A 118147-nucleotide genomic window follows, 5' to 3' on the forward strand; every position below is an offset into this window, starting at 1 on the left:
GCAAAATAAACAAACACATGCATCCAAACAATCTAATGACTCATAGAACCACAAAGGAGATAAATGGCCAAAGGAGATAGGACAATAGCCTGAACTGCTCCCTGCGGTGTGTATTCATGCAAAGTGCACTGAATTTTTTAAATAAATGAGACAAAATGAGAGACAGAGGCAGGGCAGCTGGTAATGATGGAAACGTGGTGATCTAAAGTTTTACTGTCAGCAGTGCTCAGACAGCTATTGAATAAGTGATCGTATTTATTGCATGCTTAGTATGATCAACTATACTTTTTGCATGTAAAAGAAAACATAATGCTATGTAAAGATTATAATGCGTCTTCATTTGCAAAAGTGGATGACTGGTTCAGAGAAAAATCATAGGTAAGCTTGATCTGCATTGTACTCCACATATGAGATCCATCGTTTTCAGCTGTAAAAACAGATGTGCAGTTGGGCTGATATTTCAGTGACTTCACATATTGAAGAAATTTCCCCACCATCCCCTTCCTTGGGCAGTGCTGCACCACTTCCACGTCTGACCACTTGCAGTTGCACATTTATAAAGTATGAAGCTCACTCTATAGTATGTCAGAAAAAGGCCCCTTCCGCTTGACTTTCATTTGGGGGAAGAGTAAACGGTCACATGGAGCCAAATCTGGCCTGCAGGGTAGGTGGTTAAAAATTCTGCTTTTTAATGAACTGTGACACATCGTGGCCATGGTGAGATCACAAATCTGCACACGCAACTGCACATTTTCAGAAAGAAAATAAAGACACTGCACTTTAAGAAATGCAGCAGTGTGCCAGTTTTAAAAATCTGACCAAGTCTGATAACTTAGGCATATGACTTGCCACTGGTTCAAAATGTATATCTTTTAATAAGATAGTGGTGATGAAGGTGGTGGGCAAATTTAATTTTGGTATTTTTTTTATGGTTTTTATAATCACAGTCATTTTACTTCCTTTGGAAATCTTACATATCCGTAAACACTTCTACTGAACAGCTATTTCATCTAAATTATGTGACTTTATTTTATCACATAATTGTGCCACAGGTAACACTTCAAGCCTGTGCTTCTGTGGTTTCTCTGGATGTCAGTAACATTAAATATATGATGTTGTGTATGAAAAATAAAGGTAAAACATTGCGATTAAAGGAAATTTGAGTTGGCACATTGATCCTGTCACGGTCCTGGGTCAGTGACCCAGTGTTTTGGATTTTGTATTGTTATTTTTTATTAGTCTTTGGTTTCATCTTGGTTCATGTATATTAAGGTTTGATTTCTGCTTTGTATTTCTAGCTTTTAGGTTTTGGTTCCTGTGCTCAGTGCTCCCTCTGTTTAGTGTCTGGTGGGTGTCTCTGTACCTGCCCTGGTCCTGCCTTTCCTGTCTAGTCATCCCTAGCCTTATGTTTTTGATGTACCATATCACTATCGTGTGTCTTAGTCTGTCTGTAAGTTCTGTCTGTGTGTTTCCTGTTTTACTTTGAAGGTCCGTGTCTCAGGTTAGTGTGAGGCACACTAACAAACCGCCCCTCTGGTCACAAGAAATAATTGGCAGCACAGGAAATCAAACTTGAGATTTATGTTTCATTTTCAGTCAAGGTTTGCAAATTTCATGCACGCAGTGGTTGTTCTGGGAAAATGCCAGCTTTATCAGAAGCATTATCAGAAATCAAGAATTTGTCTCAGGAGCCTCATAATCTGTTTATCAAAGAAAGAAAAACGCTTGAAAATGGTCACCATCAGGTTTGTGATCAGGTCATAGCAAGACAACAACATAATAGGCAGATATGATATGATTTGATATACAGAACATGCACAGATCCTCAGTTACTGATTTTCTTGTAAGGTGTCTTGCATAAGTTAGTCACTCTTTGTGGACTCTGTGATGCAGAGTATTGAGTCATCTAGCCGCAAAGTATCAATAACCCATGCTTTGGAGCTGGCAATATTTTCAAGTTCGGTGCCATTTGATTTCCCTATTTGCATAAAATTTGATTTAGATTTAATTCATAACAGTTTAGCTCAATGCTTAAAGGCAGAAAAACGAGAAATGAAAAACATTAATGGAGCAGCTTAACACACTACTATGAAGTGCCTTCTACAACAGGAAGCTCTTAGTAATGGAGGTCAAATGAAATTGGGATGTCAAGCAGAGTTGGAATTACATTGTGTGGGGTGATTCATGCTCTATCTTTCAGTGGGATTTGCAAAAGGGAATGGAGCTCAATCCTAATAGGAAATATTATGATGTGCAATACAAATTTACATCCAAGTCCCTCTAGAAATTTTTTCTTTTCTGTACAGTGCCGGCACATTAAATTATGGCACGACTTACTGAAAAGCCTGGTTGTGAGAATGTATGAAGCAAAGAAACCCTGGGCTAGGTTCAGTGTATATTCATATACATAATTAGTTTTTTATGCTGCAAACGCTGCCAAGGATTTATGATATATCTGAAAGATTTTATTTTAGGAATAGTATGCAGAGGGCAGAAGAAGCATACTCAGTAAACCGTATGAGAGAGACGATGACAGTGTAGAAAATTATGTAAAATGCTCTAAATTTACCATTGTAATAAAACATCTTCACCAATTGTAGCACTAAATCATGTTATCTGAAGCTTTACCGCTTTGAGAGTGATTGCTCACACTGATAGTTGGGCTGGTACTGAGCATAAAACAGCTCTGTTTCAGTTTTAAGTTCATTTTCAACAGTTGATTTAATCTTGCAAATATTACAGTAATGTGGTATTAAGTTGGAGATAGAAATACGGAACTATTCTTCAGTTCAGTTCAGTTTCTTATGTCTATAATGCACACAAACACACATGCCTGTTGTTTACATAAACGTGGATGCACACAAAAATACATGAGATCTCTGAGATCTCGATGCAGATGAAATAAAAAAACCCCGTCAAATTTCTATTTCTGAAGCTTCACAACACATGTTTTAAAATTGGCACTGACGTGTGTGTGGAAATCTTTCAACTTTTTTTCAGCTGCACTTATGAGGGCGTTGCTGACATTCCCTCTTTGAGAAATGAGTTTGCTTGTGGGATACTGGAGGAGGAAAAGGGAAAAAAAGACAGAGATGTTGTCCATGGTAGCAGAGAGGTGTTCCTTTGATGGCTAGCGGAGGCAGGAAATCACAAGATTTAGCGTTCGATGTTAAACTGCATAACTCTCACAGGCACACTTCAGACAGAGCAGTGGGAGGGAGATGTACAAAAACACTGTTTATTGGCGTTAGCAAAATTATATCATAGTGCCGTTTTGTAATGGACAATTGCAAACCAATGAAACAGTTGTAGAGATTAAAAACTGCTTCTTCCAAATCAAGTAACTAGATAAAGTGCTTGTCTTTGTTATTGTGTGATATGAAACTAAAATTCATTAGATTTCCTGAAACATGAGTTCAAATGAAGGATTGTGTTGCTCTGAAATTGCTAGTTATAACTCTATATCATGGTGGAGGAACAGTAACGTAACAGCACTAAAAGATGTAAAAGAAACAGTAATGTAAAAGCACTAAAAGATAAAGAAATGGTACTCCAGCACTTAGAAATCACAGAAAGAAGACATGTATTTAATGGTATTCACTGTGGTTAATTATCAGGGGTTGGGGGTCATTATATTCACCTACAAAACACCAGTGCACCAATGACATGATGGGTTTGAAGGATAAACAATGTGCACTTTATTTTTTTCCTTGTTGAGAAGTGACTCATTTGATTAACTGACTAACTTGTTAAGATCTATTTTGTACATTAATGCATGTTTTAAAGATGACTTTATGTGTTTTATTATTTGGCTTTCTGTCAGCACCTGGTTACATCTGTTCTCATGGTTTTAGTATGTTTGCTAGAGTCGTCAGATATTCCCAACTCCTGATTTGAAACTTTCTGTATTGCTGGATTCCTCATGCAGATCAACACCTCTGAGCACCTGTTTCTTTGTTTTTCTCAGTCTTGTTAAGAACATGGAGAGGGTAGTTGATTATATCAGTTGGATTATGGGAGATGTTATTTTACGTTTACAAATATACTCTTTCAGTAATTGTAAAATATTTTGAGTAACTGATGGCAAAACAAGATGCTCATGTTACTGACTTGTAAAACATTTGCACTGTTTACATGTTTGTTTCTTTTCAGGCACGTCTGTTAAGTCCCATGTTGGCTATATTAGGTGTTTTAGACCAACTACTTTTTTGGTTACTGCTTGGACACAATATTCAAGTCTTAAATAAGTTTCTCATGTGACATGAAAGAAATCTAACTCAAGCCTCTTAATTACTACACAGTAAATACTCTCTGATGTTTCCCACTGACAAACCTATTGAAATGGCTTTACTAGAGATGTACTTTATACTTTTAGCAAAACAACCAACAAGGCTGAAATGTTAATTGGTTTGATTTATATTTTTATTTTGCAATAATACTCATAAATGCTGTGAGTCTATGCAGAATAAACTGTCCTGGGTAACAGTAAGTCCCAGAAAACTGCAGAAGAGCAAAGGGACTACAAAAATCTCAACAATATGTCAGTCAAGCTGATTGGCTGACTGGTCTTAGATAGAGGTGGGTGCAGTGGTATATGCATGGATATATACAGTGTATACAGTGAAGGCTAATGTATACTTACCTAAAAAGTCACTGATACAGTAGGCTATGTATCACTGGACATCTTGCAGTGTGAGACAGCAGACAATCTTCCTCTTAGGCAACATAAGTGCAGGATGAAATTTGTCAACAAGAAAAAAAAAACATCTGCCAGTACTTATACAGATGATTGCCACAAACAGATGGGAGCTGAAGCTCTAGAAGGAGATAATGCAACTGATTTAATGTTAGGAACATTACACCAGCAGGTGAGTGGGAGGTGAGAAATGGTAGAGGAAATCTTTAGATTTTGTAAGTTGCATTACTGTATAAAAGTAAAGTCAAACATAGGTATTCCTGCACATAAATAACAGTACACACCCTCGAAAAGCAATATATTTATTTACTTCAATTCACTACAATTAGCTGTCAGGGTTTGGGTATACCACCTACCAAAACACCAATAATGAGTTTAAATACGTAGAGCAGAAAAGTAAGATATGAAGATTACAAAAGATTAAAATATGCACATATTAGAAGATCTGAGTAGCCCTAACTGTGGTTGATGCGTGTGTAAATATACTCTTTATTGCCAGAAGTATTTTCTCATTTGTTCAGCTGCACATGAACTCGACTATGTATATAGTAGGCTAAAGTGACATTTTGATTGTCAAACATTTTTGTCTAACTAAAGTACCTCTTAAGAAAATGTAAAAGCAACACAAGAAGACCTGCAAAAACAGCCAAGTACACACAAACCCACACACACACACAAAGACAGTCATGCACACGACTAACAGGACAGGAGCTTGCAATAAGTAAAACCAAGACTGTCATTTCATCTCTAGCTCGCTGTCTCTTTTCTACAGAAGCTGTCACAAAAATATTCTAATAGAGAGACAGAGATCTGACTCAGTGCGACTCACTGTCTGCCTTCGTGGATGGTGAGTACCTTGATATGTGTACGCATTTACACACACACATATGAACACAAACATACACACTCCTTCTGCTCTCCTACCACTGAAGTTGTCACAAAAATGTTCTGGATGGAGAGTTTAAGGTATGACTCAGTCAGGCTCCTTCACTCTTCCTTATTTTTCTCTCTCTGCTCACTGCATTACACACATGTATAACAAAGTGTCTATATACATATATATACATATACATATATGAGTGTGTGTGTGTGTTCTCCTCCACAAACACCCCCCCAGACACTCATGCAAATAATGTTAAAGTTACATTGTAACAAATACCTTTACATCCGACTCACCTAGACTGTAGCCCTGTCACCATGTGACCTCTTTTGAAATTAACCTCTCTCTTTCTCTCTCTCTCTGTCACACAGACACACAAATCCACAAATCCACACACAAACCCCCGTAATACCACCCTGAATGCTCCAGTATCTGAAACTTCTGAAGCCCTCTGGGTGGATAACTGTGGCAGCTATCAAAGAATAATGATTCACCAAGGCTCCCTTAATATATTTTTTTCCATATACTTTCCCACACACACTGTAGTACCGTATGTATGCTGAAAATAGAAAGTAGCACTTGATTTGTAGAGATTCAGACTAAGGAGTTTTGTATGATTAGTTTATCGACAGTATCGCATGTTGGGAATTCCACTTTAATATCTTGCATTAGAAGTTTTTGTTCCAATAAGTAAACAGAGAATTTATAGTTAACACTTTGGGAAATAAACCTTGTTCGCTGTAAATCTATCTGGTGAGTCTTAGCAGATGTCACGATTGAAGCAATAAAATACATATCAAAGAGTGTAGTGAACATCGCTTTTCATTTCAGCTTAAATAGCAGAGGCAGTGTAACACTTATTCTGAAATATAAAAAGAGGAAGAGAAGACACTCAGAGATGATCAGTGTTATTATAAAAACGTTTCTCTTGCCTGCTTCTGTTCTCTGAAGAGCACTTTAATGAGATTGCTAATGAGTGGGTCATTAAAGAAACATTATGATGTCACAGCGCTCTCAGAGCACCATTTGCCACCATGCTGAGTCATTACTGACGACAAAAGATACAATTCTAAAATCTTTGCTCCAGAGCATACTGCAGATCACATGAATTCATCCCCCTCATATCACCAAAATATATTTATCCTTTCAAAACAAAGAGTGCACAAGTTAGTTGCAAGGTGAGGCTGTGAATTAGACGTAGTTTTCCATAAATTCCCACAAATCCTCAATCAGTGTGACATGTGAAATGCGGGAAATGTATAATATGTATTATATTATGTTATATAAATAAAAATGAAATGAACTGAATAGAATAGAATAGAATAGAATAGAATAGAGTAGAATAGGGTGATACAGCAGTGACAACGAACCATTTGAGCAGATGTTGTCCCAAGCATCACACTTCCTATATATACACACATAGTGAATCCTGCTGCCTTTTTTCCCCTTTTGTGATTACGTTCAGACCACCTTCTTTCACTTTTCCATGCTCCATGTTTGAAGCTTCTTTAGCTGCACATTTCCAAGCTGCTTTGCAACCCGTCGTGCTTTCCACATATGCATGTGGAGTGATGAGAGTTCCTGGAACAGATCAGAAAATAACTATGTTCTATGACAATAGTGGTCCGGACAGAACTGCTGTTTTGGTGATGCTCTGACGCAGTCATGTGGCCACCACAGTTTAACATCACTCTCATCTTTTCTTTAGATTCATCTCTTTTGAGAACTCATTGTCACTTGTCAGATAACATATCCTGAGAGGTGCTACTGTCAAGAAGCAGGCCACTGTCAAACAACGCTACTGTATTTGTTTCACCTGTTGGTGATTTTAATGCATGATTGGTGTGTGGTTAATGTTAGTGTAAGTCTCCAGTGAATGAATGCTACATAATGTCATTACTTCCTGAGGGAGAAAAGCAAGTGTGAGAGTGCATCTGTGTATTTATGATTGTTTTTTCTTCCCTTTCTAATCTGTCCATGATTTTAACATCAGCTATAGGCCAACCAGACAACCTGTTTTATTCTCTCGCTTTCTGTGTATGCCTCTTCTCCCTCCTGTGGCCCCAGCTTGTGTCAGGCAGTGGGCCCAGCAGGATTTTCCTTGCATTTCCATATCATTGATAATTGACTGGCTCAGGGAATGAAGGAGTGGAATGGCAGAGCAAATGCTTTCCTGCTTCTGCAGCTGCTCCTGGCTGCCACGGCAACTGGGGCAGAAAATCGGAGTTATCGCTTTGTCATAATCAACATTCTGGTTTCCGATCTACCCAAACCTTTGTGTCTTCCATCCTTTCTGTTTTTCCTTGTCAAATAGACTTTTCCAGTGAACAGCCTGTTCCTTTTAAGCACCTGAGCCATGCCGTGCCAACATACTAAGTCCACCATCCCTTGCAGAAACCCTGAGTCTTTAGCACTAAAGAACTTTGTAAGTGGTTTTAGTGTTTGGGTGTTTAAAAACAGTGTCCTTTTTTCCATCTAAGATCTATTCTGTAAACTCAGTCTGGCAAGACCTTTTGCATGAGAAACAAATAGACGATTGCTGGGTGAATATAGACCTCATGTTCAGTTTTCAAAGATGAAACCCTATAAGTGATCTCAAGACAGAAACAAAGCTATATGTGCATGAATTGCTAGTGATGTAGTGCAATACAAGTAGAAAAGAAAAAGAAAATAAGAAATGTCCATAATATTTACTGTTTTGTGAAAAAAAAATGAAAAGGTGGGGCAGTCCTAGGTATTACCTCATGCAGGATGAAGTCACCATCAGGTCAGATTTTTCTACACTAGTACTACTATGAGTCAGAGGCATGTTGGCATCAACAAAGGAGATGTCACAGTCTTTGGAAGCCTATTTGCAAACCATTTTATTTGTCACACTCTTCAGTGACTTCATTATGTGATCTCTGTGTTTTAAGTACATGAAACATTGAATGAAACATTAATTACCATAAAACAAAAAAAAGATAAATAAATACAGAAAAATACATATAAAAAGGATACATACAGAGATTTCTAGTTTTATTGATCCAGTTTGCTTAGGTGAAATGTATCTGGTTATAACCAGTTTGGTGAGATATTAGGCTAAATAATGATGTAGAATAACTCTAAAAAGAATAGCTTATAGATAAAACATAGTCTAAGGTAATTTAATTCTTTGGCAAATCCAATATTTGCCCCAAAAACTCTAGAAGGATCTTTTTTTTTTTTTTTGTCAATGTAAAGATAAAGAAAGAAACTCGTGGGTACACAGCCAGGGGCAAATGTTCTTATTTTAATTCTCTTGCTGTTTGGAGTGAAAAGGTCACTGAACACATACCAAAGCAAAGCTGCCTAAATGGAAGTGAAAATGACTGCAGTTTGATAAAGAGGATTGATATTTGTTAGCGCATTTGTCTGTTAGTGTGTGAGTAGTCAGGTATACGTGCCTTGCATTAAGTTTTGGTCTATTACCTCTGGCTTAAAGGGCAGCAGTGATTCCACAGTGACTGAGTAGTCAAGCAACATAAAGTGATATACTCATTCATGAGAAAAAAAAACATTTACTTAATGCGTTGCAGTCAGGGATGAATACCAACGTGATAGATTTTCTGCTACAGTCAACCATTCATTTACTCATCAAAAGTGGGGAAAATACAAGTAATAGATATAAAGCTGATATTAAGTGACAGAGAAAAAAAATAGAGACAAAAACTCTGGACTCATCTGTGTATTCCAGATCCTCAAGAATTTTGATAATTTCTTGTATAATTAAGGCACAAACTGCTCTACCGACCTTCCCTCAGCACTCATGACCTTAATGTGAACTCATTTTCTTAATTAACTTGGATTGGGAGTGAATGAGACTAATTACTGAAGTAGTCTGCAATTTTAAGTCCATCCAGAATCTACATTTACTACCATTGTTGGATAACAAGACTCTAAAAGCATCCACTTCAGTTTGTTTACATCGACACAGAAGACGCATAGGTTGTTTGTGTGTTAGATAAACATGAAGGTTTTTCTTATTTGACAGGAATGTGTTTGTCTATGTGTGTTTGAGACAGATAGGCTGGGCTGTCCCCCTGGGCAAATCTTGGCAATACCAGAGCAGCGATCAGGTGCTGGCATAAGATGGCATTTAATGAGACACACAAAGCCAACAAAAGCAGCCGAGTGGCAGATTTTCAAGCATGTGACCTGAATGTGTGTTTGTGTGTAGGTGCAGGATGATTCACCTTACAGTTCTTCTTCCAGCTGCTGTTAGCTCAAACTTAATTAGCAGAGAGAGTGGGATTCCATCTTCTTCACTAAATCGCCATGAGTTGTTTACGAGTCAACCAACTGCTTATTTGATTGCCTGAATAAATGACACAAAGCAAATGAATCCGAACTGTCTGCTCTGTGTCAGATGGGCTGGCTGCTGGCCTGTTGTGCCTCAATAAATCAACCCCATTCTTCACACTCTATTTGTTCTCTACTGGTTGTCTTTTAAACAGTGACACAATGCATTTTATATTACATATGAGGAGTGTAAAATTGCTTGACCTATTGGGAAGCCTGGTCATTGTCAATTGGTCAGATTCTCTGTCTGTTACACTGCTGACAACTGGTAGTGACGTGATTATAACTAAAGGCGATAGATATTTCTCAGTATCCAAATAGTGTATGGAAAATTTTCAAAATCGATAGTTAGATCATCTCATCTGCTCAGCTTGTACTGCAAGTAATTAGATAGATTGTGCTGCAGTAAGTGCTCTTCTCCTCACTTTACCTTTTATAAGTGAAAGGTGATAGCTTTGGAATAAGAAAATACTTAAAAATAATTGCACGAGTATCTCCAGCCTTGTGGATTCAGGCTCTAATCAAGGTCTACGATGCCCACATACATTATAACCTCTAATCAGATTTAGTTTCAGGAAGTGATGTGCCAGAGTCTACAGCATAGTTCCAGTCACTGGATGCTTTTATCATCCCCTGCTCGTTGTATTTATATTATTATGATTGATTCAGTTTCTTTGTGTTATACAACCACACCCAGCCAAAAAGATCGGAGCACAGCATGCATATGTATATGGACATAACATGGCTTGCATAGCGTAAGTGTCTTTTTCTGTCTAGTCGAATGAATGAAGCATCAGTTCCGCTCTCTGATGAGTAATGATAATGCACTACCTATAAAACTGTGTAATGCGCTTCTTGGAAACTTACAGGTCACTGCTTCCTGAAAGATTATCTTAAGCCATTAATCATAAACCAAAGTGCTTCACCACATCAGCACTATTGCAAGTAAAGCAATAAGTGCTGCAGTCCATCACAATTATTTGCTCCTTGTGTGAACATGTAACTTCAGGAGGGTTGAGGAAAGGGAAAAAAGTGTGTCGCTTCAGCAGCTGGTGTGTATCTTAGCGTGTATCTTTTAAAGTTAGTCTTCTCATTATTAAATTCCTTCTTTGTTGTACTATTCCTGTCATGGCTTAGCAAGCAAACACTGTCTGTTAAAACTCAAACAGGATTTTCTGTACTAGAAATTCAGCTCTGGAACAACCTACTTGGTATTTATTTCAAGTTTTGTCATTTATATAACGTTTTTAGAGTTGCCTCACTTGTTGAATATGCAAACCACAGCTCTTTCTTACACTTGCAATATTCGTGTAAGTGACAATGAAGAGCAGTCATTGCAGCATGCCATCCCTTTGTGGTGGGGTAACAGATTCAAGCGAGCATCTTAGCACCACACACATCACTGAATAAAAAATGTAACAACCTGTAACTCTGAACTAGAGACAATACAGTCAAGTTTAATCTTCTTTTCTATTATGCATTTTTTGGGGGGATCATTCGTATTTGACGAGTGTCGACTGAGCTGCACTACTCTGGAATATTTAACATTAATAATAAGACCATGCATGTAATTTCCCAATCATAGATGCTAGTATTTGCTCACGCACAAATGTATTTTATTTTTTATTTCTTTATTTGTTTCTCTGATTGGGGACCAGATCTGTCCTCCCTCCTACATCCCACAGTATGACAAGCCAGCCCTCTTCTGTCCCGCCCTCAGCCCAGCTCGGCACGGGCAGGATCCATCTCTGCTGCGGGACACGCACCAAAAGAAGGTGCAGAGAAACCCAACAGGCGACAGAACCAAGACAAGGAAAAAACAAAACAAAAACACACACACACACACACACACACACACACACACACACACACACACATATTCGACACAAGGTGGTGTTTCGCAGCGTGAAGGCGGTGCGTGTTGTACAAAGCCACCAACAACCGACCGTCCTTCATTATTTAAACTGCACATCACGGCGGTGACACTCCGGAGGTCCCACTTGGCTGCCGAGATGCATGCAGGGATGAACAGTCAGATAATTTGATCTTCGCTGTGGAAATATCCACTCGGTTTCGTTGATGACAGGAGGAAAGATGAAGTTTGCGGTTGCGGTGTTGTGGTTCTGCGTGGCTCTTGGGAAAGCTACGATGCAAGGTAAGAATCTGGAAACACTCGCCTTTAAACTGCTGAAGCTGCGTAACTGTCAGGACAGAAAATCTAATTTGTACTAAACAAAAGCTCAAACTGACAGAAGATTGAGCAGGAGAATTGTGTCTAATTAAACACGTTATATTCTCAATATTCACACTAATTGGCTAACCACGGCTCTGCCCAGTGATAAAGGTGTTCTAAAAAGAGGCAATCATGCTGTGTAGTTTAAATATGATTATAGTTTGTAATCAGGGCGCAGGACAAAGCGATGGGGTTAGGTGAAAGAGCATGTTTATGATTTATTAAAGAGTGAGTTCACAGCGCCCCCCCTTGGGATGTGTGACTAAGAATGGGCTTTATAACACTACAGTAGAACAATAAGGGACGGTATAAATACAATACATATTCACAGCAATGGGAGAGAAGAATTCCCTTACATAATAAAGCCATGAGCGGCTATGCCTTGTAGAATTTGATATGAAATATATTGAGCAAAATACTGTGGCACAGAGATGGCAGAAAAGAAGTCCACAATCAAACTGCTGTCTCTTATTCCTACTGTCATGTGTGTGTGTGTGTGAGCGTGGGCAGATATTACTTTAACACACAGACACAGATTAACAATCTAAAGTTGTTTATCTGTTTGTGTGTTTATGCACATGCCTCACTAAATCCACTTCATCTCAGTGGCCTTGGCCTTTTGCCTTAATACTTCATGGTTTAGATGAACAACGTGCTGGAAGCATTCTTCAGAGATTTTGGTTCATACTGACATTATAGCATCTATTACATGCTGCAGAAATGTCAGTTGCGCATCAAGAATGTGAATCTCCCATTCCATTATATAACAAAGGTGCTCAGTTGGAATAAGATCCGATGTATGAACTTTGTGACGTGGCACATTATCCTGCTGGAAGAAGCCATCAGAAAATGGGTACACTGTGGCGATAAAGGTATGAACACAGTCAGCAACAATGCTAGGAAGGACATGGTGTTTAAATTATGCTCAAAGTGTGCCAAGAAAATATCCCATGCGAGGCAGGATGGATCCATGCTTTCATGCCGTTTTCACCAAATTCTCACCCTAACATCTAAATGTTGCAGTGGCTGTGCAAGTTGTAACATTTGCATGCGTATGTAAAGGTGCTCTTCTGCATACCTTGCTTGTAATGAATGGTTAATTGAGTTACTGTTACTTTTCTGTCAGCTTGGCAGCTTTACTCAGAGAACTGCTGGTCAAGGGATTTTATCTTTTTCGTACCATCCTCTGTAAACCTTCCCAGTAGAAATCCCAGTAGATCAGCAGTTTCTGAAATACTCAGACCTGCCTGTCTGGCACCAACAGCCATGCCACATTCAGAGTCACTTAAATCACTTTTCATGGCCGAGGGGTAATATTTAAATTTCCCCTCAGCATTCAAAGCTCACTTCCTACTCTACCCTTATTATAACAATGAAAAGATAATCCTTTATTAGTCCCGTAGTGGTAAAATGACACAACTTGTAGTTTCTATAAATATGCTTCTTTAGTATGTGAAAAAAAAAAAAACCCTAGTGATTACCATATATGTCATGAGTGACCTGGTGAATGTCAAGAGGTTCAGCTTGGCCTTTTTTGCATAATTCTGTTGACACACAGACAAACCAATAAAGATTTAAACCTCTGTCAACTTGCCTAGACTGAAACAGTGACAGTGGAGTTAGAATATAAAGTTAAACTGCTGTTCATATGCACTGGTGTGTGACCAAAAAGATGTGTTCCCCTCCGGTTTCCTTCTCTCACATTACCCCTCGCAGTGGTGCATCCTGCTGTGGCTCTATGTGAACAGATGGTAGTCACGTCAAGGTGATCATACCAGTTGTCACCCATGAGGTGCTTCAAATTGAGGAGGAGGCAGGGTGCATGTTTGCATGCTGGGTCACTCCTTTGTCTCTATCAATCATCAGCAAACCTCTCTTACTGTCTCAGACACACACACACACACACACACACACACACACACACACACACACACACACACACACACACACACACACACACACTCAACCTAATGCATTATAATTTCCCCACAGAGAAACAACCGCATCCTTCCAACCATCACAGTGTGTGTGTGTTCTGATCAATACTTTCCTCTTTACCTTTGCTCAGTCAAATATGCACACACTCACATAGTGCAGGGTCAGTAAGCATCTCTCTGAGGGAGGGAGTTGGCCCTTGTAGAGGAATCCATCCCTGTGGTGTTTGACTACAGGGGCTCCTGGGTTTTTGTTGATGAGAATCTCGAGATGGGCTGCTTCCTGTTGAGATGGGAGATAGATGGATTCAGCTGAGTGTGTTGTTGCCCCATTTCAAGTCTTTACAAACTGAGTGGGGATCTGATGCAATAGTAGGTAATCTGTCTGCGTCTGAACACAGCATGTGCTTTAACTTATGGCAGCACACCCAACAGAGAACAAGAGGAATCAAAAAATGAAAAAAATACAGGGTATATTTGTGTCCATGCACACACACACACGCACACACACATGCTTCACATCTTACCCACACTGTATGTTTTTGTTTTTTCCATGTTTTTTCCTTACTTAATGACCAATAACTATCAAATGTTTGCATATTTTAAAAAAAGCAAATTTATATCTGTTATATGCACAAACATTCAGAATGTTCATTCACATGATTATAGATTCAATGACAGCTTTGAGTCTGTACAGGTAAGTCTCTACAGGACGTGTCTGAACTGGGGCAGTTTATTGAAATACTTCCGAGGTGTTCTTCTCAGGCACCATCAGATTAAATGGGAAGCATCTTTCTACAAATATTGTATAGGGTTAGGTTTAGACTCTTGGTAGGGTTAATGATGAGAAACCTGTCCTGAAGCCATGCAAGTGTTGACCTAGCTGGATGCTTCACTTCACTGTCATGCTTTAAGTTTCAGCATCACCACTTCATGAGGTATATCCATTTCAGAACTTCTTCAAGGACCTCTCTGCATTTGGCTGCAATCATTATTATTCTTTCACCCGTTTCTCTGTCCATGACAAAGAGACACATTCCTACAGTACAGTTCATTGCATGGATTGTACCCACCAGATAATGAGTAGGGATGGGAGTAGAAAACCATTTCCAGATTTTCTAATTAATCTGAATGATATGCCTCCAAGCTTTTATTATTTTTACCAGTGCCAGCATGCTTTTCCACCATAGCAGTGGAGCCTTTGCACATATGCAAGCATATGCATAGTCATATGCAAGCCTTTTATTTTCCTCTTTTTCTTTATTGTGTTCTGGCTCAGAGATGATTGATAAGGAATCAATAAGTCAATAAAGTGTCAAACCTCTAAGCAAAGAGCAAAAAATGAAATCTTACTAATATTCGACCAGTGCCTGAGCATGGAGTGAGCTTGGAGCTTGGAGTTCTGCTGAAATAGTTCCGTTTGTCTTTCAGACCCACTCGGTCTGTTTCTTTTATAGATATTGCACAAATGCAAGAAAGCAGTCCTACATATTTGTTTAATATGCATGTTGAAGGACATATCCTGGTCAAAATGGACTCCAAGATTCTGCAGAGAATTACTAGAGGCCAATGTAATGCAATCTAGAGTAAGTATCTGGTTAGAAACCAAGTTTGTAAGATTTTTAGGACCAAATAAAATAAACTAAGTTGACAGTCTCACAAGTCTCTTTTACTCAAGTGGCTTCTGTCTAGGCATTCTACCATAAAAGCTTGAGCTGTTGAAAGCGTTCTCATTCTGGCATGTTTTCTCTTCACTTTAGAGGACTTCTGAACTTTTGTTACTGCAAAAGTTCAGAAGTCCTCTAAAGTGTCATCCTGCATTACAAGGCTGTTCTTGCTTGCTAAGTCATTTTGGCTCGAATTATTGTGGCCACTAGATCATTACTTACCATGGCCCTCCCAAAAAGCCTTAGAAAAAAGCAACATGCAGTGTTGCATCATGATATCAAGATATTTTGTAGACAAATGTCTTCACTATGCCATTATATATTACCGTATTGAGATTTTTTATTGCTGTATTTCAAACATAATCAAAAACAGAATAAATTATTGCAGATTACATTTTAAATGCAATCTAAAATAAAGCCAGTTTCCTATATTATTTATTAATAATTATATAAATAGGGATGCCCTTCTTATCTCCCTCTCCAGCTAAAATATTATATCACGACTGTAAACCAAAATGTAGGACGAAAAGGAGATTGCGTTGCTTAGCAGAGAGCAATGTCGCTGCATTAAGATGCAAGTGGAAGTGGGAGTTTGTTTTCTCACTTCTATCTTTTTTTCTGTCTGTTCTCATTCCCCTTGCCCCAGTTAGTGTACCCTTCTGTAGCAACCTCTCCCCTTCCCCCTTATTCAGTCTCTCTTATATTCTAGAGGGAATAGCTTTGGGTCACTCTGTCTCACTCTTTCTCTTATCAGCACTCTCCACTCCTCTGCAGCATTCCTCTCATTTTAGAGGCTGTTGATTCAAACTTTTCTTTTCTGTCTATCAGCTTCTGTTGTGACACTACCATAGGCTGTGCCAAATATCGGGCTCTTATGCGGACAATTGCTCCAAGCTTTGAGCTGATAAAGCCACAGAGTTACTGTGGGAGGCTCTTGTGTGACTCTCAAGTACAAATACCACATAATGCTCTGAGCGTCCAGCGAATGCTGCTGTCATTTGCATCTTAGTTACACACAAAGAGTAGTTTTTTTCTATTCAGTCTAGGTTTCAAACTCATGCACGTGCATTTTAGTAAAGATGAACTAAACTGAAATTCACATCATAATCTTGCATGTTCTTCTCTATAACTGTTTACCTAAAAAAAACATCTCCTGGCTTGTTGAAATGAATGCACTGTTCCTTCATTGCACTGTTTCCTGTTCAGCATGAGCGTCACTCTTTAACTGACTATTATGTCTTGTGCCTGACTGCACAAAGCGCTCTGAGCTCTTTTTGTTTCCCCTGGCGATTGTTCTGTCTGAGGTGATCATGTCAGTATGATCATCTTGTCAGCCTTGGGAGCTTAGATGCATTCGCTCGGCCATGACCAGCTGTCAGTCCGAGGCTGACTGTGTGTGCATGCCTGACTCTAAGGCCCTGACTTAATTTTTTATCCCACTTATTTTTGAGACTCCGGAGACATGTGGTAGAGCTTGTTCATGCATAACTTAAACATGTAAAACTTGGAAAAGGGTGACAGTTATGTGCAGATCTGTTTTGCACATGACTGTTGGGTGTATATGAGGTAAGTAGCCATCTGTTTAGAGGTTCAACCAGTTTTACTTTTAAGTAATGCACTTTATGATGTACAATGAGGTCAACAAAGTTTTGGACATTGACATTTTTATATATAATTTTCCCACCACAGTGGATTAATTCAGAGGGTCTGACACAAGTGCTAAATTAACTGGCTGGCCATGACAGCCATTTTTACACATAGTCCTCTATTTTCGGAGGCTCAAAAGTAATTTGCCAATTAAGGAGATAAAATATCTGGAGATGATTCCAATTGCTGAACTTGCTATGACATGTTAGTGTGTAAATGTGAACACTGTTAAAATGAAACCTGTTAAATATCATCATATTAACACCATCATTTTGAGCTATGCTAAGCTGCTCTGCTAGTGTGGTGGTGTCTTATAAAAGGTTTACACAGCTACACAGTAATGAAACAGCATGTTAAAAGAACATTATTGAAAGCCACAATGGTCAAAAGAACGTGAAATCAGTGAGTGTAAATCACCTTAATTTAGGTAAATAAAGAGCTGAGTTTAATCACTATACTTACACACATCAAAGGGAAAAAAGGGGGGCGGGCAAATGTAATGTTCAGGTACAGTCTGTGTGAAATATGAGTAATTATGTGACGTGTGTAGACATCTGCATTGATTCCAGAAGCACATCTATTCCTTTACAAGTGTGTGACAGCTGCATCTTCTCCTGCTTTTTACTACATACAACAGTCTTACATTTTTCTTTTTTGGCCTTATCCCTACTACCTTCTTCCGCTGCTTCCAGTCCAGGAAGATTTTGTGTCGCTGGCAGAGTTGGAGGATTCTCTGCTGAGGAACCTTTTCAGAGGTTACCAGAAGTGGGTGCGGCCTGTTCAGCACGCCAATGACACCATCACTGTACGCTTTGGACTAAAGATCTCACAGCTGGTTGATGTGGTGAGGAAATAACACGCACATCCACAAACCTGCAGGAGATATATAGTGTGTATAGTAATGTCAAGTTAGTTAAATTGCTTTATGAATTGCCTCTGCTTGTTTACACTGCTTACTCTACCCAATATTTTTTATATAATATTAGGTTACAATTACAAAGATTTGGGCAATTTTGGCAGTTGGTATTGATCAAATTCGTGAGCGAAGTAGATTTAGGTGAGTACACAGCTGTGTCTGTGACTCTGCATAAATTAGCATAGATTAATATGTAATATGGTTAATACAGTCCTGTTATAACCTTCTGTGGAGAAAGGGGTGTGTGGAAATAAGAAAAGAGGAGAGACAGCAGCAGGAGAACTAGAAGATAGGTAAGCAAGGCAATAGACAGATGAAGCATACAATAGGTGTAAATGTTATATATGGAGGTAAAAAATAAACTATTGTAGAGATGAAGCCTTCAGTGAGGATAAACAAGGAGAAGGGTGTCGAGAGGGATTTAAAGGACCTCAAAAGGAAGAGAGAGTAAAAACAAAGAGAAAAGAAGAAAGACTAAAAGTGAAGTCTAAAGTGGACTTATACATGTAGTGGGAGAGGAAGTAATGAGGCCATCATGCCGAGAGGAATCAGATTTCATTTATTATTCACACAAGTATGCACTCACAAAGCTGCTTGCCCCAAGTCTAAAGAGGGCAACAGTTTTACTACATCAGCATTTCACTTTTGTACTTCTCTCTGGAAAGATAATATTTAGAAGAGTGCCATCTTCTGGTTTTCTGTCTAAACTGCAAATATTTATACCAAATTAATTCAAGATGTTGCAGTCAGCTATGCCTCACAAGCTCACGAGAGTAGACAAAATCAATTTCATAGATTTTCATCTTTCTTAATACTTTATACTTTTCTGCTCTCAAACTCCACATTCTGTCATTGACCTTCTCCTGGTAATCCTCCACCACCCTCATTTGTTTTTATACAGTGGGTTTCATTATTTTGCATAGCGCAAGATAGGAGCAAGATCACAGCAGTAGTAAACCAAGTCGTTATTATATACAATTTTCCAAGTGAAAGTGTTCATTTGGAGTAACCTATCTCTTATTTTTTTGTCTAATTTTGTTTGTACTCTAAAGTGAGAAACTCTAAAATATATGCGAGACCCCAAAAGCTGTTCAACTGCACTTATTAAGTAGGAAGCTGAAGAAGCAATTAACCCATCAACCTTTTTAGGCTTATGCCTTTATTTAATGCCACTCAGCTTTTTGTCTCCAGCTTTGGGTTTGCTGCTCACCTCCTCATTAGCTTCACTTATCATTTCAAGTAAGTAGATTTATAAATAATGAGCTTGGTATCTTATTTTTTTTGTCTTGCAGGATGAAAAGAACCAGCTAATGACTACAAATGTTTGGCTCTGGCAGGTGAATACTAGCTCTACTGCTTACAAATTATAGGATCTTTAATTTTCAGTTTTCTTTAAATAAGCTAATTTTTATTGTTATTATTCAAATTTTGATAAGTTTTTCTTTTTTTTTGGTCTCACTTGACAAGAAGATTTAAATGAGTGAGACTGCATGATTAAATAAAGGTATAAATGTACCATTGCACATATATAAAATAATAATAATTATGGAGTAATTATCAATTTTATTAATATTATTTTTATGGAGTAGTGTCATCTTGCTAAAAGACAATAAAACTTGAGTACATAAATCTCAATAGAACATTTTCCATTTACGCATATTTCCAGAGGCACATTGTGCACCCATCTTTAACACACTGTTAAATTTTGCTTTTGTATATTTTATTAAATTTGGAGAGGTTCAAAGGACATTTAAGAGGAGGGTTCATCCTGGATGACTGCACTACAGAGAGAGATGAGCTCACTGAACAACACGTCTCTGGCCTTGGTGAATACTAAATTGGCTGACACAAGATGTATAATAGATAAAGATAATAAATATGCGTAGATGTATAATAGATAAGGGTAGTTTTAACTGTTACATACTGCTTTTGCCTTTTTTTTTCAGCCTGTTAGTAATAACCTTTTAATGATTCCCAATACATCCTTTAAATGTGTTACACTAATGTTACTTTCTACAAGGGATATTAAACATCAGATCAGCAAAAGAACAGCAAAAGAGTATTAAGAATTGGCCCCATTCTTATTGCTGTTTACACCTGATTGTAAACATTACTTTATATCTGCCACATTGTACAGTTTAGTGTTAATTATTCTAATTATAATTATTTAGTAAAAATTCTGCTAGTGAGCTCTTGATAGAAATAGAAAGTCGTTTTTTTTAAACCACAATGACAAGGGCAAAAAAATAATAATCTTAGATTGTATTTGCAAGTAAAATGACCAGTATACTTCTCCTTAAAAATAAGGAGAAGTATACTGGTGGAAAACATATTCTGGTGTCCGTTCCATTCCTGCTGAGCAAGCAGCCTGGTGCTGTCCATGGTGCTGCGCATGGATGGTACCATGGACAGTACCATGTGTGCAGAAACTGCACGCACTTAGCTTGTAGGCTAAATGTATCAGAGTGGGTCATTGTGTTATTGTTCGTGTTTTTATAGGAGTGGGTTGATGTGAAGCTGAAGTGGAACCCTGATGATTATGGGGGTATTACCTCTATCAGAGTGCCTTCGGAGACAATATGGCTGCCTGATATTGTTCTGTATGAAAAGTGAGTTGCACAACACTCTGCACACATTGGTACCACATTCTGAGGCAGTGCTCAGTGGCTTTGTTTTTTTAATTTATTCATTAATGCCTTTGCCTTGTGTGTTATTACCTTGCCTCACATTTGTGGCTTCAGCCTTTTTTCCTCTCTCTTTTCCATTTCTTTCCATTTTCTCCCAGTGCTGATGGTCGCTTTGAAGGTTCACTGATGACTAAAGCCATTGTGCGCTGGGATGGCACCATAACATGGACTCCACCCGCCAGCTATAAGTCCTCCTGCACCATGGATGTCACCTTCTTCCCCTTTGACCGACAGAACTGCTCTATGAAGTTCGGTTCCTGGACTTATGATGGAAACATGGTGGATCTTGTCCTGGTGGATCATTACGTGGATCGTAAAGACTTCTTTGATAATGGCGAATGGGAGATCCTCAATGCCACAGGAGTAAAGGGAAGTAGGAGGGATGGGGTTTACTGGTATCCATTTGTCACATACTCCTTCATCCTTAAAAGGTTGCCCTTGTTCTACACCCTCTTCCTCATCATCCCCTGCCTTGGCCTGTCCTTCCTTACTGTGCTGGTATTCTATTTGCCATCAGATGAAGGAGAGAAACTTTCACTTTCAACATCAGTGCTGGTATCGCTCACTGTATTCCTGTTGGTCATAGAAGAAATTATCCCTTCATCCTCAAAGGTGGGTAATCTATGTCAGTGTTTCTCCATTGTCAAGTTTTTACTGGGCTATATTATGATTATTATTTATTTATTTTTAATCCACTTTTCTTTCTTCTGTGTTCAGTTATCCTAACTACAATCTTAATTACAGCATGCTCTAATTAAAATGGAGCACAACCACAGCCTTCTCAATTACCTGCTGCTTGAACTGCATGTCAGCTCCATTAACCAAGCAGGAGAGAAAAATGAAAAAGCCTTCAGAAAAAACTACTTTCAAAGGCAATGACAGAATCAATGACTTTTCGGTCTGCAGCCCACTACGAGGCATATTTCATAGACTATTATAATGTTGCCTGAATGTTTTCTTCAGGGTTAATATGTTATTACAGAGGATAGTTTAAACAAAAAGTAAGTAGAAATGCTATAAAAGCTCTTAAAACGTGTACCATGCTTATTAAATTTATTAGACTAATTAGTATTTTTTGCAAATGAATAAAATCTATATTTAACAAGCTTTGAAATGCATCAGAAATGTTCTTTGTTCATCATTAAATATTTTTAAAGCCATTTTTAGTTAAATATAAACAAATTCCATCCATGACAGCAAAAAAGAAAAAAAAAGGCATGAAATGGAATTTTAAACATCTACACTGGCATCTTACAGCGTTAAACTAAAGCTCTTCTCTGAAACATGTGGGTGGGTGCAGTCTCTGCTTCATTAACAGCTCCTTGAATCTCCTGATACAGTTGCTAAGGTGAAACGACTTATACAGTTAGGAGTCTCGGAGGTACACTGAGTTATATGATGTCACGTAATTCCAATCATTTAGTAGCCACGAGCCTGAGCAGAAGTCTTTTCAAACATAATACACAAAAGACTTGTAATCTTCTGCAGAGTACATGAGAAAAAGTAAATTCTACCACAAGGAATCAAAAGAATTTATTTATGTTATATACAGTCCATCCTAAAAAGCCAGTGAAACAAACTCAGGTCTCTTAAACCACTACTACATGACATTAATTTTTCTTTAAATTTGGCTAATATTCCAGATTTTGCTGATTAGTGAGTGGAGGAAGTATCCTACAGTCTTGTTCATGAGTAATGGTAATGGGGAAGTGACGGACAGATTGGGGTCACAGCTGCAGTTATATGGATGCTGCACCAGTCCAAAGTGGTGAAGAGATAGTTTAGGGGCGCTCTTGATTTACTGGTCAACCAGCGTCCACACCCTCACCTATGGTCACGAGCTTTGGTTAGTGATAGAAAGAATGACATTTAAGGCTGGGCATGTCCTACTGGGGAAGGACCTGGGATAGACCCAGGATATACTTTGGTGTTCCCCTGGATAAGCTGGAGGAGGTGGTTCGGGAGAGGGAGGTCTGGTATCTGCTTAGGCTGTTGCCACCTTGACAGAGCGCCAAATAAGTGGAAGAAAAAAGATAGCTGGATGGATGGAAGTATTACTGATGTTTGTACACAACTGAATAACTGTTTCATTTTTACATTTACAGGTGATCCCACTAATTGGAGAGTACCTGCTCTTCATCATGATCTTTGTCACATTCTCCATTATTGTCACAGTCTTTGTGATTAACGTCCACCATCGCTCCTCTGCCACCTATCACCCCATGGCCCCCTGGGTAAAGAGCCTCTTTCTTCAGAGACTGCCCAGACTGCTTTGCATGAGGGGACACACAGACAGGTAACAAAGATCAGCTTTAGTTAAACAAATATTTTACTTTTCTGCTGTTGTAACTTTAGATTTACTGTACAGTATGGTATTGATCATTTCATGTAACATTCAGAGTTGAGAGAGTTAGTTATAAAATTTCTAACTAAACTTCAATGCCTAACAGTTTCAGTTAGCAGCTACACATGCAAAATAAAATAAATAAAATAACAGATTTAGTGTCATTATCTGCAGATACCACTTCCCAGACATTGAGATGCGAAGCCCAGAGCTGAAGCCCCGTCGAGGTGCGGGAAGGAGGGGCGTTCCTGGGCACTGTGGCGGTCAGCAGAGAGGCCCCCATGGAGGGAAGGAGGATGAAAACCAAGCTTGGTTGGCAATGCTGGAGAAAGCCACAAATTCCGTTCGCTACATCAGCCGTCATATCAAAAAGGAGCACTTTATAAGAGAGGTAGGCGTGGCTAAGTGGAAGACTAGATGTGGGACGAATTGGGTTGCATGCGTGTTACATTATCTGTTTACTGTTACAGAAGTGGCACGGAGTCATTTACATGTCCCTAATGAGAGATGTTTTACTGTGAAAAAAATGTTTGGCGCCAACACAGACTCAGACTCTGTGTACTTTTGTGTTTCTGTGTCTCTCTTTGTTTCATCAGGTTGTACAAGACTGGAAATTTGTGGCTCAGGTGCTGGACAGAATTTTCCTGTGGGCCTTCCTAACAGTGTCAATCCTGGGAACTGTCCTTATCTTCACCCCTGCTTTGCAGATGTACCTCAGCACACCTTCATGAAGGCGCACACTCAAACTCATGAATACTTTCCAACAGCTCGTTCTTGGTTTCCAGTCTGTCTTTAACTATGATTTATTGATAAAGCTCAATGAAACATTCATATTGTATCTTTCTATTGTAGAGACAAGCTCGGGCAACAAACTTTTACCTCCCTACAACATGGTTTGCAGCCTGTAGTAACTACTGGAAACTGTAATGCTCTAGATGCAACTTGTCCTTTGCTGTGAAATGCATGTAGAGGGGTGCAGAGGAGTACAAGCAATAAGCAGGTTAAGGTAGCGTGTATGATTTGAATATCTTTGTTTGTATAAATGTAAAAGTAATTATACATGCAACAAAATGCACAATGTCACTCCATGAATATTGAGCTGTTTTATGTGTCACATGCACTTTGTTGACTATTGTATGTTCTGTAATGATGATCAGAATAAAGAAAAAAATGAATACCACTATTTCTGTGTTCTTTTTTGAGACATCCACACATGCTGAACACGTAGAATAAAGTGTTAAATCAATATCTATAAATATGGTAAAATGATTAGTAGTAGTAATGATAATAATAATACTAAAAATAGATGTTTGGTACCCATAGGGTCCGCTACATGGTAATCTAGCAGTGTAAACTGTACCCAAGAGCTTCAGTGTGCACTAGAATTTGTTATTGGTTGTAATGACACAGTATATACACTAAGTGGCAGCAGACATCCATTTTTTGTCACAAAGGCACACATGACGGTCTCTGCAGAACAGCAGTAATCTTTCTTCAATAATGTGGTGGAATTAGTGTTGAGCAACAATGGCTGAGAAACAGTTTCCATAAAGGTTCATTCTTTGCTTCCAAATTTGCCTACAAAATAATGCAACAGCAACAATTTAAGACGTTGTACATAGACTATAATAAGTTAGTAAAATAAAATCACTTGATATATTACAGAGGGATGTCTGATATCTGCTTAGGCTGTTGCCACCTCGACCCAGCCCTAGATAAGCAGAAGAAAAAGGATAGCTGCATGGATGGGTTGATCCCATGGTTCAGCATCAACCCTAGAGAAACAAAACTGTAAGATGTAACAGTGGTGAGGTGCTGTGTCAGTCCTCATCAGATGAGCTATGCACAAGGGCATATTATCATCACCATCGTCATCATTAGTAATTACACGAGGAGACAGTGACTCTAAATCTCCCTCATACTTGTTCTCCCAGCTGAGTCGTGTATTTGAACCACGAACTGTAACTTTATAATGGTGGTAACTTTCTTAAATTTTTAGTCACCCAGATGTTACAAGTGGCAGTCTAAGGCGATATCATATTGTTGTGTGATTTGGCCTAGTTTTTGGAAGATGAGTTTGTTCTCTGACTTATTAAATATGGCTGGGATGCTTAAGCAAGAGTCTCCCCTCTTTCCCCTGCACTTGAACAGTCTGACCTCAGCCCACTCTTCCATTATTCAGAGCTACAGATCTGACTCAGGAAGACAGGTGTGTGTGTGTGTGTGCGTGTGACACAGATAGACTGTGACAGAGGAGGGTGCAAGCCCCTCAGGATTGCATACAAATAAACAAGCTTTCAGCTCTTTCAATGGAGAAAAATCTTTGACCGTATGTCAGACACCCAAAATATTTTGAACAGAGCTCTTCTTTCCAGCCAAAAACATATTTCATGTACTTGCTTTCTTTAGAGCTGCTGGGAAATTAATAATTCAAGACAACTAAACTGTATGAGAGGTGGCGTCAGTTATTTGTGTTTAAAAAAATGAAACCCACAAAAGCACTTTAAAATATACCTTTGTCTTTCCTTATTTTCTGTACTTCTGGATCTGCATGATATCATCAAAAGCAGATAACGTTAACATGCTCATTTTAAGCATATAGCTCTAGCTGTTAGCATTGCATCTCCAACCACTTGTTTAAATTTCCTATTTGCAAGGGACAGCCAATCTTAAAGCCAATGAGAAAGGTGGCCAATCTTGTGGTAATAAAGGATTATTATCAACAGTGAATCATGCAAAAATAAAAACAATGGTGTGGGACTTGAGCACTTTAATCCCAGGCTTTCTCTACCCATGACACTGCCTGTGTTGTTATAATTTAGACAAATTATGTGAACAAAAGTTAACTGAAAAGAGCATTTGAGCTTGTCTCGCTTTAGGGAAAACCTCACTCTCAGCCAACTATCTTGTGATTGGCTGCCCCTCACAAACGGAAAGTTTGAGGGGCAAACTTCTGTGTTTAGAGAGAGCTCTGAATCTGTATCTTTGTCAGTATAGCTAATATTAAGGACATTGGCTATACTAATACCAAAAGACACAAGCTGAATAAGACAGAAAAACCCAGCTGATTATGAGCATTTTGATAAGTTATTTATACAAATGGTGAACAGCTCATATGACAAAAAGTGTAGTTGATTAAAATACAGTCAAAAATCTCTCATTTGATCCCAGGAGGAGACACAAATCCCTTGAGGGTTGCATCAGTAAGGGCATCTGGCATAAAAAAAATTGCCCAATCAAATATGCAAAGCTACCCATCGTGATGACCCCTTGTAACAAAGGAAACAGCCAAAAGTTGCTTTAAACATGTAGCAGAAAGCAAGGAACAGATTCATCTTAGTGGCAGAATTAACTCATTAATGTTTATCAGGCAGTGTTTAACAAACTAATGATCTGACAGTTGACAAGAGGACAGGCAAGACTCTATAGCACAGATTTTGCACAGGTGAAAGTGATCAGACACAAATCAATAAGCTACGGTGAAAATCGCCAAAGAGGGAAATGTGAGAATGAATGAAATGAAAAACAAGTCTCACTTTTGTCAGCTGTGTTGGATAAATTACAAATGATGGACATACATTCGTGGACACAAGTCACTTGGACTCACTAAAGCTGTCATGCAGTATTTTATATTCATAAGGATTTGGACTCAGTTCGTTCCATCTGAGTGAACATTCATTGCTAAGCCAGACACTGTACAAGTAAAATTCAGCTTTACCTACCTTTATGTGTCAGGTATTTTCATTTCATTTCAAGGCAATAGGCACTGCTTTACTGTGAGACAGGTTTAGAAATACACGATTAAAGCTCTTGTTGAGAAACATTCATGGTTTCTTTTCTGCTTAGCACTGACTTGGGATATGCATAGTTTATTTTCTGTGACACCGACATACAATTCCAGTAGGAATGAACAAGAAAAGATTGAAAAGGTGATCATAGAGGCACTCTAGGGAATTTCCTGGCATATAGAAAGACTCAATTTTCAGCTTTATATCTGTTATCACCACTGGGAACTGCAGCTTATCTGAATGAAAAGGCAGAAACACACAAGGTTCTCTACAAGGTCAGTCACACAACCATTCTTAATGGAACAATTCCAGGTTGTACATCACTGAGAAATTACAGGGTTGTTGCCCTGGCACTGTGGGTGAAAGTGTTGGAAAAGACCTGTTCATCCATCCACTTGCTGAGCTTATATTTTCATCACATCTACTGTGTCTGTGCGTGTGCGTGCGTATGTGTGTGTACACAAGCCTTGTGAATTCACGACACAAACTGTCAGTAGCACTTACAGCACTACGAAAAGCTTGTAAGGACTGCAAAACATACTCTGTTGCACTCCTCAGCCTCTTCATTTAAAGGTGTGATCCTTCCTTTCAAAGAAAACACAGACCTATTTCAACATGACCTTTACCTTTCATGTCTTCTGTCATGAAAACTGACAGTCTGAGTGAAGAGCATTTGCTGTTTTTTGCTCACAGAAATATGAAAGTGAAAAAATTTATAGAAAAATGATGGCAACGAGGTAGGTTTTTCAAGAGGGGTTAGCTGTGAGAAGGTGAATAGGTTGCTATTAGTTATGGACCTTCACACAGAGGTGTCATGATCTGTGTGCGCTGATCGTGTTGGATAGAGGGCTCAAAAGCAGAAGCATAGAGACAGGAGTGGACTTAACAAAAAAAGCAAGCCGTTTATTTAGGCTGGGAGAAAAACCAAAAAGAATATAAAAGGCAAAAAGAGACTAGACTTTACTAACTAAACAAAACACTAAGAACTGGACACATGTATATATGGAGTAACTGACACAATATATACACATGAGGGTGATTTAAGTGAAGACACATGGAAACACAGGGAGAACAAATCAGGCATAAGGAGACAGGGGAAGCGAAGCTGAACACAATGCACATGACACAAAGCACTGCCAAAATAAAACAGGAAGTAGCATGCACACCAAGAGTCAGATAAGGACACACAGGCTTGACACCAAGACAGGGGTATACAAACATGGAAACACACAACAGACTGGGGAAGATAAAGGATGAGAGAGAGGGAGAAGAACATGGAGACAGACACAGAGACATGACAAGGAGTAGACCATGACACAGAGGTACATTTACTCACTGTTAAATAAATCAGTTCTAGATATGGAAAAGGTCATGCTAAAATGCTGCATTCATAAAAGCTATTGTCTGTATGTGAAAGTCATTTATACAGAAATCAATATATTTAATTTCAAAAAGTATTTAGTGAAAAGTGATGTAAAGATAACTCAACAAGATATTATCACATGTCCTTTGTAGAGTATTTCAGCAACTTTCAGTTCATTTTTTGTCGCCAAGGAGCAGTTAGGTTAGCTGTAATTAGAGTTTCTTCTACATGTGAATTTGCCCTTTCTAAACAACATTTGCAACTGTAAGAAAGAAGGAAAAAAAACTCAAAAACCTAATCTCTTCCACTCTGGGCAACAAATAGGATGTTTTCCTTGGGAGTTGGTGAAGAACAAAACAGAGTGAGAAGGAGAATGAATACAGGAACTGCAAATTAATGTTTTTCCAGACCTGCTAAGTATACACAAGTATTTGCTCACATGTTTGCTGTATCTATTATTTAATGTCTATTAAACTTGAAAGAGGCCAAAATGTCACTTTAAGAAGTAATTATGACGTTTTTTACCGGGTACATAAGATATAACAAAACATTTTCTTAATCCTGGATGGAAAAGATTTTTTTGTTTATTAAGATGCAATTTAAAAAACTGAGAAAACAATATTGGGACCACTGGTACTTTTTAAGCCAATATGTTGATTTTGTTACGAAACAGTTGTATAAATAAACTCGGTGAACCAGCCTTTGAGGTAAATATCCAGACTTTTAGCTGCTAAAGCTATAAGACACATACAGGACTGTATTCAGTATGTGTTGTGTCTGCGGTGCAACCTGATTATTTACAGTGCAATGCATTTTAAAGAAACAGAATAGCACACAAACAGGAGCAGAGTACCAGTAACAAACCCTCCAGGCTCAGCCAAAAGGACCTGTGTTTAATTTGAGTTGATGGCACTCATCACATATGCACAGAACTGTGTCCAGATTGAAGCCTGAGGGAGACAGAAAGAGAAGATGGGGAGGCATGGGAAGAAGGGAATTTTTTTACACTGTGGATAAGGCAATCCAGTGAGAGAGTGTGGTAGATAGTGAGACCAAGAGAAATGCTGCAGGCTCTCTCGTAATGGTCTGAGGATATCACTGTATCTGATGTTCACATTCAGTGCTTCAAGAGTACAAAACAGAGACAAGCGGAAGTAGAGAGGAAGAAGAAAGAGACTGCAGTTTGTTTAGGAAAAAAAGACAACATCACGCTAAAGAGGAATTGAGTGGGAATAGAAGATTAGCAGAGGGAAAAAGAATGAAAAAACTGGAGGTCATGAGGGTGGGTGAAAGGGTGACTAAGAAGAAAAGAATAGGAAAGAAAGAACCATAATATAGTGAATGCAGGGGTGGCATAAATGACTAAGCTAATTCATGTGGAAACCAATCATATGTGCATCACACCAAACTAAACAACAACTTGAAAGGTCTCTATACAGGGTGGCGATGCTGCACGCAAGCTACAACACAAAGTGCATGCACATGCAACCCACCACAACAGTCGTGGCATGCAAGGTGTGCTGCCTGTGTGCCCTGAAGATGTTATTCTCCCTACTGACAGCACCACACTGAAGCTCAGGCAAATGTCTTGTTAGAAGTAATTACGTGATGGAATATGCTTTAACAATTGGCCACATGCACCAGACTTACCTCACTGGACAGCTGCCATGCTGATTAAAGACATAACCAGTGGTGCATGCTAAAATGAAACTGTGTTCATCTAACCTAATTCATCATCTGCACCACTGCTGCAAAGACATGCTCATAACTCAATATAGCAACATATTGCATGGATGATGTTCTTGGTATAAAATGTTCGTCAGTGACTAACACCAAAATTATTATTATTATTTTTAAATTAACATTGATTGGTAAAACAGGGAGAACCTTATTTTTCCAATCTAAAAAAAGAGTAATGTGGAAGAAGGTACAATTGAGAGACCTAACACTGACACTTACTAGAACGAAATCCAAATGAACAGTGAACAATGGAAGCCAAGTAACTTTTGGTAGGTGCTGAGACACCTTTTTAAAGAATGTCTTAAAGACTCAGCATGGCTCCATGTGTGGAGGAGTTAACAGGATTTACAGACTAGAATCATCCAAAAATGATGTGTAATAACCTGGAAAAAAGAATGGAATAAATTTTTTGGCCCCTGTCCTTCTTCATGGAGTCCATGATTTTGCACGAGTACGGTAACCTAGAACATACATCAAGAATTACTCTACAGAGGGTGGTTTGTGGTGGTTTTAGTGACCAAAGATCCTCCTCCAAGCTTGGAGTACAAGTCTAAGATGATTTTCAGGTGGTTGCAGTCTAAAACCTAACCCTCAGATGGCATCATTCATTGTACCTTCAAACAATGCTAACAAGTCTGAAATTGTCGGTAATGATTTCAAAGAATATACAGAGTAAGTCATAAGGGAACAAAAGCCACATGATTCCACATGATCTGTGCCATGTAAAAATGTCTGTTTTACTGTGAAATTCAATTTTCAAAAGGTTTCTGGGTTTTCATTCATGTACACAAGTTTGTAGTCTTATTATTTTTAATGCATCAAAGCTCAAAGTCAACTTTAGGCTGCCTCTCATTACCTTTATTTCCAACTCAAATTTCACTGTCTTCTTTTTGTCATTTCACAGATTACTTCAAAGGGGTCCCTCAGACATGTGTTGTATTGTGATGTAGAACGCCATGTTAATATGACCTTGCACCTACTTGTGCTATGAGAGACAATTTGAGACCTGTGACAATGGTGTAGACATGGCCATTTGGAGCTCAATAGAACTTTATGGGTACAGATATATAGACTGAATCACATTGAGAGATTGCTACATAGCTAGAAAGATAAATATTACACTTAAAGCTTAAAGCATTTAAAGCTGTTTATTTGGCATTTATTTGGTAACACTCTATAAACAAAAGTATTACACAGTAAAGAACTATAATCTCACCATTATATTAGAATATTCAAGTTTGCCCCTTCCATGAAATACGCACAGTAATAAAAAAAAAAAAAAGCAGCAACATAGGTGCAATCTAAAAGTATTACTTTCTCAGTGGCAGGTTCCTGGCAAAGGAGCGTTTCGAGAAGAAATAAGGAGGAGCTGTAGGAAGTGTGACAAAAGGAGAAGATTTGGCTCTCTGCTCAATATGTGCTGTTTTTTATACTTGTTTATTTGTTTCTCAGTTGTTTTAGATCCCTATGGCCTGCAGGAGGAGATCTTTTATTACACTGGGTGTGAAATCACGCTGAGCCGCTTAGTCAATCAATTAAAAATTAAATAAAAAGTGTGTAAAAAGTTTTTTTAAAAGTTGGGTGGGGGCGTGCTGTCCTCTGCTGGAAATGTGTGCATGTTGAGATTATGCGTTCATCGGTTCCTTAGTCATCATCCATAAAGAAGATGAGGATGAGCCTGAAATGACTGGAGGGGACAAACCTTGACGAAGTATTGCGCAGCAGCAGCTAGCGGACAGGTGGCTGTCATCATCACCGCACGCACATTCGACCGGAAACGCGCGGAGGTCAGGCTCGAGACATTTGATATAAAAATACGCGTGAGTGCAGCAGAAAGAGTGCCAGAGAGCTGAATTCGATGTGACTTTTGAACAGACCCAAACGCAAAAAGACACGTTGGGTGTGTGCGTGCGTACCCGCGCGTCTCCTCCAGCATCCGACAAGGGGAAAGAGAGAGAGTGAGAGAGAAACAGAGCGAGAGAGAGCAGCACCAGCAGTCTGACAAAGCTGCACTCCCTCAAAGTTTGACATCTCCAGCGGCTACAGAAAGAGTTGTGCTCCGCCGCGGCCATGGAGCCTCGGAAACGCACTGGTTTTGTACTGGTTGGAGTTTACCTGTGGGCAACATTCTGCTGTCAAGGTGGGTCACTGGAGCCTTCAGTCTGTATTCTGTATGCGTGCGTGAAAAGATGCCCAAAAAGACCGAGAGAGGAGAAATGCAGGTTGACACGTTTCTGATATATTTCTGTGATTTTCGTGACATCTTCAAAAATGTTTTTCAGAAAAATGAGAGCTGCTTTTAAGACAGACTTCGGATTAGTTCGGTTGTTTATTGCTCATGAGATTTGTATCCAGTGTGTTAAAAAAAAAAAAAAGAAGCCATGCACACGAGTTGTACGTACTGTAGACACTTTTGTATAAAAAAAAATGCTTGATTATAATGTTAAGTCAGCGGGGTAATGTCAGTCGTGTGGCTATATATTTGCGGTATATTATTATATGCGCAAAGAGTGAACCCCTAAAGATTGCCACGGTTAAAAGTGCTGTATTACTGGATTTCCATGCTTACAGCGCATGGCTCAGTGGCTGCATGTGTCTGTGCGTACACGATAGTGAGTGAACCTTCTTTAACAGAGTGGCGACAGCTGGCCCACAATAAGGAGGGCGTCCCGGCGGTGATGCACAAATTTCATGGGGCCATTCATCCCTTCAGTGTAATCTGCAGTTAAAGGATTGTTAAATGCGTGACTACAGTGGAACTGAGCAAGAGAACCCTCAGACGAGGTTAAATGTCTATGTCTGAATCCCTCGTTATATTCTGTCTTTGTGCAGTAGTCTTTTTTGTTTTGCTGCTACTGAGAGGGTGGGGAGGTGGAGGGGGTGTTGAACAGCCAGTTTCAAAGAGTAATTTCTTTATTTCTTCACGTGTGTTTTTGTTTTTAATTGGTCCAAGATTAATTTCCCAACATGGTAGGAGTTCAAGTAAAGAGGGTGCTGTGTGCTTATGTGTCCTCTCAGCTTCTCCCAACAGGTTGCTTGCAGCTCTAAGAAGTCTATATTGCTATTACAAAAGCAGGTAAACACGCGTTCTGTATAATAAAGTGGCTGGAGGAGGGGTATTTTCTGCAGAATGTTCAAGAGCAGTTTCTAAGAGACAAGTGTGAAGTTAAATGTTGTTCACAAGATGAGTCTGTGAATCTTCAAGGAAAATGTCTCGAGTGTAGTGCATCAAACCCTTTTCATTACTCAATGAATTAAGGGATTTGTCTTCTGAGCCTTACAATGCTGCACAAAGCGTTGGTCATAATTCATAAGACACCTTTTGAAGAGGGATTTAAGCTGTCCTGAAATGAAAAGATGCTTATTCATTGATGCTGGCACTGATTCACCAATAAATGAGCATCACTGAGTTGTTTTCTTTTCTTAATAATGTGCATTTCTACCAGCAACATTGAGTCACACAGTCCTTTCAGATCATACAGTAGTTACTCTCAGTATAGTCTGTAAAATATGGCCTGGATCTAGTCCTTTCATAGCTCACTGAACATGATTATTTGCAGTGGACTTGCCATAAAATTTAAGCTGCTAATGAGACAGTGTAGCATGATTGCTTATTACTCTGAAAAAATTATGTATACACCCTGAATGTGTAGCCATTTTTGTTGTTGTGTTTGAGCAACAACATTTAGGTGTATGCAGCTGATACAGAGTCAGCCATGATGAAAAAACAGTTCAAAGGACAATTTCTCTTTGAATAGTTAGATATAAATGATTAAGACTGAAAACAAAACTGGAATGACTCATGGGTCTGTGTTCAGAGTGACTCAGACAAATGTACATGGCCCCTAAAAACTGAGTATTTGTCTGAAGCTGCAGTAGCAATTATGTTTTTGTTAATAATTAAACATTACTCAAGTGTAGGGGATGCTTTCAGTTAGATTAGTTGGCTCTACTTGTTAATTTTGCAATTTCCAGTTTATTCTTTAGCCCACAACTTTCCTTTTTGAGTTGGGTTTTACTACCCAACATTGGCTACTGCCATACCATACCATACCATACCATACCATACCATCTTTATTTATGAAACACTTTAAAACAACCACAGCTTACACAAAGTGCTGTACATTAGAATTAAATAATAAACATACATAAGATATAAATAAAAAACTATTGAAAAGGTCAAAAAACTACTACTTCAGGTCTAGTATATCTACAGGATATAGCATCATCAGCAAACTTGTTTCTAGGTTGATTAGCACTGTTAGATAGATAAAAAAAGACTGGTAGCTAGATGCTGACCATAGTGGAATAGTTAGCAGGTCATGAGACATTTCCCACTTGCTGGGGATCAGAATAGAAAGTAAACTGTTGGTGGTCACACACCATGCTGAATGAAAAGTGCTGATCTTGGATGTTAACATTTAAATCCCTTAATAGCTTTATTTTGAAAGTTTGTCTGTTTTATTTACAGATTGTTACACCATCACCTAATAGCTAGAAATAAATTGATGCAGCTTTAAAGAACATTTCTTATAATAAATAATGCAGATTCAATGCGCAAATCAATGTTGCTTACAAGAAAAGAGCAAATACTAAACTTCCAAGAAGTGTGAGATAACTTGTTTTTGGAATTATTAAATTGTGTTTTTGTATTGACTAGAGCAATGGCAAAACCTCCTTAAAAACATATTTCCACTTCCCAGCAAAGTGACTTCATATGATATTCTCAAGGAAACTAAGTTGAAATGGACACAGTTGGGCTGTCTTTCTTGCTTTTCAGATTCTGGATATGTATTGATCTTTTGCAGATGTTTGCAAACCAGCTGCTTTAATGTGATTCGATTTTAAACTTGGCCAGCCTTCCTCGATGTTCAGACTCGCCAAGGCTAATCAATATTTAATTTGTCTTTGTGGTGTGGTATTGTCATGATATCTGTTCTTTAGTTGAATGGTATCTGCTTTCATGTAAATTCCTTTATATGTTTGCAGTTGTGATCCTAACTCTGTAGGAGTATTTAAGAGGAAAACTATAATAACACACACAGCAAAATGCACAATATTAATGTGAATTTCTACCATCAACACTGAAGTAAAATTAAATAAAACATCCAAAAAGGAAAAGCTGTTTGTGTTTGATCTACATATGTGTTATATGCTAGATATGAAGATATTTAGTTATACCAAAAATATGCTTCTGGGAAATAATAAAATCCTTGCATAAATTTTCTACTTACCCAGTTCATGGTTAAGTACAAGAGGCAGGGTACACCCTCATCAGGTAGCTAACACAGTAAAACAGAAAATATTCACCCTTGCATCTCCAGCCAATTCAGAATCACCAGTTAACTCCAAACATGTCTTTGGACTGTTGGAGGAAGCTGCACAGGAACAGATACAAAGTCCATACAGAAAGGCCCTAGTCAGCCTGTGGATTTGAACCCAAGACCTTCTTGTTGTGAGGCAACACTGACCCAATAAAGTAAGTGCTCAGATACATTAGCAGGGAAGTGTAATATCAATACAACAGAATTAATTCTAAAGGTCCACAAATTCCACTCAAAGGGAAAAAAACCTTTTTTACTCACTGCTTAGTTTTTGTATTTACTTACTGTTTGGTTAGAAATATGCAGGAAAACTCTTTCACTTTCACAAAGTAACCACATTTAATTGTCTATTTTCTGGGTTACACAGAAGTGACAAGTAACACCCTATTTAATATGTGACTGGTCGCCTGACGAGAGCTGACAGAAGAAAGGCAACCACATGAACAAAGATATATTGAATACAAACCCATTTGTACAATGCCAAAAGCAAATGTAATGTCTGATAATGTGGAAATGCAGTTTGGGAGCACAATTTTTAGAAGTCAGGGCTCAAAATGCGAGTGACAATTTTCTGGGCAGAGATCGTACCTCACAAGAAGGACCACTGATAGTTGTATGAGGCCCTTTATTCCACCAGCTATCAGCTTTTTAAACAAGGTTCAATTTTCCCTGTCGGTTGTTGTAAACACTGACAACAGATTGTTTTCATTGCAATCTCGCTGACGGTCACACTTAAAGTGGTACGATGGTCTTTTATTCATTGTCCTGTGAAATTCACATTTTACTACTCTGTGTAAACCAACCTAGCTTTTGCAGGCATTAAAGATTGACTCTCCTTTACTCAAGCTCGTCTTTGGCCTGCTGTCCTCAAGTGTCCCTTTTATTGCTGGAAGCCAAAAGCTGTTAGGGTTTCCCTTTGGCTGGCAAAAGCAATATGGTGTACAGTAAGATGGGAAACCCAGATAAGAATTTGCTTCAGGAAGTATAGTTTCATTTTTTTCCCCCCAATATATTTTCCGCTTGTAAAACAAAGTTTTTAGTGTCATTTAAGGAGCCAAGAATATATGGTTTTCAGTTCAGTTATGGCAATTAAAACTGTAAGATTTTGGACACAATGATAGAAATAGATTTTGGGGCAAACTTTAGGAAATGACATGCTGTACTTAATTGCTGGATTTCCACCTTATGGATGCAATATGTAGTATTGTGAAAAATAAATGCATGATTGCTAGAAATTAAAGGAACAAATGAAAATAATAGAAGCACCCCAAGGAAGACCAGTTTTACTGATGGCTGTGTTACTTTAAGCCTAATTTTAAGTACATGAAAATTATTAATGTCCAACATGCATCAGGTTTGTGTGTCACTGAGAGATTATGATTTGTTTTCTCTGTCAGGAAGAATGACAACAGTACAGATACCAGTATGTGTAGTATTTTAAAGGCAGCATACAACTTCAAGGATGAACCACATAAACAAAATTGCCTTTCCGTCTATTGCTATAGAATCCAGGCAATAAAAAAGAAACAAAATCTTTCCATTGCAGTTAACTACACTGTACTGGTATGTCCTGTGCACCTATATCATTGAGTTCAGAATTAATTCATTAAAACTGAAAAAGAGCTACAGTTGCAATCTGGGTGATGGAAGTATGATTTGACGATGGAAAACTGGGGCAGAATCCTGTATGTCAGTGGCAGGCTCTGAGGGTAAGATGAATATTTTGAGGATGTAGCTATTTGTGTAAAAAAAAAAAAAAATTGAGGATAGGACCACCCACAGAGCATAAGAAATTATTTCCCTCCCTTTTGCTTTTAAAAGCAAAACTAACCTAAAATATTTATTATTTTAAGTTAATATTCTTACCAATGTGTTTTTGACTTTTTTGGACTGTATTTTTGGATTTATCGTGATAATAAAAGTAAACATCAAATACAAAAATGTAATTCTGTAAAGATATAAAAAACAACATATTTAAAGAAGTATGAAGTTACCACAGAGAAAAATCAACAACATGACTTTTTTGAATCTTCAGCTAAAGCTTTGTAGTAGTTCAGGGAGGTTAATATACAACATAGACGTTTTACACTCCTTGAAAACTACTGCCTTTTAATTCTCCCTATGTTAAGAATTAACATAAGGCTTTAATGAGATTTGCATGCTGCAGCAACACTAGAAAGAGTGTAAACAGTACTAGATTACAATAATTAACACTATGTACAACATCAAGCATTTCTAAGATCTTACTATAGTTTTTACTGTTTGTGCAGTTGTGTATTTGAAGAAAAAGGACAACAAAGAGGCATTTCATAACTTAAAGTGAGCATTATTTGTATTTTAGTCAACCAGTCAGCCTAGTAATCTCTCTAGTGTGTTCTGGAGAGATTAGATCTCTATTACATGACTGAAACACTTCAAGGTGCCTGGGAGGCATCCTGGTCCGATGCTCAAACCACCTTAAATGGCTCCTTTTGATGTGGAGGAGTAGCAGCTCTACCAAACTCTCCACCCTCAGCTGTGCCTAGAAATTCTGTCCATAAATATTATGAACAGAATTGGTGATAAAGGGCAGACCAACAGGCACTGAGAACAAGATTTATTGCTGCTGCCATTTATTCTGCAGATATCATGTTTGCAGGATGCCCATTCCTTGAAGGAGAAGCAACAGTCCTAAATGTTCTAAATTTGTAGATGGCATGCAGCTATTACCATTTCATTATTTTTCTGAAGTCTGCTTTCTTAAGTATGCTGTACAATAACACATTGCAAGTATTTACCACAAACACATATGCATGATTAATTGTGCAGTAATATTTCTGTCTAATTGTGAAGGTTTATAGCAAGACAGATTTCATTAATTGCCATGTTGACACCCATTTAGACATGTATATTATTTGTAGTGGCTCTTTGACAGGTCTCTTTACTGTTCAGCTTGTTTTTTTCTTGGCTCACTTCATTTTACTGACTCTCAACACTTTTGCTGGCTGCCACTTTCAGCCATTATGCAGATTTCCTGTCACCCCAAGATTTAGGAGTGACCCATCACTCGCCAATACCCTCACTCACAAATGCACAGCTAGATGCCTTTGTTTATTTTTGCCTCATTAGCTAATTAGTCATTCACTCAGTCATTGTCGGTGCACTCACGTCTTGGCTGTCACTTGGTAATTGCTGGAATATGCTAAGACAACATCTAATTTGGACATGGATCACTGGGGAGATGCAGACTGAGACCTTTTTAGCTGTGACTGAAAATGACACTGAAGTAGAGAAGTTTAGAAAATTATCTAATGTCATCCTTTAATGAGAGAAGCTGCTGCTCAAGGTTTTGGGGAACTCAACGCAGAGAGAAAATAAAATCTGAAAATAAAATATATGAAGTCCATATATTCTTCCACCAATAACTCAAAAGAGCCAATCAGAGGCTTTAAAATAGCTGAAATTGGAAACATAAGCCAGTGTTGTTGTTCTGGAGAAGAAAGTATACACTTGATGTTCACACCTGTGTTGCGCACACATTTCTACATGTTACTATAGGAAGAACATAGTCAGGATTTTCATTGTATGTTTTATCCATAATGTGTACTTGCATGGCATTTATTCAAATGCTATGGTAGGAGACCAAAACAGTATTCATATTGGTACTCTGTATACTTTATGTCATTGTGACATAATCCAAAGTCACCAAATATTATTACAGATTATTCATCAGATTTTTATGTCTTGATGTTCACTGAACCTAAAGTTATGGCTCTCTTCCATTCGTTTTACCAGAGCCTTGATTGTGTAAATTCCCCCTTGTTCTATATTTATATCAGTTGCTGTCTTTTTCAAAAGCAACACTGCAAGAAATTATAGCACAAAATATTCACATATTCTAAATAATACAGCTGAACTGTGAGATTCAGATTAAAAATTATAACAAGCATATAATAATGTTCAATACAGGTTTACTTCAGTTTAAGCTTTGACTGTAAAAACCAGACTTTTGTCTGGTTACACTAACAGATACACACTTAGGGCTGTGCAACCACCAGAGTCACACTTGAACACAAAAACAGTTCGAAATGTGGACTCAATAGTTGTGTGACATGACAACTCCATCGATTTGACCCATCCATCATCACTCTCCTTACCCTGCCTGCTGTGAAAGGGTCTTAACAGCAATTCGGTTAAAGTCACTGCTTTGACCGTCACTCAGAGTAATTATATTTCAAATTACGACAGCAGCACTGATAAAAAAGAATTTTAGCATTGTGGATGTGCTATACCCTCGTGACTGCCTGGGCTTGCTTTTGCTTGAGGGACTTTGCTGTAATACTTGTAATTGTTCAGTGTAAACCTCTTGATGAGGCATAATGAATACAGGAGAGAAAAAAGGGACACACGGTCAACACAATTAAAGTTCAATGATTTAATGTGCTCATCACATTCACCACAGTGCGACTTAATCAGTATTTATTGCAGAATTTGACACTGCATGAACAAATGTTGGTTATAACTGCAATAACAGTGCTGATTAGATTTAATATGGGTGGAGTAACTGGTTGATTGTTTTACAAAGCTACTGGATTGAGTGGGTCTTTGTTAAAAAAAAGAAAAAGGATGTGCACAGCAGAATATAAATTGATCAGTTCCTTCCACCATTGTTCCTATGGTTTTCTTTGTTAGTTCGTTTTCCTCTCTCACCATAGGGCAAATCAGTACAGGTTAGAAAGTGAGTGACTATCTTGCTTCATTTTGATTATAATTCTCAATTTATTCCCTGCAGTTTGTCATGGTGGAGTGTACCAGAGAAAGCTGTATCGTGATCTGATGGTAAACTACAATCGACTTGAGAGACCAGTCCAAAACGACTCTGCACCCATTGTGGTCGAACTCGGCCTCACTTTGCTACAGATTATTGATGTGGTGAGTCTGTATGTGTTTTGTGAAGTGCAGAGAATGTCTGAAGACAGTTGAAAGAAGTGTGTGGAATTAGTTTTGGAGATCAACACAGAGGATGAGGGTTTTTTTAAGACAAGTTGTACAGCAGCACACTGCCTGCAACTAACACTCATCTCGCAGCCAGTTGCACATACAGGCCACTACTGTTAGTCCAGTTTGAGAGGATGATTACTTTTACTGAAAACAAGCTTGAGGTTTATTGCCTACCCTAGTAACAGGATTACAAAAAGGTGTTGGACTTCTAATAATGGTTCTTATCTCTTAATAGAATCAGAATACTTCATTAATCCCAGTCCAAATAATGAAAAATAAAAGAATGGGGAAAAAAAAACATTGGTGATAGCAATAGTCTGCATGCAGGTTGGTGCACATGTGCTAAATATTTATCCCAAAAGATTGATTATGTGAATCTTTTCCAACTTACACTTGAAAATGAAGCAATAGCACTCCTTGATTAAATAAAAAACACTATTTTCCCACATTTTCTCATCTATTTGTCACTTTCTTTCCATACCTCCCTTGCCCAGCGTCATATGTTTTTTGGGCTTATAATGCTGTCTTACTTTGTGAAACTTGATGCATGTTTTTTAGGCTTTTTTATATTGAAGGTATTGCATCTTTCTTTATGCATCTTTTATACTTCTTTAAAACTCTGAAGTTGAACTTAAAACTATTATTCCACCAGTGTCAAACCCAGTCAAGGGGGAAAAATTAAAGATTGACATGGTGAACATGTTAACCATATCCTAACCAAAGGCACTATAGTGTGCATCTATAGATATTCTTGTAGGTTTTCAAAGTAAAAGTTATCTACAGTGTCAAACACTGATTCCTGCCAGTTTTCAGTTTGTTATTACTGAAAAGAAAAACAACAACAAAGATCAAATATTGTAAGATATTTTAATTTCTTCTTCAACTATTTTCTCTTTACAGAACTCTACTCTTCTATGCTATGCTAACTTGCTGCTTATATTTGTCACCAGAAATAGGAGAAATAACCTCTAAAACAGAGGTTAGAAGGTTTCATAATGGTGACTCAGCCTAAGAATATATCATTACTTGACAATTTTTAAAATTGTTTTGTCACCTCAAACACTTATTACCCCAAAGCATCATTATATTAAATTAGAGCTGATTAACAATGTCATCATGTCTTCCTAACTAGTCAACAAGCTAAGGCATATGGAAAAAATAACTAGAGTGCTCAACAGACAGATTTAGTTATTTTTGACTGCATATTTCGATCCCAGACAACATTTGCCAGCCTGAATACTTAATTAGCCACCTAACATTAGCTGGTTGCTGGTAGCCACTCCTTTAAACACTTTCTGCACAATACAATATCTGTGTTTGTCTTCTTCATTTTATGGATACCATCTGAAGTGGTACCCTGAGAGAAAAGCTTGACTTAAAGCATCCATTCTTATCTTTGTGTCCTACATTTTATACCCACAAACACACACACACACCCATACACACACCATTTAGCTCAATAGGGCACAATCCTCCCTTTCTCTGACATTCTTCACTCTTTTTCATGTTAAACCCATAGCTCTTAAATTGACACTTCTGTGGTTTGAGTAGATTTTCTGTCACATCTCATATTTTGCTCCTTCAGTGTTTGCTCTGCGCTCAATCAAGTGTTTCCTCCGGTTCCCCTTCTCATACACCTACCCTTGCACAAAAACACACAAACCTCCTGCCTTCTGGCCCCACCACACAGCCAGGGCACTCAACCAAAAAAGCCAAGCCGACACCCTGTCACATCCCAGAGTCAGCCCTGTGACAAGACATGAGGTTTCCTCATGATAACTACATGGTGGTACAGTAAGCCTCATACACTAGACTCCTATTCTAATTCTATTGTTAATATGAAGTCTCAAACAGCGCACACTAAAAACATTTTAAAGCATTTTAGATCTTGAGCTTCCATATAAAGAATCAGAACCAAGCAGCTTCCACATGGAATTTCTGAAGAACTCGTCACATAGTTACATGACTACAAATTTCTTTTCGTCAGTGAAACAATTTTATAGTTATTGTAGTTTATGTTATATAAATATGTATAGTGTGCATGTATGTGTATCTGTGTGTGTTTGTGTGTTGTTTTTTCATGTATTGTTGTGCTGTTAGATGGCTTCATAAATAATGAATAAGCTGGCAAAACCAGATGAATTAATGCTTACTGGGCATCTGTAAATAATGTAAACCTTATTGTGTCTGTGTATATGTATCTGTGTATAATTGCAATGTGTGTGTAATATGGCCTTTGATTCCTCCATCTGCTCCTGGGTAACTCTCTAACCATGGAAATAGGGCAGGTTGATGCCCACTGGGTCCACTGCCATGAATAATGCCATACACAGACAGACTGATGGACAACTGGTAACCATATAGTATAAAGTGCCACCATGTGTCTCATGCACCTCATCAGGAAACCAGTAAGGTTCATTGCAGATATGTAACGAAGTATATTTAATTGAGGACAACACATATATACCCTTTCATTCTTTTGAATTTCTCTTTTACCTCTGAGTGAACAACTATGAATGAGAAATAAATATTTGCAATTTTACTTTACCACACATTTACTTGAATACTATAGGTGTTGCGTTCTTAACTGATTAGGGCTTTACATTAAAAAATAAATAAAATAAATTTAAAAAACATGTACTATGACATTATTATAAATTTAAATATGAAATCAAATGAATAATGAGCTCTAACCCAGCTATCAACATTAAATTTGCACAATCATAGTATTGCCTCAATGAAGATGATTCAGTGATAAAATATAACAGTCACAATTTTGATGTACCATGGCCAATTCCACTGTTAAAAACTCATCTGCAGGAGTTTTGCCAAAAACACTTCATTAAAGACACATTCCCAACAAGTTTTTGTTATAAAAACATACTTTCACACAATGAGAATTTGCTGTGGTGATAATTTTAAAAAATATTAATACTAGTCATAAATGCTTAAGTAAACCATTTTGGATGCTTCTTCAACTGCCAAGTATGCTCGTACTACATTCAAAGTAAGATGGGAGTCTATTTGCTTTGGGATAATAGTATTACTTAACAACTCTGGAGGAAGATTCTTGACTCTTGAGAAAGATTAAAATAGTCAGAAAAAATGCTTGTAACAGATGTTTCTTTGCACAAGAGCAGGCACTTCTTCGCTTCTGTTCATGTTTGATTCAATCAACCCTGAGATATAAAGTATCTGCAGAGAGATGCTCCTCTTTCAGATAAACTGATGCATTGCAGCAGAAGCATGACCGTATCCATTGAGCTGTATATACAAGAAAGAATTTTCACTATTCTTTGTCCTGATGAAGCTCTATTATTCAAAGAAACTGATGGGAAATATAAAGTCAATGCAAGTACATGAAGCACAATAGAGTTTTCTAAGAAGATATTATTTATTTCAGATTTTAGAATTTGTTGTCTTCACTGTTTGGTGATTCTCTATCTTTGAAATACTGAACCCTTCATCTGGATTGGAAGAAAAAGAGGTAGGAAGTGATCCTATTGTTCCAAGCTGGGGATATAACTGAATGAATTCCACAGATGAAATCCTGTTTCTGGGGAAAAATGCACATGAAGATTTCAAACAAAGCACTATTTCATATGTGTATTAAATTTTTCAGCCTTGAATGCTGGATCGCTTGCAGTGAAATACAGATAAAGAGCTGTTATTAAATGCAAGTGTCCATCATGCACAGCCTGCAAAAACCAATCACAGCAGATTTATGAAAAGATTAGAGTGTTTATAGTGGGTGTCACAGAGCTGATACTGTCCATTGCAGGTCAATGAAATCCCACAAAACACCAAAAAAGAGGGGTCAGCCACAAAATAGAACAAAAACACAGCAACCTTAAAGTAAAGCCAGGTCTCCAAAACTGTACATTAGGTTGCACACCAGAGGGACATAAAACGTTTCTTTGTAATGTATACAATAGAAGGCTGTTCCATTTCAACTGTGGAGAAGGAAGCCTGTTTAAAAGACGCAGAGATTAGAAAGGACAGGTGGAGATAAGATTGTAGTTTGGGGGGCGTTAGGGAGGAATTGAGGAGGCGGAGGGATAGGGGGACGAGGGGGTGTAAACTGTGAGAATCGATTTTCACTACAAAGAGAAGTAAAAGCAGTGCTTTGCTTGGCTTGTCGCTGATGACACAAAGTTAAACCTTTGGAAAACTGTGGCAGTTGATTATATATCCTGATAATCATGACAGAGAATGTTAATGAAATTCGATGTTGTATGGTGTGTGCTGCTACATTTAAAATTTAGAATAATAAAAACTGGTAACTGTAAAAAAAAATCTCATTTAGTTACAATGATTTTTTTAAATTGAGGTGACCACAATCCTGAGTGTGTGTATCTATGTATCGAAGTATGTTCAGAATTTCCATTATATACCTGTGTAAAAAAAAAAATCCTCTTTTTAGTGAAAGACTGAAAAAAGCATGCAGAGATAGGGAAGTATAGTCTACAGAATTTTATTTGGTCAAGACCAGTATCCTACACATTATAACTTGGGCCGTTACTTTTACTATAACTAAACAGAGATACCTCTTTCTATAAACTTCAAATGTGACTTCCTGTTTTTTGCGTATGACTTAGGTTTAGTAATAGTTTTTGTTAAAATCTCTTCTCATGAATTCCTATGTAAGTGCATTTTCACGACTGCACTGGTGCCCTGAGCTTGTTAAGATATTATGGCATGTAGCTGCATGTGAAAAAGCAAGTGTCCAACCGTATCACATCAGATATTAGACAGTTTTGCCATTAGCCCCTTAGTAGAAAGTCTGTGTAATATTTGATTGTACTGCATATGAGAATAGGTAAATCTGGTGAATTTACTGCAAGCATTTACTTGCTCCTTGCAGGCTCTACACAGGTCTAAATCAAATAGAGCACTTCCAGTAATGGGCAGCATCTGAAGCAGACTAACTCCTATTAAGCACTGCATGCAAGAAGGTGCAATGTCCTGACCTAATTCTCTTGACACTGTTTAGAGTTCATGTGTCCATGTGGAAATGGGTTTATATCACTGGCTGTACTATGTTGTCATTCAGAAAGCATGGGGATTCAATGTTGTGTATTGTGTCATAGCAGTATCCCAGGTGGAAAACCTGGAAAACCAATCAGAACCTCACACTAGCTAGATTAAAGGGCCATGGGTCAGTACACTTTTTAAGAACGTTTCCCCCTCTGGCTAGCTTCAGTTTCCTGTGATGTTCAGGAGAATTTCTGGCTTAACCCAGATCAGAGATAGTGCTGAGGCAGAACAAACGTGTTTAGGATTCTTTATATGCAAAATATGTTTTAATTGATTTATATTGGTAAACATAAAGAAATTATTCTCTTCTTTGTCAGTTGCCTATTTTATATGGTATATTTACTTTAGTTTACTATAGTTCTAGTGTAAATGAACATCTGAAAATGCTTTGTTAATGCATTTATTGTGCCTTTTTATTGAAAATGGAAAATCATGGCTGCCAATATTAAGTGCAGTGGCAGTAACTTTTAAATTTTGAGTTAGATTTTGGAGAGCCAAGTGGCAGGTATAATTTTCAGCACGTCCTGTGTTTGCCCTGGGGTCTCTCTCTGTTAGGATATGCCTGAAACACTTCACCAAGTAGGTGCCCAGTAGGCATCCTAGTCAGATCCCTGAACCACTTTAGCTGGATCCTTTGGATACTGAGAAGTAGCTGCTCTACTATGACCCCTTTCTGGCTGAGCTCCTCAACCAATCTCATAGGCTGAGCCCAGAGGAAACTCATGGCCATAGGTGAGAGTAGGAACATAGATTGCCTGGTAAGCTGACAGCTTTCCTTTCACGCTCAAGTCACTCCTCACAACAAACAGATCTGTACAGCAGCCACATCAATGCTGACACTACAACAATCAGTCTGTCAGTCTCCCACTCCACTCTCTGCTTGGGGTAACAACTCATCCTTCTAGGTGCATTACCCTTTTCTGGCTGAGAACCATGGCCTCAGACTTGTTTTTGCTATATTTTAATCCTGGAGAGAGGAGATCCTGAGGCCACCAAACCAGAAACCTTGCTCTACTTGCCTGCAACTAGAAAGTCTGTACACAAAAGTTGTGAATAGGATCAGTGAAAAGGACAGTTTTACTTAAATAAAGGATTTAAAATACCCTCAAACATCCTCCAAAATTATTGTGAAGAATATGTCAACGCCTCTCTAAAACAATTTAACAGAAACTAAACATTTATTATCAAAGTACTATTTATTGTTTGACTACTGTTTTTAGATTATACTATTAGGCAAGTAATATTCAACAGAGGGGATATATGTGACAGTGATTCATTTAGTATTTCAAATCTATTTAGAAGTAAAATATAAAATCAAGAAGGTTTATGAGCTACTGTATACATCTTAAGGAAGGTTTTTCTTAACATCTCAATGAAAATCAAGAATCATTGCAAGCAAATATTTCAGTGGTTTCCCAACTAATGTTTAAAGATAGTCCTAAAAACATCTTAGGTGACCGGTAAGGTCATATCTAACCATACTTCACCACTTGGACTGTTTCACCAAATAAGAAATCCTGAACATCCAGAGGGAGAAAAATGAAAGTAACAGTGTGAAAGAGTCTGATAAGACAGGAAACTGTTCAGAAGCTTAGTTCTGACAAATAGAGAAAAATAGAGAGTACAGTAAATTGATTTCATGATTTTATCTCAGTAACTTTAAAGGAAAAGTTTTGAAAGGGTTGAAATAACTGTATTATTCCAGCTTCAGTCATGGGTAGAAGATAATGTGATAAGTCACTTCAATGAGTCCATGGATGTTAAAAAAAAGGAGCTATTCAATGAAGAAACACAGTACAAGATCATCCAGTTACCTACAAGCAGCTTGCAAGTGTTTCAGATGCAAGGCAGTGATAAAACATGAACCCAATGTATCAGTGCATAACACAAGGAGCAAAATGTGCTGCTGTCATGTAGGATTTCACAAAACAGACTCTAGTTCATTCGCATCTCAGTTTTTTCCCCCCTGCATTGTTCCTGTGTCTCTTTATCCAGTACTACTACTACTATTTCTACTATGACTTGTTTTGTTGAAGCATCTCTGAAATCAGTTTCTCTGAACATTTATTGCTCTCACTCTCATCTCACTACTTCTAGAATCATAAAAGAATCAACAGCCATCCTCTCCGTTTTCCTCCATCTGAATATTTGACCATGAGTTGGACTTTAGGAGCCTCTCTGTATTTATACTTTCTCAGTATGGATAGAAATGGCTGTATGCTCATCTCTTCTTGAAAAGCCTCATCCTTTCTGTGCACTCACCCTGTCTATTGTCAATGGAAATTGTTGCTTGCCCCCTGTTTCTTTATTATTCTGTTTAAAATGTTGATATATATTACGTCTTTGACATGGCATTGGAAGAAAAATAAGAGAATGCTGAAAGAGTGCATCGTTGTCATTCAGTTAGCCGGCAGCTCAGAGTCATATGAGATGCTGTTTGACTTCATTGCCGATCTGTCTCATTATTGTGCCTTATGTTTAGCAGAAGTGAATAATTTCTTTATTTTTTACTTTACTCTTGCCCTGTAGAATATTGTCATTTACTATCTGCCTGCACCCATGTCAACTCACTGCTGATTATTCTCTCCGTCTCCTTTTGTTCCCCTCCAGGATGAAAAGAACCAAGTGTTGATCACAAATGCCTGGCTGCAGCTGGTACGTCTCATTTTTAAGTCCTTTTTTGTGTGATCACTGCATAATAATTGTCGTTTAGGATATTTTTGGAAGCCATATGTGGGTTGTGTCATTCATATTTCCAATAAGTGAACACATCTGACTGCTCTTGAAGGCATAGCACAAGCTACAACCAATAACCTTTTGTTTAAAAAAAAAAAAAAATTCTGGGAGCAAACAAGAAACAGCACGATGCAGTTTTATGTCAGACATCTTTAAGTGCCAAGTATAAAGGAAAAATAATGTCAGGATGGATCAAAAATGATAATATGATATTATATAATATTTAATAATAGCATGGCATAATAAGCCTATTTATTGTCAGCATTATAGCAGAGGATGGTGATAGAAATATATTTTCAAAGATATTCTTTCATGACTCAAGATTTAAAACACTGGGTTACTTTCTTTTGCTGTTTAAGCTTTTCTATTTTACCTTTGTTTTGCTCTTAAAAATGATATCTCTGTGTTGCTACATATCAGGCCTTTGACATTTTCAACATTTAAAATACAATTTTTAAATCTTGGTTCCTATTTCAGAACATGAACAAACATAATGTTTTCAGGCAACTCATATTAAAATAACACTTATAATATGTCTTAATTATACTCATGGCTTGGCTACATCCAGGTCATTGTGCTATGAAGGTGAGGCTAAAGCCACAGAAAAATCAACATCCTCCTCAACTAATACAGTCACACACTGAAATACAAAAATAGTGCCGTTCCTACAGACAGGTGACAAAGAAAGACATTACTTTTTAAGTTTTTAGGCCACTACATGCCAGTCTCTGGGATATTCCTGGACTTATCAGCATTCCCATATTCCCAAAGATATTCTCCCACTTTATATTTTGATAATGGTCTTGGCAGCGTCTGTCTAACACATCAATCCAAAATCTCCCATAGGTGTTCAGCTGGGTTGAGTTCTAGTGACTGTGAAGTGACTCACATCCATTTCATACACATCAAACCACTGAACCATAAACCCCTAGTGTCTTGTGGATAGGTTCATTGTCAGCTTGTCCAGGATTACTGCCGTCAGCACAGATATATGTCATCATAAATTTGACCACTCAGAACAAGTTATTGATCTGTATTTACCATGTTCCCTAAGGAGGTAAGTGGACCAATCCATGCTAGCTAAGTACTGCCCAAAGCATAACTGCTACACAATATCTTCATTGTAGACAGTGAAAGGTTCAGATTTTTACTTTGTCGTGGTGTAGAAGTATTTAACCTCCTAAGACCCGAACTCTTCCATGGCATGCATTTTTAATTTCTCTTTGATATTTGGGCATATTGGGGCCCGATGAATGTAAAAACAAAGAATTACCAGATTTATTTTTTTTTTTACCTTATTTTTGTTTTTAAGAAAAATAAGAGCCACATATGAGGATATTCATTTAAAATTTTGATAGAACAGTAGCAGTATAATGTCCTCGTAAGTGGATATCAGGCCCATGTAGAGCAAAATTGAGTATTTTGGTCTAAATAACCCAAAATGTGATGTCCACATATGTGGACGCCAGGTCCTAGGAGGTTAATACAAAATATGTACATTTCTGTAAAAAGTCCATCTGTGACACTCATCTTGGCAATTACTTGCACTAAGTTGAAGTAATTGTTTCCTGTATGACTTCATTAGTCTCTCATGTCATTGTGGGAGAAATTTGATATTGTTGATATATTCCTTTTTTTTTTAGTTATTTGAGGTTTGTAGATATTCGTTAATGCAGAGCCCTCCATGGTGGCTGTTAGTCAGGAGGTAGGACAGGTCATCTACTAAAAAAAAGTTTGGTAGGTTTGATCCCCTGTTGCACCAGTCTGCTAGAGTATCCTTGAGTGAGATACTGAATGCTGAGCTGCTCTTGATGAGGTCATTGGAATATGAATGTAAGACAGAAAACACTAAGATGTAGAAAAAATGGTTGTATGAATGTGCGTTTGAATGAGACATGCTGTATAAAGAGCTTTGAGTGTTCAAATAGGCTAGAAAGGTACTACATAAGAACAACTCCACATATCTATCCTAAGCACTGCCACATTTCAGGTTGTTGTCTGGACTTCATGATTGTTGTGTGGATTTCATGACTGCAAGTTGTCCAAGTCCTTTGATTTCAAAAGTCCAAATCAGTATCCCTCCACTACTGTGCTTGACAGCTGGCATGAGGTGCTTGTACTGATATGCTGTGTTTGTTTTTTGCCAAATGTGGATTGGGAACTTTATGGTCACACATCTCCACTTTGATCTCAAGTTTCCAAAAAGCATTGTTACAAAAGCCATTTGGCTTAAACGGCAAACCTAAGCTGCTACTGTGTTCTTTTTAGAGAGAAGAGTCCTTAACATTGAAAATATTAACTGAGGTCTGTAGCATCTGAGATGCAGCTCTTAGGTTTTTTGCAATTTCTCTGAGGATTTCTTGGTCTGACCTTGTGGTAAATTTACAGGCACATCCATTCCTGGGGAGGCTGCATGTGTTAAAATATGCCTGAATGCTCTGAACCAGCAAACTGCTAAAACTGTTCAAATCTATTTGATAAGTAGCACCTGTCTTTTAATTCCTATGTAAGCAGTAAGGGTGTACTTTGTTTTCACAGGACTCTATGCAGTCCAGTCAAAACATTTGTGTTTACATGACTGTATGTGTGAAGGGAAAAAATGGATTGGACTGTTGACTTAGGTTGCAAGTTGCAGCAAATGTCACACTGTATCTGTGGTAATTTTGTTTGCATATACTTCCAAGCACTACCTTCACTATTTCTTTAAAAACTTTGCATTGCTTCAACACAGTCCACCAAAACTAAATGGCCTGTATTTATATAGCACTTTACTAGTCCCTAAGGACCCCAAAGCGCTTTACACATCCAGTCATCCACCCATTCACACACTGGTGATGGCAAGCTACGTTGTAGCCACAGCCACCCCTGGGGCACACTGACAGAGGCGAGCCTGTGTGTGGTTGCTATGCTGTTGTCAAACGAATTCCTATCTCTTATCCACTTGACTTAAGTAGAATTTCTATATCAGAATAAGAAGTAAATGGCATAAGAAATATGCATTGCAGCGTTTAGTAGCTCTAGGAAAAGTGTTACATCAAACCAGCCAGGTAGGTACAACAGTCTCATTATAACAACAGCCACACTCAGAAGATCCCATTAAGTATGTCACAGCCGTCAGGTTGAGTTGGCTGCTGACTAGCTTACAAGTTGAATAAATCAATTATTCAGGAAGCCTCCTCTTTAATACTGGCATCTACTATGGTTCAATGGCTTAAGGGGGCTTTGCAGACATTGCAATTTTTGAGAGAGACCTAAGATGTACATTAACCAGCTCATACAAAGTCAGCTAGACAGTCAAAGAAAGGACAAGTTTGAGATTACAGGTTTATCAGTCAATGATTGTTCTACATCCAGATGTGACTGAAATACTCAGCACTGAAAATAAAAGAAAAAATAAATAAATAAAAATAGTGTATCTGAAATGGTGTTATTGTTAATAATCCATTGATTATGAAACCAACATTTTGTAGAATATTTATATAGTAATATGGCCATTGCAGTACAAATAAAATCAATTCACCCTTGCAAATAACAAAAATCAGATTAGTGCTACATTTTCAATTACGTCTGTTACCTCTTTGGATTTGCAGTTGACTCTCATGTGTCATATATGAATTCGAAAAAAAAATCAGCCTTTCATACTCTCAAGAACCTAGTTGTCTCAAATTAGTGATGCTGTCTTAAATGTATGTTATGCAACCATACCTATTCTTAGACAGCTGTTACCTTATGTAGCCTTCAGTCCTCCTCATCTGTTCCTGACAGACTACAAAGTTAGTGAGCTGTGATTAGTTCTGTTGGCTGTTAGTTGTGTGTTTCCAGCCAATGAACATGAAAAGAAGTACCAAACCGCCAAGGCCCACAGATGACAAGTGTAGTGATTAAGTTATTATCTGCGTGAGTGCAGACATATGCAGCAGGCCCATTTGAGATGAATGGAATATCTTTGAAATCATTTTCTATTGTATATTTAACTGACAGATGGTGTTGAAACATGTTGACAGTCACAAGGACTAAACCTTTTAAATGGAAGAAAAAAAATTATATAAAAATGCATGCATGCACATATACATACACACAAACAGATGATCCCAAATATACTGTGGCTACTTTAGCTCTGGGAATTTTTGTTGGTACATGAGAAACTTGCCCTGTGCTTTCAGCAATTGAATCCCTCCACCATATATTTCTATACACACCATATAGCTCTCATGCAGCAAAAACACATCCAACTCATTGGAGCATGGAAAAACTATTTTCTGTAGTGTCTGTCACTCGGATGTTAGCAGCAGATTCTTTGATTGCTGCAAGTAGTGGGACAAGACCTCGATGGACTGGGTGTGACCCACTAATTTTTGGATTTTATTGAGTCTGAAGACACGTGGTCAAGCCACTCCTTTTTGTAATATGGCAAAACACTTTATCCTGTAACCACCTTTGCCGTGAGTAAATGTGCTTGCCATGTAATGTTTAGGTGAATGGTCTGTCGACATGAATACCCTGACAACTAGATTTCCAAACAGTGACTTGTATTGTAAAGACATGCTCAATGTTGTGGTTAATCTGGGTAACATGTGTGTTTGCACACAGATTTAGAAAAAAAGCATACTACTAGCATACTCTTAGATGCCAGGATGAATGCCAGTATTTATACCACTGTGGATCATATATCATCACGCTGTGCATTATAAGTAATGAAAATAAGCACAGAAGCAACACATAGCACACTCACTCTTTGTGTCTTTAAAAGATTTGATGCTGTGTTCAGTTAGCTGAATATTGGCCTAGGCTCAAATGGGACTGCACATGGTTAGCGCCAACAACTGCTGGCCTGGCAACGTTTCTGTGCCAGGCTTCATTATCAGAGTTAGAGACAAAGTGTAAGAGCCAACAGCTGTATTAGCCTGTATGAAGAGGAAATATTTGACTTCTAATGGGTTGAAGCTGTCCTCTTGTTAAGGACTTAAATCGCTTCTTATCCTCAAACAGAGGAGTATCTAATACAGCTACACTTTACTACAAGCACCTAAAAATCTGGTGGTAGTTTTACTGTCATTTGACAAAGAAAAAAATCTATAGCAAGCATTATGAATATTATATTCAAATTTTTTGAGTGGAAAGTAGAATCCTGTACATCATCATCCTCTAGGATCTGCTATAGAAAATCTAACTACAATAAGTATCCTTGGTTAGTCACAAAACTTTTCAGATCAGTTGAGATGAGGATTCAAATACCATGTGAAAGCAGAAATTAATATCAATGCACATAAAGCAGATGGAAATTTCAGCTTATCAGTGGATTTCTTCCTACTGCAGTTTCTGATACTTTTGGTCATTCAAAGGTAAAGCAATAATGTCATGAAACACCAGTGATGTGATATATATACCACTGTACCAAGAATATATAGGGTGGGGAAAATGTTTTAAAAAAAAATCAATAAATATCCTTCACATGTCACTTGTGTCGACCCTCCACTTTTCCATTGCCTTATTTTTTTTTTCTAATTTGACACTTTGTTTCAGCATTGGACAGACATTTACCTCTCATGGAACCCAGACAGTTACCCTGGGGTTCAGAATCTCCGTTTCCCTTCAAATCTAGTGTGGGTCCCAGATATTCTTCTCTACAACAGGTATGTTACATTCTCATCTTTTTGAGTTGGTCTTATCAGGCTAGTCATTGGATCACTTCATTGGCTTCCAATGAACTATAAGTTAATATATAGATCTTCTAATACCATTAGAAGAACATGCCTTGCTCAAATGGCTTTGAAATATTTCAACCGGAAACAGAAAAAAAAAAAAACTTCTTTACTTTAATTTTAACATACGGTGATTATAAGGAAGTTTAAACATATTTTTATAACATGTCAAAAAACAAATAAAGCAAAGAAATACTCTGAAAGAAATGCTTACTTTTACAATTAGTGAAGTTTCCCACAATTTCAATTAATTTATTATTTAAGCAGTAAAATTATATAAAATCAACATCTAATCAATGTATGCCATTTTTAATCATCCACCACATGTATCCATTAGTTCACTTTTCTTGGGTTCCCACAAAGTCTAAAGTCTGAGCCTTATGATCATAGCAACTGATTGTAGATGTTTAAAGGAAATTCTCTTAACATTTATATAGGTGTGACTAATTTACCCCCCCCCAAAAAAACCCCCAAAAAACAAAAAAACAAAAAAAACAAAAACAAAACAAAACAAAAAAAACAAAAAACATTTTCACAACTTAAAATCAAACACAATTAAATACATATTTTTTCATTCTCAGTCATAACAGACTGAGAAAAGGAAATCGTGTTTTTGGAGCTTGCACAAGCCACCTTCTGGCTAAAATGCCAATCTGAAGGGTAAAACACACAATTTTTAAATGACAGTAAATCAATTATCATTTTTGGTAATGAGCAATTTATTTTACCATTTTAAGATACTTATTCATCTATTCACTAGCTAAAACAGTAATATAAAAAGCTTACAAACTATTTCAGACCAAATTAAGTAAAACATTTCATAATGTCTTTTCAAACATAGTTTCTCAGGCACTAGCTGCTAAATTTACCCATTATATAATTTGCAGTCCACAGGCATGACAACTTACACAGTTCTTGGTATTTCACCATTTTGTATTTAAAATTGTTCACATGGTAAAGTGTAGTGAATTAGAATGGGTATTTAATAAGTGCACTGACTTTAAGCAAATGATAAGGACAGGCAGCCCACATTACAAAATCTCCACTTTGCTGTTAATTACATCATACTGCCCACTAGAATAATCAACAGTTTCCTCTACTTGATTTTTACCATTTAATTTTTCATTAGATTTCATTATATATTTTGGTTTTTACGTTTCCTCTCTTTCTCCATTCTTCTTCTATGTAGAAAAAAATAATTTCTTTTGTGAATGGACAGAAACACTACACTACATTGCCATGTATCTGTGTACCAAAAAAACACAGCAGAATGAAAGATTCTATAGATGAAATATCACTCTGGGTTATAGTGTCATTTAATTAAATGATCGAGTCAATTCCCTCTGTGGGGAATAAACCATAACTCCTCTTAGGCTTTGCATCTGTTTCCAGTAACAGCATAGGACTCTGACTACTGAAAAGACTGTGCCAAGTGGGTGAAACTGCCAATGCTTTGGCTAGTTTGAAAACTAATAATACTTCAAGCTTCAGAAGAATAGAGAGAATTTAATCTATATTCTGTACTACCTTTATTTATTTGCAGAATTCTTCTCTTCTCTCAATTCCATGTTTTAGGCCCGGCCACCGTGGTTGTAGAGGAGGTTCAATTCAATAATGAACCACAGGCTCTTGGAAACATCCATCTGAACAAGCTCATTTCTTCCTTTATCAAAGAATGGGGCTTTAATAGCACAAAGGGGAAATAATCTGTCTCTTGAACACTGGCTCACTGGCTTCTTTGATACAGAGGTCAGTAGAACAGAACCTCTTTTCTTTCAGTATATTTGGCTAGACATGAGGCTCCTGTGCTCATTGTCCTGCTTGGCTAGATTGAAGAAATACAAAGCGCTTGGGCTGCTTTCACAATGTCGTCTAGATCTGGTCAGATTTAAGAAGAATTCAAGCACCTCACATTACTGCCAGTGAGTGACTTGATCATTTTCCAGAGTCCTTTGCATTTTGACCTTTTCTGTGGCACCAATGTTGTCCTCAAACATAACCTGATTTTAGACTTTTATAACATATACCGACAGCTGCCTACACAGTAAATAAATAACACAGAACACATTTACCCTTTTGCAAAACAGCTGTGACATAATGAAATCAACAGCAACAGCAACACCCAGTGTGCCTCTGTGGGGTACATCAATCATGATTTTGTCTACAAGCATTTGCTGAGAAAAATAGATAAATAAATAAAGTCAATAAAAAGTGAAATCAAAATATTCACTTCAGAGAAGAATTTGGTAGGTGTCTTGAAACACTTAAAATTCCTTTGGAAATTACAGTAGTATATTTTAGGAGTTGCAACAGCATAGACAATTTTAGGAAGTTTTTTTAAAATTTTATTTATCTATTTATTTTTTGGCCATAGTAAGTAATCGTTACAGTTTAAACAGCAAAGTGGAAGACAGTTCTTACTTAAGGATGTCCACTTGCTTAACATTAATCAAAGAAATGTGCAAGGCAAGGCTACTTGAGGAAACGCTGAAGTGGTATTTATATAGTGCTCCAGTTTATGTGACTAAAACAGACAGCTATGTAATTGTGGATCATTATTAACCTGTCAAAGCAGATGATATTAAACAGGACATCAACGCTTCACTTAACTCCTTGCAATAATACACTGCTTCTTAGCTTAGAGAAGAAGTAGACTTGCGATGGGAAAAAGACAACAGGACACAAGATAGAGGTAGATTTGACTCCTCATGTTTCTGTTTCAGCTTCTTTAAGTTGATTAAATATTCTTTCATAAGGGAGAGATAGTGACAGATTTACAGCTTACCTATGACTGAATGAGAGAGAGAATGAGTGAGAAAGAGGGATGGAAGCAAGAGCTCTGGGTGTCTACAAGGGACGATACAGAACATTAAGCAGCTTACAGTAGGGATAACTGATAATGATCAATATGCCTCTGACAGAGATCTAGATTGTAACTGACATTTTTCATGGATTCAACATAAATCTGGAGTAAAATCATTTACTCTTATTTTTATGAATCAAGAAAGCAAGCATGAGAGGAGATTAAAATTATGAGAAGATGAAGTTTTACTAATCCCTATTGGGAAACTAGGTCAGTGCAGTGGCAAGGCTTTAGCACATGCAATTTTTTTTTTAAAAATTCAAAGTGACAGGACCACCCTCATTCCACCCCCACCAAATCTCGACATTAAACCTCCTCTATCCCCCATGTCAGAGAGATTTACCACTTCACTGCTAAGGTTTAGTAGGTAATGGGCATTGCAGGTTTTGGTTGCATAGGGAACAATCTAATGTATTTACCAACTTGTCAGATGTCAATTATTGGTATCCTTCAGTCCCAGAAGGAATCACATCAAATGATCTTTTCAAAATTAAGATACTTTTAAGTCAGGACCTGCCCACAGGATCTGTCACAAATGTTTACTGTCTTTACTACTATGCCCCTTAAACACAACATGAAAGCCATGGGAGTCAGGACTGTTGGGCCAGCTGACAATAAGCTACAATGGTATACACAGACCTTAAGTCAATCTTCAGACCATTCAGCCCTTTGTGCAAAAAATAAATTCTTATTTATTTATTTTATCACAGACAACGTGATGATGATGACAGTGCCCCTTCCCAAGTGGTGGACTCTAATGCAAGTACAGATTTCTAGTAGATTATGTTCTGGATTGTGGATATTCAGAAATGCTATAAGTTCTTCCAAGTCTTCAGCCATGGTTGACACTTCACCTGACCTTCTTCCTTTCATCTGACCCTGGTCAGAGTAAAGCCTGGATCAAGCAACTTTGCTTTGGTCCCATCAGCCTCACATCAGCAACCTCACATCTGTACAATGTGAGGCTGCTGCCCCTATGATTTACAAAGTCTAGGCCCAGGTCAATCATGTTCAACCCTAAAGGTATGTCTGGGACTATGAAGTCTGACTGGCAATGTAGAATGTTACCTGTCTGGTGGGGAAGAAGCAGCAGACAGTATTGGAAGTGAAAAGATACCAGTGATCATATTCCTTCTACTGGTGTAGAGGTGTTTAGTTGGACTTTTATCTGAGAGAACAAAAGGGTGAACCTGGTGCAGCTGCACTTCTCAAAAAGGGTGATTATTTTTTTATGCCTATGAAACAAAAAACAGTTCAAAGAACTTCATCTTATTACAGTCTCTGAGTGGGACATTAAGGTTTCCTGGCTCAGGACTTGATATCAGATACTGTTTGATCATAAGGTAGTTCATACAACAACACCTTAGGACAAAGATCAGTGGATTGACTTTGACATTATTTCAGAGAATGTGCATTTTAATGTACCTCTTTCTGTATCCTGGATACCTTTTATGTTTCGTTTTTCTAAAGAAAGTTAGTGACTTTGACTTAGTCAAGAATTTTTGAACACTAGGTCCAGAAAGTGGGGACAGTTGTAATTTTGTATTTGTTTGTGTCAGCACATAAACAAATCAATAATCTCCTCACATGAATAAAAGATGAATACAATGACAATATCTCTCTGTCAAAGACATGGATTTGAATATTTCATCATTTATAGACATTTGGAGAGCTGGAATACAAAAAGACTAAGTTTTCTACTTTTTTCATGTAAATAATATAGCCCATTTATCTGTAAAGAAGCATTACTTTCTTTATATTATAGCTAGTTATCTAAAAGATAAACTGCTGACACAAACTATATCAGTGTTTGACAAGAATGATATGTCAGTCCAGGCTATTTCATTGCATGTCTCCACTGACTATTGAAACCGGACTTCATATTCTGTACTGCTCTGTGAGAAAGGTATTTAAAGTTACAGTGCAGTAATGAACAATTTAATTTAAGTAATATTTCACTTCCATATATGATTTATCCATTCTTTTTCACTTTTAATACTGGGATATTACACTTTTGGAATTATTTATTGCTATAAAGTAAAGTTTTTGAAGAATTCCATTAAGAAAAAACTCAATAAAAAGTCAATTGGGATTTAAGACGTATTGGCCATGTAGTTTCCATGTGATCTTTTATTAATATGTGATCTAATTAAAAGCAGTTAAAGTTATATATCAAGAATTCATTAATGCCTGGGTCTGTGTGTGCTGTACATTATTCAAGTCATTGTCTTTCATATTAAACATTTATATTGGTGTTTTGAGAGCGGGTTTGGTAAATGAAAAATGAAATGTTTTTATTTCAATTGTTAATGCTTTAATCTGTCCATGTGAGGTAGATGTATTCCGGATACCATTACAAGGCTAAATGCTAAGATCATTTATTCTAGGCAATGGATGAGAGCTACTCCGAAATATTCTCACAGTCTCTGTCTTCCACCCTTTAAGTGAAATAAATGATTAGATTTAAATTATGGATGTAGCATTATAAATCTACATCCATTAAAGCTTTGTCCTGTCATACGTCTTCTGGATTCAGTCCCAACAAATCTATGCTCTACCTGCTAAGCAAAAACCTTGTCAGAAGAATTTAAATGTTGTTTAAATGTCCCTCACTCTCCAGTTGCATATAGTCTCATGCTACAAGCAGTAAATATCTACTAATGGAAAATAACAGATGATGGTGCGGTTCGAACTGTTGTCTGAGTTGCATTAACATTCATTCATCCTTTAAAATGAGATATATTGAGTTGCCAGTGTACCTCATTCAGTTTTCCTTTTTAAGAGGTCACAGCATACTGAAATATGTGAATTAAATATTATACTTGTTATGAATACATGGATAAATAGGTATAATTGTATGCCATTTAGCGGTTCATTACTTTTGCAAGGAGGCTGTTTTCAGTCCATATGCTTTGTCCATTTGGTAGTTTTTCCCCTTCTTTTCCATCTCATTATCCAGCATAAACAAAACTCAAAAGTGTTTACAACCGTGATAGGGTATAGTTATACACAGCAGGCTTTGAGCTAAATGATAAAATTATATGCTAATTGCTCATGATGACCGTGCTAACATACTCAGATGCTTGGCAATTTAGTTTAGTTCTTTCCATTTGATGACCTCCCCTGTAGCCTCATTGACAAGTTTTGACATCTGACAAGTATATTTCAATCAAGATGTGTTTTGATAACCACTGGAATAGTCCGCAGATTTTTCAAGCTAATCCCTACTTCAGCGGGTCTGAATTATAACAAAACCAGAAATTATTTGGTCCTAAACCAAATTACACAATTTCAGACATTCCAGTTTCAGTTTAGAATTTATTAAAAGCTACATTTTTTATATTTTTCACATGCTTACTTTTACAACAATGAATAGAGGTCACTGTTGCTTGCACAGTGAAATTGGCTTCAAAGAATATGCTTCACCAAAAACTCATAGTGATTGCTTTGATTACTGACAGTTGCCTGTCATTTTTCATGTTTGACTGCAAATACTTGGTAACGACTAGCTGAGGGACAGTAAAACTTGAGTTTTACAACAACTGAGAGATTAGCTGCAAAAGTCTGTCACTTCCATGGTCATTCCACTGGTCATTGACCAGTCTCTGCACCTGTAATAATAGCAAGTGCTTTCCTAGTGACTGCCTCCATCAACCTCCATCATCCACTTGCAACCTGCTGGGGAGTACTCATTCTTCCTTCACAACAGGCAGTTCCCAGATGGGTCCTGACCAGTCTGTAGAGCTGTATGACTGGGGCATTTTTAATTTTATCCCACATTGTAACCATAATTGTCAGACACCTAGAATGAATGAAGTTAATGTCACATACTAATCTCAACATAATATGAATCAGTGGTAGCTCACTAGCTAACAGTGGCATGGTTTAATTTGACTGTTAGTTGTTAGTTAGTTGTTGGTATATTAAACTGTCAGTGTAGAAGACTTTATTATTAGTATGTGTGTTGTCAGAAGCTCAATAGATAAATGCAGCATCAAATCAAATCAGCCTAACAAAGCAAAAGTATTCTTCACTGACTTCTCAGATACTCTTCTGGTTATTTTTACTCTCTGAAAGAAACATTAATCAGTTGCTGTGTTCCAGAGATTTTGAGCACGCGAAATACATAATCCCTGGTCTGCTTGAAGGACGTCTTGGTAACAGACGACTGTGTTTATTTAACATGATGAGCAAAATTAAACACTCTCTGTCTGGATCTACACTAATCCCCCTTGTCTCTGCCTTCTGTCACCTTCATTCACCACTTGATGTTTTTTTGTCTAGCTCCTTTTTAAGCTATCTTTACTTTTGTAGTTGACTCTGATTCAGCTTAATAACTTCTATTTGCCTCCTTCTGTGTTTTTTTTCTCTTCCATTTAATACTTATGTTAAAATGTCCCATATAAATACTCTTGTCTCCATATAGTGCTGATGAGAGGTTTGATGCCACGTTCCATACAAATGTGCTGGTCAATGCTTCGGGAGCCTGTCAGTACATTCCACCAGGTGAGACATCCCAGATGTTTCTATGTTCTTACACTACCATTCCACACTACTCCCACCACGCTAAATCCAAATTGTCATCATCTTAGGGACATCATTATCTCAACATCATCATTACTGTTATCACTGCCATCAACACGCTTCTCATTCTCACCTCACTGTTCTGGTGAACAATCTGTTTTCAGATTCCCAAGATAATGTCATTTTACAGTCACTGAACATTAGAGACTGTTTCCACTTCCTCCACATACCAAAGTTGTTCCACTTGATATAGATCTAGTGACTCGGGAGGCCAATGAAGATCACTGAACTCACTTTCTTGTTTACAAAACCAGAATCGGATTGCTGTCTTGCATTATTTTACTGCAATAGCCATTGGAAGACTGTAAATTATGGGTATAAGAAATATATAGTCAGCAAAAATATTCAGACTATAGCATGCAGACATACAAGTTCAAGTTTGCAGAGAAAACATTCCCCTTACTGTTATACCACTACCACCAACTTGGATTATTAACAAAAGCTAGCTCTAGCCTCAGCATTGTCTTCTTGGCTGACAGGAGAAGAGCACGTCATGGTCTTCCACTTATTATGCTTTCTAAAAGGCTTACCATCATCTTTCTGTCAGCTTTAACTAGTCTCACCATTCTCTTTTAGTCTTTTACATGCACTTTTCTGTTTGCAGAACTGCTGCTCACTGAGCAATTTTTGTAAACTCTGGAGATTGTTCTGGTGAAAATCTCAGGAGATCAGCAATTTCAGAATCACTCAAACTAGCCTGCCCGGCGTCAGCAAAGATGCCATGGCCACTGAACTTAAATACCCCACCCCACTCCCCACCTAACGTTTGATATAACACTAACTAAAGCTCTTGATCTGTTTCTAGATCAGTATTTTTTGAATCGCAAAGCTGATGTTTATTTGTATTCTAAAAGGTTATCAGTGTCTCTAATAAATGGCTTGGAATATACTAGATATTTACTATCAGAGAAGCATTTATTTAAATTATGTTTAAGCAACAATTGACATGTAGAAGTAACTTTTTGTTATTTTAAAAATAAATATTTACATTTAAAAAAACTGATTGGTTTCTAAAAGTAATTTATCTGCAGGTATCTTGAAGAGTACCTGCTACATCGACGTTCGGTGGTTCCCGTTTGATATTCAGAAGTGTGACCTGAAATTTGGTTCCTGGACCCACAATGGTTGGTTGCTGGATCTCCAGATGATGGAAGTCGATGTCTCTACATATATACCCAATGGGGAATGGGACCTTGTTGGTAAGAACAAAAACAAAATGTCATGCATAGATGCTGAATATGAAAGACTCTGACGAGACTCTCAGGGAGTTTCAGCATTAACTATGCCTTTTATATCATCTTCCACAAAGTGAAACATCTAATCAGTGTCACACATTTTGACAGCAGGTGTTTCAGCTGTGTTTCCCTCTTTGTAAGATGCCACTCTCATTGTCAATCAGTCCACAATGAAGGGGGCTTTAGATGGGGTGAATAATGCAGCTTCTATTTAGTACAGTACTAAATAAATCTTCAACAAATTCTGCTTCTGACAGCATTTCTGTACAATACAGGTGATGCAAATTTCAAATACTGATCACAACAGGTAGGCTAGCAAAGCTAAAAAAAAATCCCCAGAAGTAGTAAAAAAGAACTATCTCAGTTCATACCTTCAAGCCTTTCAGAAGCATCTAGGAAATGACTCCAGCATTTTGCCTACAGTTAGGGTTAGGGTTGATGACTCAGAAGGTTAAAGCATATCAAAAAAATATGGAAAGTTGCCCATCAAAGTGCCGTTTAAAATCATCCTCCTAACTTTATCCCTCATCCTACCAATATTTTTACCATATCTATTCCACTGCTTCTGTCTCCATATGGAAATAAGGAACTCACATCATCTCTAATCCAGGTATGGGTGTTAATCGGAGCCCAGTGGACTAATTTCCAGACACAAACTGACTCACACACAAAGTTGGTGCACCCAGCTGGCTGGGGGAATAGAGGGGGGTTGTGAATGTGTGTGGTGACAGCTGGCCCAGGGATGGTTCACTTAATTCAGGCACAGCCAGGCAGCTAGCTGGCCAAGAACACACACTGTCCTGGTGCCTTAGAACATGCCCATGTTCATGCCAGAGTACAAACGCACACTCAAAAGCAAGCAGACACACATTGTTTCACTGTCTCAGGGGGTAACTCATTAAACTAAACCATTCCTGAGCCCATTAACCTAATCTGAACAATCACAACTGAATGCCTCACCCCCACCCTTCATCTATTTATAACCTTTACCCTAAAACCAACTCTTATCCTCAAAAAGCAGTCTGGACCCTTTGGGACTGCACTTTAAGTCTCCAAGGTGACACATGTACCCATGGGTTAGTGTTCCGTCAGGTTAAAGTCCCTAAAGGGAATGGAGGACATGACCCCATACAAGCGCGCACACATACACACATACACACACACACACACACACACACACACACACACACACACACACACACACACAAGATGTGGTAAATGCATCTGCAGGTCTACAATCCATCAAATTAATAGAAACTAACAAAGGCTATTTCTCTTCGGCAGCCGGGTGACAAGAGTTGTAAATGAAATGAAATTGAAACCGTGCAATCAATTTAAACTGAATTCCTATAGGAAGTACCGCTCACACACGCAGTGGTAATATCAAGTGTTTTCTGTTACTCACTTGAAATAAGTTGTGCATTTTGACTGTATTGTTGATTGTGTCATTTTCACAATCAATTAATTGCTATTAGAGGTGTATAATGCTGGGCAAACCATAAACAGGCAGCGCTGACTTTTATTCACCACTGACTGTTGATTGTAAGCTACAAGTGACTGCCTGCCAGTCACACATACTCACACAGAGGTCCTTGATTGATGATATTAATCAAGAGGACAAGCTAACATTGTCTGCATTCCACCTTAAAATGATTATGCATATGAAACGAATCTGCTATTGTTACTGATCATTTAGCTATACAATTGTACTTGAACTTGTAGTTTTTCTGACTATGGCCAGACCAATGTGATGTTGATTTCTGTTACTGACCTTATAAAAATCAAAATATATCTATGCCAACAAGAAAGATAAAACTATAGTGTTGAATATGCCAGATATATATGACTGCTTTTGGAGATGTAGCTGGGTAATCTGAAGCATTTACTAACATTTGCAGGTTTTAAAATTTTGTGCCAGTCCTTTACTCTTGCTCGGCATATAATACAAACAATGATCATGGCACAGTGCATTGCAGCTACAGCAACTTTCCACAATCTCCAAAGAGCATTTTATTTGAAACTATTTAAATTACAGGTAAAGATAAATACAAGATCCTTTTTGTTTTTGTTTCTGTTTTTTGGGGGGTTTTTTACAAAAAAAGAGTTACTGTTCAGATCTGGCCATCTGGACATGAAAGCTATACTTTCACTCTTTAGTCACCATGAAATGAACTTGAACATAAAATAAACTTCAGTCACTGCTTTTTAATGTCATTTTACTGTTTTAATTTAATTTTTTATCTACCCTTACTTGTTTTGATACGTTGAACTAGTACTGTGTACAAAAGGTTCCTTTTAAATATACTGTAAGGTTCAGCAACAGGAACTGTTGTTTGTCTGTAAAATAGATGTGGAATTATTCATAAATTTTAATAGTTTATACTTGAAAGTTATCAAGCTGGTTTTGATCAAACAAATTCCAATAACAGATGGTATCAGGATGAAAAGATGGCCAGCTGGTCAGCAAACAGATTCAAAAGCCAATTACTGCTCTCAACAAATGGCTGTCATTTTAAAGCCATGAACTTGCAACTTCTGTTTCAGTCACTACTGTATGAGCAATTCTTTATACTGATTATAACTCCCTGCTAAACAAACAGGTGGAATGGATTTGAGATTATTGTGTTATATAAATGATAACGTCACACAATTTTAATTTAGGCACAAGTTGATTTTCTTTTGTTTTTGGTTTTTTCAAAGCAAGCCGCTTCCCAACATGATTAACTAAATCCCAGTCCAGACAAAATAACATTAATCTGATTGGTTAAAGTCTACAAATTTATGAAATACAGAAATTGAAAGAAGAAAAAAAATACTATTATCATATTCATCAGTTTCCAACATCTTCTATAAAAAGTACAAGTTGGCTTTCCATAACATTTAAAACATTATACTTCTACAAATATTTTGCCTGTATTTATTTACATTTTATTCATTTTAACTAATGCCTTTTTGTAAACAAGGCCATACATGAAGTTAAAAATGTGCATCATTGGCTTATTTTAGTGTTTATAAAAAAATATTCAGTCAAGCAGAAGAAAGAACTGGACCTTTATTTCATAATGCTGTGTTTTTGACCTCTAAACTGACACCTTTTTACCCCTTAATATGTCTCGCAGGTGTACCAGCAAAGCGTAATGAGCTGTATTATGACTGCTGCAAGGAGCCCTACCCCGATGTGACGTTCACAGTCACTATGCGCCGCAGGACTCTTTATTATGGCTTAAACCTGCTCATCCCCTGTGTGCTCATCTCTGGTCTGGCACTGTTGGTCTTTCTGCTCCCTGCTGACTCTGGAGAAAAGATCTCACTGGGTACAGAGGATCACATACACATCAGGCCATCCTTGCACACAAAGACACAGATACACAGTTTCATGCAGGGGGACAATGATTCATGATTATATTCATACATGTAGACAAAAATGTACCTTTCTCCCCTACTTTGGTCATCTCTGCCCACCAGACTGCAATTGCTTACCCATTTATTTGTCTTTGCTTTATGCTAATGCTGACATTATTGCTGTGAATAAGCATTTGCGTTGAATTCTGTTCATTAGCAGATGAATAAAAGCACCACTGTTAACGCAGCAAAGATAATCATGTGGACCTGAAAATGCCAGCTTGTTTCAAAATGCCATTCCGTGAGACAGGGCTGCACTAAATAGAAATGAGACAGTAACCCTTTGACAGTCGATAAGATAATAAATATTCTAAAATACATTCATAGCTTTTGTCACCTGGTTTGAAGACAATTTAACAGCAGAAGAGACGTTTAATGAAATAATGTATCTAATGTGTGTCTGCCTTTTTCAGGCATAACGGTACTGCTGTCTCTGACAGTGTTCATGTTACTGGTAGCAGAGATCATGCCTGCCACTTCAGACTCAGTTCCTCTAATTGGTAAGACAATATTCAGCTCCTCGTAATGCTTTTATTGGTGATTATTTAATTGTTGGTTAAAAAAACAACATTAAAGCAATTAACATGGGTAACAAAATGATAAAACTAGATATTGAATATTACATGTATGTTTCACAGGATGGTGAACTTAAATGTTTTACTATTAATTATAGTCATGTGAAGGTTTTCACAGGAACCTAAGCAGTCTTTTGAAAAAGTATGCACACCCCTCGATTCAGTGGCTTCTAGAACAAAATTTAGCAGCAATAGCTTGAAGCACTGATTGGTTTTCTATATGACTTCATTAGTCCCTAAAATAATTGTGGAGAAATCTTCTTTGCAAGGTTTATGGGGAGTTCCTTTAAGGTCTCATCATACCACTTCATTTGTTGAGTCAAGCTGCCAAAACTTCTGCTTTAATAGAAGTAGTTGTAATTGCTGATTATCAGTTAACCATGTCGATTTACACAGTAGTGCATAGAGACTGTACTCTGATGTCCTCCTAAAGACATGGATGTTAATTGGTGATTCTAAATTGGTTATGGATGCCAACACTAGGAAATGTTATTTAAATCACAATCTAATATTTCCATTTCCAAATATCCAAGAGCCAAAATGTGTGCAATTTTTAGTTTATTTTCAATTGATGTAATTGTTTTTGCAATAAATAGGTAAGAAAATTATAATATATCACGACTTACCCAAAAGGTGGAAAAGGTATAAAGTGCAGCAGTCAGGGTAGTGGGTCAGTATGGAGATTTTATTTTCTCAATTTACTGTTCAGAGAGAAAACCATGGAAAGTTGCCGGATGAAAAAAATAATTTACCCAGGAGACAGTTGGCTACAATAGGTTAGAGTGTCAAAATAGATCTTTATGCCTCATACTCACATCACAGGGCAGTCTGTAGCAGAAAACATTCTTTGCACAGATGGACTGATATGTTGTGGCTGTGGGCGGGTTCTGAAGAGTGTGGGGTGGGTGTTTGCTTGCTGATGCAGTATGTGAAGATTATATTCAGCGTAGGAGATAAACAGTTGTGTTGCATAAGACCATACTGATGCAGACAGGGGAAGACAAGGCAGCAGACTTTAAGAAGGGAGGAGAAGCTGCAGATAGGGCTGCTGCCCTGCATCATCTGGCAGCTCAGTGATGTAAAACAAAGCCAAGAGCAAACACGCCTTTTAGAGTAGATGTTTTACACACTACAGATACTGTATATCAGAGATAATAGATAAAAGAAAAAAATCTCTTTGACATTTACTATCAGAGGTTATCACACAATTCCAATTATATTGTGACACGGAAACGTATAATTTCATTAGCCCACCTTTCTGCTTAATCGCTGACATCACTGCATTAGAATGTGTTTGAAAAACATGCTTTCCTACATGGAAAGGATATGCATTTTTATGTCCTTATGTGTCTTCCAGTGCCTCCAAGGCTGCGTATGTGTTATGTGTTTTGGCTACATTGTAGATTAACAAAAAAGATGTCAGCCATCCTCTTAACCACCCCTGGGGTGTTATGACCTTAGATTTGTTGACAGGGATAATTTCCTCACTGAATAATCAACCAGCTACCTTACTTGGTGACAGTGATCATGCTTTCTAATATAATAATTTTAAAATGACCATTTCACTTATTTATTTAAATAAATAAATAATTTAATAACACATTACAATATCTACTAACAAGCTGTGTGTCCTTTATTGAAATTGCAATATACTTATTTGTTCGTATTCTTCTTCAGCTCAGTATTTTGCTAGCACCATGATGATTGTGGGATTGTCGGTGGTGGTAACTGTTCTGGTTCTGCAATTCCACCACCATGACCCCCACGGAGGAAAAATGCCTAAATGGGTGAGTTCACTAAGGGGAAAAAAGAGACATATTAATTACAGTATTATTTCAATAACCACCTCTCTAAAACAGTGGTTTCCAAGCTTTGATATGCCCCTCTTTGGAAGTTGAAAAAGGTTAGTACTTGCAACAAAAAGGGTACGTATCATTAGCACAATAACAATAACAGACCCTTCTTTGTTTAGTAAAAAAATAAATACATAAAAATCAATAAATTTTGCTCTACAAGGGCCTGATATCCACTTACGAGGACATTATACTGCCACTGTTCTATCAAAATTTAAAACTAATGTCCTCTTATGTGGATCTCATTTTTCAATGAGGTAAACAAAAAGAAAAATCAGGTAATTCTTTGTTTTTACATTCATCAGGTCCCAATCAGCCCAAATAGCAAAGAGAAATTAAAAATGCATGTTATGAAACCGTTTGGGTCTTAGGAGGTTACAGGTACTTTTTAAAACTATACTCTGCAAAACTTCTCTTAAAACCTTTACCACTTGGGGCAACATTTTAGGAGTGGCTGTAAACAGGTCATTTCTGGTGTATGCTGCTTTTATCTTTTGATTTTTCCTTTTAGTCCTGCACTCATTCTCTTAAGAAGCTTTGCCTTTTTGTTAGGCCACCAAAAAAATGCAAGAAATACACATTTTCAGGATAAAATCATACCAATTGTTTTTTCAATTCTGTTGCTAGCTTTAGTCATTTTAGAAGATCTTAGACTATTTTTGGTAAGTGTCAATTAAACTGTCTATGTAGGTTTTCAGTCGTCCAGGTCATGGTAGTCTAAGGAACACTTTCCAGTGTAAATAAGCATATCAATCAAATCTTTCCACCTTCTTGCCTCCAGCTAAATCTTTGTCTTTCTTATTTCTTTCTTTCAGGTCCGAGTCTTTCTTCTCAACTGGTGCGCTTGGTTCCTCCGCATGAAGAAGCCTGGAGAGGAAAGCAAAACTCCAGTGAGCTCAAGCAGTCCTCCAACTTATAAGTACTCCCATTCTCCTGCTCACCACACTAGCACCACCAGCATTCAGATGAGCACCATACCAGGGCAGCCATCCACTCAGGCAACAACAACCAATGGAAACATGAACCTATACTTTAGCTACCACTCGATGGGCACAGACAACCCTGTGTTTCCACCTAGTGTTGATTCAGGTGTGGTTGTGTGCGGTAGTGGAAGTGGAGGTGGGGGTAATCATCATAGTGGTACCTCCCAGCTTGACATCCACTCAGACCAGACACGGACTTTGCTTTTGGAGCAGATTCCCGAAATTTGCCGGATCTTGGAAGAAGTGCAGTACATTGCGAATCGCTTCCGAGAGCAGGACGAGGGGGAGGCAATCTGCAGCGAGTGGAAATTTGCAGCCGCAGTCGTGGACCGGTTATGCCTGGTGGCTTTCTCGCTGTTCTCCATCATCTGCACCTTCACCATTCTCATGTCAGCTCCCAATTTCATTGAAGCTGTGTCAAAAGACTTTACGTAAGGCTGCTCTCTATCATCACTAACAGATAAAAACTAACAGTAGAAATTCTGACACAATTAGACCTGCACCACACAAGCCTCTCTTATACTTTTATGTGAAGACACACACGCTCAAGTTAATTTAGAATTGATATCACCATAGATCAGTATCAAGCCTTTATCTCTCTCATTACACATTTGGTATATAGCTGGGGTAATGTGTTTCTTCCCTGTCAAGGTTGCTCTTTAGCTTACAACATACATACAGGTACATAGGAAGTTGAAGCAACATGTAGTAGTTAATGATGTAGAAAGTCAGACTAATGCACTTTTCTTCTGTATCCCTGCTGCACCACATCATTTACTTGCCACCATTTTAGCGTCACGTCTCATCAGAATTCACTCTTTCCCTTACAGCTTTTCTTTTCTCTTAATTTTAGAATTTACACATCCTGTCTTCACTCCGTTTTCTAGAAATGTCTTACCTAAACAACTTCAGCAGTTACATATATAGTACAGTGTTTTGCAGGTGTATTCTTGTAATGCATTTTTTCTTTGTATTTTATAAATAAATCCACATTTTACAGTGCAATCTGGTTAAGCTGAAATTGTTTTTTTAATGAGTTAGCAAATTCACTGAGATCTACTGAAATTGCACATTTCACTAATCTGAGGTGTGAAATTACTGAGTATTTTCATTTTAGATAAATATACCATATTTCCCTCACTAACTGAAATTTGATTTAAAAATTCAATTCAACTCAATTTTATTTATATAGTGGTCCACTCAAGGTGAAAATGCCCATTATAATTTCCCACAGCCTGACTTACAAGTGTATCTGACTCACAAAGGAAGCCAAATAATTTCTTTATACCTTCATTGTTACTCTTCCTTTTACAAATGGAGCTATTAGTCTTCTATATGTTACAGTTTTTCTCGATTGCTTAAACACTTTTCTTGAAACTATGACTTGTATTCTCAAAACAGTAAACACAAATCCATAACGTCTCACCCAATTTCCCAAACATTGTATTTTCAGGTGAAAATTAAGCTCTACAATCAAAACCATTCACTCTTGCTGAAAAACCAAACTTTGCCCACAGACATCACACACAAGGCCTCAAAAACACACACACTACAACATAGTCTTACACATTGGTGCAATAAATTTAAAACAATATTTCCAAAACTGGAAAGTTATGTTGCTTGTGGTTCTTCCCCTCAAAAATCTTTTCACATGATGAACACAAAAGACCCAATGTACATACAGTGGCACATTTTTATTCATGTACCATATAGTACAACACACACCAAAAACATTATTCCATCTCAGCATCCTGTCTGTGGTCCGGGTCAGGCCAGGGAATCTCATCCACATCACAGGCTATATTGGCCCTGGCCAGGCAGCAGGGGTAAAATCCTCTTACATGCCTGATCCACCACTGGCATGCATTTACTGATATGTATAGGCAGGCTTCTTCCACGATCTGGAGGAGGTGAACACGGACATAAGGTTCTCTGTCATACACTTTCCACCGCCATGCCGAAAATAACTCCTCTATCGGGTTTAGAAAGGGAGAGTATGCAGGCAGAAAGATGTTAGAAAACCTTGGGTTATTGGTAAACCAGTCATGAACCAGAGCAGCGTGATGGAAGCTGACATTACACCAAACAACAGCGTGGTGAGGCTGCTCTGGCTGTGCTGGTTCACTGTAGTCCCACTGGAACATATGTTGTCTTAGACCATCAAGAAAAGCAAGGAGAAGCATAGTGTTACAGGGTCCTAGAATGGCATGGCGGTGGAGTACCCCTCGTTGGCTGACGGCTGTGACAGAGTGACATTCCCTCCACGCTGACCAGGGACATTTACAATAGCCCGATGGCCAATTCTGTTCCTCCACCTCCTCCTTGGTGTCCTAGACCTGCTTTTTCTCCTCAACCTCTTCCTTTGCATCTCTTTGAATCCATTGTTTCAAACCTGAATGAGTTTCTGATTGGTGTGTGATAAATTGTGACTCGTAGTGTCAGCCGTGCTGACTTAAGTTAACATTATTGAATGGAAGTGCTTTCTAAATGGCTACATGGCGTAAGCACTGAAAAATGTAGGGATTTGTGTGTAGAGTTTTGCAGTAACAGTTCACCACATCGGACTCATGTGTTAAAGCAGGGGAATAGTGTTTATAGTTCAGGGAAATGGGTGTGCTTTTTGAAAAATAGCATTATGGTTTTGAAATTTTAGTTCAAAAGATTGGTTATAGTGTTTAAGCAATCGAGAAAAACTGCAATATATTGCCTGCCCTTTATTAGGTTTATTTACAGCAGACAGAACAACGCAGAATACGTAGGCACCAAAATGTTAATACACCTCTGCTAACCCTACCTTACAGGCCAAATCTCACCAATCTCTGCTTCTCCACAGCAACCCAGTCTGTCAGTGGCAGTTCATTTAAACTACAGGAATGATTTACCAGACACAGGAAAAATACTCGGTCAACATTACTGTTTTGAAATGACATTAAAGTGACGAATTAATACTACCGGAACTTTTCTGTGACTGAAAACTTAATGGTTTGGCTCTTTTTAGGCCAGTTTATTAAAGTGTCACTTTATTACATCCATCCCTTGTGTTAATACAGTATAGTTTTGTTAGCATATGAAGCACTAATTGTAAATCACTCACACTCATTTACAGTGCAATTTTTCCTTGGGTAGTAATTCATCTGTGTTTATTTGTGTGAGCTAGACATGTTTTTGTATTCTTACACAGAAACTCACAATACAGAAAGAGAATATTTTGAAATCTATTCTGAGATGTGCATTTGGTACTGTTTTGTAGTGGTGAGTGCTTTGTATTTTACTCTCTAATGCTCAGTGAAAGGCAAACACTTTTCTTCCCTAATCTCTAGTGACAACATGTGATTACTGGGTGACTTGATGCAACAGATTTTTGTTCAACTTTGTCTCTTTTCACCCCCTGACTGTCCTCTGTTTCTAGGGGGCAAAAGACATGAGTGAATTCCCATTTTAAAAACCCACATACATTCACAGCCTTTTTCCACCAGCTATTGGACATTTTAAATGGTGTTAAGTGGAGAAACTAAAGAAGAATGAAGCAACACCATACAGTATACCACACAGCGATTGCAGAAATAGTCACTGAAATGGAATTCATGCTGTTACAGCTAATCAATGCACCACGTACAGACAAACAGCTGCCAACTGCTGTCGACCTTTTATGCCACTAAAGCATTGTAGACAGTTTGTTATATCCAGTCATAATAGACATGAAGCAAAAGGTGAAGCCAATGAAATGTACAATGTTGCTTTATTGCCAATTCTTTTTTGCGAACTTAAGCTGCATTCAAAAATCTACTTTTCTGTGACCAGGGATTTGATGTTTTTATTTGCTTTAAAGGTCACAAATATGCTTTTAAAAAATACCAAGGAGTAGTCTTATAATCTTTAAATGAACAGGCAGACATTTGTTTCGAACAGATCAAAAGATGAATACCACTTTCACATCTGTGTAATAAAGGAGCTTTAGTCAGAGCTCTGGAGTTAGCTTAAGCTACCTACATGCTGATGGTAACTTACTTGACTGACAAATTTCTGTCTAACTCAGAGAAACAAATCAATTTTTTACCAAGTTGAACAATTCTATTAAATATTGGTCAGTGTTCTAATTGTGCATGGTCCTAGCATATTCCAAATTTTACAGTATGTGCTTAAATATGAAACCAGTCATAGATGATCTGATAACAAAACATTTATTGGGAATTTATTGGAAATGCCTGTAAATGTCCATGCAGATAGAAGTGGGAAGGTGTCACAAATGTGCTCAATCTCACCTACCAACGTGTTGGGACATACAGATGCAATAGTTCATATGAGGCATGAATTGAAAGGTTTGTGCATTTGAAGAAATAAAACCATGTCAGGAATTGTTTAATGTAAAAGACAATGCAATTTACAATTCAATATGTTGAAGTTCACCCCCACACAAAAGGCTCGAATTGTTTTTTAAAGGTTAAATTCTGCTGAATGATTTTGAAAAGTATAGCTAAAAATGAGGATGTGGCAGTTTACTTTTTGCCATGCTTTTGAATTTGTCTGTTGCTTTTAATGGTTTTTAAACTGACAATGTTGTATTTTGGTCAACTTGAGTGTCTTATTCTTTGTAGTCTGTGCCTCAGTATCATTCAGAGTCATTCTAGGTTGAATAATGTACATAAATGCTCAGTGTACATGACTATTTTGAGAAAAATAAAGGAGTGACTAATAATTATTGGCATTTCGCTTGCTGACATGCTACAATTCATGAAATTATATAGTTGGATTAAAATGTTACCACCAGAGTTTTCAATCAGTCGTGATAAATTCTGGAATCGACTGGAAGTGGTCATTACTAGGATGTTTTTTGCAATCTGAACAGTCAGTGAAATGACAGCTTGTCATGTAATATGCCTGCCTAATCACAGAAGTGACTTCTATGGTATTGTTCACACAGTTAATAAAATGTCATATTTCACTGACAGAATCATACATTATTTTTTTCTCACAATAAGCTCTAACAAAAGAGTTCAAAATTTAGAAAAATATACACACAATCAGGTTCATAATTATTTGAACAATGCAACCCATAATGGGTTCTGTATACCATAACAGTGGATTTAAAAAAAGACAACCAAGATGTGATTAATGTGCAGACTTTCAGCTTTAATTTAAGCAGAGATTTAAATCTGGTGGTAATTCCAAATGCTAAACTTTGGTAGCCATTCGTTGGTGCTTTTAAAATAAGGTCCAGACAGACGCTGATGCAACTGAAAAAGGCCGTCATTACCCTGAAAAATAAATAAATAAATCTATCTATCAGACAAAACAGCAAAACTGGGTATATTCTTAAAAAGCCATGCACCGGGTAGCTCATTAACAGCCAAGGGCAAGAAAGACCACAGAAGACAAACATCTAAGTATTGAGACTGGGGGAAGCAAGGAAAAGGGAAAGAACCCCTCATGATCCGAAGCATACAACAATATCAGTCAATCATGATGAAGCAGAGTGACCCACAAACAAATAGCAACTGAAGCCAACTACAGTAAACTACTAGCAGAGGCCAACAAGGAAGGTAACAGAGCAATGGATGATTTTCCATGGGTTCCAGGCTTCAGGTCATTCATTGTCTAGTATTAAACACAATTATCAAAACTAACAAACTTTGTTAATTTTCTAATTATTTTTTAGCCTCTGAAAATAGGAGAATTTCTTTAAAAATGTCTGTAAACAGTTAATGTAAACAATTAATATCTCTGTTAAATCATTTAAATGAAACATAAAAGTCTGCACTACAATCATCTTGACTGCATGACTTAAATTGTTTGATTGCTGGACTGTGATGTTATAGAGGCAAAGTTACAATATTTCTATTATTGTCCAAATATGTATGACCCTAACTGCATATGTCTTCTTCATGACAGTGAGATGATGAAGCTTCACATGTGCAGTAAGATCCATGAAGTCAAGAGCCATTCAGCATAGCATAAAGGTTAAACTGTGAACAAATCTAAAGGTACCGTATTTTTCGGACTATAAGGCGCACCGGATTATAAGGCGCACTATAGATTAACAGGTCTGTGTTCATACGTATAATGCAGATTATAAGATGCATTAAGGAAAACAAAACAGTCAGATAAGTCAAATTTTACTCAACTCATTCTTCTTCTGCTTCCTCCATTTCCGTACCATTAATTGATTAATGTTGAATTCTCTCGCAGCTGCTCTATTCCCATGTTGTTGCAGTATATTAATGACTAACCTCGTATTGTGGATAGGTTATCTCAGTTGTTCTCCTAACTGAAGTTTGGGCCGTTTACAGCATCCTGCCATGTGACTGCATTTGTTCCTAACCATCGGGAACCCTCATGTTAGCTTTTATCGAGTCGAAAAAGGTTAGTGTTCATCCTCCAGCTTCAGTGTGTTTATGTTATGCTAACATTACAGTGTTGCCAACTCCTCAGTAATGAAAATCGCTATTGGCTGTCCTAAAAGTCGCTAGAAGTCGCCAAATGACGTCATCGCCTAATTTGCATAATTGGTCATGCTAATGTAATTGTAACCTACGTTGTTGGAGAGAGAAATAACATCGTGGAAGAGACATAAAGTGAGTAAAAAACGTCCTAAATGCATTTAGAATTTATTTAGAGCTACAAATTAAATTTCTTTTAGCAATTATTGTTTTTTTTAATGTCACAATTCCAACCTTGCACCTTTATCCGGGCTTGGACCGGCAAAAGTGACCCGAAATAGGCACTCTGGTGGAGTGTGTGTGTGTGTGTGTGTTTATAAGTAGTTTTAAACCTTGTGATCCACAAAACAGCATAACAGTAAAAGAAGAACTGACTGCGTTACAGTCAGTGCGGGAGCAGCGGCTTTGCTCATGCGCGATTCATTTGCAGTTTGGACGCATAGGTTTGAACATCTCCTGCCCTGATAGAAGCTGCGTGAGGACTATCCTCCGCCTGTGAGCCCTTTGGCACGGGCGAGGTGCCCATGGCAGCACCCGCTGCTTGTTGAGAGTAGGAGCGATACACGCTTTCACGTCAAAAAGTCATCATAAATAAGTCTCCAGTAACACCAGAAAAAGTCGCCAGATTTGTCGCTAGTTGCTTTTTAGAAAAAAAGTCGCTAAAGGGGTCTGAATCAAAACCGGTTCTGAAGCAGGTGAAAACCTGGCCAGCAGGAGCCACCTCTGCTCTTCAGGACTGTTTTGAGAGCACTGACTGGAACATGTTTAGGGAGGCAGCAACTTACGGCGACTTCACTGACTTGGAGGAGTACACGTCATCAGTGTCCAGCTACATCAACAAATGCAGCGATGACGTCACTGTCTCCAAGACCATCATCTCACGACCCAATCAGAAACCGTGGATTACTGCGGAAGTGCGTGCACTTCTGAGGACCAGAGACTCTGCCTTCAAAGCGGGAGATAAGGTGGCGCTTAGCAGAGCTAGGGCCGAACTTTCTCGGCCATCAGAGAGGCGAAGCGCACACGCCCAGAGAATCCACAACCACTTCAAGGACAGCGGCGACACACGGCGCATGTGGTAGGGCTTACAAGCCATCACCAACTACAGGACGACAACACCTGCCTGTGATGGTGACGGCTCCCTCCCAGATGCGCTGAACAACTTCTACGCCGGTTCGACAGGCAGAACGACGTGGCGGCGAGGAAGTCCACCCTCCTCCGAGCGACCAGGTGCTGTGTCTCACTACAGCTGAGGTGAGGAAAACTCTACGCAGAGTCAACCCACGTAAAGCTGCTGGTCCAGACAACATCCCAGGCAGAGTGCTCAGAGAATGTGCTGAACAGCTGGCAGATGTTCTCACCGACATCTTCAACATCTCTCTGAGCAGTGCCGTCGCTCCCACGTGCTTCAAGGCCACCACCATCGTCCCGTGCCCAAGAAGTCTTCTGTGTCCTGTCTCAACGACTACCGTCCTGTTGCACTTACACCCACCATCATGAAGTGCTTCGAGCGGCTCGTCATGAGACACATCAAGACCCTGCTGCCCCCTCACTGGACCCACTGCAATTTGCATACCGCCATAACCGCTCAACGGATGACGCCATCTCCACTGCACTCCATCTTGCCCTCACACACTTGGACAAGGACGACACACACGTTCGAATGCTGTACATAGATTTCAGCTCAGCATTTAACACGATCATCCCCCAACAACTGATCGGAAAGCTGAGCCTGTTGGGCCTGAACACCTCCCTCTGCAACTGGATCCTGGACTTTCTGACCGGAAGGCCTCAGTCAGTACGGATCGGGAACTGCATCTCCAGCACCACCACACTGAGCACTGGGGCCCCACAAGGCTATGTGCTCAGTCCTCTGCTGTTCACACTGCTGACTCATGACTGTGTGGCAACACACAGTTCAAACCACATCATTAAGTTCGCTGATGACACGACCGTGGTGGGTCTCATTAGCAGGAACGACGAGTCAGCGTACAGAGAGGAAGTGCAGAGGCTATCGGACTGGTGTAAAGACAACAACCTGTCTCTGAATGTTGACAAGACAAAAGAGATGGTTGTTGACTTTAGAAGGACACGAGGCGACCACTCACCGCTGAGCATCAACGGCTCCTCTGTGGAGATCGTCGACAGCACCAAGTTCCTGGGCGTCCACCTGGAGAAAGACCTCGGATGGTCCCTCAACACCAGCTTCCTGCACAAGAAAGCCCAACAGCGTCTCTTCTTTCTGAGAAGACTGAGAAAGGCCCAGCTTCCACCACCGATCCTGACCACCTTCTATAGAGGAACTATTGAGACCATCCTGAGCAGGTGCATCACTGTCTGGTTTGGGAACTGTGCCATATCGGACCGCAAGACCCTACAGCGGATAGTGGGAACAGCAGAGAAGATCATTGGAGTCTCTCTCCCCTCTATTAAGGACATCTACACCACACGCTGCATCCGCAAAGCCACCAGCATTGTGGCTGATTGGACACACCCCTCTCACACACTCTTCACACTCCTGCCATCTGGAAAAAGGTACCGAAGCATTTGGGCACACACATCCAGACTGTGCAACAGCTTCTTTCCACAAGCCATCCGTCTCCTCAACAAAAGGGACTGGACTGATAACACACACACACACACACACACACACACACACACACACACACACACACACACACACACACACACACACTCTATCACTCAGCTCAACTCAACTACCTCAAAGCACTGAGACTGGACTTACACATCAACCTGTAAATGCTCTTTTTGCACAATATTTTTATGCTTGCTGTTCCTGCATTACCTACATACCAAGTATGTTTACGGTTTCCTTTGCACTACTTACCTAGTTAGAATAGTTAGTTTTAGTTAGATAGTAAGTTTTTGTTAATTTATGTTGTAATTTATGTTAGGTCAGTCTGTCCTGTCTCTAGTTAGCTAGTTTAGTGATTTTATGTTGTAAATTTATGTTGCATGTAGCACCTTGGCCCTGGAGGAACGCTGTTTCGCCTCACTGTGTACAAACTGTATATGGCTGAAGTGACAATAAAGCCAACTTGACTTGACTTGACTTGACTTGAAAACTCGCTAAATATAGCGACAAAGTCGCTAAGTTGGCAACACTGTAACATTACATTATACTAGCTGTGTCGCTAGTGATCACATAGCACATCATTATATACCAGCTAGTCCAACTTCAGTAACCCTACAAAAGTCACTGCTGTTTAGTTTTCTGTCTTCATTTATGTTGGAAGTGATAGCAGAGCTGTACGTTTTAATTTTTTCAAATCTCTTACTCAGAACATGCTATATCAAGTTTAGGTGGAAATTAGCGACCTAACTTCCTGCTAACTTCTAACTCTTCTAAGACTTAACACCTGGTAAAGCAGCAACACTGATCATTTTGTTAAAGACGAAAGATTTAGACAGTTTTTACCTCTCATTGATGCCGCAGTGTTCATTTTAATTTTGGGACCTGAAGTGAGTTTTGGACCCAGATTACTTCGCTCCTGACTACGGTAGCCGTAATGCTCCGACAATCCATCAAGCGGTGCGGCTTCGTAGCTTACCAAAGTCGTACTAAAACATTTTTTGACAGATTTTTGAGCGCCGTGACCACATAAAATCGGTTTGAGGTCAGTAAGCACAACCAGAATTCATACATAAGGCGCACTGGATTATAAGGTGCATTGTCGATTTTTGAGAAAATTAAAGGTTTTTAAGTGCGCCTTATAGTGCGGAAAATACAGTAATTAACTTGCTGCTGTGTCAAGCTCCTAGCTTGAAAAGAGACATCCACAACCAGAACCACGTGTTGATTTATCAAACTAGACATATGCCAGTATTGATAGATTTTTTTTTAAGATAAGAAGTGACATTTTTTGACATTTCAAAACTAATACATGTTCGATGCGATGCAAAATTCAAAGATTCCCTGTTTTAGGAATAGTATTTCTAGGCTCAGGCCTCAGATTACTACACAAAATTGTGCCAGAACCTTCTCTGCACCCTGAGCTGATAAGTTAAACTAAGCTCAGATATGTGTACATGTAACAAACATTCTTCAGACAGTATGGCTCAGCAGCCTTCCTCATTTCCCAAGAGGAAGGAATGGAGAAAATAAACAAAGTCAGACAGTATCCAATCTCCTTACTGCCTATGATATTAGTCAGGAGTTTCAGCAGCTTAGCACACACACACACACACACACACACACACACACACACACACACACACACACACACACACACACACACACACACACACACACACACACACACACACACACACACACAAACACACAGACACCAAATGCTGCTCAGCAGTGTGATAACATGTTCAAATTGGTCAAATCTAATCTCAGGCTTCACTGCACACATACAGACAGCTGTAGGTGGCTGGAATTGCACCCCACAGTATCACACCACAAATACATGGACCCCAACCTTCCATCTGCCAGCAGGCCAAGGTGACAGACACAGTGTCATAACCTTTGCCTGAAATTGTCCTGGAACAGGCCACTTTGGTTGTACTGGATGCTTGCACAGTTCTGGTGAGTAATGTTTTCTCTGTTTGGTGGCACTGTTGGTCTCAGGTAATCTGGAACACACCTCTGTGGGCTTAATAATGTAGTTCAATATAAAGACCACACACCTAACATCTCCAGTAAGGTGTATGTATATGGTCCTAAACAGTTCTAAGATAAAATGTTTTGCGACTTGCAGCTAAATAAATACAAGCTAACCTGAGTATTTTGAATAACTATTTTCTTACAATAATAAAATGCAATACAACATAATGTCTTATTGCATCTTTATTATTTAGAATGCAAAAAGTCAAAAGTACTTACTGCATACTGAATATGAGGACAGCCAGCTTCTAGCCAATGATCTGAAAGTCATTGCTGTCGTGGCTCTTTCATGAAGCAGTTTGTTTTTAAATAACCTGCATGACCTAGTAAGTCTAATCTGATCTCTGTAATCACACATTTTCTATTCAAATGGCAGTTCTCAGCAGTATTAAAACAAATTGAACCCAGTGAGAACATAAGGCTTACCCAACATCAGTCTGTGGTCTCCATCATAGCTGACAATGTGACTGTCTGTCAAACATTCATGTTACCAGCTGTCCTCATTGTCATACAGATGTGGCAACCAACCATGGATGTTTGTATGTTAAAATCTACACTTCACCTTGTCTATGACCCAGGAATAATAAAAATAATAAAAATAGCAATAATAATAATTACATCCACGTCCATCTATTTCAGTTAAATGTTTATTTTTTCTTCATTTAGAAAATTTCAATTTAGTTTTAATCACGTGTAATTCCCTCCAACTAGGGCACGCACAATGACTTTACACATGCATGGCTTTCTCATGTATCGCCAACAGCAACATCTGACCTCCTAACCTCCTTTAATAACCTCTTTTCTCCCAATCACTTTTGTTATGAGCCAAGATTATGCACTAAGAATAACTGTGAATATGCACTGTAATCGTAGTGTTACTATGAGAGCATTTGTTAAGAATAGATTAGAAAAGGATTGAAGGAGTAAATGAGATTGTATATCCCATTCACCCTGAAATCAGATTAAGAGCATTTTATTTATATTTTTTATTTTTTACACACCACATACATATACAAAAACTTTTGTTCAGGAGTTTCTGTAATTACAACCATGAGAAAGTGATTTTAATTAATGGTAATATTTCAATTCTGATTAGACATGTTCTGATAAAGTATATTTAAATGGCATCGCAAAGCAAGAAAACTCATCAAGAATAATAGGTACGCGATATGTACTGCATCTCTCTCTGCCACAGTTCCTAAACCTGCATAAAACCAGTAAATAGTAACACTGAAGGAGGAAAAAAAGACAACGCAATAGCACATGAGAAGTCAGGCAGAACCTCATAAACTGGCAGTTAAAGTCCTCTCAAGTTTGAATAACTATTTTCCCCTTAAGGCAGTCAGGGGTGAATGGTGACAGTTACCATTTGCACTGCTGCTTTTTATTGCAGATGTTTTGTTGCAGTATATTATGTTAAATATGATGTCTCTGCTTGCTGTTACCAGATCAGTAAGGTGTGGAGAGGCAGTGTGTGTGACAGACACAGCCTGTGTCTGGCCCCTGCCCCAGTGCTGCAGTGAGTTAACTTAATGTGTTTGAAGAGGCATACTTTCTGTTTTTGCGCTTCGTGCCCTAAGTGATACAAATAGGCTGCTGATGTGTGTGGGAGCCATAGCGGAAACATTTCATCATTTGATGATCATCATTTCTCCTCCTGTCTGAACACATACCGTCTACCTTGTTTTTTTCCTCCTTTTGTATTTGTGAAACATTACCACCTACTATATGTACATGTCTACTCATCCCTGTTCACACATCTCCTATATCTCTTTTACACATCTCTTTTCTCCACCTCTGATTACATTTGTATTATAAAATTAAGTAAACATGTAAACCATTAAGTTACAGTAATTAAGTAGTGCTATGCTTCCAATGTGAAGATGAAATGTCTCCTTTCTGAATAGTTTGTTATATATGACATAAATGAATTTAGTGAAACACATGTATGAGATGAAGGAAGCTGATAAGCCAGTCAGGGTGAGCGAATGCATTTTTATTACACTGTATGCAATTCACTTCCAGCATATATTGTGTCTGAAAAGCAATGAAGGTTGAGAAAAAAAACTGAGCCAGCTTTTTGCGTTGTATCTTTGTAATTCCCAACAATGGCTGCCCAGAAATGATTTTGTGCACTTCTTGTAGTATAAAAAGCTTTTCCCCCCCAGCAGAATCAGTCAGAATGCACTGTTGTGCAAAACACTTTCACTTTGCCAAAAATATGTGTGCATTTAAATCTAAAAATATTTACAGGATGTGAGTAAGAGAATTGTTTTTTTTTTTTTTTTTTAAATGGCTCTAACATTGATCTAACCCGTGGTGGAGAGAATGCCAGCTTTGGCTGAGGTCCTCTACAGGAAGCATGTGGTACAGGTCATGCTCTGGCACTTAGTTCTGCTATGGGGCAAAGTGCACCACTGGCAGCATGGCGTTCATAACCGAGGCAGTGCATCATCAATCATCATGTTGACATGATCCCAGAGACAGGCATCCATGAACATGCTGACAACAAGTACACCATCCTGTAGCTCATAACCATACTGAAGGGAATTATATTTTTTAAATTTATTTACTGGTAAAAATAGTAAACACAAAATTAATTAGTTAGGGATTACAGAAGCTGTATAATAAAAAAAGAAAATGTGAAATAAATCTAAAAATGTTTTTTATCTTTTATGCAATTTATTTTCATGAATAGAGATTTACAATTTACAGTTGGCAAGATGGCTGATAATTTGAAATGTTATTCAAATTAGTCAGGTCATATCCTGTTTGGCTGGGGTTGATGTCCACTATTTATGGGACTTTAGAGGACATGCCAAATGAATCTGTGATCCAACAAAGAAATTAACTGTATATATCCAAACATGAAGAGATGAATAAATAACTGTGATTATTATTGTACCAGTGCTGCATGATTCATCTTAGTTCAACTTCATGTGGAGAAATAGCTGGTATTTACAGAAAGTAATGTTCTTCTATGAACAAAATTGTTTTTTTTTCTTGAGCCAGAAATAACACACACTAACTACTAGAGATGGCACGATACCACTTTTTTATGTCCGATACCGATACCGATATCATAAATTTGGATATCTGCCGATACCGATATGAATCCGATATTGTGTTTTTTATTCAATAAAACTGTTTTTTTAATATCTTGCTGCATTTTGTATAAGTTCATACTCAAGTTTAAATGAACAACAACACTAAAGCTATTCTGTTATACCTGTGTGTAAAAAATACACTGCACCCAAAATATTTCATAGTTCAGCAACACTGATCAATCTAATAAACCTTACCTAACTTAAAACCTAACTTAAACCTACTCCATCCTCCCTATTCTGGTATTTTAAAGAGTACTTAGCAGAAATATTAAGCAACCTAACTAATAGGGTTGCAAACTCCCAGCAAAAAAAAAAATAGGAACCACCCACCCTCCACCTCATGATGCTTAATCGATGTAATCAACTTTAATTTGATGCAGGGTGAAAAAAATGCACAGAAACAAATTATTTTTCAAGAATAATTAAATAGATTCAACATCTTTCTTCAACAGAATTGCAGAATTCACAGATGGTACCTTCCCAAAGGAAAAAGTACTATAGCTTACTAGGGTATATAGACTTAAGAGTTACTATATATAGTAATGGACTTCTATACATTTTACATCAGATTAAAACTTTGGGAGTAAGATTCAGATAATTATTAATTAAAAGCTAGATATTTTAAATGAGAATAAGAAAGAAAAGTATGTCTTTGTGCCCCCTTTTCCCTGTTCATGCCCTATCGGCCCCCCTGGCTAAACTTTGCTAGATCCGCCCCTGCACAGTTACCAGCCGTCAGCTGCGTAGAAAAGGATCCTGGTGTAGAAAGTAATATTAAATAAATTCTAACAACAGCTTATCAAGGTTAAACGTGCTGCTGTTGTTCAGCCGCTGGTTTCCTCTTTCTGGTGCAAAGTGGGCCAAAAACAAAGAAGAGAGACGGACTCGCTACAGAAAAGCCGATCAGCTGATCGTTAAGCAGTTTCATGATTGAAGTAGCGGCAGGAAGGTGAGGGAGAGGCAGTCACTCCATATATCGGTTGTTAAGCTTAACATGGGAACGCTTTACAAACATTCAGAGATGAACTTACACACTTGCTTTACTTCTCTCTGGGATAACTTCCTCGGAGATGAAATGCTGGTTTGGTAGCGAGGCTACAAATACACACAGCCCCTCTATCACATGACGCATACTGCTGCAATGTGCTACGGTTATGAGCCGAGTTACGCCGTGTTGCAAGTTTTGTGCGATGCTTTTTTGATATTTAATGGATCGGATTACATTTTTTATTTTTCGCCGATATCCGATCCAGTAATTTAGGTCAGTATCGGACCGATACCGATACGTAATATCGGATCGGTCCATCTCTACTAACTACAACCATATGTAGTCTAGTCAAAGATAGTGGATAACAGATTTAATTTGACAATAGGTTCTATGAATGGTGCAATCGCCACAAATCAGATTTAGGGATTCAGGATAAAGGCACTTCCATAAGTAAATAAATAACCAAACAAGATATACATACATATATAATACAAACACAATATATCAGGTTCCTACAGCTTTCGCGTCAACATTTTTCTCTGACCAATTGAAATGCTTGCCTCTTTCTTTTCTCTGAAAAAAAGAAACAAGAAAGAAAGAAAGGAAGCATACTGAGGGCTCATTATGGCTAATGGTATATAACATTTTTATCCTCAAACCAGAATTGGCAATCTTGTGCAGGCTGGTAGGTATTTTGGTTGCAATGACTCTAATCGGAATCAGCATACAAGAAAATTAATTGCAGACATTTTATCTAGCTAAGTTAAGTTAAACTAACACAAGGAGCAACAAACTAACCAAGTTCTGCAGAGAAGTCTAATTGAAGTTGTAAAATTATCTTCCTCACCTAAGTTAATATTTTAGCATTTTCCTTTAACTCTGGATCTTTTATTCTGCATTACAGTATCTCTGTTGTCATTAGCTAGAAAATAATGCTTAAAATATTAATATTTTAAGGCCCAAGGAAGGAATTTTGAAGTCTTGCAAGGAGTGATGTAAATAAATGTATGCACCTTTAAGTAATGTTTTTATGCAGTATGTTGCATTACAGGCATCCTGACTCTGAGTCAATTTGCATTGGCAAAGTTAAGTAGATTTTCTCTTCTAAGGTAGTCAACATGTGCTGTCTAACTCAGCGGTTACCCATTGCCTTATGAACTAATGCGACTTTTCTCTGTTTGTCTCATGTGTCCGTTTGTGTGTGTTTAAGTAAATTTTAGGGAATGTGCAATACACATGTTCAGACCAGTCTTACGGAAGAGCAGCTTAAGTCAGGGGAGATGAACCACATGCTGAAATAGGCTGTATAGGGAGATGGAAAGAGAGCAAGAGAGAGGAGTAGGAGACAGAGAGATGGGCTGTGCCTCAGGGTATGTGTTACTACTATTTTTCAACCTAATGAGATAATACACAAATCAAACATACACAAACACGTTTGCATGCATGCACACACATACACAATCAGACTAATGCGCACAGCCAAGATTTTCTCTATCATATCAGTGTCTGTGAGTTGCTTACAAAGAGAAGCCATAGCTCAAAGAAGACTTTTCAGTTGGCTTCATACAACATCAAAAAAATACTCACTAAACTTGTAAACTTGTGTGTTTGGGTGTAAATATGTGTATCTCTTTCAAATGTGGATAAAAGGAGTTCTGGGGATCATTTCTCTAACCCTAGAAACCAGGAGTTTGGGTGGCGCCAGAGTTTGCACAGTGGGTGGGAACCTGGTTGTTCAGACAACTCCTGAGGCGATCTGCACCAATTAAATGTCTGTATTTACATGGGATTTGACTCTCATGCTGAGAACTCTTGAACTGGAGTCCGAAGCAGTTGTGTGAGAGTTAAGGTGGTCATTATTGTCTTGGATAAACAGTGTTTCAATGGCTTCATCCATGTCCAGACACTCTGCACTCCAACAGGAAGTCAAGCACAAAGAGACAAAATGCAGCACTGTGCATTGAAAACATGGGAAAACACATTTTGATATTGTCTTTAGCACAATACAAAGTCAACAATAACTAAGATGTATGTGGAGGTGTATCTGTGTCAGTGTCAATGGGTACTGCAGTTTGGCTAGCATCCGTTCGGCAACCTCGTTAGTTTTAGTTCCATGTTATGCTGAAGAATGAGGAATAATATCCACTATGGTACTAATGAGAGTTATAGTTTCTTGGCATTGTAGAGGCAAACACACACATGCACACACTGATGTATTGATATTTTACAGTAGCAATCTCGTACTGTCTGAATAAAAATGCGTTTATAACAATCCATAAACTTGGTGAGCCACTCTACATTAAATTATAAAAAGGACCATAAATAATTTCTTGTAATCCTTGTAAAGTGAAACGTTCAACACATTCCCCATATCAAAACAAACAACAAACTATGTAAAACATTTAACCATATGATTCTATCATGAACTATAAAAATGACAGCACGCATAGTGATATATTTAGATTTAGTCATATAGTATATTAAGTATTAAGTATTCCTGTATAGAAACCCTATGTGTACACACACGTCTACATATATGAAAGAGGGGGGAAGAGGGGTAAGGAAAATGAATAATACCTGAGGGGGAGTAGGTGTAGCCAGGCAGGAGAGTTTCTGGAGGTTAAAAAAAATAAAAGGCCTTTGGGGATTGCCCTGAGGTAGCGTTGGTTCCAGGCACTTGTGCTGCACATGTGATGTCACCTGGCGAGAACAAAGGGCACATAATGTACAACGGTCTTGCCGTGTTTATGGATGGAAATGATAGTTGCTTTAACGACAACCCCTGCTACAGTGTCAGCCTGAGTCAATCTTATTCAGAATCAACATGACAGAAAAAAAGATTATTCGTGGCATTAAACAAAAATTTTGAATAAAACATTAAATAAAAATGTCAAGCAAATATAGATATATTTACTCAGACATATGCAATATCCATTTTTATGAAACCCAGACTTTTGAAAGAAGTTGGATGCAGGTCATTCAATTAAAGCTCTTCTGACTTGTATTTTTTTCCCCTTCAAGGACTTATTACATCACTCTTTTGCTTCAAATGATCTTTATTTTATCATGTTTAGAAAGCTTTTTGATTTTCAATTTGTGCATGCTTTGCAAGTTATATTGGTCTGCCTGCAGTTATGCTTGGTAATTTTGCTTTGTTTCCATGCTATAACTCCATAAGTGTGTGTGGCCCATCTACCATATATTTATTATGACGCAGATTGGGGCCCTAGGTTCTTTTCTCTTATTACAGTATGCATTGAAACTCAAGTTTATGTAACTTAAATTACCCCCAGAAAATAAATACAAATTAATAATACGCTAGGGTTAATTATAAGACCTATGCTTGAACGACTTACATCTCATAGCAATATGCAAATATTTTTCACCATAAACAAAATGAACCTACTGAGTACGTAAACTTAAAAGTGTCTGTTTACTGATTATAATTTAAAAAAAATTAATGTCCACTTTTGTTTAGTTGTTCAACTGAAATTTCAGAGAAATTTCATCAATTACCAATAACTATCTTATTTTTAAGCCGTTAAAACAACGTATGGGAAAGTAAAAGTTGCAGGACTGAATCGTAGCTGGTGATCGTTGTGACCCCAAACGTAATGGTCGCTTCGCTCCATCTGGAGTAAACAAAATAAAACGGGGTAGTACCTTTGGAAAGTCACGTGTCCAGCAGAGAAGACTGGTAAGCAGGCCTCAACTCCGAAGCAGCACAGAAGCTCTCAAGAACAGCTGCAGAATTTATGGGGTGTGTCCGGGCCACTCTGGGCACTGCCTGTGTGCTGTCACTTTCCGGCCAACAAAATGTCCAAACAGGGCAACTAGCTGCTCATAGTCTGGTTGTTCTGCCAGTTAGCCACCACTTTATCAACAAACTGTAAACTTCCATGCAGCAAACTTCAGGTCGACATTCGCTGCTTTGCAATGCCAAATAGTTCCTGGGTTATCTAACCGACAAACCAAAACGTTTGCAGTCATAAACTGTAGCTTTACATCACTACAGGATGCCATTCGCTTCTGCGTTAGCTCCTCTGGTTGTCTCACTTTGCCTGCTCCGAGACACCACACGTCTGCACTTGTGTCTAGTTCACTTCCACTGGGACAAAACTGAGCTATCAAAGTAATACGCTTTTTTTAAAAAACAAAAACAAAACAAAAAATAAATATAACCTTTACATTCTTAACATTTTAATCATGGATTGCATCACAACAAAGCATATATTTAACTCTTTTTAACTTTGCAATATTTATCTGTTATGAACTGTGTATTTATAACAGCTTCCCCTTTATTCTTAAGTAAGCTACATATGTATTTTCTTTGGTCCCTTTGAGCAACAAGATGCTCTATAAGATGCTCTATATTGCCAGCCGAGCCTTTCAATAACTTCAAATTCAAATGAATGTCTGAAATCAGGAGAGAAGTAAACCTAAATAGGTACTTTAAAACTCTTGTAAGGAACCAAGTGTGTTAGATAGGAGGACATGGTGGGTATCTTGAAAAAGATGGGTTTTATTTACCCTAAAAATGCAAAAGAAATATACAAAATGAACTAACACTGGGCACTTAAAAGAAGTCAAATGAACAAAACTAAACTACATTCAAAATAAAAACTTAACATAACTTGAAGCTGACTGCTGTACAAAATAAATCTGATCTAACACACAAGAAATTAAGGAGATTTGAATACTGGCTGATCAGACCAGGTTGATGCATAAGAGGAATACAAATACTAACAAACTATTTAACAGTGAAGAAACAAAAACAACAGTTAGTCTCATAGTTACTTCAAATTAGTAAAACTAAACACAAGACTAAGCAAAAAAAATGCATCTCACAAGTCAAAGAAAATTTAAGATGAGTCAGCAATCAGCAATCAGCACTTCCTGTACTCTCAGCAGCCACATGGACCCTCAAGCATCAGTAAAAGAAAGAAATGCAAATAATGAATGTAACTATATTAAATGTAAAATACATAAAAAAGGACTATGTGTCATTATATTTGTGTGTCTAAGACGTGTTACCAGCTTCAGAGTTGTGTGGCTGCATGTGCGCCAATCACAATTCTAATTACATTAATTAGTAAAAGTAAAGTAATTAATCTTCTACTTCTACCATGTCTGTTGCAAACCATGATCTGATTGATTTTCTTAAATGCTAAAATGTTTTTAATCATTTTAATTGCACTACATAAACTTAACTGCAACTGAACTAAACGGAATTGAAAAAAAGATTCATTCTGATTGAAATCTGGAAACAGTGACAAGAAAGAGACAAGAAACCAACTCAATCTCCGTGTACAAAGAAAAAAAGATGGAATACTCAAAACAGAATTGGCCATATTACAAAAAAGAACAAAAGAAAACAATTGTATATTATATTTAAGATTCAAACACTTAAAATCCACAGTTTTTGTAAAAACACTCAGTTATGTAAGGCAGTAAAAAATGGAATGAATGATCAGACTAATCTCTGCAGTAAGCTGCAGGCATGTTAAAGCTGGCAGTGTCTTTTTTCCTTTGCACTGCTCCTTCAAAAGGAGGAAAGGCAATACCCCATGCTTTGTTTGAGCCTAAATTCTTCCCCTCAAAGGATGCATGGCTCTGGCTCACAAGGATTGTTAGAATTAAAGATTAAACCAATAAAACAGGAGTGTGATAACAATGAGAGACATCAATTTGATGTGGTGCGCTCTACTGAGACTGAACCACATAATTATTTGGAGGTGTAATTGAAAACCAGATTAGGGAAACAAATGAACATCAAAGATATGATTAGAACTGTTAATGAAAGGGATGCAAGCTTCTTTTTTATAATAACTTTGAAAGTGTCTGTTAACATTAAGGACAAACAATATGAAAATGATATGATTAAATCCTGCTGAAACTTAATTTGTGTCTGTTTTCAGACGATATTAGAAGATTAAAACTACAATTAAATGAGTTTCAATGAGTTTGAAAATTCATAACTGAACAAATGATATAAAGAGAAAATAAACAAATATATATAGAATTTAGAGCAAAGCCCCGTTCGAGTGCTCTCATGCAAAAAGCTTTAAGCAGGCTTTGGCATATATGGGGACATCTGTTTTGGGTTTTTTTTTTTTTTTTTCATTTTATTTCTATAAACACAGTCAAGAGGAAGAGAGCAGCAAAAGTTCACTGAGTGAGAACTGAACAAACACGGGACCACAGCTGCAGAACAGAGTGAAATTGTGTTACAGAACTGTTCTGCTTTGTGAAATCAGCAAACACTTTGTATCGTGATGCTCATAATCTGTGGTATTTACAAAACAACAGTGTAGTATCTTTTCCACACAACACAGCAATGATGGAAGCAAATATAGTGATCAAAAGGAGCCTGTTTTCTTTTGTTTAAAGCTGAACAATCTAAAGTTTCATATCATTCTTCCCACATAGGACTTTGTTCATATTTTTGGGATGTAGCTTCAATATGCAATCATGGTTGAAAATTTAAAAAGGTTTTCTATTAATGTAAAATAATAATAATATAATTAAAAATAAAAAAAAAAATACAAATACAAAACTACAAATAATACATGCATTACATCTGGGAATGATCACACATGACAGCATACTTTAGAAACCCTGCTATGCACACAACCCCTAATTTATTAGCTTGAACATTAAACTTATATAATTATTATATAAGCCAACTTTTCTGTGAATATTTGCTCCCTACCAGTGACACAGATCAGAGCATTCCAAGGGATGCTGTCACCTTTGCAGTACAGTTGAGGTTGAGCAGAGCACATTCTCTGTCATTGCCAGTGAACTCGTAGCAGATGTTTCTTTTTCCAATACAAGACACACAAGGATCAGACAACAATGCAACCACATATAAAAGTAAAACACTCAAGAAAACAAAGCACTAATGACCAGGTTCTTTATGTGTGAAGTGAAATGAGGCCTTCAAAGCAACTGCTGGTGATCTCTGTGAAGCCTCATTGTATGTTGGCTTGCAGGCCTTTAGGAGGGTCATTAGTCACCTGGCAATGACAACATAGATACCCACTGAGAAGTCTATGAAAAATCCAGGATACTTTTTGGAATCAGTGTTTCTTCTTGTTGTTCAGGCAGTCTTGGAGTGCAGGTATAATCCCTTTCAGTGGCTCTCACAAGAAACTAGTGTACTGTGTAACTTAAACATCAAATTATTATGTCATTTGAAAACAATATTGCTAATAAAATAATCCTAACACTAACAAACCCATTAATTTCTGTTTTATTAGTTCATTTATAGTGCTGCAGTATGTATAAATAAAAATATGGATAGCCTTGATCTGTATTATAGAGCATGATAAATCAGGTACAGGCAGGATTTTACAGTAGTTAAAGTACATTTAACACATCTTAAAGATCCAAATTCATATTTATACAGGCAATGCTTAGACAGCCACCCAATATAAGGTTTATACCAAAGCTCCCCTAAAGTTTGTTTGTTTGTTTCTGGAATGGTTAATCCATCACTATGCAGACGCTATTTGATTAAAATTATATTTTAAGTGCTAAAATATAAATTATGTAGTTATCCATTAATTATGAAGTCTACAGTTTTACACAAAAAAGCAGGAGAGAAATGTTAAAACACACTTCAATTTTCAATTAAAATGCCAAATTACATCTATTAACGTGTTTGCATGTAGCATGTTGGAAAAGAAAAATGTTATGTTTTAGTGGTTGATGTAATGTGATGCTTGATTAATTTCTGAATTCTCTGAAAAGCCTGTACAGTGTGGGTATAAAAATGTCAGTGCAGTTCAGTGAATTCAGTAAATTTTAGTTTTAAACAAGTTTTTTACAGATTAATAAAAAAGTGTTTTTTTGGTTTTTGTGACTGTGGGGATCTTCAAGTTCCTGGGTACCACCATCTCCCAGGATCTGAAGTGGGAGACCAACATCAACTCTATCCTCAAAAAGACCCAGCAGAGGATGTACTTCCTGAGACAACTGGGGAAGTACAGTCTTCCACAGGAGCTGCTGATCCAGTTCTACACTGCAGTCATTGAGTCTGTCCTGTGCTCCTCCATCACAGTCTGGTATGGTGCAGCCACTAAACAGGACAGCTGCAGACTGCAGCGGACTGTACGGGCAGCAGAAAGGATCATCGGCGCCCCCCTGCCCTCCATCCAGGATCTGTACCTCTCAAGAACCAGGAAACGGGCAGGGAAAATCATCACAGACCCCTCACACCCTGGACACAGACTTTTTGATCTGCTGCCCTCTGGCAGACGGTACAGAAGCCTGCAGACCAGGACCACCCGACACAGGAACAGTTTCTTTCCCCTCGCCATCTCCCTTCTAAACAGTTGAACTGTCACACTGCCCCCACTGCCAGACTGCAACTGTACCTTATATACATTCTGTAGTATTCATTCCACCTCATTTCATTTCTGTGTTTTATGTATATACGTTTAGATTAGTTATTTATAGTTGGTTTACACAGCTATGTGTATGCATGTGTAACGTATATAGACGTGTGTGTGTGTGGTGTGTGTGTGTGTGTGTGTGTGTGTGTGTGTGTGTGTGTGTGTGTGTGTGTGTGTGTGTGTGTGTGTGTGTGTGTGTGTGTGTGTGTGTGTGTGTGTGTGTGTGTGTCTGTGTGTGATTTACATTGCTGTGCTCGAGAGCCACCATCTACCGGAACCAAATTCCTTGTATTTGTCTGCACATATACTTGGCCAATAAACACGATTCTGATTCTGATTCTGATTCTGATTCTGAGCTTCTCTAATAAATTTTTAAGCACTGTATATATGAAGGTAAGCTAACACACTGTTGCCAAGGGTAGACTGTCTAACTACATCTGTGGGACACAACATTAGTTAAATGGATGGAAGAGAGCAGTGAAGAACACAGCAGCAAGAGCAGTTACAGACTACATATGGTACTATATATTTGTTTCACAGTATGTGTGCATTTTAATATTGTGGAAACTTTAAGATGGATTACACCTCAGTGAAACTGCTTTGATTAAAACCTCACCTTGGGCTGAATACAAAATGCATTTTACAAACATAAAGGAGGATAGATAACTTCTACTACTGAATATCTGAGATTCTTGTCAAAGTTTATTTACGAAGCTGCTCAGAATAACTTTCACTACAAAAAGGACCAGGGAAATTCCTAATGTTATTACTGAACGTGAGAGTGACCTTGCTTTTGACAACATCATTTATAACATCAGCTAATCCAGGCAGTTAAAAATCACACATAATTTTAAATGTGTCAGGCAATGCAAAGTCTAAAAAAGTGCTATCACTTTTAATTTATTCTGCAAGTCCAACTGCCGTGGCTCATTTTGGGGGCAAACTGTGTACACGTTTATTTTCTTAGAATACTATAGTAACTAATAATAGTAGATTAATGTTGCTCATGAAATCTTTTAGTGTTACAAAGCAGATGTGTTTGTAACTTTTGCTCTAATCATTGTGTTTGCAGCAGAATGGGCCAATGGACAGGTAAAGACATTAAAATGAATTAAAAATGAATCTTTGAATAATCTTTTGGGCACATATATTTCTTTAAAATCATTGTATTGCAAACACCATGGCTTCAGTAACTCCTGCAAAAACAGAAAATGTAGAGGAAACTGATTCTGCCTTGTATTAAGCTAACCACAACAAACACAAAATGTCACACATAAAAACTGTACAATAAATGAGTTGCATTACCTTCATTTATCCTTATTCTTATATTTCATAATCAGATTGTCTTATCCCAACAAACCAACTATAATATTATTATCTAATGCCCCAGAATACAACCAGCAGTTCTATGTAATTAATGAGCTTTCTTGGGGGCATGCTATCTACTGAATAGCCAACAGTTTCAGCTATAAGTTACCCACAGAGCTCTAAGTGGTGTGTGAATACACTATGAAAAGTATGATGAATGTGCAAAGGTAGCTTATACTGCTGCCTGCACAGAACGCAGATTTGTTTGAATTTTTAGTTTTCCACACTTTGAAATGCAAAAAACATAAAGCACTCATACAGGGAACATTAATCCTGTAAAGCAATCTTTGACAGACAATCTTCATATCAAATGAACTCAACTATAGTTTTATTATCGTGTCACAATCTGTGTGTGTGTGTGTGTGTGTGTGTGTGTGTGTGTGTGTGTGTGTGTGTGTGTGTGTGTGTAAGAGTGAGTGAGTGAGAGTGAGACTACCTTGACAGAGCTCTGGAGCACTGTAACAGGAAATACTTTGGTAGGCATGGAACTGAGAAAGAAACGGAAGTTCTCAGGGATTGATGTGTCTGCAAAGAAACAGAAGGAACATTACTCACAGCCATGAAAAAAAAAAAGGAAAAGGACTTAAATAATATCTGCAAAAATGCCCTGCAGGACTTTTTCAGTAATACAAATGCGCTGAAAAACCAAAGCATGAAACGCCACGTTAGTCATTTGTATTCATCTGAGTGCAATGCAATTAAAAGTATGTTTTAAAAGTCAGAAAGTTTAAAAATTAGTAGTTCCTGAGCAGATCAGTGCATTTAGGCCAGTAGACATGGTCAAGAAAACCTTGATGATGAAAATCAGCTTCTGTACATAAATCCTAAGACAAAAGACAGCTGACCCCAAGAAAGAGGTGCAGAAGAAGGAAGGACAGGACTAGCATGAGGATTGTAATCACTAATAACGAGTACATCTGGTCTGGTGCCATAAAAATGTGAACCAAATGATGGGTTAGCACAATAAACATACCTATGGTTGACACTGACTAATCTGTGGTATCAAAATTGTCTGAACTCTTCAAAACAAGTGCAAACTTGTCTTTTTTATGTATTGCTGTTTCACTTGTTAATTGTCTTAACCAGAATTTACACAGTGTTGAGTGGAGAAGATAAGAATTATACAAACAGATAAAGTGAGATAGGACAAAAGACAGAAGAAGGGTGATTATTCAAAAAAAAAAAAAATCATTAAAATGCATGCAAGTTGGGATATTCTGATGTCAGCTAACTTCCACCTCTGAAGGTGTCCAGATTGTCCCTGTGTTTGACTGTGATATTAAAACTTTTTCAATAATTGCTGAAGGACCATTAGCATTCAGCATGCGTGCTGAAGGGACAGCTGAAAAACAGAGATATTTCATATTGCTCTGAGAAAAAAAAATCCTCATATTTTAGCCTTTTGTCTCTCTCTGTCATTGTCTGTGGTTGAGAGAAAGACGAGGACTGTTTGCTTCACATCTACTCAACCTCGAGAACCTGGGAGACAAATTAACTACAGACCAACCTGTGTGTGCGTGTGCGTGTGTGTGTGCGTGTGCGTGCGTGCGTGCGTGCGTGCGTGTGGGTGTGTGTAGGGAGGGGTTAAGGGGAAAATAAAACAACATCATGTTTATCTGCTTTCACCAGACAGCAAACTGTTACTAATTTCTATAGTTTCTTATAATTACAAGAATACCTGGGAGCCAAAAATCTGAAATTTTTTATGCCTTTTTAAAAAAATTTAGAACAACTGACACTGTTGAAAAATTGTCCCTTATCTCTAGTTCTGCAGGCTTCTGTGGTCAAATCTTACTGATAATTGGCAGTTCTGCTGTAGTCAAACACAGAAGAGCTAACTAATGAGGCGGCTTAGTTTATATGTAGTTATAACTCTGCTGGTCGGCTATGACAAATATACCTTCCCCAAGCAGACAGAGGAGGCCAGAGACTTATTATAATATATTTATTTATTTATAATATTTACTGTAAACCTAGAATACATTTGCAGTGACAGATTGAATTCCTTTATTATTATTATTTACAATAATGAAATGCACTAACATGAAAATACAGTATTGTGCAGTTAGTTTAAAATGGCTTGGGTAGAGGTTTCCCAGACAGTTTTGCAGTTCTCCTAACCCTAATGCGGAAAACATACACAAACAATAAGGGTAATGGGGAAAACCTGTTGTATACTTGCATAGTATTATATATTAGTATAGTACTATATATTATATAATATTCATTATTGTATTTCTTATACATACTACCTGAATGTTGCACTGGGCAAAATGTTCTTCTCAATCTGCTGCTATGTTCTAGTTGGCTTGATGAGTATTTTCTCAAACAAGAGATTGCTGGTGCCAAAGTGACTAAATATCATGACTGGAACTTTTTTTTACCGATTCATGCCACTGATGGATCAGTGTATAGTTCTTAAAAAATGTATATAGCCATTTCTTCTGTTGAATTTCTAGTTACTACACCATTGTTACAGCCTGCAGTAACCTAGTGATGCCTTTATGAGCTGGTGCAGAACATATCAATCTCCCGTTTTCAGTCAGGTGTAAATTTCCCCTAATTTGATCATCATGACCTGAAAATTTGAGGAAAATAAAGGAAAGGTGAGGACTGAAATAAATGCTGGAATTTGCAGTGACCCATCATACACTGGGTAGTTTACAAACTTTCATTATGTGAGCTGATTTATAGATGAACTAATGAACAGGGCCAAATTGAGCATCTCCCTCTTTGGACCTCATTATTCCATCCCACTGATATCCAGTGCATTGGCAATATGCCTGCTAAACACAGTGAGGTGCTCTGTGCTTATGTAAAGTAGCTAATAAAGACCACAGTACCTCATGTGCATCAGTGTATTTATGAAGAATACTATGTTTGGTTTAAGATTTTTCTTCAGTGTTAGCAGTCACAGTCCTACAAATGCAGGTGTTTTTCTCTGCTTTAAAGTCTACTACAATTACTAAACTAAACTAAAAATATCATGGTCTGACCCATGCGCATCTAGACTTACACATCTCAGATACCTTCTCCACTTAACAAAAGCAACACAATAAGAAATTAGGCCAAGTAGGAACATATTGCACTATAATGTCTCACATTTCCTAATTTCAGCTTGGTTATACAATCAGAAAACCTTCACAGTGTGACCATACATTTAGTCATAATGCTGTAACGAGGAGGTGTTATTTTCACTGACTCGGTTTGTGAAAATAACAGTGTTTGTACAAAACTGCCAAAATGTTTTTATTCTAATCTGACTCTAGCTAAAAAATGTTCTGGGCATGAAATTCAAACAGATTTTTCCAGGTATGAAATCAGGGTTGGTGACGTATTTGTGTAGTTTCAGCAGGAGATCCGGTTTGATATTTTCCTTGTGATATTATGTCAGATTTTTAATAATTGCTTAGCACTGGGCCAGTCTGGTTTATAAAGAGAGAGAAGTGAGAGCTTGTCAACAAACGAGGAGGAAAAACTCTTATTGTTTAATACATGTGTGCATGTGTGGTGGAATTTATTTTATAGTTAGTTAATGAATCTGTTAAAATATTATGTAAGCTATGTATTGTTACAAATTTAACTGAAGCTGTCATGTAATTATAATAATGGACAGCTCTGAGATAATGAAGCCATGTGGTGATGTAAAATATATAAGTTGAACTGCGAGCATAATTTAGGGATTCAACTTTGACACTACAACTTTGTAGTGGTTAGAAGACACAAAATGCCATTCCGGTAAAAGTTTTCTTATTAGGCTTGAGAGCCAAAATAATATATTCTTCTCCTCGCATCACTGAAACTCCTGAAACTCAACAAGAAAGTTCTGAAACTCTATACAGGTCGATGCAACAAGGTGCAATGAACTGAAAGTTGTATTACAGCCCTCACATAGCCATCTTTAAATCTTTCCACAATTGTTCTACTCCAGCCCTTCTTCCACATTAATTTATAACATTGTTATAATCAGAATTTTTTGCTTCATAGGTGAGTGGTTATAAGGCTGTGGCTCATCAAGTGCTTGATACCTTCACATTTATTCAAAGTACTGGCCCTCAGTGAAAATTCTACAGTTTTACAGATGAATTGTGTTTCACAAGAGCTTAAAGTGGATAGGATGTGTTCAAGATTGAATTTAGATCAGCAACCCAGTAGATTAGGGAATGATGAAATTTTAGGGTTGACAGATTGATGAGCGCCAAGTCGTGGGATGTAAGAGTAATCCCTGCTGAACGCTGATTCAAAATAGGTAGGATTAAAAAAATTGTCCTGTGGAAATGGTCAGGTGAATAAGTGAAAAAAAGATGACATTATTGTGACTATAATGGTATCTGAAATTATGATAATAAGAATTATGCAAATAGCATCATAATCTTTATCAACAATTATCTTTGATGAAGACAGAAATGATAATTATGATTACAATGAAACATCATTGTGATTTTAGGGAGTCTGATGAATTATTTTTGGTACAAACAACATTATGTAAATACATTTTACTGTTTCCTATATTTGCTATTTTGTTTTCACGGATTCATTTTTTTTTTCACAGAATAGACACTACAGATGATTATCTGTCTTTGCTGTTATAAACTGCTGAACAAATGAAATATATCATGTATACAGATTAGTTCTCCTGTTCTGACTTCATTATAGAAAAGCATGGATACTGAATTTCACCGTGTTTTTCTGGTATATACTACTGCTAAAATGAGTTTGGGTTACTTAAACTGATCTGGTGCACTGCAAATAACAAATAATGAATAACAAACCCAGTGTATAGTTTTGGAAACCAACACCAGTGATACAGGAGTAATGATTACCTAATGAATAATAAATTAATTTAAAACAAATAAGTAAAAATTATTTTGGCTGTTTGAGTCTCTGGAAATCAGACTTAAGCAGGTTGCCAACATGACTCCATGACAGTCATGACTAGTTCTGGAGGTTTGATAAACACATCCCGTTCCCTTTAGGTATCATCTGCAATGGCCTGGTTGTCTTCAGCCTCGACTGGCCAACTCCTCATCTGCTTTATGTACCTGTAGTAAGGACCAGCATTTGAATTATGCACAAAATAAATGTAGTAATATGAATAAGCATTGTGATTTTCAGGCACAATAAAGGCAACATCAGTTGAGAATCATCAGAATTTGTGATAAAACACATGCACACACAAAACTTATCAGCCTTCTCTATATCTACATTTTTACATCTCCTTATCTCTGCAAGGAACATATGTATATATGGATATTATGTTTGACATAATCTATAAATCAGCATACCTGCACATACCAGTAAATTGTGAAACAGTTAACCAATAAAGGAAACATACAACAGTGAGACCTGAAAGCCACAGCCAAAGTCACCCACAGGGCTCATACATAGCAGAATGTGTAGTTTTGCCTGTACACGGGAGATGAAATACTGGAACACCCGAAGGCAGCACTACAGACACATTAAAAAGGCTAAGCACACATAGATGATCCCATAATTTCTGGAAGTCTAGTCTCAGCAGGCAAATAACTTGAAATCTGATGTGCTTTTTCCATTCATTTGGGGGCACTGATTGTAACTGAATGCTTTAGCCCAGATTCTTTTCTGCCCATTGTAAGAAACTTAGATGTTTTACAAGGTTTTTTATTATCTTCTTTAACCAACTCATAAAGGCTTCATATTTAGTTCTATTATATTAGATAGTAATATAATAAAAACATTAGATTTTATTGTAGATCTTGGTACTGTCACGGTGAGTGCTGTGGCAGTCAGACGGAGGACCCAAAAGCAGGACTCACAAACACAAAGAGGTGAACTAAAAGAGGCAGCTTTATTGCGCTGTAGAAAAACACAAACACTAAATACAAGAAAACTAAGCCAAAAACTAGAAACTAGAAACAAAGAACTAAAACTAAGAAACTTGGAAACTAAAACCGGAACAGAGAACTAGGAGTTACAAGCAGCATGGAGGAAACACACAGCAATATGGGATGAAGCAACAACAGGCCGCGTAAGAAACAGGAGGGATACAGCTGGAACAGATCTAACATAATGAGACAGGAAGGAAGCAAAACTGAAAACACTGAACACAGGACTTGGAACTGTCAAAATAAAACAGGAAACATGAGACACACTAAGACTTGGCACTGTAACCGGGGAAATAAGCAGACATGAGAACATAGCTGACTGGGGGAGACAAATGAACATGAAGACAAGAGAGACTAGAAAAAAACGTGGAATACAGGGGAGGCATAGTAACAGGAAACTAATGGCTAGAAACTATCAAAGCAGAAGCAAAACACAAGCAGAAAAACAACCAAGAGAACCAGAAGCATGAATAACAATAAATCAAAGGATATTAATTAAACCTGAAACACAAACACTGGGTGGCAGACCCAGTACAATGACAGGTACTACTGGTATCTTGTTATGTTAGGCATTTACAGGACTAGTTTCCTACCTTGAAAAAATCCTGAGTTCAATTCCACCATCAGGCCGGAGTCTTTCTGTGTGGAGTTTGCATGTTCTGCCCGTGTTTGCGTGGGTTCCCTCCAGGTACTCCGACTTCCTCCCACCGTCCATAATAATGTAATTTGGATAATCCAAATTGCCACTAGGTGTGAATGTGAGTGCAAATGGTTGTCTGGCCCTGTGACAGACTGGCAACCTGTCCAGGGTGTACCCCGCCTCTCGCCCTATGACAGCTGGGATAGGCTCCAGTGCCCCCCGCGACCCTGAAAAGGATAAGCGGAAGCAAATGGATGGATGTTTTATGTTAGGTTGAGTATTGACATAACACTGGTTTATTCCTTGAGTTGGGGAATTTTTTCCAATGATGATTTTTTTTTTTTTGAATGATGCTATGTGGCTTAACAAAGAAAGAAAAAAAAAAGGTCAAGTACAAGGAATAAAATGGAAGAAATTTATTAAAAAGCAGCCAGTGACCAAAGAAAAAATTAGAAAGACCTTCAGAAATCCTGGAAAACCATTGTTCAATACCACTCAAAAATTACAAGAAAGTCTGGCTCTTTGGTAGCAAAATACGAAGAAGTAAGAGGTGACTCAAGACTTTTGCACAGTACTATTGCTAATAGAAAAATTCTCAAACAGAATAAAAAACACAGAGAGAAAAACAAGAGAGGCAGAATTTCCAAATGTTGTTCATGAAGACAATCTTTATGTGTCAAGCTCTTTAGTAAAACAAAAGTTACATTTGTGCTGTTGGGAATAATAATTAAATGAGTAAATCGTGGCATAAGTAGCCTGTGATGATTAATTTTGCTCTATTTTGTGCAAGTTTTCACTTTTGTCTTATCTTGTCAATTTAGTACATTTGACAAGATAAATTTCAATGTCTTAGCAGTTCCTTTATTGTTATATAGTAGCTGTGACTGCAACTGGAAACCTGGGTGTCCAATGATCCAGTGATTATCTGTCCCAGCAATATGTATGCTTATGTCTCACCTTAGACACACTTGGAGATGTCCCAGAGAATAAAACTTAGTGGGACTTGGCTGAAGTAGGCAGAAGATCCACACTTAAATGGTTGTAAATCTCCACAGCTGCATCCAGATTCTGCTGGCACAATCCTTCACTGCCAGAGAAAACTAACTGCTCAGGATAGCTTGAAAGGAGGTTGGGTATGAAAAGATGTTGTAACAAGCATGAGATGGCATATAGGTTAATATACTGAAAATTAATACTGCAGTGGACATACCTAAGAAACTGTAACAGTCAAAAAATCAAATGTGAGAACTCACTGAAGGAAGTACTTGCATATATTAATGTGTGAGTGCATATGTGTGAGTATTTTGGGGGACTCCTGACTTTGAAGCTCTGTTTGAGGCTATTTCCCAAGGATGCTGGCAGGCACAACATGCTGAAGTGGCAAGTGAATCTGGCCATCACAGTGCTGTGTCCTCCTCGTGGAGAACCACATGCTGCTGTGAGGAAACAGAAAGGATGGAGGGACTATTGAAAAACTGACAAAAAGCATAAAATAGTTTTCCCCCATGAGAAAATTCATGAAATTTCCCCAGTAGTTAGCAATAATAGCACCGCTGTTGCTTTAAAGCTTGACATTCCACAGAAAGGCTACTAACACTTCTACCAACATCAGACTAACAGTGTTTTACTTTTTCTTGACAACATGTCACCAATGAAAATAAAACGATGTTCAATTTGAGGTTCAACTGATATGGAGCACTTAAGGACGGAACAGAAATGTTCAAAAAATCTAGGAAAGCAATCTAAGGAAGCATCAGTTGTGGGGCATGTGTGCATGTGCGTGTGTTCGTAGCACGGGTTAAGGCAGCAAACTTCCTTAAAAAAACAAACGAAAAAACCCCAAAAACCCCTCACACATAGCACACAAGATAAATGGGTTTCCTAAATAAATGGGCAGTCTTCATTAAAAACACCAAACAGAACAAATAAGGTTCATGCTGACTGAGTAAAAGCAAAAACAAAAGAGCTATATCTACACTTTTTAACTGAACAAAAAAACAATTTTAAGCAAATCTAAAGATGCCGAAAGGCCGAAGGCTGTGCTCAGCCGAAAAGGCCCTCTGACATTTTTTCTACGGTTAGATGAGGACATTGATTTCCATTTTATCTCTGTGAGGTAAATACAGTTTCTAAACAGCTTAGCCTTGCCCAAAAACTGGAAAGAGGGAAGACATCCAGACTAGATCTGTCTAGAGAGATTTCTGTGAGTTCTAAAACTGGTCTACTTGTAGGCAGTAGTTTGGGGAACTATATATATATGTATATAGAAAACAAAAGATTGATGCTTAGCTAGTCTAGCCCAGCTGTGCATGTAGGACTTTCAAAGTTCAAAGGCAAACCTGTTTAATTCCCCAAATCTCAGAATGCTCCTTTTTGTGGTCTATCTAAAACATCTTTACATTGTTTACACTGTTTGCAGAATTCTAAAAGAGGGGACGTTCTACCAGATACTACCAACCAGCTGGTGGTAACTCCAAGCAACCAGAGTCTCATATATACACATATATACATATTTTCAAAGGTCTTATTTTAGTGTAGCTCATCTTATTTGTATCCCTGGATCTCCTTCCAGAAAACCATGTTTTGGTCATAGAATCCAGGAAAATTGAAGACAGAGGAAGTCTGAGCAGAGAGGTCGATGAAGACAGGAAGACAGTAATCCTGTTAAGGGAGCCTCAGCTAGCACAAATTTCAAGTCACTCAAAAATTCTTTAGAACACTGTCATGAATAATTGCATACAAAGTTTAACTCTGAATTCCAACACCAAAAGTATCATCTTTGATTTGAACCACCATTAAGCCTTTCTGACAGCAGCCATGAAAACTAACATTGATTTATTTGTTTGTTTTGTTTTTCATTTTTTAATTTTCCAGCTCTCCTAATCAGATGCCTGAACCACCTCAAGTGGCTCCTTTCAACGAGGAGAAGTGGCAGCTCTACTCTGAGCCTCTCGCAAATGACTGAACTCCTAGTAATGTAACAGTTGTAGTTCCTTTCCTGAAGGGAAGTAGCTCTTGATCTACTGACAACAGCTTCAGTCCAGTCCTTGTATATTTCTTCCCAAGTTCTTAAACTGATAAGTCTCCCAAGGCCGAGGTCATCCCTGTTTCATTTGCACTGTTCCTGTTGCACTTTCCCTTCAGCTCAAAGTTCCATTAATATACTTCGGTACAGTACTAAACAGCCAGCCTTTTCAGTAATGACATTCCCATTCTTGCGGAAGATCTGCCATCCACATAACTCTAAGTTAGTCATCTTCTCCATTATTGTGGTTGGATGTACTGACCTTTCCCAAAATATAAATGGTAACCTTTCACAATATTCAAATTTAGTTTATGTTATCAAAGTTTGCAGTTCCTTTCAGCTCACCAATTTCTATACGTATTGGTGGATGTAAGCACAGGTTCATACCTTAGCATTGCTGTTGTCCTCAAACTGATCTCTGATAACTGTGAAAGGCAGCAAAAATATCAAGGTTTGACATAGTACACTACTGAGGTGCCTGGGGTTCTGCCACCCAAACAAAAATAGGTACACAAAAATAAAGTATCTCAATTAGTAAGTAACAACATGGTTAAAAATTAAGTAAAACCTAAACCTATTTTATTTGATTGTCAAATCTGTGATACAAAATTGTTGTTTGAACCAAATGACTGATTTTTTGAGGCATCATAGAAAAGGTGACAGTTACATTTTGTGTTAAATATACCATATTTAGAGGTCTGGCACTCTGTTACCCAGCAGCAAAGCCTCCAGCAAAGAAGACAGAGTAGTTGCTTTACTGATGCCCACCTGGTGAATTGCTTAGTACAATGATTCAACATAAACTGCAGACCGTTCTCCACATACTGTTTAAACACCTCCATCAGATATGCACACACTGGGTGTCGGAGCTGGGGGGGGACAGCAGGAAGTTAAATTAGATTAAATGAGATTAAATGTAACAGCATATTAAATATATCCATAAACCTATATTTACAGTATCTACCCATTTTGTAAACTAAACATGTTAGTTTTGGCATACTTAGACTACCTGGTATCTGCTTTTTCCACTGTTTCTTTTCTCAATGCTTAACTAAGATAACTGTTAAACTTTGAAAATGACTTACATTGTAACATCTAACCTCTCCCCCCAAAAAGCAAAAAAACACCTAAATTTCCTAAAATGCTGAACTATTCCTTCATCAGGTATAGTGTGTTAGACAAGACACAAAGAATTAGAATAAATACACCATTATCCCCCAAGACACTGAGAGAGAGTCTCCCAGCAAAAATAGCTACAAGAAAATCAATAGAAAATGAATTTAAAACTCTAATGAACTCCAACTACTCCACACAACTGATGAAAGTTTAATTAGTTCCTCAACACAGAGAGCATTACTAAAGCAACACTTCAATAAAGAAAGAAAAGTCACTTCCTAAAATATGTTTGTCAAAAACTGATTAAAGGAACCAAAATAGAGAGGTTGAGTAGATAAACAGAAATTATGCACAGTAAGAAAGAGGGAGAGAGAAAGAGCGAGACAGAGAGAGTTGAAAATTGATATGAGAGATGACCCATTCTTGCTGTGAAGTTAAGTCACAAAAGGCTCAGGGCTAATGCTGCCATTAACTTTGATGCAATGGGTTGCCATCAAATTTTATGCTGATGCTGAATTTCAGTGTCTTGCGATGCTTGGAAAAGCACATTAACAGCCATGTACCAGTAAATACACACTGAGGACAACACATTCACAGCTCCACACACACTGAATACTGCCATGATATAAATGGGAAAAGGGTGCTTGGTGTGGAAATAATACCCTGAGCTTGGACTATAATCAAGGGTGCAGAATTATGCACTGAAAGAAAAACAGCTACAACCAACAACAATTTGGCTACACTGTAAAAACTAACCTATGGAATAAAAATTTTTTTTTAAATTGAAGATAGTATGTGAAACATCAAGCATAGTTTCTCCCAAATGTCAAGAGCACAGTGGCTTTTTAAATCTAGATTTAAAGGCCAAATGACCATAAAACCAGGAACAGGGGCTGTACTTAGATTTAGCCTTTGGTATGTCTTGGTTCTTAGTTTTTGTCCTTGTACTTTTAAAACTTCTCAAGTTCCTTCTTCCTGATGTTGCCATCAATTGGTATAGCGACTTCTATCACTATGGACTTCCTCTGCCTGCCCACCACTACTCTGTTCGGTTGGTTAGCCATCACCTGTTTCTCTGTCTGTATCTGAAAGCTCCACAGGATTTTAGCTTGGTGATTCTCAACCATCCTTAGGGGATTATCCCATTTTGACGTCAGGACTTCCAGACCATACTTGACCCAGTTGTTTATGTATACTCTGGCAGGTTATGGCGTTCAATGTATGCCTTGCCTGATAGTGTCTTGCATCCTGCAGTTATGTGCTGGATTGTCTCAGGGACATCTTTGCAATGCCTGAACCTGGGGTCTTGCCTGGTGTGGTAGACCCCAGCCTATACTGCTCTTGTGCTTAAAGTTCATTCCAGTGCTGATTAGTGTATCTGTACTGGCTTTCAGTCCAGCTTCATCTAACTATTGGTAGAAAATTTTTAATATCAGCCATTTTTTCTGTCTGCCATACCTGTCTTTCCATGATGTTTCCTATTCTTGCTCCTCTTTTGTCTCAGGTTTCTGCTGCCTGAGGTATTTACTGAGCACGTGATCTTCCTGATGTACTCATGGATGTTTGTTCTTTCATCCTGGATAGTGGTTCTGGCACTCACTAGTCCTCAGCCTCCCTCTTTCCATTTAGCATAAAGTCTCAGGGAGATGGACGTAGGTTGAAACCCTTCATGCATCGGTTCCATCTCCTCCTTTAGCCAGCTTATTATCCCCAGCAGGGTATCTCATGATAGGCGAAGGTACTGATTGCATAGATCTTGTTCTTCCCATTTCACTGATTCCTCAAGACTGTCCTTACTCTTTGCAGGTATTTGGCAGTTGAGGCTTTCCTAGCGACTCTCTTCATGGTTCCCTTTTGTCTGGTTGATTTCAATGTACTTGTTATATCATTTAAATTGTAAAATTACACAACACCTGAATTAAGAATGAGAAAGGAAGCATATTTTAATTTGTATTCTACCTTCTTAGTCATGCTGTCCATTGGTTGAAGGCTTAGCTTCACCGAACATCGTCAAGCTCGGGGATATAAACATTTTGACTAACAAATATTTTTGCTTGTTAGTCAAATCTGTAAATCACTACTCTATGGAGCCACAGCACCTTAAGCAGATAGGATTACCCAAACAGCACAGCATAATCAGTGAAGACCTTTGTCAGGTTGAGTATCTTTGTGCTCTAATAATAACCACATTCTTACTAATGTTGAGGGTTATCTCTCTTCAGTGACCTTCAGTGAACATCCATTATCCATCATTCATCCATCCATTCTCTTCCGCTTCCCAGCTACCATAGGGCGAGAGGGAGGGTACAGCCTGGACAGATTGCCAGCGTGTCACGTCCTAAGAACAAACATTATAAATTATATGTATTTATTTGTGTGTTTACCATATCTAAATGTCTACTATTCCTTAAAAAAATAAAAAAAAGTTTCCAAATAACTGATATACAATGGAAGTAGTTGAAAAAAAACTGTTTTTTTGTTTTGTTGTATTTTTGCTTCATATTAGTCATACTGAGTTACAATCCACAATTTTCAGTTCACATGCTATTTACTTCATAACTGCATCAATTTGATAACCATAATCACCAAAATGGAATTAAATTTAAAAGCCAATCTGCTTAAAAAAAAAGAACATCATTGCAAAAGAGCCTGTATGAGCATCTTTTGCAAAGTAGCTGGTGAATTCATTTAAATATATTTAACTTAATGTTATAGTGTTAAAATAAATCAGTGAAAAACCCTCATCATAGATGTAATAAAGGTGATAATCAGCCAATATGCACTTAAAATTTCGCTATTTACAAAAAGCTTGCTTAACTGAAATTTAAAAAAAAATTGAAGTGCAAGATAATTAATGTTTACTAAGTGTTGGACAAGCAGACTCAGAAAGGTAATGTCAAAGACAGACAATGGCTCTTAACTCTTTATCAACCAAAATTCATACAGTCCTAAATGACTTATTTTGTAATTTTGGCTGTAAAATTAAAAAAATAATATTTTAAATTTTTCAGGAACTATTTGATTTTTCTCTCTGGCACAAAATAGTTGAGGAGTAAGGTAATGTGAAGCGCACATTGTAAAATCTATGTGGAGCTGATGTTCATGAGAAAAAAAAAGATTTTATGCCACACAGCAGGCATTCAGTCCTATACAGAACCCAGACATATCAATAACAGTATTTTTTTCCCATTTCTAAACATTTCTTTATCTCCTCTTGTGTCACACCATTCAATCATGACATGCACTGTACTATGTAAATGAATTCCCAAAGTGAAAATGACACTGTGAAACTAGAGCTTAAATGCAGAAGGGGTTGGAAGATCTTAAGGTCTTAGCTGCTAATCTGAGTCATCATCAATATAGTTTCACTGTTCTTGCTGTGGACTATAGCATGTTGTCCCAAAAAAAACAAGTTATCTACTTAAATTAAAAAAAAAAAAAAAAAAGGTTTCACTGTAAACATTGTGTACATCTAGCTTCAGAGTACACTAAAGCTAAATATAGTCAACATATCCATGTGTATGTGTGTGTGTTAAAATCACAGCAATCACACTGGAAATTGCTGAAAAGGTGGACGTCTGTCTGCCTAGATAATTGAATGCACATGTGTCACTGTGATGCTCTGACCCTGCCATGACCACAACAGATTTGGACAGCTCTCATCCCAAAGTCAGAGCGGTCCTGCTAGGACAGTTGCTCTGAGCACAGCTTGTACATGTGGGTCATTTTCCTTGCTAGGATACTGGACCCAAAACCCTCTGGGTAAAAAATCACCTGGATGGAGAACAGAGAAACAGTTTTAGCGATTATAGATGCAGCTGAGCTTAAGTCAATAAAACAGATCAAAGAAAAAAGAATTGATGAATCATTTTATAGAGACACAGTATATATGAGAAATTAGGATAACACTAAAACTGCCAGTTACTTCTGCAATATGAGCACAGTTTGGAATCATAATTGCTATTGATCTAAAGGGAGCTTTAAGTGTCTCTGCAGCCTGACATCCTTTTTGGCATGCAGTGCCATTTATGGGGGTGAGACCAGCAAGGATACAGGCGGCCCATTACCGTCCTTGTGGAGTGTGTTGGTGACATACAGCTATCAACTGTATGTCACCAATCTTCCCCATTGTAGTTGTGTGTCCTGAACTAGACCGAGAGATGTATGGTATGGTATGCCATATTTTATTTTTAATTTAACTTTAAGTTTGAGTAGTTTACACAAACTTAACATTAAATAATAATTTCTAATCATTTGAAATGTTGATTTATATAAGCCATAAGTCAGAATCATGTGTGCGTTTGTTTTGTGTGTACCTTTGCAGCTTTGGCATTTTGCATGGTTATGAGCTGCTGAGCAATGACAGACAACACTTCAATATTCATTCGGTTAAATTTTTCAAAACAACACCAAGCTCCTGACAGAGCCAGCCCACTGAAGAACCGCCCCATTATCTGTAAAATATTGTGATTGATTAAAAACAGATCTGTCTGTGGAAAACTGAGACTAGAAAAACTGCAAGACACTCACACTGAATACAAATACCTGCAATTCAATTGCTAGTTTTAATATTTCAAAGAAGCTATTGCACAGCTTTGTGTGTGTGTGTGTGTGTGTGTGTGTGTGTGTGTGTGTGTGTGTGTGTGTGTGTGTGTGTGTGTGTGTATGAGGCATCAGTAATTTCCACTTGACTCACAGACAGTGGAATAAAGTATTACAGATAGCCCTATATGTTGGTAAGCCACAGAGGAAGATCTGGACGAAAAATGGGATTCCAGCCTGGCTAAATCCAAGCACCTGTCCAGCTTTAATCTACTTCAGGTGTTGTTTAACAATAACAAACTACAGAAGACAGAGAGAATGCTTTCCCAGCTGTCTTGTCAGTATGTGCTTTCAGCAATAATGACTCCAACCTATCTGAACTGCAAGAGAAATAATCGAATAGCACCTTAAATGAAAAGCACAGTGGTTTTCAAAGTAAAATTCGGTGGGGCTTTTAGAAGTTTGTGGGGTTTTAGAATAAAGATATATTCAAATATTCAGTCAAAAGGTTATTACATATGGATTAGTATTAACAAGTTGTGTGTTAACTGATAATAATTGATGAAAAAATGATGAAACAAATAAACAAACAAAGAGAAAACAGTTTAAATATATTTCTCACGTAGGCTTGAATCTTAAGTTTTGAATTTTGATTTTGTAAGACAGAGTCATTGTTTGGGTCCTGTACTAAATTTATAATGTACTCTAATTAATGCAAATTTAAATAAACAAAACATTTGTCATCTTAATAATACATGTTATCTATTATAGCTACAGTTGAATTCCTACCACTGATTCCCGTAACTCAAACAGCTACTAATCAAGAGGTAAACAGACAACAGAGAACAGTTACATTAAATAAGAAAGATTAATGCTGCATAGTTGCACACAACTATATAGTTTAACTGCCACAAAGCAATAGTGCCATCTAATGGTACATGGTAGTACATTCAGTCAGATTGTCACAGGCAGCACTCTGTTAAAAACATATGTTTGCAATATAGTACATTCAAAGTTATTTAAAAAAGACACAATTATTCTTGTATTGAAAAAAAAGATCACAGAAAAAGAATGGATGCATGTTTCTATGAAACTGAAAAAGACAGAAATAAAAACAACTTACTCTAAACCCTAACCTGCATGGGATTCAAGAGAAGTCGAAATGAAATAGCACAACATTTACAAAAATGTGCCACAACGTAAGTGTAATTTATGCAACCAGTTTTACATCAGTAGTACTTTATTTAAAAGTGTATGTGTCATTTTAAATCAAGGCTGTGGTCAGTGTAAGGCAGGTATCAATAGATATACTCCACATTATTAGAAGCTGAACAGTTGCACCTTTTTATTGCTCCAGGCCCTGTATTTCAGCACTTTTTATATGTATTAAATTTTGACAAAGCAACCTATCACAACTGTCAAAACTGCTTCTGTTACAGCTTTGGCATGTGTGTCTGCCGATGGAAGATGTACAATAACATGTATAGATGATTTCACTGTTGAGCAAATCAACAGAATGAAAGCAGAGCAAATATATGTATTAATAAATTCTCATTGGTACATTCAGCAGTCCAATAATCCTAAAAAATGAGTTGAAAGTTGTTACAGTCAGATACAATAAAGACTTCAAAGAGTCTGTCTAATTGAATTCACCATCATTCTGATTGAGCTTGTTTGTCAAACTAATTTGTAAACTGCATTTTAATGTGCTGTATAAATATCTCTATTGAATATGTTGATTAACTATTACTAATAATATATGATGATTTTGTTAGTTGTTTTATGCTCTGTTATATTTGACTCTGTTTATTCTCTCACAATTTTAAGCATAGTACCAAACAAAAAAGATACTTAGAACTGGAACTCTACTCGTTTCTACTCTATTTGAGCACTCAAAGCATTTTGTTACTACAAGCCTCATTCACCCATTCACACAAGTGCTTTTTTCTATGCCTAACCACTTTTAACCTAAAACTCTACATTCAGATGGATGCACTGGGAGGAACTGGGATATAACCACCAACCTTTTGGCTTGTGGACAACTGGCGCTCCATTACTGCGCGTGGTGTGATAACCATCCTAGGAAGGTATCCCAGATATTCATAGCCATAAATGCATGTGGACAGCTCAATTGTTGCTACACAGTTGTTTAAGTTCATGTCCCAGCTGAAGGATAGTTGTCTCTGCCATTCAGGTCTAAGTTGTACCTGATATCAATCCAAAGAAAGCCTCAAGTCAAGTTTTAAACATTTATTTCCTAAGTTACACTGATCACAGGAAAAATCTCCAGTTAAATCTTGTACGTATTATATTAAGCCAAGAACAGGCGTTTATCAAAGGTCAACTGACGCTGGACTATCGTACCTTTTCCCAAACTAGATAGGTGACAATGTCCCTGGCATGGATATCGATGGTAACGACATGGCATATGTGTCAGTGGTGATGTCATTAATATGTGCCAGCTTGTTTGGTCAGGTTAAAATTTAACCACACAATAAAGAATGCACCGCGAGAATTTGTACTGCCAAATGGTCATGGTCTCCCTCCAAGTGTGTGTCCGTGTCCCTGCCCTACATTATCTGTGATATGGTCAGCACCACCTGGTGGACACAAAAACAAAGTGCAATTAAAATCTCGTATAAACAAAGATTAAGCGCACACACACACACACACACACACTGGACTGGACACCCATCACACTAATTACAGATACATAGATAAATGTACACACACACACACACACACAAATTTTGTGTATATGTGTGTGTGTGTGTTCTATGTGTGTATCTGCGATGGGTGTCCAGCCACCACTTATTCCTCCGTAGACTTCACCTGGTAGGCTGAAATGGCCTCCTTGCTGAGCTGTTGCTGTGAGGAAAACCTAGCATCCTCCACACTGAGAAGCCAATCTTCGACGTTCCCTCATGCACAGAACAGCAGAATCACTTGGGGATGAGGATTTGATTACATCTGTTGTGTCTTGTTATGTTATACTGTAATTTCCACTGGAGCAGAGAGTGGACTTCATCTGAATATTAGAAAACCCAAAGCAGAAAACAGCTGTCAATTATAACACTCTTGCCAACAAAGTTTTCGTGACAATACCGCTTTTCATTTTCAATTATGTTTTAATTTCCGGTACAAATTAAAACTGGGAATGTCCGTTTTTTGCCTTAAATGCTGCTTGTAGGAGTTCTTGCATAATGTGAGATAATTCTCATCACAGTGAAAGAGCTGAAAATTTAAATTCTGCAGCTGCAATTAAAAATTACATAAACTTTATGATTAGGATGACTATCATTCAAATTAAGAATATTGTTATGCAAAACTGTTCACTTGAAAGATGTGCACGCAGGCTTTTTCTTGCTTTCAAATTACTGGATACCTAACAGCAACTGGTAGCTCAATCAGTGGTCCAATCTAAGGATTCTAATCTGCCAGATAGATGAGTATAACAGATTTTATGAGAGGTATAAGGGTTTTTTTTTTTTCAATTTCTATCTACCCTTTTAGTAAGGACTGGAACAAGAAAATAACAGGCTGAATATAACACAGTCAGAGAATAATGATCACAAGTGTGAAGGTTACTCAAACCTGACCTTTTCTCCCTCAGGGGAGACCATATTCAGGATGTCTTTGCTATATATGGTCCTCTGTTCTCCAGCACCTGCCATTTCTAGACCACCAGAAGGTTCTTCGGGCAATAAAGCAAACTCTAGTCGTGTAATGGCATCAAAACACTTCCTGAGGTGAGCCTGCACTGCTTGAGGGTTATGTGTCTGAGCCAGAATCTTTAGCAGCTAATCACTGGATAAGAAGTAAAATCTATACGTCTGAGAAAAAGGATAAATACTAGCAGAGTGTTCAAATAGTTAAAGAATTTAAGAATAATCATCTTCTATTTTTTTAAACACAAAATGTAAAATGTAAAGAATTACAGATTTCTGTAGTACATAACTGAATTAAAGAAAAGCAAAAAAACGATGATAATTGGCCATGATCTTCAAGTAGTCAGGTGTCATTAGATTAAACATAACTACAAATATGAAGTGAAAATTACAGCATGGTCTCAGGAATGGGTTTGAAAATGTCAGTGAGCCTAGTTCACACACACATTCACAAATGCAATTTAAAATTGACATCGTTAAAGGAATAAATAGAAAAAAAGATCTAGAATTTGAAAAAGCTGCTGTGTTTTCAGGGCCTGAGATCATTTAAGATGGAGAAAGATGAAGTTGAAAACTGTCCATTCAAAATTTGAAATTATATCAGGAAATCATGACCGTCATATCCTCCGAAAGGCTCATGATAAGTGCAAGAGGTAACATCCATGATGATATGGGGGTGCAATCACGCACATGGCAAGGGTAATCTTTATATCTGTTAAGCACCATAATTTCTTAATGAAGCAGTGAGGTTTTGGAGACAGATAAGCTACAATCCAGCAAAAGACTGATTTCAAAACTACAATTGGCCTTAGTGGTCTCAAAAGAAGAGTAATGTAAGTGATGTGATGCAATACAGTGAAAGAAATACCACTGACCCATTTTTTGAAAAGGGCTGCAGCTTTCAAATTGTAAATTTCAGTATATCTATCTATCTATCTGTATAGACACCCACACACACACACACACACACACACATATATATATATATATATATATATATATATATATATATATATATATATATATATATATATATATATATATATATATATATATATATATATATATATATATACAGCAAGCTGTCCATACCTGAGGCCTTGAAACTGCCAAGCAAAGACTCACAGCCTTGGCCAGCCGCTTGAGGAGGTACACCAGAGAGATAGAAGGCAGGAGAATAAACCAGCTGTTCTCCACAGAACCAGCAAAGGTGTACTCTCAGTGGCAAGGGAACAATAAGAGAACAGCACCACCAAGGCTGGAGACGGAGCAATACTGGAAGAGCATATGGGAGAAGGACGCAACCCATAACGGCAATGCTCAGTGGCTAGTGGATCTGAGGGCAGACCACAGCAACCTCCTGAACAGGGTCCGTAACCATCACAGTGGCAGATATCCAAGAAAGGGTCTCCAGTATGAAGAGTTGGACAGCACCAGGGCCCGACATGGTTCACGCCTACTGGCTGAAGAAGCTGACTGCACTCCACGAGCGTCTGGCAGCACAAATGAACCAGCTGCTAGTTAACGAGAGACACCGGAATGGCTAACTGAAGGTTGGACGGTCCTGATCCCAAGGACCCCAAGAAGGACCGGTCCCATCCAACTACCGACCAATAACCTGCCTCAGTACTACATGGAAGCTCCTGTCAGGCATCATATCGGCTAAGATGAACGGGCACATGGGTCAATACATGAGCGGGGCACAGAAAGGGATTGGCAAGAATACCAGAGGCGCAAAACACCAGCTACTGGTAGACAGAACAGTCAGCCGAGACTGCAAGACCAGACTGACCAACCTGTGCACAGCCTGGATTGATTACAAGAAGGCCTATGACTCAATGCCCCACAGCTGGATACTGGAATGCCTAGAACTGTACAAGATCAACAGGACCCTAAGAGCCTTCATCAGGAACTCAATGGGGATGTGGCGCACAACACTAGAGGCCAACCCAAGCCCATAGCACAAGTCACCATCAAGTGCGGGATCTACCAAGGAGATGCTCTGTCCCCACTGCTGTTCTGCATAGGCCTGAACCCCTCAGTGAGATCATTAACAAGACTGGCTACGGATACCGACTACGAAACGGAGCAGTTGTCAGCCACCTCCTGTACATGGATGACATCAAGCTGTATGCCAAGAGTGAACGAGACATCGATTCACTGATCCACACTACCAGGCTATACAGCAATGACATCGGGATGTCATTCTGGCTGGAGAAGTGTAGTCGGATGGTAACAAAGAGAGGAAAGGTAGTCAGAACTGAGGGGATCAAACTACCAGAAGGCAACATTGCAGACATAGAGGACAGTTACAAGTACCTGGGGATCCCGCAGGCGAATGGGAACCATGAAGAGGCCGCTAGAAAAGCTGCAACCACCAAGTACCTGCAGAGGGTCAGGCAAGTCCTGAGGAGTCAGCTGAACGGTAAGAACAAGATCCGGGCTATCAACACCTACGCCCTGCCCGTGATCAGGTACCCTGCTGGGGTAATAGGCTGGCCAAAGGAGGAGATAGAAGCCACTGACATAAAGACAAGAAAGCTCCTTACCATGCATGGAGGGTTTCACCCCAAGTCCAGAACCATGAGGCTGTACGCTAAGCGGAAGGAAGGGGGCCGGGGACTGGTGAGTGTCAGCACCACAGTCCAGGATGAGACAATGAACATCCAAGAATACATTGGGAAGATGGCCCCAACTGACCGAGTGCTCAGTGAATACCTCAGGCAGCAGAAACCCAAGAAAGAGGAGGGAGACGAGGAACCATCATGGAAGGACAGGCCCCTGCACAGTATGTACCACCGGCAGATAGAGGAGGTGGCTGATATCCAGAAATCCTACCAGTGGCTGGACAAAGCTGGACTGAAAGACAGCACAGAGGCACTAATCATGGCAGCACAAGAACAAGCTCTGAGTACAAGATCCATAGAGGCTGGGGTCTATCACACCAGGCAAGACCCCAGGTGCAGGCTGTGTAAAGATGCCCTGAGACAATCCAGCACAAAACAGCAGGGTGCAAGATGCTAGCAGGCAAGGCATACATGGAACGCCATAACCAAGTGGCGGCATAGTGTACAGGAACATCTGTGCCGAGTATAACCTGGAAGTCCTGAGGTCAAAATGGGAGATGCCCCAAGGGTGATGGAGAATGACCGAGCTAAGATCCTGTGGGACTTCCAGATACAGACGGACAAAATGGTGGTGGCTAACCAACCGGACATAGTGGTGGTAGACAAACAGGAGAAGACGGCCGTAGTGATCGATGTAGCGGTTCCGAATGACAGCAATATCAGGAAGAAGGAACACGAGAAACTGGAGAAATACCAAGGGCTCATAGAAGAGCTCGAGAGGATGTGGAGGGTGAAGGTAACGGTGGTCCCCGTGGTAATCGGAGCACTAGGTGCGGTGACTCCCAAGCTAGGCGAGTGGCTCCAGCAGATCCCGGGAACAACATCGGAGATCTCTGTCCAGAAGAGCGCAGTCCTGGGAACAGCTAAGATACTGCGCAGGACCCTCAAGCTCCCAGGCCTCTGGTAGAGGACCCGAGCTTGAAGGATAAAACCGCCCGTAGGGGCGTGCTGGGTGTTTTTTATACATATATATATATATATAGTCAGAACTGAGGGGATCGAACTACCAGAAGGCAACATTGCAGACATAGAGGACAGTTACAAGTACCTGGGGATCCCGCAGGCGAATGGGAACCATGAAGAGGCCGCTAGAAAAGCTGCAACCACCAAGTACCTGCAGAGGGTCAGGCAAGTCCTGAGGAGTCAGCTGAACAGTAAGAACAAGATCCGGGCTATCAACACCTACGCCCTGCCCGTGATCAGGTACCCTGCTGGGGTAATAGGCTGGCCAAAGGAGGAGATAGAAGCCACTGACATAAAGACAAGAAAGCTCCTTACCATGCATGGAGGGTTTCACCCCAAGTCCAGCACCCTGAGACTGTACGCTAAGCGGAAGGAAGGGGCCGAGGACTGGTGAGTGTCAGCACCACAGTCCAGGATGAGACAACGAACATCCAAGAATACATTGGGAAGATGGCCCCAACTGACCGAGTGCTCAGTGAATACCTCAGGCAGCAGAAACCCAAGAAAGAGGAGGAGACGAGGAACCATCATGGAAGGACAGGCCCCTGCACGGTATGTACCACCAGCAGATAGAGGAGGTGGCTGATATCCAGAAATCCTACCAGTGGCTGGACAAAGCTGGACTGAAAGACAGCACAGAGGCACTAATCATGGCAGCACAAGAACAAGCTCTGAGTACAAGATCCATAGAGGCTGGGGTCTATCACACCAGGCAAGACCCCAGGTGCAGGCTGTGTAAAGATGCCCCTGAGACAATCCAGCACATAACAGCAGGGTGCAAGATGCTAGCAGGCAAGGCATACATGGAACGCCATAACCAAGTGGCGGCATAGTGTACAGGAACATTTGTGCCGAGTATAACCTGGAAGTCCCGAGGTCAAAATGGGAGATGCCCCCAAGGGTGATGGAGAATGACCGAGCTAAGATCCTGTGGGACTTCCAGATACAGACGGACAAAATGGTGGTGGCTAACCAACCGGACATAGTGGTGGTAGACAAACAGGAGAAGACGGCCGTAGTGATCGATGTAGCGGTTCGAATGACAGCAATATCAGGAAGAAGGAACACGAGAAGCTGGAGAAATACCAAGGGCTCAGAGAAGAGCTCGAGAGGATGTGGAGGGTGAAGGTAACGGTGGTCCCCATGGTAATCGGAGCACTAGGTGCGGTGACTCCCAAGCTAGGCAAGTGGCTCCAGCAGATCCCGGGAACAACATCGGAGATCTCTGTCCAGAAGAGCGCAGTCCTGGGAACAGCTAAGATACTGCAAGAGGACCCTCAA

The 118147-nt window shown here is 38.2% G+C and overlaps 2 protein-coding genes and 1 long non-coding RNA gene across 4 annotated transcripts; 2 read left to right on the plus strand and 1 right to left on the minus strand.

Moving 5' to 3' along the window:
• The first annotated feature begins 11578 nt into the window (after positions 1-11578).
• On the plus strand, positions 11579-24499 carry chrnb3a (cholinergic receptor nicotinic beta 3 subunit a). 2 transcript variants are annotated; one of them, XM_039612995.1, is made up of 9 exons: positions 11579-12051; positions 18070-18221; positions 19586-19630; positions 20029-20119; positions 20793-20902; positions 21079-21592; positions 23086-23276; positions 23499-23715; positions 23921-24499. In XM_039612995.1, the coding sequence occupies exons 4-9, from the start codon at positions 20066-20068 to the stop codon at positions 24053-24055; spliced, it is 1221 nt and encodes a 406-aa protein (XP_039468929.1). In that variant the 5' UTR covers positions 11579-12051; positions 18070-18221; positions 19586-19630; positions 20029-20065; the 3' UTR covers positions 24056-24499. The 2 variants fall into 2 exon arrangements, with proteins under 2 accessions (XP_039468929.1, XP_031606259.1); XM_031750399.2 differs by lacking the exon at positions 20029-20119.
• A 7517-nt stretch (positions 24500-32016) lies between these two features.
• Positions 32017-70479, plus strand: LOC116328576 (neuronal acetylcholine receptor subunit alpha-7-like). Its single transcript, XM_039612994.1, has 10 exons — positions 32017-32355; positions 40311-40450; positions 48167-48211; positions 53816-53925; positions 61284-61363; positions 62473-62640; positions 65796-65990; positions 66492-66578; positions 68331-68440; positions 69322-70479. The coding sequence occupies exons 1-10, from the start codon at positions 32286-32288 to the stop codon at positions 69922-69924; spliced, it is 1608 nt and encodes a 535-aa protein (XP_039468928.1). The 5' UTR covers positions 32017-32285; the 3' UTR covers positions 69925-70479.
• On the minus strand, positions 65908-67620 carry LOC120440456. Its single transcript, XR_005613265.1, has 3 exons — positions 67469-67620; positions 67280-67354; positions 65908-66021 (listed from the first exon to the last, which is right to left on the minus strand). It is a non-coding gene; the product is annotated as an uncharacterized LOC120440456 (long non-coding RNA).
• Positions 70480-118147: the final 47668 nt, after the last annotated feature.

This window comes from Oreochromis aureus, linkage group 6 (genome assembly GCF_013358895.1).
Source record: "Oreochromis aureus strain Israel breed Guangdong linkage group 6, ZZ_aureus, whole genome shotgun sequence".
Taxonomy (NCBI): Eukaryota; Metazoa; Chordata; class Actinopteri; order Cichliformes; family Cichlidae; genus Oreochromis; species Oreochromis aureus.

Excerpts from the sequence above, each read along its gene's own strand:
- chrnb3a (XM_031750399.2), top strand. The coding sequence starts at position 11,976 with ATGACAGGAGGAAAGATGAAGTTTGCGGTTGCGGTGTTGTGGTTCTGC. Across the intron at positions 18,222-19,585 it reads TCTCACAGCTGGTTGATGTG|GATGAAAAGAACCAGCTAAT; the intron begins GTGAGGAAATAA and ends TTTGTCTTGCAG. Across the intron at positions 23,716-23,920 it reads AGGAGCACTTTATAAGAGAG|GTTGTACAAGACTGGAAATT; the intron begins GTAGGCGTGGCT and ends TTGTTTCATCAG.
- LOC116328576 (XM_039612994.1), top strand. The coding sequence starts at position 32,286 with ATGGAGCCTCGGAAACGCACTGGTTTTGTACTGGTTGGAGTTTACCTG. Across the intron at positions 61,364-62,472 it reads CTGTCAGTACATTCCACCAG|GTATCTTGAAGAGTACCTGC; the intron begins GTGAGACATCCC and ends ATTTATCTGCAG. Across the intron at positions 62,641-65,795 it reads TGGGGAATGGGACCTTGTTG|GTGTACCAGCAAAGCGTAAT; the intron begins GTAAGAACAAAA and ends TATGTCTCGCAG.